At 38.5% G+C, this 144179-nt stretch overlaps 1 long non-coding RNA gene across 1 annotated transcript; it reads right to left on the bottom strand.

Annotated features, from left to right (window-relative positions):
- Positions 1-62526: 62526 nt before the first annotated feature.
- Positions 62527-106127, bottom strand: LOC134299119 (uncharacterized). The gene is made up of 5 exons (XR_010006256.1): positions 105891-106127; positions 104361-104522; positions 71521-71583; positions 64293-64411; positions 62527-63816 (listed from the first exon to the last, which is right to left on the bottom strand). It is a non-coding gene; the product is annotated as an uncharacterized LOC134299119 (long non-coding RNA).
- Between the last annotated feature and the right edge of the window lie 38052 nt (positions 106128-144179).

The raw sequence follows: 144179 nt of genomic DNA, 5'->3' as shown, positions 1-144179 counted from the left end.
GTGTATAGTTACATCCATGTAGGTTTGGGTAGTTATATGAAATACTGAATTTAATAATTTATATGAACAGACAAAAGTAATTATGAAGAAAAAAATAATAGACAACAGAAACAAATACTCTCACAGAAGATGCACAAAGTAGATTGAAATTAATCTGTATAGTGCAGCACTCTCTAAGAAATGCCATTACTTTAAATGTCCTACTGTGTGAAAGATTAATATGGGATTTCCACCCATTTCTACATGAATTTATATCTATTGTATGTACCCCCCCCCCCCACACACACACACATATATGAAGGAAGAAATATCTATTGCCTAGCTAGCTAGATTATAGATATTTCTTCCTTTCTTCTTTATATACGAATGCAGATGTAATTGATATAGAGATATAAAGTGTTGCAAAAGTAATAAAGAATATCATTTATGACCATGACAGATCACAAATACTTTAGTTGAATATTCACATTTCCAAACAATAAAATATTAACTGATATTTAATATACTTATTTGAAACATAGCCTTCTAGATGGTAGAAGATAAAAGTACTGCAGCTTTAAGCATGAGTGTAAATCCCTTTCATTGAAATCAATAGGTATTTAAAGCTTTAAAACCTTCAAGTTCATTGCATTCAGTAGTTTTGTCTATTAAAATATCAGTAAACGGGACTTGTCCAAAACATTTTGCTGCCTAAGTCTGAGCAGAAAATGCTGCCATCTTCCTTTTTTCTGGGTGCACAATATCCAAAGCCAGCCACGTTATTTTATCTAATGAAAAATAAAAACAAACCCCACAAACTCATCTCCCTGGTTTATTGGATAATAATCACTCAAACTGATCAATGATAATTACATTTATGCTACAAATAGTGGTGTAGTGGTTAAAGTATTGGGCTGAATCTTGGAAATGTATGTGATGATCTTTTTAGTCATATGTTAATTTTATTGCTGTGTTTCAACTAATTTTGTTTCAATGTTTATGAGTTACCTTGAGATTTATAAAAGGACCTAGGTAGCATATAAATGAAACAAACAATACACTAAATTGTGTTGTCGAAGGCTTTCATGGCCAGAATCACAGGGTTGTTGTATGTCTTTCGGGCTGTGTGGCCATGTTCCAGAAGCATTCTCTCCTGACGTTTCGCCCACATCTATGGCAGGCATCCTCAGAGGTTGTGAGGTATGGATACACTAAATTAATTAATACACTAAATTAATTAATAGAACCAAAGGATGATATAATAATATAGTTGGAAAGGGCTCAGTAGGCGAATGAGTCCAAACTGTGACTCAGTACAGAAAATTCAGGTAGAGTATATCCAGCAGGTAACTGTCTCGACTCTTTTTGAAGATACCCAGAGAAAGAGGCTGCCAGCCACCATCTTTCCATGCAGAAGGTTCCATTGTTGAACTTACTCTCAAGAAGTACATTCTAATGTTCAACTGTTCTCTTGTAATGTAGACCTATTAGACCTGGTCTTAACCTCTGGGGCTTCGGAGAAACAACCTGAACCTTAATCTCTTTGATAGTCCTTTGAATATTTAAATCATATTATTCCTCAATTTTATCTTCATTGGGCTGAACTACCCCCCCCCCAAAAAAAAAGTAAATATATTCAAATTCTTTTGAATCATGGAACTCACTTGGCAACCTTGGTCTGTTTATCATCTTTTTCTCAGCCTGACCTAGTTCAGGCCCCATCTACACTGTCATATAATCCGGTTTCTGAGTGCAGATTAACTGCATTTAACTGGATTATATGGCAGCATGAACTCATATAATCCCATTCAAAGCAATTAATCTGCTTTCTAAAACTGGATTATATGGCAGCGTAGATGAGGCCTCACCGTTACTGTGAATGTAAGATGTGGAATAGTAGAGTTGTGTTAAAATAAATGGAAATAGATAAATACATGAAATCGTTCTATTGCTGGCTAGCAGATGGATGGAACGCATACATAGTAATAACTAGACTAAATAATATTCTAGGGACAGTCTAGTCGACCTTGGTGTGTAATATCCTTCTGTAAACTACAAGACTCTGCAGGAATGTTAAGAAAAGAAAACTTTTGTGCCAAAAGGGAAAGAATGTGGCACCCAACTGAATACTTATTATACAATCTGAAAATGAAATGTGATTATTTATACCAAAATGATGGTGTGAATTACACTACTGAAAACATTTCTTCAAAAGTCCCTTTCAGCTTCTGAATTAAAATAATATTGCTGTCTGCAAACCTATGTCAACAGCAAAGTCTGTTTCAGAAACCAGGCAGTACCAGATGATCAAATACAGCAAAGATTTTCTATATAGGGAGCCATCTGGCACACTTGGAGATCTGAAGAATTTCCTGCCCAATGGGCTTACTTCCTATTTAGGACAGTCATAGATAACTTTCAACTCTTCCAGCCTGATAGGACAGAGCTGCAGTTTAAGTCATTGTGGAATTATAGTTCCCTTGCTTAATAATTTTACAAAATTGCCTGGCAATCCAACAAAGAGAAGGAGTGCAACATTATGAATGCAGGCTAATTAAACCAATAATTGCTTCTTGTTGTGTACCCAGATAATGTGCCCCTGATAATTTAAAAATAAATTTTGAAGCAGTCTCCTTCATTGAACTATCGTGCTCCTTGAAGCCTCACTGATTCACCCTGTGAATGGAAACTGGGCTACTTCTCGAGGTCCTGACATGATGTCTGAAACTATTGAAATAACTTTGAAATGTTAATAAGGTCTGCAGCTCAGGTTGCACTGTGTTAACGTATTAATGTCTGCCTTCTCTTTAAAATCATATTACATAGTTCCCTGATCAATATAACACATTCTGTAGCTTTAATAGCTACACTGTAGATGTTGGAAGGTAGATTCTTATTTGTCTCATTTTGATGTTTAAGGATAATATCTTTCTCTTTGCAAACTGGAAAGGTATTTTCTGAAGACCCCACTGAGAATTTTGTACATTTAAAGGATTGATTTTTGCATAAATTGCACAAATTGTGTAAACTGCACAACTATGTAGCTGAGCTACAATAGTTAATGCTTCATTTCAGCAACCTTAAAATTAGAAGTATTAGGTGAGTTACTTGCAGCTTTCTGATCACATCCTTTCTTTCAGTTCTAGTTTACACAGAGAAATTTTGCGTACTTTGTAGAAAACTCTGAAACATAAAAAATATTTGTTCTCTTGTTTTTGCACAGGATTTAAGAAATATCATAGGAGTGAATGGAATTTCAACAGATTGTCTAAATGTGTTGAGATGGCTAGCTTCATCAAGAACATTTATTAAGATACCTTCACTCATTCATATGGGTGACATGAAAATGATTTCATGCATACTTATCAACCCTATTGCAACTATTAATAATATATTCTTCTGAATTATCCATTCAGTGGAGTAACTAACATGGCTGTTTTCTCATATATCAAATTAAATCTAACCTCAGTCTTTTAAGGAGGGCTGTTCTTCAGAACTCTGGAGAGATTCAGCTCCCACCAAACCAAATAACAGTCCATCTCTCTCCCTCCCCTAAATCATCCTCATTTTTCCCACCCTAGTAAATTTGGGGGCACCTTGTAGGAGCTGTCCAAGAAATGCAAATTATTTTTATGCTTCTTTTGTCTGAGAAATCCTCACTATAGATAAAAAATCTATCTGTAAGCAAAACTAAAAATATAGTTGATTTTGACTCATCATGTTACCTCTTAAAACATCAATTTATTGCAATATTTGAAAATGAATAAGTTGTCATTATTCATATTAAGAAAAATTGCTCATATCATTCACCAGCATCAGAAGTTATGATGTACATATCAAATTTCTGATGGCAACCTAATTTTATTTATTTATTTATTTTGTACATTTGTACACTCCTGAAGGGAAACTCAGGGAAGCCTCACAGAATAACCTTAATGCTCAAAACATTAGAGTAAATAATTCTTTTGTATTTTTCTTACTTTTGGCAGCACTAAAGATTACCCTGGAATGATCTGTTCATCTTGGAAGCTAAGCAGAATCACTCCTAGTTGGTACGTCCAGTGAATACCAGGTGTTGTAAGGTACTTTAGAGAGGGAGGAATTGGCAAAACAATTTCTGAGTATTCCTTGCCTTAAAAAACCTAAAGGGATCTATTGGGTCACAAGAAGTCAACATGCAACTTGATAGCAGATATACATACACAAATTGTGATTGTACTATTTCCAGAATTGATCATGATAGTGTGAACCCTATTGGTTACTCCCAACTGGAGTTCATAGTTGTTTGCCTTCAAATTGTTTCTGGTTTCTGAGGCCAAGAATGTGTGACTTCCCAATGTCATTCACTGGGTTTTCATGGCTGAGTGGGGTTTCAAACCCTGGTCGCTAAAGTCATAGTTCAATGCTTAGACCACTGTGCAACACTGGGTCCTCCGGATAGAGGTGAGTCAACATATGGATATGTTTTAATAGCACTTCTTAATGGGTAAATTATTAAGTAATATTGTCAAAGGTGGTAATGTTACTCTATGTGTTAACTAAAGATATACATTTTACTTACCATATATTGGAATGCACTGGAATGAATGTAATGAATGCATGATGGCTTGTCGATACAATTTTATATAATGGTGCAGAGACATTAACATGTCTGTGTTTCAGTAAGGGGAGTGCATATGTTTATATATCTATGGTTATCCACAATAAAATATCAGATAGCCTGCTCATTCTCCCCAATAAATATCCTGTGATTCTATTGGTTAAAAATGAATGGATCAGGCAAATTGTCAATTTTGTTTATTTTTTGCTAAAAGTCTTTACATAGTACTAAAAACTCTTTCCATGGCTCACTGATATTAATATCAAGTCAATACAGAGTTTATGGTAAAGTATAATATGGTGTATAGGATTAGTTCAGCCTATTTTGATAGTATCTCTCAAGCAATTGGAAACCATATTTCTCTGGCATTTACCAATCCCCATGGGTGCCATGTTGCTGAGAGCCTATGGTATAATCTAATTTCGCATAATCATGCCTAGGATCACAAACTAAAACTCTCAATTAGTCAGAAAAAAATGAACAGGGACTTTCAGTATTATAAACTGATAAGTGCACATTGATGAATTGAAAAATTGCTAGCTTTTCAGTCAAAGCATACATACACACATACTATACAGTATTTTATCTGACAGGAGCTGAAGCAGTGAAAACATATTGCTAGTGAAGGTTTTATTTCTAGGAATTGGGTGTCTTGTTAAATCCAGTCTCATAGAAAACTATCTGTGGAAGAACATGTAAAATAAGGGGTTGTCAAGGAACATTAAAAGCAACATACAATAAATTTACTACTGGCTAACATACTAGTCAGATGTGAGCAATTCTAAGAGATGGATGAGGAATGTTTGTTTGCATGTAAGTGGCAGTCATCATTCACTGGGACAGTGTGAGAGATGTGTCTGTTTGTTAGAGTATTTTTTGGCTGTCATCCAAGTTGTATTGCTGAGTTTTAAGTCAAAAATCTTAAATGAGAGAAGATCATTAGAAGCAAGAAGGAAGGTGGGAAGGATTGAAAGAGTCAATCATAACTCATTAGAATAACCTGACAGGGAGCCTTGTTATTAGTGGTTCTCATCCAAATTCCAAGTTCAAGTTAAAATTTCAAGCTAAAAAAGGAAGAAGAGCTTCCTATTAGAAGCTTCCTATTATTGACTATAATAGCTCACTCATGTTTTTGAGAGGGAGAAAACAAAATAGCATATGAGGCATTTTTGCTAATATTCCTGGGGAAGAACTGGAAAATAACTAGTACTAAATCTTCCCACCAATCTACCAAAATTTCTCAAAATATCTCCACCAATAAACACTCTCCCACAACTCAGTTTCCTTCTTTCACCATTTTGGCTGGGAGATAGGTCAAAGAGAGTGAGACAACAAATTCACACTCAGCTCAGAGCATGTGTCTATGCCTCATTCCTATGTGATAGAGGAATAAACTTTAACAAGTGCTGCTGTGGATTCCCTTTTCTGTCATCCTGGATTTTGCCCAATTAGCAAGTTGTATTAGTAGTGGTTATTGAAAAGAACATTGATGAGTCAATGACTTGATCTGGACATCTTTAATGAAATGGATGAGAAAAAATTTAACTTCACCCTAACAAGACAGATATGCTCATGGTAAATCAAAAGGAAAATCAAGGAATATAGATTAAATGCTGAAGTTGCCTTAAACATTCATTTTATTTCCTAGTGTAGTGTTGTACTTGTGAATGTTAGCAATGTCATGTATGCTGGAAGTAGGGGGGATAATTTAAATAATAAGTACCATGTATACAATTGCTACTACAGAATTAGAATATTCTTCAACATTACTTCATGAGATTATGCAAGTCATCATGTTAGCATTTTCACATTATAATTTGGCCTTTGTGTTGGATGTTAGCTGTTAGATAACCCAATGTATAAGATTGGGAGCTAACTATTTATATTTAGAAGTTGTTCTCTTCCTTGAATGTTAATGTTAATTACTTCTGAAACCCACAAAAAGACTGTCTTGAGAAAAGCAGACAGAAGAGCTCCTTACTAATCATATTCTTTTTGTTTTGAAGTACTGACCTGAATTTATATCTTCTTGCTTGTGGCTAAAAATTGTTCAAACTGTATGAGCAACTTTTCTATCCCTCAGCTATGCTGCTCACCCATGCAAAATCCAAAGAGTCTTGAACTGGATGACTGTAGTGATACAATATAATCTCATTTGCAAAAAAAAAAAAAAGCAAAACTATGACTTAACATGCAATCCACTTTAAATTTAAATTGAAAGCTATTACCACATGCTCTCCTTAGTAATATTACAAAAGTATATTATATTGTTTATATTGAAAAACAAACATGAACATTCCATGAATCTCTCCATGAAGAAATAGGCATCCCATCCCCTTCTTCAATTTTGATTTTATTCCAAGTCAGATCTCTTCATGTTCTATTTGATGACTTGAACTTTGAGATGTCAGCTATCTTGGCATCAAGCATCCTGGAAAATGTCATGTCCCCAAATTCCCAAGTTTCTGGTGTGAATATCAGAATCATTAGAAACTAGCTATTTCAAAGTTCTTAGCTCCTAGAGTGCACTGGCCTCTTAACTGGACTTTTATAAATGACCTGGTTTGATCTATATGAAAACTGGGTAAAATTCTGTTTGCTATGTCTAATTCCAACTAATACTGAAAATAATTGCTTATTGCTCTGAGGGTTGCCCTACAAAATATGGGTTGCCAGGTCTCCAGGTGTACAGGTCTCAGTAAATTGTTGTGTTTCTCTTGGTCTCCAGATAAAGAGGCATAATTCAGAATAAGAAATATTTTTTTTAAAGATGTTAAAGTGGATTTTGAAAATGGCAGATATGTACTCTGGTCATACATTTCAACTGTTCCTAGTTTGTTCCATAGAAGGCAGTTAAATGTGTGCTATCACTTTTACAATATTGATGCACCAATGATGGTGTAAAAATATTACCACTTTCATATATTTGTGAATTGGTGATTTACCAAAAAAAAAATATCTTGCTCCTTGGGGGAGCAGGGAGGGTATAAAAAGTAGGGTTGAAACTCTATGGAGAAGGAGCTGGGGGGTGGTTGGGGGGGGGGAGAGAGAAGGGATCTATGTAATTGCTGCAATAACATGTTTCATGTGTATGTCTATGTTTGATGTTTGTGCTCTGGACCAACTCATCCAGCTCCTGGACCCGTGATTTTCCAGTTCCTTCCCTTTAGTTTTAATGGTTTAATCTACAGTTATATGTTTTTTATATAGATATGTGATGTATTTTTATACATATGTGAGACATTGAATTTTGCTATTTATTATGTTGTAAACCGCTTTGAGTTCCCTCAAGTGTGAGAAAAGCGGTATAGAAATGCAGATAATAATAATAATAATAATAATAATAATAATAATAATAATAATAATAATATCTCAGCTGGCATTTGAAAACAATAGACATTGACAAAATCACAATCTGCCAACTGTAAAAGGCTACCCTGCTGGGATCTGCGCGCATCATCCGAAAATACATCACACAGTCCTAGACACTTGGGAAGTGTTCGACTTGTGATTTTGTGATACGAAATCCAGCATATCTATCTTGTTTGCTGTGTTATAAAATAATAATAATAATAATAATAATAATAATAATAATAATAATAATAATAACTATGTGGCCCAAATGATTCATTGGAACTTATGCCTCAAGTACCACCTCCCAGCAGCAAAGAACTGGTGGGATCACAAACCTGCAAAAGTATTGGGAAATGAGCAAGCAAAGATACTGTGGGACTTCCGAATCCAGACTGACAAAGTTCTGGAACACAACACACCAGACATCACAGTTGTGGGAAAGAAAAAGGTTTGGATCATTGATGTCGCCATCCCAGGTGACAGTCGCATTGATGAAAAACAACAGGAAAAACTCAGCCGCTATCAGGACCTCAAGATTGAACTTCAAAGACTCTGGCAGAAACCAGTGCAGGTGGTCCCAGTGGTGATGGGCACATTGGGTGCCGTGCCAAAAGATCTCAGTCGGCATTTGGAAACAATAGACATTGACAAAATTACGATCTGCCAGCTGCAAAAGGCCACCCTGCTGGGATCTGCGCGCATCATCCGAAAATATATCACACAGTCCTAGACACTTGGGAAGTGTTCGACTTGTGATTTTGTGATATGAAATCCAGCATATCTATCTTGTTTGCTGTGTCATAATAAAATAATAATAATAATAATTCTTTATGTTACCATAAATCTCTATTGAGAAGGGTATTGTGGATAAAATGGTAATCACTAATGAAGATCACCATCCTTTTAAATATCTACTGCCAGATAATCTGGGATAAACAGAAAACTTTGGATCACATCCTGGAATATAGGGCCACATCCTGGAAGGGCCGCTGGTCAGTCTGATGGGATTTAACTTGGCAGGCCCAGCTGTTCAGTGTAAATGCAACTATTATTTCCTACTCCTCTGGTCTCTCTGGACTCCGCTATGCTTGATATGGGACCAGAGCTGTTTTCAGGAACTGAATTTGTGCTCTGGACCAACTCATCCAACTCCTGGACCCATGATTTCCCAGCTTTACAATTTATTAGGTGGGGCTCTGCTAGATTGCAGGCTCAACTCTACTTCACAGGGCAACTCATTGCTCAGGGCTGGACATGGTATTTGAGAGTTCCCTTCCATGGCCTTGGACTCTTTGAGTAACAGTGGGACTAGGTTGGATAGGGCTTCTTTGTCCAAAGAATTACATAAGCCCTGCATATGTTGTGAGATTTGCTCTTGCTCAGTGAAAGGTGGAAAGGAGTCCTTTGTGCTTTTTTGTGTTTGTATAGCATACTCCTTTGAGCTTCCTGAGCTCAGCTGAGGACATTTTACTCTTGAGACTTAGGGAAGTATAATGCCGTTAACAAACGGCTTGGAAAAATGCCCTTTTTTGCTAATTCAAATCTCAAGCAAAGAAGTCATAGAGGTATTCAATCTGAGTAAAAACTTAGTATGGCTCTTGTTTGACAGTTTCCAGAAGTCAGATTTTCAACTGCATGAAGATCTGCTTGTTTTGAATCTAACTTTAGCAAGATTTGCAGATGCCTTCTAGCTAGCTGTACAGGGATTGCTCCTCTGTAGTTGCAGATTGTCAAACAAACTTTTTTAAGAGTAAGAACCATTTTGGTGGAGCTTCCTATTTCATGAAACTATTGATTGCTGTGTGCTTCACATGGGTATGGTAAACATTGTGAGGAATATAAGAGTTTAGAAGTTGGACGACCAACATCTAGAGGAAATACCTATCGTGTGAGGATTTTTGTTTTAAGATGGCAATTATTCCCCTTGCTTGTCCTCCTTACATCCTCTGAAGATGCCAGTCACAATGTAGGTGAAATATCAGGAGCAAAATGCTGCTAGAACATGGCCATACAGCCCAGAAACTGCACAGTGATTCTGGCTGTGAAAGCCTTTGACAATACACTGGAAAGTATGTTTTTCCACAATTCATCCATGACTCAGGAGCCCTGGCTTTAATTGCCTATTGTATAAATTTCCCTGCATTGGCATACTATACCTCCTTGGCCTAATTGTGCCTATTTATGTTTAACAATGACATTTCTAAGTCACTGTGTCCTGCATTAATTGGTCATTTGCAAATGTATTCCTAATAAGCTTGTGATTAGCCTTCTACATCCTAACCTCAACACTTTCCCATAGAGTGTTTCCTAAGCCTTTGTCTTCTCTTTCCTGCCTCTGTGGTTTATGAACTGAAATTATTGGTCATGTTTCCCTTGTTCCATATAACTCAGACCTATGAATTCTGCAACCTATAGAGGATTGCTCTATAAAGCACTCTGTTGAGGGCAACCGAATCAATAAATAAAATGTATGGGTTTGGAGTTAAAAGAGGAACATTTCCATCTTTGTTTTATACTCTCAGTCTCTTGGTTTCTCAATTGCTGTGGAAAACTGCCATGAGCATCATCTAAGCATGGCACAAAGCCACACAGAAACCTTGTAAATTTCACAGAAGTGGGAATGGAGGTTGCTTATAATAATCACTTTCCCGGTCACTTTCAATGCCATATACCTGAATATCTCAATATCTCATGCAAAAGCTGTCTGTCTGTCTGTCTGTCTGTCTGTCTGTCTGTCTGTCTGTCTATCTATCTATCTATCTATCTATCTATCTATCTATCTATCTATCTATCTATCTATCTATCTATCTATCATCTTAAAAAGGAGAAAAAATACATTGGAATCAAACATTGTAATCTTACCAGGCCAGGCTAGTCGCAATCCTGACCTATTAACAGTCATAGACCTGATCTATTTGAACCGATGGAATACTTTCCAGTCTAGGAGGGGATTGTCAAATGACAGAGGTAATTACCAAAATGCAATATATATTGTCTTATTTTTCCATGTTGTGATGAACATAGTATGCTCTCAATCTCTGATTCAATACATAAGCTCCTTAGGGGACTGTCAATATAGAAAAATATTATCATACACACCTCATATTGGCCACTATCCTGCAACAAGATGTTAATGACAATTCACTTTTCAAATGGTTATTTTTTTTTGTTTAAGGACTTTAATAAAAATGGCTTTTATCCTGCATTCTCTTCAAAGATCCAAATGGATTCAGGATTTTGTGATTGTGTGTGATTGTCCCCAACAGGTGGCTTTGCTTTACTGCTGGGGCAAGAGTTAGGGGTGGCCTGAACTGGTTGACGAGAAGTGACAAATGTCAGGTCATGTTAAGTCATTTGAACTATGAAGAAATTGGTCACTGTTGAATTTTTTATTTTAAATTCACTGCAGAGAGAGATGCGGGATCATATATGCACATAATCACACATCAGTATAGGAATATATCAGTATCCATATTGCCTAAGATGAACTCCCCCACAATGTCCATATTACATGTAGCACTAATGATGCAAATGCAGGGTCTATGCATATTTGTAAAATATGAGGTGAATAAGATTTTTTTTCAGGTATAGACAGATCGTAGGAGAACAAGGTTGCTACACTGAGATATTGTAAGGCCACAATAGAAATGATGGTACTTGTGTTGATACAAATTAATGTGCTCATTTTTATTATACAAATAAGAGTCAATGTGTTCTGAATATCATCAGAACAATCCTTTTTCGATGTTCCCATTTGTATTTCAAAGGAAGCCTCTACTGAGGTCAATGGAGATTTCACTTGAAATGCTAATAGAATGCTCAGGGAAAAGGATTTTGTCAGGACTATGGCAGGAAATAAATTCCTTCCTGATCTAACATCATTTGGATTTTTTGTGTGCCAAACCAGCTACATGAGGTACATTCATGCAATACATAGCACACTCAGCCTATAACCAGAGGGTTTTTTAAAGGTTCACCACCCCCCAGTATTTCAGATTTTTTTAAAACTGGTTTACTCATGAATTGGTTGACCAGTTAAAATTCATGAGTAAACAAGTTTTTTTTTTACAAAAACTGAACATTTTGGGGGGGGGAAGGGTTGAACCCTTTCCCCCCCCCCTTGGCTACAGGCTTGATGCACACCTATGCAGCTTGAGTGTTAGATCGACATCCAGCCATTATCCTCTCTCTAGGTAAAAGTAAAGGTTTCCCCTGACGTTAGCTCCAGTCATTTCCAACTCTGGGGGTTGGTGCTCATCTCCATTTCTAAGCCGAAGAGCCGGCGTTGTCCATAGACACCTCCAAGGTCATGTGGCTGACATAACTGCATGGAGCACCGTTACCTTCCTGCCAGAGCGGCACCTATTGCTCTACTCACATTTGCATGTTTTCGAACTGCTAGGTTGGCAGAAGCTGGGGCTAACAGCTGGAGCTCATTCGAACCCCGGATTCGAACCTGTGACCTTTTGGTCCCCAAGGTCAGCAGCTCAGTGCTTTAACACAGTTCACCACCAGAGGCCCCTCTCTCTACTTAGCTTGAAATACTTGGTTGAGCCATGTGGAGTCAGGTTTCTTGGCCGGCATGTGTTGTTTATTTGTAGCACAACATGATATGGATTGTGTGGACATATATGTGAGAGGCAGTCAATCAGATTTGGAAGTTTATTAAACTATTAGTAAAAATGCAGAATTGAGGTTGAGTGTGACCTCACTCCAGTCAAATTATTAATAAAACACAGTTGGAACCATTGCAGAGAGAACCGTGTAGAGTAGGAGTCCGGAGCCTTGCCAGAATCGGTCTTGCGAAAGATCAGAGATATGGAGGAGCCCAGCAGCAGCTACCAGCACTGTGGATACATTCTTTCCCCTTTTATTACAACCTAGTCCTTAAATAAATTTGTACTATGGTGTTTTATCTGCTACTCTTGACTCTTTGTATTTTCTTTGCCTCCATTGACTTTCTGTCCCTCCTTTGCCTCTGGCAGCTGGCCCCAGTAACCACCTGGCCACATGGCCCCGGAATGGGTTCCCCTTCCTTCCTTCCTCCTTAATACAAACCCTCTGTACCCCAACTAACCCCTTTGCCAACTATTGCCCCTGTGGATGCCCTGTTCCCGTGGTCGTGAACTGCCAAAACCTGTGGACCCCTTTTTATGTATAAAAATCATATTTTCTGCTTTATATAAAACCTTTGAGAATCAAGCCACCGATCAAGCTCAGGTAATCGTTCACCCACTCATCATGACCTCGAAGTCCCCCCCAGCACTTCCAGGTCATCATAACAATGGATCCAATCACCCATCATCTTTACCCATACACCCAGCTGTGTCAAGGATAACAGGATCCTGATACCAGGCCTCCTGTCCTTTGTGCAGCTACCTGCACATAATAGAGGCATTAATCACTTGGCGCTTCTGCCCTCATACCGGGAAGCCATGCCTTGTCTTCCCAAAAGGACATTTCCCCTTTCTCAGGACTGGATTGTCTAATCCTATCACTTTGGACAATACTCTGTACAATGGACATGGGCACTGCAGGTGCCCAACCTGCCTTAATGGGTCACTCATAAATACAAAAGGACATCTCCATAATCATCAGGGACCTGATGGTCTCGCTTTGTTCATCCTGAAATAGGGACCAGATGTGTTGTAGCTCAGCTGTCCTTCAGCCTGACATAGAGTCTGAATTGGATTTCGGGCCCATCCAAGACTTTGACCGAAGCCCTGTAAATTTGCAGGTGCCTGAAGTAGTTGTTACAAAGGATCTTGTAATTGGGGAAGAGCATTCCGGGGAACATTCCAATGGTCAGTCAAGGCCGATTCAGCCAAATGGGGTTGTCAGATCGGAGGAGTGCTTCGATTTTGACCAAAGCGGGATGTTTATGAGAGACCGGAGCAAAAGGGAGAGTTTGAGAAGAAGTCAGCGCTTGACTTTCAGATGCGCTAATGAGGAACTTTCTCAAGTGAAGAACAACACTCCCTAGTTCTCATTGCGCTGTAGCCTTGAAATCTCTTTAAAGATGCCTTGCTTCCCTTTCCCTGCAATGGTGTCAACTTTGCTATTCATGTGAGAAGGATCCCTGTTTCGTGCTCTTGCTCCATGACTTCTCTACCAAGACTTTGCCTTCTGGATTTCGAGTATCTCTTGCCTTGTTATACCTTGTCTTCATAGAATCATAGAATCATAGAATAGTAGAGTTGGAAGAGACCACATGGGCCATCTAGTCCAACCCCCTGCTAAGAAGCAGGAAATCGCATTCAAAGCACCCCCGACAGATGGCCATCCAGCCTCTGCTTAAAAGCCTCCAAGGAAGGTTCAGTTGAACCTTGTTGCTTCCTAGCCATGTGGATTACAGTTCTTGGACTACCAGGGTTTTACTTCTTGTTCCTTGTTCTTGGCTGTTCCTGTTTGGACGGTGATTTCTTCATGGACTATTCTTGAAACTTTGTGGGACTAAGCACAGTTCCAGTTGTGGATTACAACATTGAGAGACTTTATTGGACTTTCATTTAGGACAGATAAATGCTTTGCTCTGTGGATATTCCACTCTACTGACTTTGAACTTCATTTGCTTGCAGTTGTATATATTCTTCAATAACCTGCTGAATTGCTCATATTCCAGGCTCCAGTGTGGTTTTCAAGGTGCTCAGGCAGCCTTGGGGTGCAACAAGGTGATTCATTCACAAAACTGCTTATTTCGTTGTCTCCTGGACCATCCTGCTTCCTGTTAGCCATTGGAGAGCAGAAATCTGTATTGGAAGTACGGGATACTTTCTAATTGGCAGTCCCTCCAATGGAATGCCTCCCAGCTGGCCCAGATGTCAATGAAGCTCTGCCAATCAGCATGAAGCCAGCTCCAGCTGGGGTGTCTCTGTATCTTAACGGGTCTCTGTATCTGTGCTCCGAGGTTCCACTATTCCCAGTTCAGATCTCGCTATCCGCAACCCATTAAAATTGCTTGATTTCAGAATCATTCATTTAATAGATTTTACACAACTTTTGACTTAGTAGGTAACAATTGTTTGGCCGTATCTATTCTTTTGGGGAGTAGTAATTGGATATAGATCCAATTACTACTAGATTCCTAAATGGGAGGTGAGAAAATTAATGCAGCTTTCCAGAAATTGTGGGGTTACTACTTTCAGCATTCTTTATCACTAATTATGCTGACTAAGAGTGTTGGGACTTGCAACCAAAAACACCTGGCGTACATATATCAAATTCAAGGTCCACAGGTCAAATCCAGCCAATGATGTTATCTTATGTGGTCCTTCAGATGCTGGACTACAACTCTTATATTCCTCATCATTAGGCATCATGACTAGAGGTAATGTGATTGAAGTTTGAACTATGTTGTCATGATAGTGCAATTTGAATTTAGAAAGATGGCTTGTGGATATGATATCTAACTTTAACATGTCATTTCACCTTTATCCAGTTTCAGAGCCACAAGTATTATTGGGATGCAATTCCCATTATCCCCAGTCCATATGGCAGATAATTGTAAGTGATGGGAGGTGTTGTTCAATAACATCTGGAGATCAAAATTGGGCGAAAACTAAAGAGCACCAACTACTTCATAAAACATATATAGTTGGGTCTCTGTATCCATGGATTCTCCACCCATAGATTCAGTGGTCTTTGGAAGGTAACAATAAGGCTGATGTGGCCCTCAATGAAAATTAATTTGACATCCCTGAGCTAAAGGGATGCATAATTGCAAACCAGCACAAGTCAAGATACCAGGAAAGATAGAGAGGAAACTGGGTTGCTGTGAGATTTTTGGCTGTATGGTCATGTTCCAGAAGCATTCTCTCCTGACGTTTTGTCCATATCTATGACAGGTATCCTTAGAGGTTGTGAGGTATATTGGAAACTAGGTCAGTGAGGTTCATATATCTGTGGAAGGTCCAGGGTGGGAGAAAGAGCTCTTGTCTGTTTGAGGCAAGTGTGAATGTTGCAATTAATCACCTTAATTAGCATTGAAAAGCCTTGCAGCTTCAAAGCCTGGCTGATTCCTGCCTGGGGAAATCCTTTGTTGGGAGGTGTTAGCTGGCCCTGATTGTTTCATGTCTGGAATTCCCGTTTTCAGAGTGTTGTTCTTTATTTACGGTCCTGATTTTAGAGTTTTTTTTTTTAATACTGGTAGCTGGATTTTGTTCATTTTCATGGTTTTCTCCTTTCTGTTGAAATTATCCACATGCTTGTGGATTTCAGTGGCTTCTCTGTGTAATCTGGCATAGTTGTTGTTAAAGTGGTCCAGCAATTCTGTGTTCTCAGATAATGTACCGTGTTATATAAACCTCACTGACCTAGTTTCCAATATATCTCACAACCTCTAAGGATGCCTGCCATAGATGTGGGTGAAACGTCAGGAGAGAATGCTTCTGGAACATGGCGATATAGCCTGGAAAACTCACAGCAACCCAGTGATTCCAGTCAAGAAAGCCTTCAACAACATATAGTGAAGAAACTCAGATGTGCTGTCTGCTGTCATAAAATCTAAATGCCACAAGAGCAAGTGGCATAATGCAAATCACACCTAACAAATATATTATGAAATTCTCTTAAGAAAAACATATTGCTTTGAGGCCTTTCAGGTTGACTTTGTACCCAGATCATGAAACTTTCCTATGCTACACTTAGTTGCTTGTTTGTTGTAAAACTTTCTCCCTTACTTAATATGTACACTTGAAACACACACAAAATTGAATTAGCCCTAATTACAGTAATGTGTGTGTGTATTCTTTTTATTTCATACTTCTAATTGAGAGTCCTATCTCCAATGTACTTACTACCAACTGGAGGAATTAATTGCTAGGAAGAAACTATGTTTCTGTTCCTTCAAGATAAAGAGATTATTCTAGCCCTTCTACTGGTGTTCACGAAAATAAAATAAAGCAGGATTTCCCTAAATAATTATAATTTAGTAGTTGAAGCATACTTTTATTGCAGTCCCAACTAATGCCAACAGAAGATATTGTAGGCAGAAATCCTATGTCTGAGAAAGACCAATTGAGCACACTTGCCAATAGAACTGTACAGACAAATAAAGTTTAATAGCAATAAACCAGTTAAGGCGTACAGAATTACTCAGTTTTAAACTTGCAATGTCACTTTGAAAAAGTATTTGTTGTGGCTAAATGTGACTCAATAACATTAATGACATTTTGGTGTTGTTTTTAATTTTAGGGCAAGGTATTGTCATTACTTCTCTTTATTTTGTAAATGCTCCACCTTTCCCCTTTTAGGATCAATAAAACCTTTCTCCAAGGAGGCCCAAGACAGCTTATAGAATAGCTGAAAACAGAATACACACACACACAAACACACATTAAATACACAATCCCATTAAATATCTTTTTTACACAAGATAACAATATAGCACTTCACATTAAAATACAGTACAGTCTCACTTATCCAACGTTCTGGATTATCCAACGCATTTTTGTAGTCAATGTTTTCAATATATCATATTTTGGTGCTAAATTCATAAATACAGCAATTACTACATAGCATTAATGTGTAATGAACTACTTTTTCTGTCCAATTTGTTGTATAACATGATGTTTTGGTGCTTAATTTATAAAATCATAACGTAATTTGATGTTTAATAGGCTTTTTCTTAATCTCTCATTATCCAACAGATTCGTTTATCCAACGTTCTGCCGGCCCGTTTATGTTGGATAAGTGAGACTCTACTGTACTTTTTTTATCTCACTCAGTTAAATAAACTTTATTCTGCCTCACTCAGTTAAATACATGTTTAAAATAAAAGGCATTGACTGTCCATTGAAATGAACTGAAGAGGGAGCCAATGTACCCTCCCTTGAGAGTGAGTTCCACAGTATGGGAACGTATGTGTTTTTCCCCATCCACTTTACTTGTATGCTTTGGTGGGACCAAGATAAAGCCATTCTCTAAAGATCTTAAGTTTTGTACAGACTCTTATAGAAATATGCAGTCTAGATACAAAGCAGTGTCTTTTATTACCCATTCTAGTGAGACAGACTAGAAGGATGCCATAGTAAATGGTATTTAATTCTCCTAAGAGATCCATAAGAACAAATAGGGATCCTAAGAGATCCATCAGAACAAATGTGCTCCTTATATAGAGGAGAACTCTTTGAATGGAGAAGGGTAAAAGGAGTTAAGGGTGGTAGGATCTAGATGGAGATGGAGGGAGTTGGGAGTCTTCCCATGGCACCAGCACAGGCAATGCCCTCTCCATCCCAGAATCTCCTGCAGATCAAAAGGAGGCAGCAAAGGCTCCTTTCACAAGTGACATAGATGCAGGTGCAGGGAGCAAAAAGTTAGTGAACTACTTCATTATCTTCTTTGAATACAGGATGCTGAGCTAATGAGGTAAATTGGGTGGATTAATTACTGGTCATAAATTAGCTCAGCCCAGTTAAAACAAAGCTCCTAAATATCATGCAACCCTAACTGACATCTCTGGCTAAGCTGGCTCTCTAACCTCCAGAACATACTTTTGGACCACTCTTTATGACTTTGGACTGCTCCAAACTTTTTTCTCCCTTTGAAATGTGGACTTATGGGATCACATGTCCATCACCCCATCTAAGCTTTGGGGCTGGACTGACTTTCACTCACCAGTTCTTGTGCATGATAAGTGTGTTCACGTGGGCACTCACTGACCTTAAAGAATCTCTGGAAGTGGGACAAAATTACAGATTGCCTTCAATATCCCAATATCGAGAGATATTGAAGGCTAATTCCCCAATAAGATGGAGTTCAATATTTTTATTTCTTTTCAATTATGCATTACCACATGCTCTTTTAAGCAGAATAAGAGGCTAGCTTTCCACAGGAGGGAATTCACTTTGCATCTTATTAACTTGGCAAATCCTCCTGTAGTTGCTTTTGAAAGTAAAAACATCAAAACCTCCTTAATTGCCACCACATCTCTACAGAATTTCAGAGATCCATTGAGTCTAAACCCAACAGGTAGTGATATATCCATATCCAAGAAACTATGAAATGCTAGATAGGAGTACACCCCCTCTTAAGACACAGGTCTGCAGTTTTGAGTACTCTTGGACTTGACACTGAACCTGGAGGCCCAGGTTTCTGTGATGGCCAGGAGTGCCTTTGCACATGTAAAACTTGTGTGTCAACTGTACTCATTCCTCAAGACACCTGATTTGGCTACAGTGGTACATGCTCTAGTAACTCTCCATTTGAATTACTATAATGACCTCTACATGAGCCTGCAATTCGGATACTTCAGTTGGTTCAAAATGGAGTAGGAATTGCTAGTTATTTTAGTCTTCCCATCCATTTATTCCATTCTTTAATAAATCCACTTGAGGCTAGGGATAAAATATTGCAACTTATGCAGGATCCAAAACAACATAAATGTTGTTTGACTATTAAAAATTATAAAGAGCTATAGAAATGAAAAGACAACCTCCTGCCACTTTTATACAATCTGGAGTAATTCAATGGCAGCAGACATGCTCCTTTTTCACTCCTATGACCCACATCCATTAAAATCTTTTGGTCACCTTATTTGACAGGTGGACAGCTTTGGGAAACCCTGAAAACTTCCAAGATTATCAATTCTTCTCTTTCAAACAATCCACCACCTCCAAGAAGCCATAGCAGTGGATTGGGGGAGGGGGTGTCCAATAATGATTCATTGGGTGAAAAAAATTGATGGAATCGCAGTTCAATAAGTCATCCCTGGTGTTTAAAGAAAGCAGCAACATTCACCAAGTCATCCCAAACAAATAACAGCTCATTACCCCCAGAAAGTGACATAATTACCAGTTATCTCATGTCAGTGCCTCTTACATATTACACATAACTTTCAAATCCCAATGCAATTTTATACTTGGGAATAATAAATCAGATGTACTTTAAGTAGATGTCATAGATGTGCACTCTCTGATTGTTGGTGGTTGATCATATGCTGAAGATTTGAGAAATGTGGGGAAAAGGGTTTCCAAAGGAATTGATTGAAGAAAGATTTTGGCAGAGTAACAAACTCTTGTATGAGAGTATGGGTGATTTAAAAAACAACAACAGCAAAACATTTCATTCCAGGCATTTGTATTCAGTTTCTCTCCCTTCCCCCCCCCCCTCTCTCCTCTCTTCTCTCTTCTCTCCCCCCCCCCCCCCCCCCTTTAATATCAGCATGAGAGTTAATGGTCCATCAGATGTCTTTCAAGTATGGGAAGTGCTGATGCTGCTTTGACTATAGGAACATTAATGAGAGGATGACTCAACATTTAATAAAGATGAACCTTCATGCTTGGTCAGATTTTATGAGCCTATTATTTGAAAATTATTCAAATTATCATTCACCTTTTAGAATCTATTTTATTTCCTCCAACAGTGAATTATAATTCCTATTGTTTAGAAATCTATTTCTCATTATTTTGATGCCTGTGGAAACAGAAAGGCTATCAATAGTGTTTTTTCTTTTGCTAAAGGACAGCTATGTGTGAAATTATATAATGAGATAATTAGTTGAAATTTAAAAGAAAAAAATATGCACCTGGACCATATTACTGTGATGATTTCCATGGTCAGAAATTAGCAGACTGGTACTAATGGCATGTGGTGCCACAATGCATCACATGATGGAATGGGGAGTGTGCTCATTTAAGACCTTACTACCTTTTTTTGTGTCTTTCTACATTGTTCTTTGAGAACAAAGTAGAACAGTGTGAGTTTTACTGGTTGCTTCAGGGATGGGTAGGATCCCCTCCCCCCTTTGCCTGGGATTTTTTGCCTGCCCCTTACTGTGGAACAGTGATACAGTGTTCCCTCACTTATCACGGGGTTACGTTCCAGGACCACCTGCAATAAGTGAAAATCCATGAAGTAGGGATGCTAGGCTTCACCTTAGGAAGGAAGTAGAAAGAGGAAGGAAGGGAAGAAGGGAAGAAAGAGGCAGGGGAACATGGTGCCATCTCCTTATCCTCTCACTGCCGTTTGGCCTCCTTCTCCGCCCCGCCGCTCACACCTGACTGAGACCGCCACCACTGTAAATCATAATTTTTTTATGATTTATAATATTATTTTAGTGTTTATTAAAAAATCGCAAAACGGTGAGTCCGCAAAAAGGGAACTGCGAAGTAGTGAGGGAATACTGTAATTTACTTAGTGTGGTTTCATTTGGCAGGTGGTTGGAGAAAGATTTTAAGAATTCAGTGCACACATTAGGCACTTCTTTGGTGATGGATATGGTTTTGGAATGGCCTTCACATGTCCTAGGAACTGAAGAAGCAAACTATTTTTAACAATAGTTGGAAAGTATGATGTCACCTATTAAGTCTTTGGGCTTGTATGAGAGTGCCCAGAGTTTACCTTCCAAAAAGCAGCCTTCCAAAACACAACCTTTGGACTGCCCTTAAGTCTCAAGTCTTTTGCCCAAGGGAAAGCTGGGGATGTAGTCTAGGGCAGACAGAGACCTACATGAAATTTCTCATCACTTTTTCCTCATTCAATTTACTTAAACAGATATAAATGAAATAATATGCCCCCCTTTTCATCCAGTTCTATATGGCCCCATCTACACAGTCCTAAAACATAACCTGGGAAATGGATTAGCCTGAGGCATCGAGATGACTTTTCAGGCTAATCTATTTGAACCTGGAGTAAACCCAATTTTCCAGGTTTAATCCAGGTTTAAAAATACCTCAAAAAATCTGGAACTTCCCTAAAGGTCAAGACCTTTGTCGGTATGGGGTCTGTGGAGACACATACCTGGGATCACAAAATGGAATCCCAGCTGTCTGTGCAAACAGCCATCTGACTCTTCTAGCTTCTTGGGCTCCTCAGGTTTGGTCTTCATCCCAAGTAAAACCAGCATTTAAAATGCCAAATTTCGCTTGGACTTTCGTCGTCGTCGTCTCACTCGTTCAGTCGTTTTTGACTCTTTGTGACCTCATGGACCAGTCCATGCCAGAGCTCCCTGTCGGCTGTCACCATCCCCGGTTCCTTCAAGGTCGAGCCAGTCACTTCAAGGATACCGTCCATCCATCTCGCCTTGGTCGTCCTCTCTTCCTTTTTCCTTCCATTTTCCCCAGCATCATGATCTTCTCCAAGCTTTCCTGTCTTCTCATGATGTGGCCAAAATACTTCAACTTTGCCTCTAATATCCTTCCCTCCAGTGTGTGTGTGTGTGTGTGTGTGTGTGTGTGTGTGTATGTGTATATATATATATATATATATATATATATATATATATATATATTAAAGGAGATCATAGTATGCTGGAAAAGTACTTGGAACAATTATTGATATTTCCAATAACATTTCTCTGAAGTGATATGAATCAAATACATCCCATCAATGATACTCTAGAGCAGTGGTTCTCAACCTGTGGGACCCCAGATGTTTTGGCCTACAACTCCCAGAAATCCCAGTCAGTTTACTAGCTGTTAGGATTCCTGGGAGTTGAAGGCCAAAACATCTGGAGACCCACAGGTTGAGAACCTCTGTTCTAGAGCTACTACCACCTCTAAAATTGAGTAGATTAAAAAATAGTCTGCCTCAAAAGGAAGAAGCTTTCTATGGGGTATATGTATAATGAATATGGATTGCAATAAACCACTAAAATTGCACTATTCATATGCTGTAATGTGTGATATCGATATGGTTTAACTGGAAAAAAAATGTATATATGGAGCAAACCATTACAGAATAAAGTACAAAAAAATCTGTTCAGAACCTAACCATTTATTGTACAGCATTGTGTGAATAATAGTCATAACCAATAGTCATAATAGTCATGACTCTTTAATGACATGGAATATTAATTTCTAGATACCTGGATAGATGCTGAAGTGATCACCAATGCAGTCAACTTTCAGAGGTTTTGCAATGGCATAGTGACATAGTTAAAGTACTTTAGTATGGATCCTTCATTTTGTATAAATATAAACTGGAAAACGATATGGTAAAACCTTGAAAGTGACTTATACTTTACTGTTACCTTCAACCTCAAATCTAATTCAGCAGAGGTCATGATAACTTAAAATTTACTAAAGATCTTGTAAATAATCTCATACAGTTTTTTCACACAGGTCTTATCCAAGTTCAACAATGTCACATTCCACAAATATGGGTGTAGGAAATGTGAAGCATCAATCCTCAAGACTTTGCCACCATAGTGCCTCTTTACTAGTGCTTATTCCTAATGACATATTTGACATTTTTATCCTTAACGTGATTTTCAGGGAACGTCATTCCTGTGTCAGTGTTTATGTCACCCATCCAACTATGTTTCCTCCAAGAAGTCATGGGAATCCTTTGCATTATTATGTTACAATGAAGCTAGAAGCTGAAAATGTGCAGTAACAAGCCACAAGCTGAAAATTCCCAGTATCAAGTCACCATGCTTTTAGCAACTGATGAAATACATGCCTCAAATGTTATCAACAAAAACCAGCAGGGAGCATGCTGCCAATTTGCGACAGGATAAACCCAATATATGAAATGTATGAAACAGTTTAGGGCAGTTCGACTTAGGGAATGCAATGCTTTTAAAATTTCCATTTACTTTGTGCTTCCCCTCTCCCATGAGTGGTAGAAAGTTCTTCAGGAGCGCATGCAATTCAAAAACTCCCCTAATCTTCTGGCACACCCATTTCTTTTGACTGCTGCTCTCTTCTTCAGAAGAAGGCCACAAGAGGTGGACCTTCATGTTCTCTCTTTATGTAAATCCACTGCCATTCTGCTTTTGTTTCTCACTGCTTTCCCCCTGCATGCTGCTGATAAAGGAATTTTCCCAGCACGGACTTGTATTGCTTTGGGAAAAATGTGTAGAATTCTTTCAATTTTAAGTCTACCCATTTTCTGCACAGATATCTATAGCACTGCAGGATACACTTTATATAAGCAGTCCAGTTGCTTCTGCTGTGATACCTCATTTTGTGGGGTGTGTACAAATCAAGGCACCTAAAATAGAGATAAAAGGTTTTTCCCCCCAAGCACAGCAGGGTTCTCTGGAGATTTACACATATGGAACAGCTGTTTTTTTGCACAAAGGTCTCTTACTACCTTTTGCCTGAGGCAGTTACTGGAATTGAATTCAGATGCTATTGTTTTATTTCTGTGCTCCAGTAATTTGGTATCATTTACTAATCCTGGGCTGATGTTTTCAGTCATTACTGATCTTGTATTTACCATTAATGTTTCTTTCTCTTCCATTTCATTAGGCTGAGAAATAAATGGAATCAGTATTTAAAAAGGCAAATTTATCAATATGAACTCAAGAAAGTTGATTTTTAAAAAAATCGAATGAGTGACCCAATATAACATGTTTTATTTGAGCTTTAGTAGAATAAGCAACTTAAGAGCACTGAAGTGTGCCTTCTCTTTGGTTCATTTGATTACAAATGGAAGTGAACAAATTAAAATGCTTACAGAGGATTCATTAAGTGATTTCAAGATTCTTTCTTTCTTTCTTTCTTTCTTTCTTTCTTTCTTTCTTTCTTTCTTTCTTGGCAGCAGGGAAATGCTGGCTGGCTAAGTAATTTTAATTTTTAAAGGCTTTCCTGGGGGAGGAATGGGGAGAGGGTTACAGCCCTCTGAGTTTTATGTGCTGATTCAACACGAGAGGGCTGTGCAGACTGCCCCCTTGGAAGCCCCAGAACTTCCAAGGAGGCAGTCGAGACAGCAGGCATACTGAGTTAACCCAGGTCTTTCAAGGAGACCCAGATCTAATCCACTATCTAATTACTTTGAAATAAAGCAGAGTTTTCCTGCTTTGTCCCAAAGGAATTCATTTTTGCCAGAGGCGTCGTTCAAGTAAAAATGTGGGAGGACATGCTTTTTAGGTGCTGTCTAAATGCACCCTTAGTTTTCATACTGCTGGAAAGCTGAGAAGAAGGAAGCATGAGTTTTCCATCTTGGATTATAATATGGGACAGGAAAAAAGAAATCAAGACTGTAATTTTTGTTGTTGATTGGAAACAACCATTTTGAGTCACTGAAAGTAATATTTCATTCCAAACAATTAAAAATGTGGTGATATTGTTGCTAATATAGCTTAGTTACTCTAAGGACTTTATCAAACTAGTCCACTGTGCCATTTGATAAGGCAGTAAAACATGGGTTTGACAATGCAACTGTTAGATGGATTTGTAATTGGTGGACAGACCAAAAAGTAAGGATGCTCACCAATTCTTTTACTCACCTTTTCATTTTGGAGTGAAATTACTAGTGCAGCACCAGAGGGTTCACTCCTGGGCCTGGTGGTCTTCAACATCTTTATCAGTGATTTGGATGATGGTGTCATTTAGAAATGATACCAAATTAGAAGGTGTAAGTCATTATCTAAAGGACAGCATCAGAATTCAACATATGTTTGGAGATTTGTGTTAAAATACAAAATGAATTTCAATAGGGATAAAATAAAAGGTGCCACACTTAAGCAGAAGAAATAAAATGCACAGAAATAAGATACGTGACTTGAAAACAGTACACGTCCTAGAAAGGGGCTCCCCCTTTCACCAGCTGTTTAATCAAGCTTTAAACTTATAAACAGAGTAGGAGGTTTATTGTGTATGTGTTATTTACCTTTTTAAACTTTTGTACACTTTAATTGATTTTACAAATGTTTTATGAAATGATTGTAATGGTTTTTGAAAACTGCTCAGGGAAAAAGATAGCATAGATATTAAACAAATGGATGTTTAGAATAATTTTTGATGGTGGGAGTTTAACAAAACTATGTGAAACAACATTTGTAATTGCTACTTTGAATTAAAAGTTGTCCTTGGCTCGTAAAGGGTGGACCATTTTAATTTCACATTAGCCACATCAGTGAAATCCAGGTGTTAACAAGGTAAAAAGGACTTGATGAAAGCATGAAAAAATAAATTGCCTTCTGTAGGCTTGTGTGTTCACAGCCAATTTGATGGAAGCGTCAGCAAATTGATCTATTGTCTGAAGTCCTGAACTTTTAGACTCATTAAAGTCAAAGAAGTGCTTGATCCCTTTGCAGAGGAGGTAACTCTTTTGATTCCTCTCCAAGAGTATTGAATTAGGAGTGTGCTTTGTCAAGCTATAAAAACGTGCTTTTAATATGATGTGTTTACTGCAGGCTCTGCCAAATGTGCCTTCACAGAGGGAAAGGAACACCAGGACTTAGAACACTTCCTGTCTGAGAATAAATTTCAACCCTGCTTAAAATAATAAGATTGAAAACCTCACTGAAATGTGACAATGAAATATTTATGCTGCATCTATTTGCTATTCAAAGACATTTGCTAAGTCTGACAATTATGAACCCTAGGCGAGGGTTTCCGCTTCTGGCCTACACCAAAACTGAGGTGCCTCCTTCACCTTGTGCATGACATTCAGACTTGTAAAAATGGGGCCCTGCCCATCAGCAGACCCAAATCATTGCCAGCATGGTGTACACCAGAGCCTCTCAAATATGACCAATGTGGCCCAGGGATAATCGCAGACCATGATAAGTGGGTTTGAGGCTGCACCTCTTTCACCTTGTGCATGCCTTTCAGAAGTTGTAAAATGGGGCCCTGCCCATCAGCAGACTCAAATCATTGTCCACAGTGTACTCTAGAACATCTCCATATGGCCAACATGGCCTAGGGATGATCACAGGCCATGCCAAGTGGGTTTGAGGCCGCGCCTCCTTCACTTTGTGCATGCCATCCATAACTTGTAAATAACAGGCCCTGCCTATCAGCAGACCCAAGTCATTCTCACCAAGGTGTACAACCAAAACATCAGGAGAGAGACATTTTCCTAATTTAGCAGTAACAGGAGTTAACCATCCCAACGATGCCTCTTCTGCCCTTCAGATCAACACAGGCCATGGAAACGAGGCTGAGACATTGGCTGTAGGGACCTCTATGTGGCTGTCGGCTGGCTCAGTGCACACAGCTATGCCCACAGATCAGCACACAGCATCTACTCACCAACAGGATCGGTTCTGCAAAGACAGATACTGTAACTAACACAGCATGTGTCACAAGTAGGCACAATAGTCTCTGGATTACCATATCCCAGTGCTTTTAATTTTATCTACTGAATATCCCATCAAAGCAGTACGGGTAGATCCCTTATCTTTTTGGAAGCTCGAATAACCAATTGCAACTCTTCCTGAAGAGGGATTGGTCAAATCCTGAGGATGCAACTATTATACTGACCCGAAGGGTTCGAAAAAGCAGTGAGGACTGCCACCTAAATAATATTGATTCATGTTGGCCTCACAAATATGGGGTCAAATTTGCCTTAGGACTTTAAGGATCCCAGTGACTGTCACAGAACAAGGCTCACTCCCCTGACAAGCCATGGAGCATAGACATCAGGAAAAACTTGTGCCTCAAGCCAATAAGCAAGGGCTGATAACTTGGACCAAACCATCTGAGGGGCCAACCCCTTCCTATCCAATAAAATGGTAACTGTGCCCATATGCTCATATGGAAAAGGTATAACAAAAGCTTATTGCATACAGCTTATGAAATCAGAACTCCTGCATGGCTCTGACGTCGATTTTTCTTGAACGCGCAGCCAGGCTAAATTCAATGCCCTGACTATGGACTGTTCCCACTATTTCCACAGATGGACAAGCAAGCTGCAAAGGTGAAGACCTGAGTTGGGGGCAAGCAGACTGAAGCATTCCATCTGCATACTAAACAAAGCATCAGCAAGGGAATTATCACCCTAGCAATATGAAAAGCTCAAAACAGCATGTTATAGGTAAAATTTTTACCCTTTATAGGTAAAGGGTAAAATTTTCTCAAGGCCTATCATCTCAACTGACCTAAATGTTAAAGAATTAATAACCTGCATGATGACTTGTTTATAACAACAATAATGAACAGTGGAATATGTAGTTGAACGACCCATAGCTCCACAATATACTTATATAACAAAATTTCCAGGAATGGTAAATCAGAGGTGATCCTTCAAATGTGCCAAATATTGGGCCATGTCGGCACAACAGTGCCCATGAAGTAAACCCCAATCCCATGGCTCCAGAGGCAGCAGACATTATTTGAAGGGCTTGCTTCAACTATAGGTCCTACCACCAAAGGAATCCCATTAAATGTGATAAGAATTATAGCCAGATTGCCATGTCTAGCTTAATATCACAGGTAATTTGCAAATGATGATGTGATAACTTAGCCCGTGAAATAGTATCACAGAGCCAGAGCAGAAAAGCTCTCCTAAGAGCCACTACTCCACATGGGAAATTTAAGTGACCAATATTTTCCTGGAATTCATGTAAAGAGGCCTTGTTTCTGGTGACAAAGTGCCAGATCCTATTTATTAATTTAGAAATTTTACCGGGTGTAAATGAGAGCATTAATAAACTGGATCCAGTACATACCCTAAAATTGTTAGTCCAATGGTAGGGCACTCTGGTTTTCTGTGGCTGAAGGGACACCCATATGTCCAGCTATATCATGAAATGCCGAAGCAAAGTCCAACAATTCCCTGACCCATGCCTGCCAGAATAAGAATCCATCCAAATATTGAAATCCCTTGAGATAACTAGTACTTTGAGAGCCCATCCTAAAAGCACCAAATGTTTCAATGCAGCACACGAAACCAAGCAGCCCATCATGACAGCCTGATCCCTATAATACATCCCGTTGAATAGGGAACCTAACAGTTCAAAATGGCGAAAAGCAAACCTGATGTCACATTTGCTAACCTGGCTGCAAGGCCCACTGACCATAACTTTATTCATAGCAGTATCAAAAGAAGCATAAAGAACAATGTAAAGTTCATCAGGAAAGGTGTCATTCATCCATCTGTCCAGGGGTTAGGAAAGATGGTGAATGAGGCAAAACATCCGCAAGGCCTTCTCCGGGAGAATCCTTAAAGGGGAAACCGACATATGAGGCATAGGTAGAAAAGCAAATGGACCGAGTACCCTGCCCTCGGTCACTGCCCAATTAACTTTAGCGAGGACAATTAATTTCATGCCAATAATGGATTTCACATTCAGGGCTGCAAAAGAAGCTCTGAAAAACCTTGTGCAGGAAACTTAAGACCATCTCTGAAGCAGCTAAGTAAGTAACTGACTATAATAATTGGACTGGGGGCCCCTTATGAAAAACACCGGAGCCTAATGCTCCCTTTGAATTTTTTGTCTGTCCGGCTCCAACCCATTGGGCTTTCATTTATTACAAATTTGAATGCATGCAGCCTGTAACTGATGGCACAAACATGTATCAATTCGCATCCCCTTCAAGAGCAAATTTCTTAGAAAGAACACTCCCAATTTAATAAATGCTGTTGCGGTTGGTGCTACTGAGTCATCTAATGAAAGGACTGACCTGCCTTTACATTCCAAATTGTATCGACATAGACCGGATCAATAATATTCAGGTACTGAAAAATTGAGGAAGATCTGGAGGGTAGGCTTAACAAGCCCCCCAACAACATAAGGAACAAGAGAACCAATTGCCTCAAATCAGATCCACTTCACCTTTTTCAATAGTTACTTCTCTCTGTTTAACTAGTACATCCATATCCTTCCTACCAATTCCCTAAATATCCACATACTCATTTTTGAAAATCTTATGAAGGCTACCACATGAGGTATGAGCTAACGATGTGGCCATAGACTATCAGGTGCTGGCAAATGCCACCCAGCCATGTTCACTGTGCTATGATGTTTCTACCGTAGCATTTGCAGCCAGCAATATGCCTGCTGGGCCAAATGTTCTCTCATGGGGTGGCAAAATAGTTGCTTGAGCACTGCTAATGAAATACTGGCATGGACCCTAATTCCAAAAACCCGAGTTGCACCATTGCTTAGATAAAGCTGTGTGGAATGCCCTCAGATTCTACCGATGTTGGCATGGCCATTAAAACATTAGTGGTAGCTAACACTGCTATCTCCCATCCTCTAAAGTGAAAATACAGAAACAAGGATTTAAACACATAAGAACTACCTGCCTAAGAGGTCATTGTCTCTCTGACTGCAACTACAGGTTTAATCTTAACAAGCACATCAATAAGAGCTATAAGCATAATCAAGAGGTAAGACAAGTCCTCCCCTTTGCCCACTGAAAACACTCGATGAGGATGGATGTTTAGGAAGTGGTTACATGGCAAGGCCCTTGCTTTTATGCCCCAAAATATTACCAAGGTGACATACTGAACAATAGAAAATATACCAATTGTATATTTATATGTATATTTCTATGAATGTTTATTGTATTTAATTTTAATTGATTGAATGTTCTTTATTATTTTTATATATGTGTTTTTATTGTAAGCCACCATGAGTCACCTATTGGGTGAGAAGGGCAGGATACAAGTACTGTAATAAATAATAAATATAAATAAATACCTTAATAAAAGGCCAATGTGTAAATAATGCTAAAGAGCCCTCAGTATGTAGGACCATAAGAATGAAACCTCAATTAATGTGCCTCATAATATATATATCCCCATGCCAATGAGTATTTGGCAAGCTATAATCACTATCATTATTATTATTGTTCCGTCCCCCAGGACGATGGTTTGCCTTACCTATTGGTCGTTTGTTTGTTTTCCCTCCTTTGCATTTTGTTTGAGCCTCTGGCTGCAAAAGCCTAGGAAAAATGGCTTGGAATCTGCAAGAGCTGGCTGCAGTTTTCTTTGCAGTGATTGGTCAAAGAATGCAACATCTTAGGACCGCCCTTTTTACCAGGGTCTAGTCTCCATTTTGGAGCTTCATTCTGGCTATAGTCTTACAACGTGCTGGAGCTGTGCAAGGCTAACTGGGACAAATCATCCTCAAAACCAGGCCAATCTAAGCCTATCCAAATTAGATAAGTATTGAATTATATTGATCTGGAATAGGAAATCTGGAGCAGGGATAATTCTGTACCTAAAACCTATAGAAATTTGTTTCATTTTCTGCAACTTTAAGATCTGTGCCAGGTTTACAACCTTGTATGAATAAACATCCTTTTTGAAGTTATCCAGACTCAGTCGTTCAATATCTATAGGACAGCTTATAGGGATTTGCAGTTCGCCCGGATAAAGGACGGCACGTTTCAGTTTTATAGTTTTTTATTGTCCGGCGGACGGCACAGTTTTGAGGACGATCAGCGGTTTTTCCGCTTCAGCTAGCTTGCACGGCCATAGAGACTTTGATTTTGTGGTCTGTTGCAGTGAAAGCTTGCTGCCATTCCTTCAGCCTCTGCAGTATCCTGCTCGTCAGCTGCGGCTGTCTCTGCAATTGCACGGCTGTGCAAAACCCAGCAATCTACCCCGAGCTCCTTCGGTGGCAGGTATCGAGCCGCGGAGCTCCGGCAGCAGTCTTTGGGCTCACACAGAGGTGGTGAGTCCAGAAGCACCAGGCCGGGACCCAGATAAGCCTGGCAACTCCAAAAGAAAGTTCTGGCTGAGTCTTCACAGTGGCTAGGATCTCGGCCGGGACAGTCGCCCGGCGGTGGTGACCTGTCTCATCATCCTGCGGTGGTGACCTGCCTCATCGCCTGGCGGTGGTGACCTGCCTCATCGTCCTGCGGTGGTGACCTGCCTCATCGTCCTGCGGTGGTGACCTGCCTCATCGTCCTGCGGTGGTGACCTGCCTCATCGTCCTGCGGTGGTGACCTGCCTCATCGTCCTGCGGTGGTGACCTGCTTCATCGTCCTGCGGTGGTGACCTGTTTCATCGACCTGCGGTGGTGACCTCCCTTCACAGCGGGGAGGAGGCGTCTTTTCTCTCCTCCTTTCCAAAGCCAGCCTCGGTGCTCCTTCGGCGGCAGGCCTCGAGCCGCAGAGCACGAGGTGCTTGAAAATTTGGCGAAGTCGCCATTTTGGCAGTTTACGTCACTCGGGCAAGGGAGGTATCAAGTGGCAAGTTGCTGTCAGTTGGCATTTTGCAGCTTGCCTACCAAAGTTTGGCGCCAAAGGTTACAATCTTTGAAAAGTATAGTTACTTAGTGATATATATTGCTATGGTTAAGTGTTGTGCATTGTATTATATATTGCATTTGCTTTTATTGTAAATTTACTTGCTGGTATGTTGTATTTGCTTTTGTTGTAAATTTACTTGCTATTAAGAATACCTAATGTCTATGCAATTTCAAGATGATGCAGATGGTATACCTCCTTCTGAGGCTGAAAGTAGGAATGAAAGGCCCCAAAGGATAAAGCACCCTTCAGCCAAGATGCTAGCCCATCTAATAGATGAAAAGGAGCTCCTCCATGTGAGGTTAGGTTCGGCATGGGAGCGAATTGTAACATTGATGGACAGAATTGAGAGCTTGGGTATTACAAGGGTGCCATCCATATTACAGACCGACCTTGAAGAGACCTTCAGTCTCTGGAGGGGTTTGGTGTCTAAGATAGTCCAGGTCCTCGAGCGCATTAACGCCAAGGATTCAGAGTTAGAAATAGTGAGTGTCTTAGCTGACACTAATGAGAAAGAAAATAAGGTGAGGGCAATTCTAGATGCCTTGGAATTTAGTTCTCCACCTGTTAATCTAAGGTCTGAGCCAAAAGGAAATCAGTCTTCCTTATGCAGCCATGAGACCAATCTTTTAAAATCACCTGCTGTGGCACTTAGTCTTAAGTCCAACCGCTCTAGCCAGGTATCTAAACTAAGGGAGTGTGCATCATCTAAACATAGCCACTCTAGCAAGTCTTCTGCTGCTGGGAGTGCCATCTCTTCCCTAGCTGCCTTGCACATTAAGGAGGCTGCACGTCTGGAGCTAAAGAGCAAGGTAGCGGGGGCGGAGGCTGATGCTAAGGCAGCTGATCTCACCCTTCCCTTTAAAGAAGAAGAGCAACGACTGCAAAGCAAAATGCAAATAGAACAGGCCCAAAGGCAATGTGAAATAGAAATGCTTAGAATAAAGATGGATGCCGCAGCCAAAAGGGTAAGGGCTGAGACTTTGGCCAAAGCCCTAATTGAGCCACTCACAGAAGAAAATGTAAGCCAGTTACCAATACAGGATCCTTCTGCCAAGGTGTTTGCGCACCTTGGCAGCATGAACAGCCAGTTTTCGGATGAGGAACAGGGAGACTTCTCTCCTTACCCAGAGCAGGGCCCCAAAGTCACTTTCGAGTTTCCTGCAGAGCAGAGCGTCATAGCGGGGAGCTCACCCTTGCTCGAGCTACCTGTGCCTCCTGCTAAAACCCTAGGTCAGTCAATCAGGGCCTCAAGGCCGAGTGCTAGTTGGCCCCTACAGACAGCTGCACAGGGAACCATCGATTCGTCAGTGGTCGATGTCATCCCTCCAAGAGGCCAAAGGTTGACGCAAGGTACACGGTGGGAGTCCACTCCACAACAGCAAACTCCTCAATTGTTCCCTTCGACGCCAGAGTCCCAGCTTGTCTCCATCATCAGAAGCCCCAGAAGAGATCTTAAGGACAAGGGTGTCGAAAAGTTTTCGGACAAGCCTGAGGAATTTCTTCTCTGGAAGGCCACCTTCCAGAGAGCAATCAGAGACTTAAAGTTATTGCCGGAGGAAGAACTGACTCTTCTGGCTGCATGGTTGGGCCCAGCCTCATCCTCACAAGTTAAGAAGATCTACGCAGCCCACGTAGCCGATCCCGACAAAGCCCTGGAAAAGGCCTGGGCCAGGTTGCAGCAGAGGTATGGGGCCAGCACAGAGATTGAAGCATCTCTTATGGACAAGCTCCAAAGGTTCCCAGCTTTAAAACTCAAAGACTTCAAACTCTTGTGGGACCTCAGCGATCTCCTTGCGGAATTAGAGTCGGCCAAGGAGAATCCAGAACTGCCCGGTTTGAAGTGCCTCGATCAGCACCTGTCCCAGAGGCAGATCTTGACCAAGCTGCCCTTCACTTTGCAAGAACGCTGGGGACAGGAGGTCTTCAACTACAAGGAGGCCCACTCCCAGGCATACCCTCCATTTTCTCATTTGGTCCAGTTCATCACCAGGGCAGCCAGAGAAAGGAATGATCCACAGACGGGCCTCCCCACCTTATACCAAGGGACCCAGCCAGAGAAGGCACCTGAAGTGGACAAGAAACCACCTAGAGAGGCCAATAGACCTGTCAGCGTAAAGGCAGTCGAAACTCAACTCAAGACTGACGAACCCAGGTCGGAGGTAAAAGAGTTGCTTTGCCCTATTCACCAAAAGCCTCACAGCTTGGCCAACTGCAGGGAGTTTAGTAGAAAGACATACGAAGAAAGGCAACAGCTAGTTCAAAAGCAGGGAATCTGCTTTAGATGCTGTGGAGCAACTCCACACTTTGCATCCAACTGCAAAGAAAACATCAAGTGTGAGAAATGCAACAGCCTCAAGCATTGCACCGCAATGCACAACTCCAACATCATCTCCCACCCCAAAGAGAACGCTTCACCAAAAGAAAAGTCAGCAGTCGAAGACACCGACAAGCCAGCCGCACCAGAGATGCAGGTGGAAGTTTCAGCAGTCGCCTGTACAGAGCTGTGTTCTGACTCGCACCAGTACAGAGTTTGTCATCCTATCTGCCTAGCGGATGTATATCCAGCCAAGAGCCCTTGGCTTAGAAAGAGACTCTATGTGGCCCTGGATTCACAGAGCGACGCCTCCCTGGCTACTCCAGAGTTCTTCCGCATGTTTGACCTTAAAACCAAGATGGTCGACTACACTATGACTACGTGTGCAGGAAAAAAGAAGTTGCAGGGTCGCATAGCATCTGGCTTCGTTGTCTCCTCTTGCGACCAGAAGAGACAGTTCAAGTTGCCAGACCTGATTGAGTGTTCCTCTATTCCCCGGAACAAAAGGCAGATTGTCACCAGAGAAGTTGTGGAGGCTCATCCACATTTGCGACGGTTAAAGAATGCTATACCAGCCTTTCGGCCAGATGTGGACATTGCCCTTTTGCTTGGCTCGGACTGCCCGAGCTTGTTCTGTGTGAACGACCAAGTTAAAGGACCTCCAGGTGCACCTATCGCACAACAATTGCCATTAGGCTGGACAGTCATAGGCCCAGTGTGCATAAACAAGATGCACCCACCATCGTCGTTGGACTCCAATCAAGCACAGGTGCTTAAAGGTGGACGTCCTACACTTGTGCGCAGTTGCCTAAGTCACATCTCAGTCTACTGCCAAGCAATAACTCCAGAGTATTCCTCCATCTTCAAAGTCTCTGAGAGAGACGAAGCCACAGCGCTCTCGAAAGATGAGCAAAGGTTTTCGGACATTATGAATGCTCAAGTCTCACGAAGTGCAGAGGTGAAAGCCTGCAAATCAACCACAGAAATCAAGATGGGCCAAAGATCTTGCCTGGAACCACACCGTTTTGAATGTTTTTCGGAGTGGCACAGTCTTCTTAGAGCAGTAGCTAGGCTTATATATCGTTTAGCTTGCAAAGATAGTGAGCCTTTACACGTCCAGGATATGATAAAGGCTAAGAGCGTCATATTCAAGTCAGTGCAGAGATCTGCTTTCAAGCAGGAAATAGCTAGGCTAGAGCAAGGGCTCAACATCCCTAATCAAAGTCTTCTAAATGAGTTAAACCCATTTCTAGACAAGGAGGGTATTTTGAGAGTTGGAGGAAGGTTAGCCAAAGCTAAACTCAAGGCGTGCATAAAAAACCCCATCATCATACCCCCTAATAGTCACACTGCATTGCTGCTCGTTCGGCATCACCATGAAAGGATCCATCATCAGGGTAGAACTCTAACTGAGGCAGCCCTTAGAAATGAAGGTCTGTGGGTGGTAAATGCTAAAAGTTTGGTCAACAGTTGTATTTTCAAGTGTGTCAAATGTCGGCGACTCAGACGTAACTGTCAGAGTCAGCTGATGGCTGAGTTACCTCAGGACAGGACTTTGACAGACCCCCCCTTTTCCCATGTGGGAATCGATGTGTTTGGTCCTTGGGAGGTTGTCACTAGGAAAACCAGGGGTGGTGTTGTAAATAACAAGAGGTGGGCAGTTTTGTTTACTTGTTTAGTAATACGAGCTGTCCATATAGAAGTCATAGAAGGGATAGACACTTCATCATTTTTAAACGCATTGAAAAGGTTCATAGCCCTCAGAGGGCCAATTAAGTCAATTCGGTCGGACTGTGGCACCAATTTTGTAGGTGCGACCAAAGAACTCAATTGTGTGTCTAGGTTTGGGAGAGACCCAAAGGTTCAGAACTTTACGAATACTGAACAAATTATGTGGACTTTCAATGTTCCTCACGCCTCCCATATGGGTGGTGTTTGGGAGAGGATGATTGGTATTAGTCGCAAAATCCTTAATGCCATGTTTTTGAGTCATAGGTCATTGACGCATGATGTTTTGGTGACACTTATGGCGGAAGTTACCGCAATTATCAACAACCGGCCGCTGGTTCCCCTTACCAGTGACCCTGAGAACTTACAACCACTGACTCCTGCACTTATTTTGACACAAAAGGTGCCAGGATGGAAGGACGTCATGTTGCCAGTTCCGGACGGAACTCACCGTGCCCTGTGGAAACAGGTGCAGTCCTTGGCCAACCACTTTTGGAAAAGGTGGAAAGCTGAGTACTTAAGCCAGCTTCAAGCTAGAAGAATCTGGCAAAGCCCACAGGACAACATTGAGGTTAACAACGTTGTGTTGTTAAAGGACAAAGACTTGCCCCGCCATGCGTGGCCCATGGGCATTGTATTAAAGACCTTTCCTTGCCCAGACGGTAAGGTCAGGAAAGTTCAATTAAAGACTTGCAACAGAGGCAAAGTGTCCATTTTGGACAGACCAATTAGTGACCTCGTGTTGCTTATTGGAGATGTTTAAAGTTCTAGTGTTTGTATTGTTGTGTATACAAAGGTGTTTGTATGTTTTTGATTGATAAATTCCCACATCCTGGGAATTTAGCGGGGAGTGTTCCGTCCCCCAGGACGATGGTTTGCCTTACCTATTGGTCGTTTGTTTGTTTTCCCTCCTTTGCATTTTGTTTGAGCCTCTGGCTGCAAAAGCCTAGGAAAAATGGCTTGGAATCTGCAAGAGCTGGCTGCAGTTTTCTTTGCAGTGATTGGTCAAAGAATGCAACATCTTAGGACCGCCCTTTTTACCAGGGTCTAGTCTCCATTTTGGAGCTTCATTCTGGCTATAGTCTTACAACGTGCTGGAGCTGTGCAAGGCTAACTGGGACAAATCATCCTCAAAACCAGGCCAATCTAAGCCTATCCAAATTAGATAAGTATTGAATTATATTGATCTGGAATAGGAAATCTGGAGCAGGGATAATTCTGTACCTAAAACCTATAGAAATTTGTTTCATTTTCTGCAACTTTAAGATCTGTGCCAGGTTTACAACCTTGTATGAATAAACATCCTTTTTGAAGTTATCCAGACTCAGTCGTTCAATATCTATAGGACAGCTTATAGGGATTTGCAGTTCGCCCGGATAAAGGACGGCACGTTTCAGTTTTATAGTTTTTTATTGTCCGGCGGACGGCACAATTATTATTTGAAATAAAACAAGATGAGTCCACAGCAGACACTATGCTGGCTGTTGTACTGGATCACATGTTGGACACTTCCCAAGTGCCTAGGACTATGTGATGTATCGGTGAATAATGCAAGCAGATCCCAGTAAGGTGGCCTTCTGCAGCTGGCAGATGGTAATTTTGTCAGCGCCGATTGTGTTTAAGTGCAGGTCAAGGCCTTTAGGCACTGCACCCAGTGTGCCGATCACCATTGGGACCACCTTGACTGGCTTGTGCCAGAGTCTTTGTAGTTCGATCTTTAAATCCTCATATCATGTCAACTTTTCCAGTCGTTTCTCCTCAATCCTGCCGTCACCTGGGATTGCGACATCGACAATCCATACTTTGTCTTTTAACATGATCATGAGGTCAGGAGTATCATCATCATCATCATCATTGTTTATTAATGATGTACTGAATTTGACCACCAAACTGGACTATACCTTAAACCAGGGCCAAATATGATGGTTATCAAATTGCTCATCAAACATAGGGAGGGAGGTGGTGGTTTTGGGCTTGTCAAATATAGAAAAAAATGCCCCATACCATATGACTCAAATGGCTGCAGGCTTAAGCCCCCTCAACACTGAGACACAATTTGCTGCCAAATCCAACAATAAGGTGATTGGCCCCAATGAAATGGCTAGCACAACATAGCCAGGCACCAAGAATAATGTACCAATCGCCCCAAGACAAAATAGCTAGCTAGCCCAAACAAAATGTCAATGTGCTTTAACAAAAATTGGCTGGTAGGCCTAACCAAAATGGCCACCAGGCCTACATAATGGCTGCTAAGAACAAAGAAAATGCCCACAGCACTAAATTAAAATTGCCACCAGGCATTAAAATGGCTTTTAAGCCAAAAATAAAATGGCTGCCCGATGAAAGTGACGCACATAAAAAAACCCGCCACATGGCCTACATGATTCAAATGGCAAAAAGCCACTATATGGCGCAAAAATAACAAACATTGGTTGCTGGGCTCCCAAAAATGGCCAATATTCAAAGTGTGTGCCAAATGTCCCCAAATAAAACAGCGGCCCTAGGCCAAATACATGGCACCTGCCACACGGAAAAAAAATTAACCCCTATGTGGAAGGGAGGGGAGAGGGTTGTGATTATGCCAACATTGACTGAAATTAAACCCCAAAAGCCCAAGATACGAAAATCTAAACTGCTAAGGCACTAAAAAACCACAGAAAAATTGGCCGAAGCCACGCAGTGGCTCACCTACATGAAAAGCAGCTGCTGGCTAAACCGGCTGCACGCACCCGCCGGCAACACCACCGGGAGCACAACCGTCAAACTCGCTGTGGTAGCCCAGCCCATAGCAAGGAGGCATGGCATGCCGAACGGCAGGCCCAACTGCCTGTGGCAAGGTGGTGGAGGAAAAAGGAAGGAAATACACTGCACAAGGAGGAGAGCCAACAACACCGTCTCCTCTCGCGTCAGTGGCTTGTCCCATCACCGCTGCCACAAACCTGGCAAGAACACAGATAAAACCCAGGGAAGGATGTGGCCTAAATCAAAGGCAGCCTTCCACCCTTAACAGCTCCCTCCAATTTTTCTTTTGCTCCCTGTCTTCCCTAAAAAGAGCAACTTCTTCTAGACGTTGCTGAGACATCCTTCTTCTTCGACCTTTGAGAAGCAAGTGATGAGAGGGCCGGCTGCTTCCTAGAACTCTTTCTTCTGGAGGGAGAGGGTAAAGCCACTTCCCTCCTCCAGCTGTGCTGGGGGGGGGGGAGATTTATTTTTTTAAAACTTCTTCATTCGCTCAGTCATTTCTGACTCTTCGTGACCTCATGGACCAGTCCACGCCAGAGTTCCCTGTCGGCCGTCTCCGCCCTCAGCTCCTTCAAGGTCAAGCCAGTCACTTCAAGGATACCATCCATCCATCTTGCCCTTGCTCGGCCTCTCTTCCTTTTTCCTTCCATTTCCCCCAGCATCATGATGTTTTCCAAGCTTTCCTGTCTTCTCATGATGTGGTCAAAATACTTCATCTCTGCCTCTAATATCCTTCTCTCCAGTGAGCAGTCGGGCATTATTTCCTGGAGGAAAAACACTTCTGCATAAGAGCAAAACAAGTTAATTCTAAATCCACACAGAATAGTTTCATTGGGAATATTAGCTGGAATTCTATTGATTAATGCCAACTAGCTGAACGGTGAATCAACATGTAGATAAATTTAAGTGATTTAATATCTAGTCTAGTCAGGATATACTGTAGGATATACTGTAGGACATTGTTTACATTCCCATCTTATCTTAATGTACATTGGGACTATATGTTCCGATCATTCAACACAGCATTAACCATTTAGATATGGGCCTTCCCATGTCCCATAAAGAATTTAAAATGCTCTTCATTAAAATAAAGAGAATGCTTGATCCTTCAGACTCATTAGTTCATTATAGGGATTCATTGCAAGCAGTTTTAGAAACATGTACTTCATCTGCTGAGTCTAACAACATGCTTGCTGGAAGTCTGTCATATGAAGATATATTCTGATGCAACTTTAGCAGAAATGTCCATGGAGCACCTAGTGAATATTCCCCAATGAATTTTCTTCTTTGAAATTCCAAAGATACATGGAGTAAAAAGAGAGTGAGAGACACAGTTTACAAATATTTTATTTTGGAATAGGTGCTAAATTCTTTTTGCACTGCCTTTACTTTGCACCTTCTTATTTCTATTTATTTATTTTCTCACAGCATTGAACTTTTTTGTTCTGGCCACGAGCCACACATGCTCCTTCTGACACTAGATAACTTCTGGTTATATGCTTAATTCCAAAAATGATGAGAAATATAGTTTTGTCATTGAAATAAGGGAGCTCAATAAAATGGATTACACTACATTTCCACTGATGGATAACACTACATTTCCACTGATGGATAACACAACATTTCCACTGATGGAGCTACCAGAAAGACAGAAGAATGGAGCTTGGAAAATAATTATGTATGATGGAGGCAGGGAAGAAAACTTTAGGTTGTTGATCTAAAAAGAATGATCAGGGCCCAAACTACCGCAATCCCATATGCACTTCTTTGGGAGAATTCAACTGAATTAGACAGTATTTTAATTTTGAACTATCTCAACCCATGACTCAAAATGTTATTTCTTTTAACTTTAAATATGTTTTAACGGATTTTACCAGTGAATTTTTAGTGCTGTTGGTGTTTAATTCAGTTTTAATGTTTGAATATTTCATAATTTAAATTGTATACAACCTCTTTTATGTCAAGCTGCTTTGAGTCCCATTTGTGTAGATAAAACAGGGTAATAATAATAATAATAATAATAATAATAATAATAATAATAATAATTCTGCCCTGTAGAAAGCAATGGGGGAAAATGTGTAGTTCTTGTAGGTTCGAACTCATTCTAGCCAGTGTTGCTACTCCAATAAAAGATGGAAATTAAAGTCTAACACCCTGGACTAGGGATAATAATTTTTTCAACTCCGGGTTATAAAGTATAGATGGAAAGAATAGCTGAATGTATTTTTCAAAGAAGTGTTGACAAACTGATGAAAAGAATCCTGGACTGACGAGCATTTACAAAGTTTGAATGTGTTATGTGAGGAATTTGGATGTGGTTAATTTTAATAGAAAACAACAGTTTCCATACAGAAAACATTCTATATGCAGGAAATAGTATTTTTATATCCAAATATTATTTTCTATATTGAAGCAGCTGTTTGCTGTCAATAAAATGTAATTTGAAACCTATTATGTGCAAACTTGCATGTGATTGATTTGTACAGAAATTACCATGATGGGTGCATGTAGAGATTAAATGTATAAAATATATGACTAATTGTTTAACCAATTTGTTGTACGTTTTGTGTTAATGTTAGTTTTGTGTGATTTGTATAATTTATTTATTATAATGAATAAATGATAAAAATGTAAAGATAAAATACCATTTAATGGCAGGAAATTGTATTTTCTGTGCAAAAATGCTCTTTTCCTCACAAATTGTACAGTACATAGAAGAATTATAAATAGATTTGACAAAGCTATGCTTTTGAAGATTTTCTTGCAGTAGAAAAAAATACTGAAATTGATCATTGCTTCATTTGAGAAGAAACATAAGATTGCATCCATAACATAGAAAAAATGCACAAAACTCAGATTATAACAGTGGTTCTCAGCCTGTGAGTCCCCAAGTGTTTTGGCCTACAACTCCCAGAAATCCTAGCCAGTTTACCAGCTGTTAGGATTTCTGAGAGTTGAAGGCCAAAGCATCTGGGGACGTACAGGTTGAGAACCACTGGACTATAACAATCAGTTAAATGAAAAGTATGAAAATAGCATTCTTAAAACTGACATTGTAATTTAGTAATCTTTTATACTTTGACTTGCATCTTAAATGTCTAAGAAATAAAATTTTAAATAGCTTGAAGGCATTTAGACACTTCACTGTAATATGTAGTGCTGAGTGTCCTTCATATCACCCTATTTAATTTATTTGGGAAATTTCTATATCGCCTTTCTCCAACGAACTCAAAGCAGTTTACAACAGCATAGAACATACAATATAAAACAGATCATTACATTAAGCCCGAATAGGTTCCATAGTCCTTCCCTGTAGGATGTTTAAATTATCACTAAAATAAGTAAAAAACATTCTAAAACTTCCCAGAAGGAGAGAAAATATATTGATAATATGCTATACATCCTGGGTTTCTGTTACAGATCAATTAAAAGCTATTCCAATCAGGAAAGTCTTCATATTTTTTCCTAAAGGACATGAGGGTGTTGGCTGCTCTAATCACTTCTGGCATTTCTCAGAGTTGCCACGCCTGTGAAAGTTCCATCTCTGGACAGTTTTAAGTGAAGACTGTCCCTAATCTGGGTGGAGAAAAGCATCTCACTACTCAAACTTAAGGGTATGCCTGGTTTACATGGGAAGACACAGTGTCTCAAGTAGCCTAGACCAAAAACCATGTAGGATTTTATAGGTTAAAACCAGCAATTCAACTCAATTGAACCTGGAAAGTAATTGGGTTCCAGTGAAGCTGTATCAATGAGGGAATGGTGTGCCCCTTTGAATATGTATCAGTTTCTTATGACAGTCATTACTTCGCAGCCTGAATAGCTAAAGTAGGAAGTGAATCTTGTTCTGTATATTATGGTTTCACAACAACTAAATTATTATTTGATAATTCCAATGGCTCAAGAGTTATTCCTCTTCCTAATACGCCAAAATATCTTGCCCACAGGTGGGGGGAGTGAGTCAGAATCTGTTAATTAGATGAACTAGAAAGTTCAGTGATTTCCAGGTGAAAATAAAACTGGTGCTAATTAATGCCTAATTATCTTTAGCTAGCACTTGGGTACTGATCTTTCGAGCCACAGAAAAGTAGACTGACTTTTGATTAAGGATGGGGGCCAGGATAAGGGACAGAATATTATATTTTGTTGCAAATCAGTTTTTTTTAAGTCATTCCCATATTTTTCTGCTACAGCTCTGAGCATGAAGAAATTATTTTTTGGACTTAAACATCAGAATCTCCCAACCAGCATGGCTTCTGTCCACACTAGCTGGAATATTCTGGAAGTTCCAAAGGTCATTTTTTTCAGCAACCTTAGGTCAAGCCTCAACTTCACAGTATATGAAATCCCATTAAAACTAATAGGAATAAAACACAACTAGCTGTTGTGCTGTCTAGGGTTGACTTTTACTGTGCTGTATATGAATAATGTTTTGCAAAAAGAAATTTTTAAACTTTTCTGAATTGAGTAGAGCACACAGTATAATTTAACATTTAGAACTAAATTTAATCTACTTATTATTTATCTTGTACTGAAAAAAAGTTTTACAAACCTATATCTGATGTTAGTGCTCATAATTAAACATAGTAGAATCAGAATTGTGTCCTTCTACATAGTGTTACATTTCATGTGTTTTAACCAGCATAGAAAATAATGAGACATGTTTAAAGGAGCTGTTACATAGAGGTAGTCTTAAAGATCAATCATTTGAGGAAAGAGTCTTGAGGGATGAGAGGTTGTCTAGTGTCAAAACCACAGGACTCTTCCACACAGCTACAAGATTCAACTGGAACCAGCATTAAAAATGTTGCTTCTAAGATACTTCCTTAGGAGGACAATAGCTACCCAGTCCAGTCATGCAATTGCTGGTTCGACAGGCTTTCCTACCCTCCCTCCGCTGGATTTCCTACCCTCCCCGACCCACACTCCGTACTCAAAAAAAGCTACAGAAAAGAAGCCCTTACTGTCATGGCAGGGTCTGTACTTCTTTATTCATTGTCATTCCAGCAGCTACAGAACCTGGAAATAGTAAGCCCTCTACCCTCTTCACAGCTCCATAATTACCAAAATGATGTTAAATCCGGAAGTACAGACCATGCAGCAATGATAAGGAACAGTTTTCTGTAGTTTTCTGTAGGAATGGGGGGCTGGGGGCAGGAAGGCACTGTCATCTCACCTCACTCAGCTGTCTGAGCCCAGGGAGTACAGGATGGTTGTTCCCACTGCCAAAACACTAGAAAAGTTCCTGATATTTTTGGAATACTCAGATGCCTGTGGACATTTTGTTTTGTCCTGGGGTCAAACTGGATTAATTAGTTTACCCCAGATTTCTTTTTTCGTGTCAGGAGCAACCTGAGTTGCTTCTGGAGTGAGAGAATTGGCCATCTGCAAGGACGTTGCCCAGGGGACGCCCGGATGTTTTTTTTTTTTGATGTTTTACCATCCTTGTGGGAGGCTTCTCTCATGTCCCCGCATGGAGCTGGAGCTGATAGAGAGAGCTCTCCCCAGGTGGGATTCGAACCTGGCAACCTTCAGGTCAGCAACCCATCCTTCAAGTCACAAGGCTTTTATCCCCTAGGCCACTGGAGGCTCCAGATTAAATCGCATTAATCCATGTGTATTATGTAGATGCACCAGGCTAATGCCTTTCCTACAGTTCATTAAATGGCAGTATAGAAGCAGTACAAATCTTATTCCCAATGTGATAAGCATTCCTAACAAAAATGAAATACAGAGAGGTTCTCCCCCCATCTCCTCCCCTCAAACACATATGTTGTTGTCAATGTTTCTTGAAAAGAATGTGGTTCTCTCCAATTGAAAACAACGATAGTACTTTTTGACTAACTGCAAATGCTCTTCTGCAGGGAACAATGGTTGGGACCTGAATATTGTGGATTCAGTGGATCCACATACTTTCTTTCTCTGCTCAGCTCTCCAAAACAGAACTCATAAATATTACTTTTTGCATGGAAACTCTATCAGCCAGCATAATCCTGGCATTCTGGATAATAAATCTGGGTGATGCAGACCAATAATGAATTTGGATTTCTGAATGTACAAGGGCAATTTTGGGAAAAACCTTGGCTTTCATGATCTTTTGAATTTTAATTGCCAGAAGCTGTATGCAATTGTAATATGGACAATGGAAAGATATGGTAGGAGTTACAGTTCAAAATATTGGAAGCAGATGTTGTTGAAATTTGTTTTCTTTACCAAGATCCATGTAGTATATCATTTCAAACAAAGAGCTACACTACAGGTTGGGAAGCGTTCTTCACCTTTTTGGGTCACCAGAAATAAATTCTGCAGTTTGATATTACTATATTCCAGTCAGTTCAGAGTTTTTCTTATCTTTTTCTCTCAGTCAATTCCAAAGACAGTTTTTTATCCCATCCTATCCAATATGTCATCGATCCACTCCTTTGGGCTTCATGCAAATCTACCATTTGTCAAAATATACAAGTTTTTTTATACTTACTACTAAACAGTGCTTTTAAATATCATCCCTACATTCATGATGGGAAACTTCCACAGCTCTTACGGAAATATTAATAATGTTTTTTTTTCAGATCTTACTCTTTAAGTGTGCAAAACTTTAAGAAAAATAACCCTTCTGCAATAATAAAGTCATTCATACTAAATAGATGACATGCTGGCTGACCTATTAATTTCAACTAGTCCATAACTGAATTTATACTACATTGAAATATTAAGCATTATGGAAGCTATTTCTTTATTTACTTTTAAAGAACAACATATTTCAAGAAAAGTTAATCTTGACTTAATTGAAATTGTTAATACTCTCTCCTGCTGAGAAGAGATATTTAATTAGAATTCAGACAAAGTATGATATTGAATTGGCTGACACTGGGAATATCTGGGGATTTCATACAAATGTATTTATTTCAGTTTGAAGAGATGCATTTAACCATTAATGATATACAAAAATTCAACAGTCTGTTATGGGACCCAGGTTTGAAATATGTGCCATTAGACATACTGCAAAGTATTGGTGCCAAATTTGAAAAACACATTTGATTACTTTTCAGCACTACATTGTATTGTATCAGGATAGTAACCTAAGATATAGGAGGATTACGTATTTGGCAGTATAGAAAAGTATCATAGTATAACAGTATTTAATGGTTCTCTTACATGGTTAGACATATTACAAGAATGTAGGTATTAAATTAAAAAGCTGATCTTGCTAAGTTAAATAAGATCTGATTGCACCAGTTTCCAAGGATAATGATTTCTAAATATTTGTTATACTAAATTTCCAAGGACATGTAGTAAACATATTGGCAACTGTACTCTCCCCCTCCCCCCACCCCGCCCTGGCCTCCTTCGGCCAAAAGTGGCACTGTGGCAAAAAGAAGTGCTTCTTTTAGGTTTTCCCAGGATGACTAAACTATTACATTTCACAATTCTACTCAGAGAAGAGGATGGTTCCTTTTTTGATTTAAGATACACTACTCACATTAACCCATGAATAATATATGTAAAACAGAAAAGGTAATGTTCATAAAGCTAATCATCAGATAAAATGAAGCAACAATGCATGACTAAAGGAAAGCAGATGAAAAGTCTTGCCTCCATCCCAACTATCACTGCCCTTGCCACACTTTGCTCACATGTGGCCATTCCCTTTTTCTTTTGGGTCATTACTTACATTGTAGGTTTAAGGGCAGGGAACTGTTTTGTAATTGTTTTACTTGTACAGTGCCATAGTACAGTGATGATCTCTATAAATATATAAAAATGATGATAATGATGATAAAAAGAATGGGGATGACAATAATAATAGCATAAAGCCAGGAAGAGGATGTATTCAGGATTGGAACAAAGAGCCAGTGTCTGAGTAAATTGCTAAAAGTTTGTTCATTGGTCAAATACCTAATTAACAATGACTGAAATGTTTAACAAAGGCCATAATATTGTCCCACAACTCAACATATCTTATTTCATGACTTCAGTTCTTAAAAACATTCTGTAAAATTGGAGTATATTATCTTTCTCACATGATGTTCAGATGGAAAAAAATGTCAATTTATAATCCAGTCCATCTATTTCTTTTTCTAGCTACAGATTGTGCATACACAGAGTCTGTGGGTTCAGAAATACATCTATCTCCTTGGCCATATGGATTTTTTTTCATTTTGCAAAAACAGCTCCAGGTACAGTCTTGATTTTGAACATTCAGTAACTGTCTGCACAAGACTAACACAGTACCTTGTAAAAGAAAACAATTCTATGTAATTACAATGGAACTACAGAATAACAACAAAAATGGATATGGAGCAAATCACAGCTTGAAACAGTCAGTCCCAGATCTACTTTGGGAAACAATTGGCCTTAATTAATTCACTTATAAAAACAGTCAAAACATAAGGGGAAAGAACCATGGCCCTGGAAGACATGCTTTCTGAGATCTAGCAAGTTGCCAAATTATTACTTTCTTGTATAATTATATGCCAGAATTCAACTGATGTAGAAGTTATTTTGTTCCAGCCATCCAAACTTCTTTCAGTAATCTTTTCTTAAACACTGGCTACAATTATATTAAAGTTATATCTTATACAGAGCAGTATTCTGTGTATTCAGAATGTTGTATATTTAGAAAGATTGACATTGAGATGTTGGGGAAGGGCAGACTGTTAGGAACCACCACCCCAATTTCTTTTCATGAACCTGCATGATATTTTATGCGACAGTGTATAATATTACATATCCAACACAAACAACCATTACTAAGGAAATCTGTCTTCTGGACTGGGAATAAGTGGAGGGACCTTCTACACAGCTATAACTCAGAATATCAAGGCAGAAAATCCCACAATATCTGCTTTGAATAGGGCTATCTGAGTCCACACTGCTACTGTATATATCCCAGTTTAAAACAGATAATGTAGGATTTTATTCAGCTATGTGGAAGGGGCCTCATTATTTATCCTCACCCATTTGTAGTACACCAGTGAATTCACTTCAACTCAAAATTGCAAACTTTGTAATACCATATGATCCTCATCTCTGCAGGGAATCCATTCCAAGACACCCAATAGATGTCTGAAATTGTGGATAAAGTGAACCCCACATTCTGCTGACATTGAAGTGCATATGAGTTATTTCAGACTTCCCTGATGAGAAGTGAAGAGTTACTGGGAATGTTGAGTGTCATTGTTGTGTGCCCTCAAGTTGCTTTCACCTGATGGAGATAATAATGCTATCCTATCACATGGCTATCTGGAGCTGAGGGCGTATGATACCTGAACAAAACACAAGAAACACGTTTCTGCTAATATGTTCAGAAAAAAGGTTACAGGAAATAGTCCTATCTAGCTCTAATGTGTATTGTAACAAGGGTGGAATGGTAGGGTGAAATCCAAAGCTGAAGGAAGAAGCCCAGGCTGAAATAGCCCTTTGGCTTCTCCCCTTTATCACATGATTTATCCTGTCTCTTAACTAACTACATATTAAATCCTGGCATTGATCCACAGAGGCCATCAAAGAATCCTCCTCATCCACAACACCATTGCTGCATGTTAAAATTTGTTAATTTTTACACCCCCCCCCCCAAAAAAAAAACAACAACAACAACAACCCAACTATCTTTGGAATTTAAAAATGCTTTTGGCTGTACTCAGAAGTTAGAATTCAACATGTAAAAATGTTTACTTCAAAATAAACGTTGATACTCTAAATCGTGGTATTGCTCTTAATGAGCTATAAGCAAACATACTAAAGTTTTTTTAGGGGGCAAAATCAGTATTCTGTTACAAACCAAACAGAATACAGCCTGTCTAAATAATGTAGATCTGTTGTTTGTGGATTTTTTGTTGCACTCTTATGTATTTTTCCAACTGCCTTTGTGAGAAGGGTGAGAAAAGAGTCAGAAGGGTAGAAACAAACAACTACACAGAAGCTTCTGTACCTCCATTGGAACTTTTATTCTTTGTAGCATTCAGCACAAGTAGGATTTTACTTTAGTTTAAAAACTGTGTCCCATTGATGTCTGGCTCAGTGTTTACTTGGACCTTCAATTCACAGTCAGCATTCAGCACCATGCTGATTATTTCTGTGCTGTGTAATGGATTTGTCACGTAGTGTTTCCAAAGGAACCTTCTTCAAAATAATAATAAAAAATACCCCCAAACACATATTCTAAAGCAAGTAGCAAAAAGAATGGAGGCTTGCTAGACTTTGCTTTAGGTACTTCAAAATGATATGTAATTCATTCTAAAGATGCAGACGTATGAACTGAACAATAACAGAACCAGAACTAAAGCACTTTATGGGAATTGCATAAACAGCAAAATACATTGTCACTTGTCAATTTGCTGTAAGAGTTTTTCAGTGTACTTAAAATAATTACAACTCCATAACTGAGATATGAGGAACTGCAGAATAGTGATTAGAGAGTAGTGTTAGATTTCTGATCCAGGTTTCAATCCTCATTTTGATTACAAAGTTAGTTAGGTGATGTTGGGCCAGGGAGTATCACTCATCTTAATCTGCAGGGCTGTTGCATAATATTCTTGGAAGAAAAAGCAAAACATAAATGTAACTTTCCTCCTTCTCCTGTCTGTCATTGGTATTTACTTCATGTTTCAGTAACAGGAACATCCTAAATGTGCTTGTTTGTTTAACTATCTATGTCCATTCTTTAGCCACATAAACTCTCAGAGCAAGACACAATTTGACATACCACCCTATGTGGGCTTAGTACCTTTTCACAATAACTTCTGCAGCACCTGTGAACTCAGAAGTGAAAAGACATATGAGTAGCCTATTGAGGCAGAGATTACATTCTTGCATGGACAAAATACTCAAAGGTCTAAGATTCAAGGTACCTGTTCTCGGTATATAGTAAAGCCAATATCCAAAAGCAAGCAAATTAATACAACCACCACTCCCTCATCCCTTGATATTTAAATAGTAAATATAGGACTGTTATAACAACTAACACTCAGTAAACTAAAATATGATTGAAGGGGATTATCCAAAACTTTTTTTAAAAAAATGCATACATCACATGAAAGACTGTGGACTATATGTAATGCTGTTCTTTATGTCCCATTACAATTTAAGGGCATGAGTTGGCATTTTGAACATCTTTAAAAAATGCTAGCCAGATGGCATTTGTCTGGCTGTGCAAGAAAATTAGATAGCAGAGAAACTCCATGGTTTTCAGTAAGAGACACTGCTGTTCCTAACTTTTCAGTACACCCAGCAGCAATTTTAAGATGTGATGCATTCAGATTTTGATCTCATGTTGATTTCAGATTTCAAAGAGGATTGTTTGCACACTTCTCCTGGCTAAATTCCTTTATGAAAAATATGAGGCAAAACATATTTTCCTTTGTGGACTTTGAAAATATTGCATTAATAAAAGTCAAAAGTGATGTTGATTTTTATAGCCCAAAGTTAGCCCCTATGGCAACAGTACGTTTATCTTAATTGCCTGATGTGATATTCAACTTTCCTTTTGTAAATAATCTCCTGTTCTTCATTCAGAATGAAACCTATAAAAGTATGCACATTAAATAAACTGAACCTTCGAGGGATGTAGGATGCTGCAAACAATGTCATGATTTGATAACATATTATCTGGGTGATTTCAATGCTTTTTTACGTAAGACTTTGGTGACTCCTTACACAACTGCCTAAATTAGTCCTATTATATTTCAGATATTAACAAATTCATTATGGTATACGTTTCCATGGATGACTTCGTCAAATAGATAAACTGTTACCTAGAATTTCAAACTTAAGCAATATAGGTTTTTTGTGTTTTTGGTGGATATTTCATATAAAGAGAATTTAAATGTAAATGGTAATGACACAGTGGATCCTGCTTCATTTCTAAGGGGAAATAGAAGAATATTTATAAAAATAAGGTCTAATATAACATAACCCATAAAAATGTGTGTCTTATTTTTGTGCATAACTTTTTTTGGAAGGAGTAAAAAAGGCTATTCTATAACCCTTTGTGTCCAATCCAATGGCCCCCACAGCTGTTATACTCTGGGAGGGGAGGCACCACTCCTGCTGCTTATCGGTAAGGAGGAGAAGGAATGGATAACATATTTGGAAGATATGGATGTGACTTTTCAGGATTCCAAAAGGAAGGATAATAGAGGTTATTTCATCTTTGATTGCACTGTTGTTTCTCCCCCATTCTCCCCCATTCTGCGTTAAAACCAATCACTTTATAATCTGAATTGCCTCTTTCCTACCCATTGGTATGCAGCAGCAAAGGTCCCATCTACACTGACTAATTAGGTTGGTATAAAGGTGGATCAGTGCCAAATGCTGCATGGAGCTGATCAGCGGTAATGTGGGGGCAAAACCACCTTAACATGGCCTAAACCCATGTTAGGCATAGTATAGTAAAAATCAAAATTCACCCACAGCATTCAGATTATTCCCAAACTAGGGCCTGTGGGAATAGATAGGCTAGTTCCAAAACAGAACCAGCTGCGACTGTCCCTACTGCCATCCCATGTTTCCCAGTCTTGGGAACCATGGGATGGGACATGGGAGAACAGTTCCATTCCCTCCATCCTCTGTATTGGAGCAGTCTCCAAGCACAACATGGGTCCTGTTTGTCTGGATTGGGAAGCAGCTGAAACTCAGAAGACATTCAAATAGTAGTCTGTTCTTTCCAAATTTTGCACATGACTGTCCTATGAAGGAATTTCTCATCAATATTTTCCAATAAAGATTTTGAAACTTCAAATGACTGTATGGCCCACTCCACTGATACAGGCCCATGGTTCTATTATGTATTACAAAAAACTATTGAGTGTTCTAAATGAAAAAAATGACTTGGTAATTTATTATGTCCAAGATAAAATTTTCAAATAAATTATATTATTTTCCATGGGAAAAAATTTGATATATTTCTAAGGGAATTAAAAAAATGATGACTTCATTGCAACCTTTGGACATAGATCCCACTAATTAGTTTCTCAAAAATGTGTGACTGTGTATTTGTGTGTGTTAGGGAAAAACATTAGTAATTTATTTGCTAAATTTATGGACATATAAGTATCCTTGTACACATATCTTATTTTTTATATTAACTACATCTACCATAGAGAGTTTTTTAAAAAAAAAATAGTATTTAATAAAAGGGCAATTGAAGCTTTAACATCCATTCCTACAACCAACTTTGACAGTCTCAGAGCACATAAGATAATGTTAATTGTATCTAAGTAATACCCTGCCTTTAATTAAATTTTAAATCAATGTTTCAAAAATCCCTGAATCACATTTGTCTTGAAAGCTTTTATTTCTGCTTAATTATACACAATAGGTTCCCTTTCTTTCAAGCTTACATTATTTTTTTATTTTTCTCCTTCTATGTTCACAGGAGAAAAAAATATTTTCGAAAAAATGAGCTTCTACAGTTTTATAAATGTGAGTACGTAGGAGGACAAAAAAGAGTCATAGAGCCATAGAGCTAGAGGAACTAAAAGGGCATTTAGTCTATTTCCCTGCCTTGCAAATAAATCAGTCAATTACACAGTAAAGCAATCAAGAAAGATGCTCATACATCCTCTTTTTAAATACTTCCAAAGAGAAAGAGTCTACCACCTTTCATGAAAATCTATTACACTGCCAAACAAATCTTACAGTAAAAACATTCATACTAAAGTTTGAGTGGAATCTTTTTTCTAGTGATTTGAATCCATTGTTTCATGCCTCCTCCATTTTCAAAATGACATCTCTTCAAATATTTCACAGTTAATTCTATGATGAGTTTTATAGACTGAAATGCATCCTAATTTGAGTTGATGCATGAAATTAGGCACTACAACTGTTTATTTATTTATTTATTTATTTACTATATTTATACCCCGCTCTTCTCAACCCCGAAGGGGACTCAGAACGGCTTACAGATTATGGCAAAATTCAATGCCGCATTATACAACAAATAATAAATATAACATATCAAATTATAAAACAATTAAAACATATACATGCAATAACACATTAAAACATAGTTTTAAAGGAGCAGATGTTCCATCAGGCAATGAGACAAAACTGATGTCGCAGTGCCAGCATTCACTCGAGAGGGCCCAGGTGAGTCAAGGACCATGGCCGGAAGAAAAAATGCCAGTATCTCTGTGCTGACCCCAGGATGCTGAAACGGAGGTGGGTCAAGATGGAGACTGGCAGCACCAAGCGGCCAAAGTCCCCAGGAGCTGAGCCAGGGGCAGCAAGGGAAACAAACACTGCCCCTTCCCTCCAAGCCCCTGGTGATGGTACCTTCACTTCTTGCTTTGCCTGAGGCCCTGCAGGTGACGTCCTTTTGATGCTCCAGCCTCTGAGCAGCAGATGTTGCTTGCTGGCTTTGCAGAGTCAGGGACTCAGTTCTGCCAGGAGTGAGTCCTCAGGAGCTGAGCCAGGCGCAGCAAGGGAAACAAACACTGCCCCTTCCCTCCAGCCCCTGGTGATGGTACCTTCACTTCTTGCTGTTTTCCCTAACATATTGCTCCTTACATGTGTTAGACTACAAATCCAGTCATTTCTGGCCATCATTAAAATAATCCTTCTAGAATTTGTAATTCAAGACATTCGGAGATCAAAGGTATCCTTCAGACTGTACAAAATGTAATACTATGATCCATTTTAACTGCCATGGTTTCATTCTACAGGCACTAAATCTCTCAGGATAAAATTTCCAAATCTCCATCTCTATGCAACAAATACAAATGTCATAATAAATAAATGTATTTTCTTTCAGCAATGTTATTTCTTAAATAAAAACTGTATAAAAGATCATTATTTTTACAGTCTCTTCATACAAGGAAATTACGTTCCACCTACATTTAGCTAATATTCTAATAGCATGTTCCTGCACACAAGCTTATGTCCCATCCTGTTTCCCCTAGCAACAAGTTCGGTTTATCTGTTCTGAATTTTATCTTGCTGTTTCAGTTTTTCATTCTATCATCATATTTTCTGAGAATTATGTATGCCTTCTAAGTTGATACCCATCTTCCCTAGTTCTTTCAATTCATTCATCTAAGTTACCAATAGTAATATTGAAGAGTATTCAACTTGGGAAAGTATGCTTCTTTATATCTTTTAAATTTGATTTAGAATCTTAGTTGAACAATACAGTTTTCTAACTAGCTGTGGATCTTCCTTGACAGTGCTATCAATTTGGCCTTCATCTTCAGTAGTTTACTAATCCAAGTATCACAGAGCACTTCATCATATATTATGTCCATGTCTACATATTGAATATGTTGTAAGATGTTTGATTAGTCCCACTTGCATGTTATTAAATTGGAAAAAGATAGTGATAGCTACACACTGTACCTGCCAACAAATTCCCCTGGTATCAAATGATGTAGAGAATAGTGGATTGTATTCTTTTTTTCATTTTCTTTTCTTTTTTGATATCATCCACACATCTGTTTGCAGCCCTGTGGCAATTCAATCCATTATTAGGATGCAGGACATGTTTGATGATAGCAGGCTACATTAATGGAATCCTATAGTGTTATGCCCCCTTTTCAGCCCTATGATCATCTTATGCAAACGTATTGGAGGTACTGTATCAATATTTTTCTCATCTACTCCCTCCCCAATACCCCAAAACTGGGAAAAGGGAATAACGGAAGGAGAGGAAATACATTTCTCCAAATTCTGCTTTTGCTGTTTCTGCAAATGCTGATATTGCCAGTACTGTTGATAGGGATGAGTGGTGTGCAATATCAAATCAAGATGAAAAGCCACAACTGAAATTAAATGAATATAGTTACCAGAAGCATGGAGACATAGCAGCAGCACTTCAGTACCACTCACTTTTGAGAAGAGAGGATGGCTGATGAGGAGTGGGCAGCATTTCTTTTTGTTGTTCACTCATACAGATAAAACTATAATTTCCATCTTTTACTTATCCCTCTTTCACAAATCCCCAACACAGAACATATGCGTGAGGAAAGCACATACACTGTGATATTAAGTTATATATGTCATCCTTGATATTTCAAGTGAGAAATTAAGAGATGCTGATGGATTGGTCCCAATATAATGATCATTATTGATTCTAGTGGTTATTGTACTATCCACAGAAAATGTTCAACAACAAAGTAATAATCTCATCACAGATGTTGAGAACAAGGTGAGTTAATGTATGGACATGCTCAAAAACTAGGCTTAAGAAATACCTTAAGCTTGTCCAAAGCCTTAAGTACTATTTCCCTGATATTTCTTCTAGATGCTTTTAAGTCAGAGATGTCAGGAATTCAGTTGGAGGGTCTGAAATTTTGCAAGAAAAAGTTGCCCCACGTCCTATAATATTTGGTATAATATTGTCAAGATGTTCTGCAATCTCCCAACAATATTTATAGATTTATTAATATATACTATATGAGTATTTTCCTTTGAGGAATATAAACCAGATTACACATGGTTTCCATGCTGTCACCAAGCAGCAAAATGATATGATATACCCTTTGAGCACATCTAGGCTTCAGAATTAAGGCAGTTGGGCACTACTTTTAACTGTTTTGGTTTAATACTACCGGAGAATGAGACTTGTACTTTGGTGAAGTACTAGTACTTTTTGGCAGAGAAGCCTAAAAGGTCTTGTAAAACTACAATTCCCTCTATTCTATCGCATTGAGTCATGGTAGTACAGTGTTATCAAACTGCATTAATTCTACAGAGAAGGCATATCTGTAGAGACCCCCCCCTCTTTTTTTAAAAAAAGAAGATGAACATTCATTACTTTGTGGTGATTGTGTAACTTTAATGTTATACCTTCTGAGAATGTACCTATCTTGTCCATTTTCTATTTTATTAAAACTCTATTTACAATTTCTGATAAAATCTCGCCACTTGACCTTTATGATAACCGTATCTTCACTAGGATTTCCAGTCCTTTCTCCTATCGCCACCCTTATTATCTAACCACACAAAGAATCAAAATTGATTTCACTTGGAGGCCTATTCTATGACTACTATTTTAAAAGTTCTTCTTAAACCACTTGTTTTGATTTATTTAAAATCACAGAAGTATCAAATGGCAAAGCTGCTGGACAGTGACCTTTCTGAAATCCCATTCATGCTGAGAAACAGTAGGGAACCCATTCAAGGTATCTTATTATAAAGTTTCTATAATTTTCTAGCTTGAATGCTTTATAAATTAAGGAAGGAAAAGGTCTTCAGCTACAATACAAAGTACTGCTATTTAAAAGTATATTATAATCCGTCTCCCCATATTAACCATATTAGCATTATCTCTATTTTGTATTCAACAAGGTTATAAATGCTTCATCTTATTTCACATAAAATGAAGAAAGATCAGTAAAGTCACATTTTAGATTTAGGCTGATGTAAGAAGTTTAGGAGGACAATAGCAGCACCTCATATTTGCAGAAACTTGTAGATGACATACAGTATATAATCTGATAACATGCAGATCTATATATTTGGATAGATAGTAAAAAAGAATGAATAGCATTCTATTTTGCAAATTGTGGATTTGTAACCTAGAGTTAAGGATCCATAATAGCTTTGTATTCAATTATAGTATGTTTTGCAATTGTGGCACAATTATGACAGCAACCCTTCCAATCCAATCCCACTTTAAATTCCATTGAGCCACTTTGAGCAATGGAGGTCTCTTCTGTTGGCACCCATGGTATGGCACGATGAGGTTTCCAATGGCTTTCTGCCAGTGAGCAAACTTGTGACAATGAGATGTGGAACTATGATTGCAATTTTTCATACAACCTCATTATATTGTTGGGAGAAGTCTTGAAATATCCTTATTTTCACTGATCACCAACAGAATTCACACCCAAGACTATACAGCCATGAGGAATCACCTTTGCTGGCTTACCTGGAAATAGATCAGGGCTATACTGTCTGGTGCATGTGCCTGCCATGGCAGGTATAAGGCAGGTGAGAGCAGAGTTTTTAAAGACCTGACTGCTCTATCCTACTCTAGGCCTCTTTCTGTTCTTTTTGACTCACTTTCCCATCTTTGGTACAGTATGAGTTTCCTCTTTTTTAGGGAGCGAGGGAGGGGGGTAAAGGTGAGGAGTTTTGCCTACCCCATACTTTCTATTGTGGGGGGGGGGGGTTAGATGGGATTGGATCAGGATGTCTTTAAATAGGTTTCACTGACAGGTTTCGAGGGAGAAAACCAAACACCTTTGCACCATTTGAGGGTTAGATTCTGGAATGAACTAGTTGAGTTCTAGGACCTCCCTTTGTGTATGTATGTGTGTGTGTGTGTGTGTGTGTGTGTGTGTGTGTGTGTGTGTGTTTGGGGGGGGGGGTTCCCTAGGTTTGCTTTCCAAAATATGACCATCTGGGGTGAGCTACACCATTGTGCAATCAGCACTGCTTTTTGTGCAAAAAAAAATTTTATAAAGAACATACAAATGAAAAGGGAAGGCTAATGACGCTGAACAAAGGATCCCCCCAGGCAGGAAAAGCCAGGAGATGAACCGTTCCAATGTTAATTAAGGTGATTAACTGCAACATTCACGCTGGCTTCCAACTGACAAAGAGTTCTTCTCACACCCTGGACTTTCCACAGATATATATTAACCTTCTTTGCTTAGCTTCTCCATACCTCACAACCTCTGAGGATGCCTGCCATAGATGTTGGCGAAACGTCAGGATAGAATACTTCTGGAACATGGCCATACAGCCTGGAATACATACAACAACCCTGTGATCCCGGCCATGAAAGCCTTGCAACAACAAATTGCTATTCAGCCTTTCACAAGCAAAAGTTACCTTCCTAAGATACACTTCTCTATTTTGTGTTGTGAAATTTTTAGAGAGTAGTGAGGAATACTTAGGTCAAATAAATAGTCTTTGTGTGATTCATAATTCTATTTTCCTCTTGGGCTTCTTTTCTGGGCACCCTGTCTCTCAGGAACTAATCAACCAGATGCTCCAAACAGCTTCTAAATAATGAAGGAAATTCTTGTGTGATTTGCCAGGCAAATTACAAAGCAATTAAGTTAAATGAAATGAAGTCAGGGTTTTTTTTTTTTTACAGGGGGTGGGGGGAGACTTTTTTATGCATGCAATTTTAAATGTTTTTAAAAAGACAGCAATCTTCAGTCTATCAACTTGCATGCTCCATTTAAAATTTAATTATATTATCCCACTTGTAAAGATCATCCCAGAAATATCTTCACACTGGGAATTCTGTTGTAGATTTAGCTGTTGTCTCATGACCATCTAACAATTTAGAGGGATATAGAACTGATCTATTGAATCAAGGAGACCTGAGTGTGTTGTGACTAACCTAAATCTCACTGATTTCAGTAGGTGAAGTACAATATGATTGAACTTTTGCCAAACTCTTTCAAGAATCTTTTTGTGAAGAGTCTTGCTGGTTGCCTCCTGGTTTTGCATTTGCTATAAGAGTACTAAACTGAAATTCTAAAAAATTACTTTGTTTGTATTGCACTCCTCTTTAACCAAAATTCTGTTCAAAGGAATCTTGATGTCAATTACATTCATGATCAATATTGCTTTTTATCTAGTGTTATCCATATGGTGATGAATTAAGGGAGCTGAAAACTATGTCAAACTGTGAATGTGCACTATTAGTGAGGTTTAGAAAAGATATTTCACATTCAACAAAGCTGAGTTAGGGTGTTCTATTTCCCCAAAGACTTCACATCATGTGCAGAATAACAGATCCTGAATTGTTTACAGGAACAAATCTTGTTCCCCTCTGGAGACATTTGCCATCTGGCTTGTGAAGGTTGGCAGGGATGGTGCAGTGGTATAGTTGGCACACTTATTTCCATTATTCCTCACATGATTCAAATGATATTGGAGATTAGAATGTTCTGACTACCTACATATCTAAAAACTTTAAGTCTGAAGCCTTTTTTTGTTCTATTTTTACAACCAATTTAATGTTGCTTAAATATACATGAATATCCATGCCCATTTTTATTCCTTAATCTTGACATGTTTTTGTGTGCATCTTTTGCTCTGATAGACGCATCTTATACACTTGTTTTGATCCCAGATTTGAAACAGAAACACAGAAAATTTGTAAGAAGGCTGAGAAATGATGAAAATAGTAGCCTAATACAGGAAATTCTCAAAGTTCTTGAAGTACATTCCAATGTGTCCATTCATTTAAGAAATAGGGATTATATCAGGTGTATGAAAGGTGAACTAAAATGATACTAATTTGGAAAAATAGTGGGGAAAGGTAAGAGGCAACAATTAGTACAAAATTAAACACATCTGTGTACTCATATAAGAACAGAATATGGTTCATTCTGAACAATATGTCATGAAAGAAAATTACATCTTAAAATGTTGCATGGATTTGGATATTAATTACTTGGAAAGTCCACTTTACTTGCATTTGTTACAGTTTAGCAAAATCTCTACCGTAGTTAAATCCAACTAATCCCAAATCCCTTACAATTATTTCTCAATTTCATAAATGTTCAATTGCCAAAGCCTATATTTCTGTTTTGAAATACTACCACAATTAATGCAGTAGTAGCAGAAAAGCTCTAGATGAAACAATGAACTATATCTTACATGGATAATTCATCTTGTCATTTGGTTCCAGTACTAGAATGGCATAGTCTGTGTAAATGAAAATAAAGATTTTTGAGCAAGGCTTTTAATTTAACATTCAACCTTACAGGAAACAACTGAGGGGTAGAAATCAATGTTTATTCCCCAAACCTTAACTTTTCTTAATATTACTAGAACATAACATTTTGAAAAGTATATAAATATCTAGTTTTAGGACACATGGGGATTATTTATTGAGTTGTAACCAAGACAAACTATTAACCATTTTAATATCTATTACACAGGAGCAGATGGCAATAAAGTATCTTGTCTTTCTACTGGTATTAATGCAACCAAGGACAACCTACAAGTTTTGAAATACTGGCATATTTGGATTGCTTTCTTGATATCATGAAATTGTTCTTCTTGTAATATTTCATGCAAAGCAAAACTAATCAGATGCCATTTTCCCACCATAAAAATGCTCAGCGTCCTTCTGCATTGATGTATTTTCTACAGAAGCTCTGGAGACTGTCATGATTAAGCTACGGTGGAAAAAGAAAAAAGGACTCATAAGCTGTTATTAATTCATCAGTTCATTTCTGATATAACCTGGACCATATAACAAGTTCCCTTGAGATCTTAGAAATCAAATGCAATATTTTAAAAAGAGAATACACAAAAATTAAAAATTGTTAAAGGTAAAACACATTTCTTTTTTATATAAAATAGATTTTAATCAGAACATCTGGCACATTAGTGTAGGGATGTTTGATATAGTTCCAACAAGCTTGTCCATTCCATTTGAAGTACCAGATGGCTTGCAGATTGGCTATGTTGGGTTTGTCAGTTGTAGATCCAGTTGGCTCCCTATGATTTGTCAAGCAGTTAAATATGACTGGTTGTCTAGAATTGTGATGCAATTCCTTTCATCATGTGATACTCACTTGGCAGAGATCATCTAATATCAAGGGCAAAGAAATTTTAGTTCTGGAGTTAGGGAATAGTACTACAACTGAGATCATAAAGGGCAAGGGTTGCAATATACAGGATTTAGAGCAAGTATATTATCAAAACTAATGTTTGCATGAAAAATGCCCCTGCTCTTTTAAATGTGCTGTTGCAAATCTGAAAACCAAGGTGTAAGGATGTTATGAGTTAACAGAAATTATTAATATAATTTTATTTGTTTGCTAAAAGAAAAAAAAGGAGTTATATATTAACGAAGGCAGGCCTCGCATAGAAGCCAGCTGGAAACAGTATACAACAGGTTGCCATAGCAACATAGCCTCTCTTTGGAGGAGAAGGGGGTGTGGCTTAGTTGGCAGTTAAAGCTTATACCCTTTTAAAAAAATAGAGAGTTGCTGTTCGGCTTTTGAGGAAGTTAGGGGGCTGTTTGAATCAGCTGAAGAGACGTTGCTCTTTGACAGCTTAGAAAAGCTGGGAAATTGAGGCTTGTTCACACAAGCAGACGGCAGCTTATTGTCATTCAGGGAAAGGCTGAGGGTATAGGCTGACCAGGAGTTTAGTCTAGAGGGAGTCGGTTTAAAAAAAAAAAAGGAAAATCAATCCACGGCTTGATTGTTAAAGTGATAGTTAGATCACTGTTCTTTGAAGAGAAGTTGTTTAAGAAGTATTAATACAACTAAGACTGCACTGTAACTCAAGATCCTGAAACGTCTATATATTGCAACCACAAGCTTATGTACAAATAAACTTGAACTTCGTTGTTGTTCATAAAGATCAGTCTCCTTGCCTCACTCTGCGCCTGGGGGAAAGCCATTACCATTTACCATTTACCATTTATCATATACGTTAAAAGACATTACCTCACGTTGGTGGAAGTTACCGTACCTTCTTATATAAGTTACCATATTTACTCATATAAATTCCTCAGTTCTGTTATCCTTCCTTATCCTCCAAATCCTCCTGATATATATACTCCTTCCAGACATATTTTCCCTCCATATTTTAAGGACCGTTCACACAAGGCAAGAAGATATGTTTCCTTTATCACTTGTTACACATAAGATGTGAAAATATTTCAAGACATTTATACTTTACTTCTGAAGGACCATCCCTAGGGCTCAAAAAAAAAAAGCAATTTCTTTTTTTGGTAAGCTTCTATGAGGCCAAAATGAATTATTAACTTTGAGAAGCCTGTGAGGACTTACTGTAAGACATTATAACAGACCATAGGCCAAAGAACAGCATCCATGACTCATGGACATTTATAGGCTGCCATATTATCCCAGAATGATCCTGTAAAACAGATATGACTAAATAGATATGATAAAAAGGCATGACAAGATCAGGTTGTTGTCCTGTCTAGTAGGTATGGAAATAATATATTGATTAACAAGGGGGGGACAAGTTAGAGGCTTTAAGAGTCCCTAAAACCTCAATGAGAAGAAACCTCCTAGACACTTTCTTCTCTTTCTCCTAGTCCCCAAATAAACTTGAAAACCACCCCTAACTCAGCTGCCCTTTTTTCTGTTTCACCAAGCCAGGCAGAAGAAGTTTAGTGAGGCAGACTATCATAATGGCCCATGTTCTAATGGCACACAACAATGACATCTGCACCATTGTGAAACTGCTAATAGGTCACAGGTGGTGGAAGTATAACTTCCCATTACTTCCCTGGATTCTTCCCTCCACCCTTGTCATCATGATGTCATGTGAGGTGAAGCAGGATAGGATCCTGTAGACCAGGGGCTCTCAGACTTTTAAAGCAGTGGAGCCCATTTTGAAGGAAAGATTTCTCATGGAGCCCCCAGAAACTTTCAGACACAGGGGTCACAATGCATTTTAAAATTTGACAGATGAGCCAATGGTAGATAGATAGAGAATGTGTGAACTAACTGAAAAAACACGAACAAATTCCTATGCATACTGCACATATCTTGTAATACAAAAAAAGAAAGAAAGAACAGAACAATATTTTAAATGAACAACAATTTTAACTAATATAAACTTAACAGTATTTCACTGGAAGATGCCAGGGGCCATCCAGCCTTTGCAATAATAATATTGCAATAATTATTATTATTACTTACCCACCTCACCTCACGGCTCGAGGTGGGTTACAGCATTGCTAAAACACACAATCAAAACATATAATCATTTCAAAACACTTAGTAAAATACACATATTAAAACATATTTCCATACAATACATATTAATAATAGAAGCAACCCCAGGGTTCACCCAGTCCAACCTGCTTCTGCCATGCAATAGAAACATAAATCAAATCAACCACAACAGATTAGCATCCAGTCTTTGAAATAATAATAATAATAATAATAATAATAAGAATAAGAATAAGAATTTATTTTATTTATTTACTATGCTTTTACCCTGCCCTTCTCACCCCAGAGGGGACTCAGAGCGGCTTGACAACGTGTCAGTAATTTAATGCCTTTAAAACAAAATACAAAGAAAGTCATTTAAAATGCACATTAAAATACAATTAAAACACAATTAACGCATTAACATCATGTGATCTAAGAGCAATGATAATAATAATAGGAGCAACTCCAGGGGCCACCCAGTCTAACCTGTTTCTGCCATGCAGTAAAAGCACAAATCAAAGCACCCCAACAGATAACCATCCAATCTTTGAAATAATAATAATAATAATAATAATAATAATAATAATAATAATAACAACAACAGCAACTCCAGCCTGCCCCCCAGTCCAACCTGTTTATGCCATGTAGGGAAAGCAGCAGCAGGGAGGCCTTGCAGGCCATGGCAGCATTGGGATAGGCTATGCTGGTGGCAGTGGGGCTCCACTGGCCACATGCTTCTTAGACAGGGAGGAACCGGGGGGTGAGGAGCCCCTGTGGAGCACAGTTTGAGAACTGCTGCGGTAGGCTATACCACTTTAGTCTTTGTCTAGCTTCTTCTAATAAAGTTCTTCACATGACAGTGGCATTGGTATTTGTATAAAATTTGTATAAAATAACAAAACAGATAATTCTTTTCAACTGAGCACAGTATGGTAAATGTGTAAATCAGTTCAGATTCTGGGATGAATTCCACTGATATTCTAATTAGATTGAACCAATTCCTAGACAAAAAATGAAATTGTAATCTGCATAATTTTGCATATGGAATTTCTTACTTTCTTTTGTTTCAAAACATCTGATCATTGAAGACTTATATATCCAGCATTGTCTCCGGCATGCCCTTGATTCCTGAATTACAAGCAAGGAGATAGGTATTTCTGTTTTGAACATAAATCTCCAATTTCCTGTGATATAAAACTGGCTTTTCCAAAATCTTCAAAATCCCTGGGTTTTGCTGACAAATATGGACTAAAAGTTACATTGTCAATCCCTGTGACATTTTTGAATTTAAAATACACCAACCCAAACAGATATGTTCGAAGAGACTATATTTTCTTGATTTGTCTCTATCTTCCCTTTACTATATTCAGATTTTAACCTATTACATTGATATTGATTAATTTAACATCTATGTTTTAATGTTAAAACTTAAGGCAAACATAAAATACATTCTCTCCCCAGTGCCATTCCGAACATTGACACTGCTCTTTTCTGAAAACGGAAATAGATTTTTCTGCAATTTTGGCCCATCTTCCTTTGCCATTTTATCCAGTAGCATTTCTCTCTGTGCCAGGAGTAGCAATAGCATTGGCAGTGGATGGAGCAAAACAGCTGCAAAAAGGAGGAGACAGGAGGAGAATCATGAAGAGAAAGAGCACCAAGGCACTGCCTTATGATTAAGAAGCGCGTATAAGTATGCTAGACCCACTTTACAAGGATAAAATATATGTTGAATGTATTATAATTTAACTGTGAATATAATAATTATTATCATAATTGAGGCTGCTTACAGAATAATTTAAACATTGCAAAAAATACCTAAACATTGTAAAAATAGTACAAATACACACATTAAAATACTTATTAAATTACACAAAACAGAGATTAAACTAATAACTAATAATAAAATTCATGTTTAAAAACTGTCTGGGTATTTCTTTCTTTGTTCCCTAAGGTTGACCATCCCTTATCTGGAATTCTGAAATCCTCCAAAATCCAAAATTGACACCTTTGCTTTCTGGTGAATCAATGTATACAAACTTTTTTTTGCTGTACAGAATTATTTAAAATATTGGGCATAAAATTACCTTCAGTCTATGTGTATATGGTGTGTATGAAACATAAATGAATCTTGTGTTTAGGCTTGGGCCACAACTCCAGGGCATCTCAGTATGTACATATAGTCCAAATGCATATATTCCAAAACCTAAAAAATAAATAAATCTGAAATGCACAATATTTCTGGTTCTGAGAATTTCAGTGAAGAAATCCTTAAACAGTTATATAATAGAAACAACAAAAGTCTATTTTCTGAGTTTAAATTTGTAGCCAACAAGAGACAGTCAAAAGTTTAGTTGCCAAATGTTGCCTGAGGGCTTGCTACAAGAAAAATAACTTGCATGCTCTGGGTTACAGGATTCTCTTTTGATTAGAATCAGAAAAATTGAACTACAAGATCTCTCATCCATGAAACAATCAATGGTTGCAGTGAATTATCACTCATTTCCCATAAAGGGCAAAGGTAAAAGTTTTTCCCTGACATAAAGTGTAGTTGTGTTCAACTCTGGGGGTTGGTACTCATCTCCATTTCTAAGCTGAAGAGCTGGCATTGACCGTAGACATCTCCAAGGTCATGTGGCCAGCATGACTGCATGGAGCATCATTACCTTACCACCGGAGCAGTACCTGTTGATCTACTGACATTTGCATTTTTTCAAACTGCTAGGTTGTCAGAAGCTGGAGCTGACAGTGGGAGCTTACTCTGATCCCCAGATTCAAACCGCCGACCTTTTCGTCAGCAAGTTCGGCAGCTCAGCGGTTTAATCAACTGTGCCACCAGGGGCTCCTGTGTTCCCATAAAATAACAATAACAAAGGATCTCTCTCTGTCTCTTTCTTCCCCCTCAAGTTTGCATGGTATAAAGGATCGACGGCAGGGGGGAAACCTTTTATATCATATCCCACCCCTGCCACCAATATAAAGAATGAGCGGTGCAGAGAGGAGAGGCTCCTTCTTGAGGCGGGGGGGAATCTTTTAAAATCCCACCGCTGCCACCAATATAAAGAAATGAGCAAAGCAGGGAGCAGAGAGAGAGGCTACTTCATCAGGCAGGGGGAAAATCTTTTAAAATCCCACCTCTGCCACCAATATAAAGGAGCGCAGACACCAAATATATCATACCCACTCTCCACTCTACTCACGCTCACACGCACACACACGTATGTGAGAGGTGAGGGTATACCATTTGATTTTAGATTTTCTTTTAAAATGGTAGCTGCCACCAACCTAAAATGTCTTTAGGATTTTTGTTGTTAAATGTGTCTGAGGCAAACTTCTCCCATTCCCTGCCCACACTGTTTCTACCCCTGACTCCCAAACTGATGTTCACTGTGAGGTTTTTCTGTGGTATTTTATTGTTGTATCGCTGGAACTTTTATTAAGGCTTCTTGATGGAAAATATACACCGTTGAGGCTCTTGAAAGTTGAAAATAGAATAAAAATTTATTTTCTTAAAAACAGGCAAATGATTACTTCAGAGAGGTACATAAGCGTAATCGGTTACAGATGTTCTTCAGCTTAGTTGTATGTTTCAGATTACTTCACTTAGTTTCAAACAGTTCCAACCAATCTATCTATTGGTCACAAAAGCCCTCGCTCTATTTGCTGAGAATAGACACGAGTTCCCCATGGTTGTTAATTAACTCTAACCTAGAGTCCTTCTATTAACCAGCCCAGTAGTGAGAGACAATCCCTTGAGTTATCTTCCCCTCAAGTGATCCAAACTGCCTGACTTAGCCTGTCAGTTTCCACAGCTTTCAGTTCTCTCTCAAACACACACTCTCCCAACTCCAAAACCAAACTGCTCTCTTCAAACCCTCAAAACAGAACTCTCTTCTTCAAACCTCAAACCAGAACTTCCTGGAGCTTTTTTCTTCTCTGCACTCTAAGACTTGGCTCCTCCCATCTGCTCTGGTTGGCCAATCCTAGGAGTCTCTCTAAGCTCCTCCCCTTTCTAACCACACTCAAGATGGCTGCCTAGCATTCCTCAACAAAATGGATGCCTGCCTCACTCACTGTTTCCAAGGTTTCATTCCCGGCCTAATAGGTAAGGTTCACTACACATGGTTATATACATGCAAGATTATAATCCCATAAAATAACATGGTAATTTTACATGTATATAACCATGCAAACTTGAGAGGGAAGGAAGAGATAGAGAGAGACCCTTTGTTATCAATTATTATTTCCCTTTTCTGTTTTAGTCTCTGGGAGACCAGGTTTGAATCTTGAATATAAGGCAATGATTCCTGCTGTTCAGTCTTCCAGCTGTTTTGGACTTCAATTCGCAGACATTCCAGCCAATTTGGGTCATAATACAGAATTCTGGGAGCTGAAGTCCAAAATATCTGGAAAAACAAAGTTTGGAAAAATGATCTAAGTGGAAAAATAGCTGGGTGAAAGGTTAAGACCCTGTAGTTGTACATGGATTCCTCAATCCAAATTTGAGTTTGGTGTGCTTTTTTGAAAGTATGACTTTAAGCTCCACATAACACATTTAGTGCAGCATGAAGCTGAGACCAGAACTGGAAGTGACTAGTCTCTGGAAACATTTGCAGCTAGTATCAGCATATGCATGAGCTCTGGAGCCAAATGGCAGAAAAGAATTATTTCAAATTCATATATCCAAATCTATTTGGAAACAATTAAGGGCATTTAGTTCCAAAATGTGCAGCCCAATTTCTATCCCTGTTTATTCAGATGTAGCAATATACTGTGTTTGATGAGCCTAAATCTCTTTGAATATGCATAGGTTAGCAGCAATGAAGTGGTCTAACAAGGTGCAGTCTTTCCATTATTAAGTCTTACAATTTATTCCTTTTTTTACAGTGAAACTCAAGTTGAGAGTATGAGTGTATTCTAGGAGAAACATATGAGTGGGAGAAGGAAGGAAAATGAAATGAAATAAAATTCTATTGCTTGAGCCAAATTTATTGTGTATATTTTCATGGGTACTTTTTGCATACAGTAAATATTCACATTTGGGCTGCTTACCTTTAGGTATGGATTATATTTATTTTAAAATGCCTATTATCCACTTCTGCCCATTTGATTTAAGTCCAAATCATGTGTGAAATCAATAAAAAGATTTACATTGATCTGCAAAAGCTGTCAGGAAATGAACCTGTGAAATCCTCATTCATGATTTGGCAGAGGAATGCAACTGCATAAATCTTTCTCACCAAACGTGTGTTTATCTCATCAGCCACATGCCAAATGCATGCTACCTTCTTCAATTTAATTCATATTTCACAAGATATTAATCTGCTTTAGAAAATTACTAAATAGATTCTTCCATGGGTGAATGTGTAGTACAACACACCACTTTATAAAACAGAGGTGATCTACAGCACAGTGTAAATTGCTTGGCAGCTTTAAAGGCTAATCCTGACTAGTGTCATGCAAATTCCTATAATCATCTATTTAATTATATTACAGCTCAGTAAATCCTCCCCCTCTTGCTTTTTACTCATTTTCTCCTGTCCACTTGCTATTCAATAAATCCTTCCACTGCATTCCAATTTTGCTTTCATTCAGTATGTTAACGGACTGCTAGATCCTCTCATTTATTTATGTGACTGTGTTTCAAATATGGGCAATTAATGAACTTGATGGACTAAAGTTCCCATCAGCTGTACACAGCATAGTGATGGGGATGCTCTTCTGCTGTGTCCTCTTAGAGTTGAACATTATTAACAACTAGCATGAGAAAGGGTACTAAGGCCCAATCTTCTTTCTAAGCTGTTTGCTGTTTCTCCTTTCAGGTCAATACATGTGTTGCATGTCAAAGATATTTATTTATTTATTTAAAATATTTATACCCTGCCTTTCTGGACCCAAAGCAGCTTACAACATGTAAAACATACAATACAGAAATCAAATCATAGTAAAAATCCAAAGAAATTTCTGGCTTGTCCCCTGCTTCAAACTGGATGGGCAGTTGATCACAACAACAGCCAATCCAATTAGTCCAGACATTTACTTTGACCAGTGAAATCTGGAGATAAGAAAGGGGACCATTTTGGATGCATATTCATAATTCACAGTGTTAGAAAGGTTCTTCTGTTAAAAAGAGTCATAGAGTATGGTTTGCATGTAGAGATTGATTCTTCAATAATGTTGTTGGAAGACCTCTATAAGGGAATTTAGAATAAATGTCTATACTGTAAGAGACCTGATTGTAAATAGATAAATTAAATGTAAAGTTCACTTAATGATTTCCCATCACTGTTCTTCCTTTTCCCCACTTGGGTACAGGAAAGAAAATCTCTCTCTCTCTCTCTCTCTCTCTCTCTCTCTCTCTCTCCCCCCCCCCCCCCCACGGTCTTCCTAAAGGACACACATTTTGATAGTTTTCTTTCAGAAAATAATTCTTGATATTCATTCTAAATTGTCCTTTGTGCAATATAATCTCATTACACCTAGATATCTGAGAATAATTACTTAATTCCTTGGTGTTTACTTTCACATTATGTTAGACAGTTCTATTCCCAATTTAATTGTTGTTTAGTCAAGCTATACATATTTAATCTGTCTAACCTTTCCTCATATGTCAGTCTCTCAAACCTATTAATCTCATCTTTCTGGCTCTCTGCTCCCTTCATTTTGTTGATACATTCCATGAAGGTAAGTAATGTCCAGTGGTATGCAGATATTTTTTCTTACATTTTTAAGACAGAAGAAATTAATTTCTGAGCTTCATAGTTTCATATCACAAAATGCAAGAATCAGATTTGGAAGGGATCTCAAAGATCCCCTTAACAAACCTGTTAGTGCAGAAATCCGCCATCAAAACACCTCTGTTAGCTAAATCCCTTTCTGTCATCACCACATCAAACTTTTCTTAGAATTATAGAATAATAAAGTTGGAAGAGACCACATGGACCATCAGTCCAACCCCCTGACACACAGGAAAAGAACAACCAAAGCAACCTTGACTGCCATCCAGCCTCTGTTTAAAAGCCTCCCAGGAATCAGCTTCTACCACACTCTGAGGCAGAGAGTTCAACTGCTGAACAGCTCATAAGGTCACGAAGTTTTTCCTAATGTTCAAGTAGTATCTCCTTTCCTATAATTTGAACCCATTGCCTTGGTTTTTTCTTGGTTTTTTTAATGTTTAACTGCAACCCAGCTTTTGCACTTTCTTTTTTCACCTTGGCTCCTCAACTCCTTCTTACTTTCAGCCATCAAAGTGGTATCATCTGCATATCTAAGTTTGTTAATGTTTCTTCCAGCAATTTTAATTCCAGCCTTGGGTTCATCAAGCCCCACACATTCCATGATGTGTTCTGCATACAAGTTGTATAGAAAGGTTGAGAGCATACAATCTTGCTGTACCCCTTTCCCAGTCTTGAACCAGTCTGTTGTTCCGTGGTCTGTTCTTACTGTTGCTACTTGGTTGTTATATATTATTAGCATCCTGAAAAATAATGCTAGAGCTTTTTCTCCAGTTAGGTCTTCTTTTCAGGAAAATACGGTACTGTTTTTATCCCTTAAACATATTTAGCTCCCATAACTGCTCCTCATAGGTTGTGGCTTCCAAAACTTCCATTTTTGGTGGCTTTCCCCTGGACACATTCCAGCTCAATAATATTCTTGAATTGTTCTGCCCAGAACTGGACACATTTTCCTAGGTGAAGTCTGACCAAAGCAGAATAGAGTAGTTATATTACTTTTTCTTTTTTTAATCTGGATGCTATACATCTATCAATATAGCCTAGAACTGCATTTGCTTTAAAAGTAAAAACAAAAGTACTGCATCACACTGCTAACATGTTGGTCTACCAAGACATATTGTTCTTTTTCATATGCACTGCCAAGTGATGACCAATTTATATTTGTTCATCTGATTTTTCATGCCCAAATATAATACATGTTGTAAGAAATGTTATGTCCTTCCATTTTGTCCTAGCATAATACAGTATTGTGCGTGTTAAGTTCATTCAATGAAACTTGTTTATGTTTTTTTTTAACAGAAGCAAATAATATTTAAATTTGTTTCTGGCATACTGTGAGCATCCACTGAAATTCCTGAATCTTAAGGATTGAATCTTTAGAGCAGTGGTTCTCAACCTGTTGGTCCCCAGATGTTTTGGCCTTCAACTCTCAGAAATCCTAACAGCCGGTAAACTAGCTGGGATTTCTTAGAGTTGTAGGCCAAAACACCTGGGGACCCACAAGTTGAGAACCACTGCTCTAGAGTGAAAGAAAGAGAGAGAAAGAGAAAGGTGTAAAATGTATGTAATTGCAAACTGAGGAATTATTTGGATCCGAGTTCAGTGTATATATGTCTCAATATAGAAAGCAAAGCAGGAGGCTTGTAGCTCAGGTTACATTATTTTCATGTAAACATTGTACATTGCAGTAACTGATACTGTAAAACAGGTGGTTTGAATCCCTGGAGAACCACTATTAATGTTCATAATCATGAGTCAGATGTATTATTGAACTAGCACAGTATGAATTGTCCCATTCTTGGTCTTAATAACGAGTAGTTACAGTGTTTGCTCCTGATTTAAAAGCTAAACAGAGAAAGAAATCATGGAGCTGGAAGGAACATCCAGTAGCATCTAGTATGAACTGCCACCAATGCAGAAAGTCTAGCTTTACAGTATCCCTGAAAAACATCTAACAATTCTGCTGTACAGCAGCTTATACCCTTAGGATATTATCAATGTTCACTCAGAACATTTAATCCAATCATTAAGGTCCTATTATTGGAATTATAGAAAATAAACTTGCTTCCTTTACTGTACAGCAACTGAACAGATTGGAACCATGACTTTTTCAAACATTAAATTGGTTTCATAATATTGTGTAAATGGAGAAAAGAAATCAAATACTTCAAATAAATCTAATTTGCAGATGGCTCTCCTACTTCCTTTTAATAATTTCTTCTTCAGGATAAATATATCCAAGTCATTCTGACTCTCATAAGGCTTGACTATTATATCTATCATCATCTTAATCATCACTCTCTGGGCACATTTGTTTGTTGATATCCTTCATGAGCTATAGCTCTCAGAATTAGTCAGTGACATCTGTGATGTTTATGTGTAGAAGTAATGTTTATTTATTAACTGATGCTCCCCCAAAAAAGAGTGTTCATATTAACCCAATGATATATTTTTCACTCGTTTGATATTTGATCAGTTATCAGCCAAGATCATTTTAAGTGTGAGTGTGTGTGCATGTTGGTTTCATGCAAATGCCATAAGTACATATATAATATTAAGGCAGTTTTTCTAATACCCTCACCTTTTTTTTACAGCAGTCATGCTGCTTTCCTTCTCTTTGACAAGTCTTTTTTGGCATGGGTATCTAGGGATCATAAAAGTTTGTTAGCATGAGTGATGAGAATTAATATTAATATTTTTTCATTCAACCATTCATATCAATGAAAAGCTATTTTTCAGGTCCCTTTTATTGCCAGCAAATATACCAGAAGACAACCAGTCAATCTTTTCAATGTACAGTGTGTCAGGGTAGACGTTGTTATATTATGGCCTTAGGGTATTATGTAGTGTACTGACAACACTTGAGTCTGCTATCTCTGGAAGTAACATGAGCTTACACTAATCAAAACATTTTCCATTTTTGTCACACTATTCTTATTTCTTTATATATATTAGAGAAATAGGTGAAACTTATTTCTATGGAGTAGCCATAGGTTGCTTTTATTAATCTATGAAGCTGCCCAGCATTGAAAAGAAAATTGATTTAGCAGCTGCAGGGGAACTTTGAATTAGTGAGAACTGATCTGATTCAATAACTTTCCTGAACTTTGTGGAAGAAGGATTCTCTGTGTTAAGTGAAACAAACAAATTTGAGCAAAATAACATGACCTATATATTCCTATTTCATCCTATATATGTATACATAGGCACTGCTTCCCATCCACTTCTCAGTTCAAAGGGGGGTTTTCCCCATGTGTATTATTATTTCAGTACATCACAAAGGAACATTTTTGGTTGTATGGACAGCTAGAGTGAGTCTGATTCAACCTGATTTGCTGTCCAGACAGGGCACTGGCACCATCATCATTTATCTGTGTTGATGAATCATGACCTTGTTATGACTGTTCCAAGCCAGCCATAAAACTCAAAGTGAGCACCTGGCCATTGCAGTCATCTCTGCCGACATTAGAACAAAGTACTGTCATGTCCAGCATGAAGAAAATGGAACGTTCCTCCTTCTTCTTGATCATACAGGTGCCTTGTTCTGACTTGATACAACCAGGCAAATGTTCTCTCCTTCCTGGTCACATGTGTGTCTGTACTGATGTTAGAATGGAGTGCCAATGTAAGCAGGAATATGGAGGGAAATCACTACCTCCTTAATGCCAATGATGATAGCATTCCATTTTTATACCAAAAGAGATGCCTGTGATAGCCATGGAGTTCCAGAGCTAGCTAGGAGTGAGTGGTGACATAGAAGAAATAAGATATTAACTGTGTAGATGAACCCTTAGAACAGGGGTTCTCAAACTTTTTCAACCGCTGAGCCCTTTTTGAAGTAAAGGTTTCTCATGGAGCCCCAAAAAATGTCGATAGATATAGATATAGATACCAGACATGGGCAGAGCCAGTGGCCAATGGATGAAGAGTGTTTGTGTGAACTAATTCACACAGTGCAAAAAAAAAAAAAAGGAATGAAAAGAAAAACAATACAATACAATATTTAAAATGAAGAACAAGTTTAACCAACACAAACCTAACAGTATTTCAGTATAAGACTCCAGGCGCCATCCAGCCCAGCCGCTTTCTACCATGCAGGAAAATGACAATCAAAGCACCCCTAACAGTTGGCCACACAGCCTTTGTAATAATAATAATAATAATAATAATAATAATAATAATAATAATAATAGCAAAACCCCCAGAGGCCATCCAGTCCTACCCCTTCTGCTATGCAGAAACATCACAATCAAAGCACCCCTTTGCAGTGGAAGGGAAAGAGTGTTTTGGAAACATAGAAAGCAGGGGGAGGGGGTATGGGTGGCAAGAAAAAGAGTCTGAGCAGTGAGGGAAATCGGGAGAATGGGTCTGTGCCCTGGGAGGATGCTGCTGCTGCTGTTTCCTGAAGCTCTAAACTTTAATTTACCTGCATTTCTCAGGAGGAGGAAAGAGGAGGAGGCAGGAAGCAGCATGGTGCCCCTCACTACTGCCCTTGGGGCTCTGCAGAGCACAGTTTGAGAACCCCTGCCTTAGAGAGTTGTAGGTATTCAAGGGACACATCTTTTGAAATGATTATAAAATTAATGATTCTATTTCTGTAATATTTGGCAGGGAAAAGACTATAGTAAATAAAGCAGCCAACAGAATGGGATGTAAAACCCCTGAAGTAGCCAAGCTGAAACCAGGGGAGGAATTCAAACTATACTCCGCAATATGATTCAAATGACTGCCTCAGAGAAGTGTGAAGAGTATTCTTAGGAATAGAGAACACTCTTGCAATGGGAGACAAGAGACCATGAGGAAGCCACTCGGCAGATGGATGATTCTGTAGTCAAAACTTGTATGAGCTTACTGAACAATTAGAACAATAAACTTAATATTTTGGTCTGGCTTAAAATTGATTTCTGACCACCAATATATAGGTTGGTTAAGGGAGGGCAATGCCATCAATGCTACCTATCATTTTACCAATCTTATTGATAGATATCTATTCGTTTATTTTCAGTGTGCTAACTCATTTCTGTTAGCCGCACAATTTAAATGGAAGTATACTATAGCATTCTCTTTCTTTTTGTTTTTTTAAATGTCATTCTGACTGAAGAAACTCAATTTTATCCACATGATAGGAGTCTAATATCATATAGTTTCTGTAGACTTAAATAAAATGCATACAATCTGCTGCATTAGTGTGTGTAAATTTGATAATGTTCCCATAGTTCCTATTTAATTAAAGTGATTTTATGCTTGGTCATTAAATAATATTAATACACACCCGTTTAATGATGTGGAAGAGTGTTGTTAATCTGTTGCTTATTAATTACATGATTAAATCAGTCTCTAGTTTCTGGGTTGTCCTTCCCCTGCCCCATAATTAAACAAAGTATAAATTTTTATTTCTTAAGTCATGCACATTCCACCAGGGGATAAATAAAAATGATCTCATGAAAATGCTGCAAAGAAACGGGTTTTTTTCATGCTTGCTGCCCCTCTTTTTCCTGGGGTTAATTCTTTTGGATATTCAGATACTTTTTTAAAAAAAAAATTGTTAGGCTGAAACTAGTTCCCAATGCTACCAATTATGGTGATTCATAATTTGGTGCAGACTAGAATTTATTTTGGGGCACAATGCGAGCAGAATGTTAGTCCTGCTCATGTAGCTTTCTGTGGATTTCAGCTTATTATTTCTTCAGCTCATGACATGCAGAATGTGATGCTCATTTTTTTCACCATGCTTTATGATTTGTATATGTTTTATGTATTATTTCATTGTAATTGAATGTATCTTATGGTGTTGTATTTTATTGTTGGATTACTTGGCTTGGTCCCCATGTAAGCCGCCCTGAGTCCCTTTGGGGAGATGGGGTGAGATATAAGAATAAAGCTGCTGCTGCTGCTGCTGTTATGCTCATGTATATATAAAACATATGTCCAGCAAAAGAGTGAGGTGATTAGCCTGGTTGTTCACAGCATTTTGTAAGATAATGTCAGTACAAAATAATTATATTATATACTTGTATTTCATTTTTTAAAATTATGTAATGCTATTTTATTTTTTAAAAATGTCTGTTAAGAATAAAAGAGGTTTGTTCAATATCCAAGGAAGGATGTCCCAAGAATCCTCAGCTTTACGCTTTCATGAATCAAAAGAAAGAACAACTTATTGTTGTAAGTTATATGCCAATAGATTCCTATAGGGGAATGAAGTTTATTTAGCTACCAGGCTTCTAGTATAGTGTAAGACCAAAATATCATCCTTATAATATCTTCCTTAATGATACACAAAGATATGATGCGCCTTAAAACTGAGCAGCAAGTCAAACAGACAACAAGGAATAACTTGGACCAAAGGAAGTGTTTTCAGTCCAGCACTGCTCTCAATCCAACCTACTCAAAGCACTGGCCAAGATAGATAACAATAAGTGTCAAATTTCAAGCACCAGTATTTTATAGAACTTTAGAGTTAAGAAGAAAAAGACAGAAGTGTGCATGAGCAATATTTAGTGAATACCTGCACAAAATGTGGGCAGAGATTGCTTGTTGCTTACAAGGATATGTAAAGCAATGCCAGGCAAAGTGGGATGCTTCACCTGACCTTTCTGACGAGGTTCTTAGTGTCAAAATGCAGTTTAACAGGTTCAATAAAACAGATCAGCATACAGCTGAATCTTTAATTCTTATTTTATGTCAACACTAGAAGTTAGTGTAATGCAGAAATACTCCACAAAGAAGGCTACTAAGACTGATGAAGAATGAAAATTTGAATGATTTTTGGCTTGTTACAGAACATCCCCTCCCTCAACAACAAGGTATAAATGTAGTATTCAAGTCTAGCTTCCAATTTAGAACATAATGATGGTGCCTTTGTTACGGGTCTGCAAAGTTACATTCTGATTTGACTATTACGTTATTGTTTTTGTAACTGGAAGTCCCAGACAATGTTTGGGAATGTTTACAGAAAGAAATGAGCAGGGGAAAAAATCCCCCCCTTTTTGAAAGTGTTGTGCAAAGATCAGATTTCCCACTAGTGTAAATTGTTCTCTGTTCAAATACGTTAATTCCCATGAACATTAATTGATAATTGAAAATGTATATAACCTTGCAGAAAATTGTGTTATCTTAGTGGTCAATTGGAAAGTGGACTAATTACAGAAAAAACAAACAAACAAAGATTATTGCTTTTTGCAAGATCAGTAACTTTTTACTGGTATTCTCAAGGAGCAGCCAACACTCTATAAGTGTAAATGACTCTATTCTGGCTACAAGTCATGGTATATTTTCTCAGCCAAGGAGGAATGAGGTGTCCCTGTTCCATTCATCATGTTTGTGTAGTGTCCATTATCTGGAAGAACAGAAGAAATAAGACATTATTTATGTCCTTTTTCTTTCAACCCTATTTGTGTTCATGAATTTTTTTTCTTGTGAAGAAGCCTCAGTATTTGCTACTCTATCTTGTTTATATAAAATATTGGAAAGTAAAATTGCTAGAAAAACCCTTGTCCTAGTTCTGCAAGTTATATATATATATAGCAGACATATAGGTTTGCTGACGTGATTACTAAAAATGAACTTTGATTTCAACTCTTATTTGATTTATGCATTCCTTGTCTTATTTTTGATTGAAACTATACTTTGGAGGAACATGAAAAACTGCCTTATGCTTTATCAATCATTTTAGGTGCAACAGTACATGGGAATAACCAGCAACAATAGGATTTCCCCCTGAAATGCCCTCCAACAATGCAGAGTGAGGCACACTGCAGAAAATGCTTGAGCTATGAATCATCTATTTTACCCACAGGATGGACCACATAGGGTAAGAATTGTACAGAAATATTTATTTCCTCTGTTTTTGGGGAGAGAACTTGGAAATTATTCATCCTTCCTTGCAAAAATAAAATAGTAGAATGTTAAGACTCCTACCATGTACACAAGTACATATGTAATAATAATAATAATAATAATAATAATAATAATAATAATAATAATCAAAGACTGGCAGAAACCAGTGCAGGTGGTCCCGGTGGTGATGGGCACATTGGGTGCTGTGCCAAAAGATCTCAGCCGGCATTTGGAAACAATAGACATTGACAAAATTACGATCTGCCAGCTGCAAAAGGCCACCCTGCTGGGATCTGCGCGCATCATCCGAAAATACATCACACAGTCCTAGACACTTGGGAAGTGTTTGACTTGTGATTTTGTGATATGAAATCCAGCATATCTATCTTGTTTGCTGTGTCATAAAATAATAATAATAATAATAATAATAATAATAATAATAATAATAATAATAATAATAATAAGCTATATCTGCCTAGAAGATCATCAGGGGGCAGACGACACAAGTAAAACAAGCAGTCAAAGAAGAAGAACATGCCCTGGCAGAATATGTAAAGCAAAGTGAAGAACCTGCTTTGATTGAAGTCAAAAATCAGAAACTCCTCAAAGCACAGCAGACAAAAAAAAAGTACAAGAAAACTGCACTACAAACTAGAGCTGACAGCTGGCACAACAAAACATTGCATGGAAAGTTCTTTGACAAAATTGAAGGAAAAGCTGATAAGGAGAAGACCTGGCTATGGCTCACGAATGGGACCCTGAAGAAGGAGACAGACGGCCTGATCCTTGCAGCCCAGGAGCAAGCCATCAGAACAAATGCAATTAAGGCCAAGATCGAAAAATCAGCTGATGACCCAAAATGCAGACTCTGCAAGGAAACCTACAAAACCATTGATCATATCCTCAGCTGCTGTAAGAAAATCGCACAGACAGACCACAAACAGAGGCACAACTATGTGGCCCAAATGATTCATTGGAACTTATGCCTCAAGTACCACCTGCCAGCTCAAAGAACTGGTGGGATCACAAATCTGCAAAAGTATTGGAAAATGAGCAAGCAAAGATACTGTGGGACTTCTGAATCCAGACTGACAAAGTTCTGGAACACAACACACCAGACATCACAGTTGTGGAAAAGAAAAAGGTTTGGATCATTGATGTTGCCATCCCAGGTGACAGTCGCATTGACGAAAAACAACAGGAAAAACTCAGCCGCTATCAGGACCTCAAGATTGAACTTCAAAGACTCTGGTAGAAACCAGTGCAGGTGGTCCCAGTGGTGATGGGCACACTGGGTGCCATGCCAAAAGATCTCAGCCGGCACTTGGAAACAATAGGCATTGACAAAATTACGATCGTCAACTGCAAAAGGCCACCGTACTGGATCTGCACGCATCATCCGAAAATACATCACAGAGTCCTAGACACTTGGGAAGTGTTTGACTTGTGATTTTGTGAAACAAAATCCAGCATATCTATCTTGTTTGCGGTGTCATAAAATAATAATAATAATAATAATAATTATTATTATTATTATTATTATTATTATTTGTTTCTTTGCTGCCCTATTTCCCCGAGGGGACTCATGTACACACCTAGAGCCATCCTGTTTCAAGATATATCTATGTGGATATTCATAGTCTACTTTTCATGATAATTTTAACTCCAAGGTGGCTGTTAAACTACTGCTGATATTGTCCCAATCTACCCAAGTAGTTCTGTGATTCGTATTCTTCTATCAAATTGGAACGATAAAGAGTGAGATGATACTGTGTTGCAGTGATAAAACAGAATCTTTTTGATTTATCCCAATGTTGTTCATTAACCCTAATTGCAACATAACTCAGTAAAGTGCCATGTTATCATTATTTCCACCAACAGAATGAAATAGTGGGTTTTTCATAAAACTATTTTTTTCCATTTTTTCAAAAGTATTCCCAGAATCCTGCTTTATTGCAAAGGAAGAGACACTAGTTGGTATTTTACATCAGCTACTTAGTTAACTTTACATTTAGTTCTGAATATTCATCTTGCTTTTCATGATAACCTCAATTCAAAACTGTCTGCTGAATGACTGCTAAACAACTGTTATTTTATCAAGTAGTTAATTACTTTACAAAGTAATCTTTCTTGGACCAGCCACCACAGATCTGATGGGAATGTTATTGAACGCAGAATGGTCCTCTTTTTCACCATGCAACTGGTGTCCAGGAAAGTGGCAGAGGGGAACGGGGGGTTATACTAATGGCAATAATGTTACCATTGTAAACAAGGACTTTATCACATGAAGGCTATATTGGGGCCACTGTTGGTCTGCTTTCTCCCTGTGACTAACCAATTCCTCACTATTGAAGGGCAAAACCCAACAATACTTGCAACATCCCCATCACTTACTGAATGCAATGGGTCCATTCTGCTTCTGTGCTGGCATGCTGACAATGAAATAACAATTCTCCTCCTCTCTCCTTTTCTTTTCCTTCTGCTAGCTACTCCTAGGCTGTTTATTTTTTAATATACAGAAATATTTGGCCCTTTTAAATTTACCATTCTTGAAATTGCAAAATTGTAATAGCAACAACAACAATAAATCAGCAGAGGGTTATGAGGGTATATGGAAGTATGAGCACAGGACCACAGATCACAGAACATAGTAACTGTGTGAATGGAAAAAGTGTGATAATGAAAGTGTTCATGCTGATTTCTATAATCACATAATTTCCATAGAATAACATGATCATGAATATGGAACAGTAACACATGAATAAATTTGGTTCACATTAGTGGTACTTGGCCCATGTCCTCTACAAATATTTTAAGCAAAATATGATGTAAGGAAGGAAAAACAATAAGAATCATTATTCTGGAAAGTCACTATAGCTCCATAATTTCTTGTAAAACTGTCTAACGGACCATTGTTCTTTTCTGATCACTCACTGATCAGTGTCTTGTTCTGCACATACTGGGGAAAAGGTAACTAAGTAGTGGGTTCTATTAGCTCCAAAAAGTGAACTAATTAATTGTAATAGTTGCATATAAACTCCAAAGAGTGAGCAGGAAGCTATATAAATATTTCTAGCTCTTGAATTAATTAATCATTTGATTCAACAACTATTCATCTTCTCTTAAATTTAGGGATTTGCTAAGATTAATTCCCTTCATCTTCTGTATATTTTTAATTAATTTCAGACTGCACTATGTGAAAGGGAATTAATATAAGATCTATGCAAGTGTATTGAAATAGATAAGGCACTCCTCCCACAATGCACTAAAAGGGAAAAAATATGTCATTTGGAGGAAAGTCCCCAGTGATTTCAATGGGGATTTATTTTATAGAATGTGCTTTGGGCTGGGGTGGATGAAAAATATATATCTACAATAATACTATGTGGGGATATGTGTTATTTTCTTACACAGAGCCATAGATCTAAGAACATGAAATCTAGACACATAAAATTTGGCATACATACTAAGGGGAACTTAAATATGTTCAGTTATGAGATATGGGTCACTTGCTTTTTAAAATGCATTCATTATTTTCAACTCATTTAAATATGTGTTAGAAACCTTCAGTACAACATTTTGTCATTGAGCTGTAGACTTCCACAGTAAGCATATAAGTTTATAGTCAACATAATTTGAAACAAATGAGGAAAAGTCCAAGCGACAGTATTATATAACTGCCCCTTTTGTGCTGTGGTTAAGTCTTCTTCATGGATGTGAAAGAATTCCCTACCCACGAAGATAAAGAAAAAAAATTCTCCCATGCATTTGACCATCTTTGCTGTAGGGTTACAGTATGGTAGATGGATGGGCACCCTCTCCAACTCTGATATCAATTTAATTTGCTCAAAGAATTTGCTGTATGGAAACACTAACTACCCATACAACTAATTTCACTATAACTTGGATAGTTGCATTTAGAAGTAAGTGATTTAGGATCCCTCTGCACAGCTTGAACTACCTGTATTGCATTTCTTATCCTAAATATACAGTGCATTCCAATAAACAATTATACAATAAGTCCCATATACACTGATTCAACTTATGCCTAAGTATTGGACTATCTTTTGGATTACAAACATAGTCACAAGGCAAACATTATTTGAAGTACAATGTGAAACAGAAAGAACTGAATCCTCTGTTATGATGACAATTCTCTGGCCCCATCGACACTACCATATAATGGAATTTGAAACTGCATTATATGGTCAGTGTAGATTCATATAATGCAGTTTAACTACATTTAACATAAAGGTTTTTGTTGATCATTCATGAAACATCAAGCCCAGAAATAAATGGTTTTGGTTGAATATTGATCACTTGATTTAAAATATCAGGCAATCTAGGTTTAATCCTCTGAGATGTGCACAAGGGAGGGGACACCCCAGTGTGGCAGCAGCTGAGGCAAGTGGTCTCATCCGATCTCCTCCACAACTTCACCTGGACAAAGCACCTGAACTTGAAGAACTCAGAAGCTATGTTGCTCTTCTACTGGAAGGGAAGAGTCCAGAATTCAACCCCCATGTCACATGATTCAAAGTGCAGGCTGAACCCTCGTGCCAATTCCAAGAACAATCTCATTTTGATCCTCCAAATCACATGACGTGTAAGGAAAATTCTAGAACCTCTCTTTCACCAAACAGATGCCATAGGTGTTCCCTTAATTCTTACTTTCTTTCCCACCTGCCTGCCAAGTGACCATTTATTTAAGACAAATCTCAATTTCACTAGTGCAGGGTAGGCAAAAACAACAACAACAAAATGGGGGGGGGGGGAGGAATTCTTTTTCCACCCAGCAAGAATCATACAGTCATAGAGTATGATGATTCATCATTCATTCATTCATTCATTCATTCATTCATTCATTCAGTCCAACCCCTGCCATGCAGATAAAGTAGAATCAAAGTACCCCTGATCTGATAGCTATTTAGCCTCTGTTTAAAAAAGGAGCCTCCACCACACTACGGGGCAGAGAATTTCACTGTTGAACAGCTCTTATGGACAGGAAGTTCTTCCTAATGTTCAGGTGGAAACTGTATTAGAAGCAGAAGTGTAGGCTGAAGGAAATATCCAAAAAGGAAAGAACAGGGGCAAGAGGAGCCTTTCAAGACTCTGGCTGTGCTTCAGTATGCTCTCTGTCATGCCATGCCACACCACAATGTCATTGACATGACCTCTCTATCATGGATGCCAGAAAACATACATCCCCCTGCAAAGCCATGCAGTGCAAGTGAAGAATCTGAATTCTTCTATTTCATGTCCACCTTTAGTTGCTCACTTCTAAACTATTCATCTTGAAGTCTGAAGTTTTGCTGTACTTGGTCTCTGCCTGGAGGTGAATTGTAATGGAAAGCTTGAAAAATGAGAAATGTGCCATTTATAACTTAAAGAAAATAAACAAACACACCATGTTCTCTGTGTGTGTGCATGCACGTGCTGCACACATGTGACATCTGACCTTTTCAATCAATAGTTTGAAAACAGATTTGGAATATAATACAAACCATCACCTCTTCTTCCTCCTCCTCCCCTCTCTCCTTTTTCATCCTCATACAAAGATAGATAGATAGATGATAGATGATAGATAGATAGATAGATAGATAGATAGATAGATAGACAGATAGATAGATGTAGTGAAACAGTCCTGCATTCCATTTCAAGTTATTTCCTCTTCTTGGTTGTTGGTCACTGTAGCCTATAATTAGTGTAACTTTATATTTTGAGTACAATATGCTAATGTACCTTGGGACTTTATAACATTAAAACCTAATTCTCTCAGTTTTGGCACCACAAAGACATAGCAGGCAGCTCATAGATTTCTTGAAAACTTCAGTGTTCTTTGCCTATGAAAGAGGTCTGTGGATTGACAAGGAACTGAGTATGATGGTGAAGAGCATATCAGCAGAATTCTTATTATATCTCAGCCACCCAGCTTCACATACATATACTCAAACCCACAGAATGGGACACTTGGTAAACACCCCCTACATTTCCTCTAGCAAAGTCTCTGTAATGCAAGCCTGGTCAGCAAGCTTAACCAAGGATGAAGCCCTACACCAAGTTTGTTTTTTCATTCACAAACTTGCCATTAAGTGACAGTATTTTCAGCCCAGGGAATCTGTTGTCAAAATTATCCAAACTATTTAAAATGGGAGACAATTTGGGGGCAATCATCACTCCGTGGCTCGCTCGCTCTCTCTCTCTCTCTCTCTCTCTCTCTCTCTCTCTCTCTCTTTTAAATTCTATTTTTTCCAGTTTTTTATTTAAATTATTGAAAAATTTTGAATTTTACATATTCAGTACTTAAAACTTATACATTCTTTAACATATTTGCAATACAGAGTTATGTATATCATAGCTCCTATGGTATTTTCACTCTCTAACTAACATACTCATATTATTTACCTTTTGTTACCCTTCACCTAGTGCTATCCCTTCACCCCAGACCAGCCAATTACAATATTTATTTCCAAAATTCCATTGTTTCTTTTACAGGTTTTTCCCCCTTTCCTTCTACGTATACAAACTCTATAAATTTTTCCCATATCTTCCCAAAATCATCCTTTTTTAATAACCCTCTTTTAATTTTAATATTACATGTCAATTTATCATTTATCGCAATATCCCAAACCTCCTTATACCATTCTTCCAATTGGCACTCCTCCCTTCCTTTCCATTTTTTGGCTATTAACAATCTTGCTGCTGTTACCAAGTTGGCGATTAGTTCCTTTAACTCTTTTGATATTTGAATAGTATCCATAAATGACAACAGTGCTATTTCAGGCGTTCCTATTATTTCTGTTTTGGTGATTCCCTTTATTTCTTTAAAAACATTCTCCCAAAATTTTTGAACATATTTACAGGACCACCACATATGTATATATGTACCGATTTCCTGACAGCCTCTACAGCACTGCTTAGCATATTTCTTATCAGTTTGATTTAATCTAACTGGTGTGAGGTACCATCTCCAAACCACTTTATAATAATTCTCTTCACTTTATAAGAATTCTCTCATAATAACTCTGTGGCTCTCCCTTCTCCCAAGATAATAGAACTGTCTGCCCACCCTATGTCTCCCTCTGCCCATTAATGTTATAATGGTTAGCACTGCTAACTCTCCCAAGCTCTCTGTGTAGCACATTTCTTTTGCCTGAAGGTAGATTTTTAAAAGGGCAATAGCTACAAAACCCAAACGCTGCTTCCTCTCCCAATCAAAGACACTGACTGTATCATTTTCCATGCAGAAAATTCACATATGGTTGTTATGCACAGAAAACTACATTTTCTTTTTTAAAGATGTGTGTGATTTTTTTCAGACTTTCTGGGAGGAAAATTGCCAAAATTGCTCATATCTAGCTTCAAGAGGAAAGTGAAGAATGACATCCTTATTGTGAATTGACCTGAGTGTATCTGGTAATCACTATATATATATATATATATATATATATATATATATATATATATATATGAACATAAAAGGAAAAATAAAACATAATGCTCTCTATCTATCTATCTATATATATATATGATTTTTGGATTCAGAGTTAAACAGTTAACCGAATCATATTTCACTATCCTTTCCCTTGTGGCCCTGTAATCTCTCTCCCATCAAATGCAACACAAGTATTCATATATGGCTGCCAATGGTACAGGGTTTGGTGTGTAGGAGCAAGGGAAAGTTAGATCACAAAACTTCAGAAAGGATTCTGATCTGTGGAGAATTGTTCATGATAGGTCCCCCTGATTTGTAGATATCTCTATCTTTCTTCTTCAGTCCATGCCTACTGCAGCATAACCGTATTTAGCAGGGTGGCCCAGCCCTTTATATATTGTTTAGCTATATGATAGAGGGTTGCCAGAGAAAAGATAATGTGGGGAAGTCTGATTGTGACAGTTGAGCTGCTCCAATAACTGGATAAAATGTGCAGCTACAGAGGAGGGAAAATGTGAGTAGCAATTATGTCACTGTAAATGAAATTTTCTTTCACTCTCTAGATTTCTAGCATTTTATTAACTTAAAACTTTAGCTGAACATTTAGATAAGATAGTTTAAACATCTGAAGAAAGGGTGTAGGCAAAATTAACAATCTAATGAAATATGCAGCAAATATAACAACTTCAGATGTGAGTATTTTCAATGCCTCACTCTCTGTAATTCAAAAAAGTCAGAGAATTGGTGAATGTTTATTTTGTGGGACATAATTCTCAATTAGAGAACTAATGTCCATTCCCCCCACAGCAGCATCTTTCAACTCTCTACTCTTTTGACCAGATCTTAAATGAATACTATTTTTAAAGTGCTGTGCTTATTGCTAGCACTTTTGATAAGCTATTGATCAATTGCTGTCAATGATTAACTTCTGCAAGTATAAGGAGATTGCCATGGAGTGATTATGCTTTGAAAATGCCTACTGGTTTCAACATTTGCTGATAATCCAGATGGTTGTCTGGCAAAACAGTGGGCAACACTGCAGAAGTCGTTTTTGTGATGGATATAGATTTCTTTGAACTTGTAAAAGTGTTATCTGACGCAAAACTATATCAGCCAATCTTGAATTACTGGCAGTTAACATGATGTATCAGCAGGAGTCCACTTATCAAGGCAAGTAATGAAATAGCAGCTGTGCAGAACAGAACTAATGTTAAGAGCCAATGGACATTTATTGTGAAATGCCAAAAATGTTCAAATAGTTCTCAGAACAATGTGCAACATGCATGCCAAAACAGTAAATTAAATTTATTTAGGGCCATTTGAAAGAAAAAGACTCAACTAATAAAGCCGGAAAACCCAAATGTGACAAGTGAGTAAATTTCAGTGCATAAAACAGCTGAAATAATGTTCCAGAATTATGAAAATCAGTCTTCCCTCTAGGCTGTATGCAAAATTATATTAAAAGAAAACTGTTGCATTCCTGTGAAAACCTAGCTGGAAGAAAGATCAATTGAACACAGTGGGAAATAGTTACCCTGTATGGTTTAGACATTCATGTCAGAAGCCCTGTTTTGTATATCTTTCTGAAATACAAAGTTATAATATAAGTATTTGAACTACAGTAATATTTTAAAATGTGTTCCATCTTTGATGTATAATCGCCCCTCCCACTCCAAAGAAGAAGTATATCGTAAATATTTAAAAGGGGAAAAAGGGAAAATGCTATAGGATACCACATAAAAGGGGCTAGGGTCTACATCTCTTTCTCTTAAAAATTTAGGAGAAAGGAAGGAGAGGATAGGGAGAGAAATGGTACAGGACCATTAATATTCAAGGAGCATACAGGTATAAAAACCAATATCAGTTTATCAGGGTTCAAAACCCTCTCTATGGAGATGTCCTTCTGCAGTAGCAAGGACTCGTGTACTAATATGTGCACTGTGCCATGAAAGCATTGTCTGCTTGTAGATGGAAATTTGTAAATATAATTCAATTCAACAGTTTCTCCTTCTAACTGACCATGGTAAGGGTCTGGAAGACCTATTTCACTGTATGCAACTGTTTGAAAAATATAAATAAAATAAAACAAGTTAGTCTCAATGGTGCTTCCACATTTATTTTTTCCCTCCTTTTTATATTGCAAGAGACTAACCCAACTACTTCTTTGAAAACTTTCATGATCTTGAAAGTGGTCATTCATGAAAATGTATAACCTTGCCACAAAATACCCCCTTCCCTCCAATATATTCAGCATTTCAAAAAATGTTGCAGGGCATGTCGACTCATTTCTACACTTGACTAAAGGAATGTTTGCATTGATAGACATCCATTAAATCATTAGAAGTTTCTTCCTTTCTACCCTACAGTCCTATGAAAACCTGTCCCTAATTTAGCCTCCAGAGAAGGTTTTGAGGTACATGTGGGATTACATAAAATAGAAGAATCCAGTGACAAACATAGTTTCATCTGCCAATTTAGGGTTTTTGATTCTGCTCCTGTGCTTTAAATATAGGTTAGGTTATGTCTGATTTTTCTTTTCTTTGTAAGTTTAGGTGCAAGTACTAGGAGATGTAGGGCACTTCAGTATCTTAGCACTCCGTAATTAAAAACATGATTTTCTACTCATCAAGTTCTAAACAGAGTGATTCAAAGGGAAAATGCTCAGAAGAATCCTATGTTTTTCATATGTTTAGAAAAGGGATATCAACTTGGAAAAAGAAGAGGAAACAGAGATAATGGTATCTCCAAACAAATAAAGGCTTCAAATTACTGAGATACTATTAGTCTTTAAATTAATGGCAGAAAAATCTGTTTGGTTTGACACCTGAGTTCACCTTTGAAACAGTACATCCATTTTTAAATCTTCCAGGTGTTTTCATGAGGCTTATCACTATATAATATTATTGTAGTTGTTCAGCCTTCAGACACAATTTGAAAAAAGCCCTTTTAAGAATATAATAATAATAATAATAATAATAATAATAATAACTATTATTATTATTTTGAAATAAGTCCATAAGACTGACATGCCAAAAGTCAAAGAATCAAAAGAAGAGTACAGAGCCCAAAAGTTTGCAACACAAAAAGAGCAGTGGCTAAGCAAGCTACTCCATGGGCAGAATTTTAAGAATGTGTTGTCGAAGGCTTTCATGGCCGGGATCACAGGGTTGTTGTATGTCTTTCGGGCTGTGTGGCCATGTTCCAGAAGTATTCTCTCCTGATGTTTCGCCCACATCTATGGCAGGCTTCCTCAGAGGTCGTGAGGTATGGATAAACTAGGCAAGGAAAGGAAAGAATATATATCTGTGGAGAGTCCAGGGTGTGGCAAGAGTCCTTTGTCATTGGGAAGCCAGCATTAACGTTTCAGTTAATCACCCTAATTAGCATTGGAAAGGTTTTGTCTCTTGCCTGGGGGGCATCCTTTGTTCAGTCATTAGCTGTCCTCTGCCCTCAGAGTGTTGGTCCCCATCTACTGTTTTGATTTTAGAGTTTTTTAATACTGGTAGCCAGATTTTGTTCATCTTCATGGCTTCATCTTAAGCAAAGCAATAAGAAATAGTAAAAAGTACAATCCAAAAAAAACAGTCAGTATTTAAGAATGTCTTTAGAGTTTCAGCATAAATCCAAACTATTAATGTATAGAATTTCCATGGACCAAGTGTCAGGACCCAGGCTGCAGAGCACCAATAACCATGCGCAGAGACCAGAATCTAACTAATATCTTTATTGAGGAAATATGTAAAGTTAATAAAAACAAGTGAAGAATATAGTTCAGAAGTAGACCTTTCAGGAAAGGTCAAAAATAGTCCAGGAAAACAATGTCCAATATGAAATATTAAGGTCCAAAGTTGTAATCCAATAACTGAAACACACACTTTGCCAAGCAAAGTGAGGGGAAATGACAAGGTCCTTTAGTCCATGAAGCTTAATGCAAGGCTAGGAAGCAAACTAGATTCTTGGCAAACAAGGCTTGATTCAAGGCAACAAGAAACGAGGAGCAAGAACAGGGTCCGTGGCGAAATCCGTGGCGAGGTCCGGGGAACAAGGCAGGGCTGGAACGAGAGCAAGGTCCTGGAAACTGGAGTAGCGTAGTCCACACACAATCTACTCCCGAAGCTGACGAATTGACTCCGCAAGGATTCCTTTGTGTCCAAACACCTATATAGGATCTTGTTTTCCCGCCAAAGAACACCTTCTCTGGGGAACAAGAACCGAAACCTATGCTGTGTCCAGATGCATGACTCCTTAAACTTTCCCAAGGGAAACAGACTTAATCATCTAATTGTCTGGCAGCTATCCTAGCGCTCCGGCGAGTCGCCTCCCGAGCGCTTCTATCTTGATTATAATAAAGACGGCGAGAAAATGGGGGAGATTTTTGCTCAAGGCTTGTTTGGCTGAGTTCTTGTGGGCAAACATCCTGCAGCTGCAAGGGCTCCAAATCCGGCAGAAACGGTGGGAAACCCAAGTTTTCCTCTTCATCTGACACAACAGTACTAGGAACAGGACTACATGGCCCATGAGTCATCACACCAAGGCATGAAAACTAAGGAAACAAAACAACACAGAACCATAGACAAACTTGAACAAAGTAATTCAGGAAGCAAACAGCAAAATCCCAAAGGCAACTTGAACTAGAAAATACCTGGAAACACGGAGCACTTGGAAGCAAGACCAAAAGCAAAGCTGCCTCAACTGGAAACCGAAATCAGCATCAATCAATATAAGCCTTTTCCAAAACCAAGACTGTGAGAAACACATTCTTTTTCTTTTTCCCAGCAGATAACTGATTGCTATCTCTCTTCTGTTGTAAACGGACAGATTGTCTGAACTTCTGAGAGTCTTCCCTATATCTCTTGTAAAACAGCTCTCTATTCAAGGTTGTCATATCACTGCCAGCTGGAAAAACAACCTCTGAATTGTGTTGTGTTGTGTGTTGTGTGTTGTGACTGCGCCTTCAGGGATTATGGTTGATGGTGATGGAATTCGGAGAGGAAGAAAAAACCCTCGTGATGAGGGTTCACTGGAGGAGTTGCGCAGGAAGCGACTTAGAGAGCTATATGGGGAATCTTCTGAGGAAGATTCAGATGGGGAGATGGATGCTGAGGAACAGGTGGTGGCTGGGGAAGCGGGCACTGAATGGGCACAGCCACCGGAGATGTCTGGGGATTTGGGGCTTATGGATACTTCTGAACCTGGGGTTTCTGCAGGAGCTGATCCCAATTGGGATGCTTGGAGAAGGGAGGATGGTTCTTTAAGTGTTCATGGGGCTAAGTGTGGGCAGGATGATTGGGACTCCGACGAATTGCTAGGTACTCCAGATCCACGAGCTCTAGCTGTGTGGAGTTCAGACTCTGAGTAGATTTGGGACACCTGGTGTTTGGGTGTGAGTGTTTGGTCACCCAGGAGGAAGGGGAATAAAATGGGAATGTTTGGCCACTGCACTTTGTGTGTGGCAAGGTGTTGCTGAGGCGCCATTGGGATCTCTGTGTTTCTGGACTTGGACTGCGATTCGGATCTGCTGATACCATTTGGCTTGGCTCTCGCTGTGTCTTATCGTGGACCTGTTTTGGATGTCTGCACCCTCTTCGGACTTTGGATTGAATTTGGCCTGGCTTCTGTCTACGCCCTCTGACTGACGGCTACTCCCGGCTTCTGACTATTGGTTTGTCTTTCGGAATTTCTGCTGCCTCCTGACCTGACCTTGGACTCTTCTGACGACGGCTATTCATCATCCCTTTGAGGCTCTCGGCTTATCTGCACCGTGGAAGCAGCTTTACTGCTTTTCTAGTTTGTTTATTTTCCAGCAATTAACTCTATTTGTTTTCCAAAGCTGAATTGAAGAGTTATTTAGTTTTTTATTGAATGCCAGCATGGGAAATTAGCGTGGCTCGTTTTTGAGTTATTATTGTCCAATCTACTCTCGAAACACTGAAGAGTGAAGTGTTTCAAGGATATTTCCTGTGTTTATGTTATTTTTGGCTTATCTTCGAAATAAACTTTGTTTTGTATGTTAACTGGCGTCTGACTCTTGACAACCAGACTGTTGCTTTGCAGAAATCGGTGAAAAGTTTTTCCCCGACACCTCCCCTGGCTCAAACCTCTCATCAGAACCTTGCTCATCTACACTTGACTCCAGCTGTTCAGACTTCTCATCAACACTTAACTTCGGCCCAAGCCCATCAATAGGAGTATCATGTCATCTATGCAAAGAAAGTGAGGAGAGAGTGGAACACCTCATTTGTGGTAGCAAGAAAATATCCCAGACTGACTATATTGAACGTCACAACCAGCTAGCAGCAATGGGGCACTGAAACCTTTGCAAGAAGTATGGCTTAACCTGCAGTAAAACCTGGTATGCGCACAAGCTGGAAAAGACCACAGAAAATGAAGAAGAAAAAATACTCTGGGATTTTAGAATCCAAACAGATAAACCTGCCACATAACACACCAGATATAACTGTTGTGGAAAAGAAATATGTTTTTGATATAGACATTGCAGTACCAGGAGACAGTATAGTAGAGGACAAAGAGCTGGAAAAGATCACGAAATACAAGGCCTTACAAATTGAAATTGGACAACTATGGCAAAGGAGAACAGAACAACAGTGATACCAATAGTGGTTGGTGCTCTTGGAGGCATTCCAAGGAACCCCAAAAATCACTTGAAAAGCCTTAGTTTGGACATCAATTCACATGCTGCAGAAGGCAGCACTTCTCAGGACTGTTCACATTCTACAAAAATACCTCTAATATCCTAGGCCCTTGGGAAGAGCCTGATATTCGGAGAAGAATCCCAGACATGTGGACCTAATGTGCATGTGTGCTGTGATGTTATGTATAATAATATTTAATAATAATATGTAAATAACAACAACAACAACAACAACAACAATAATGTGTTACCTGCCTCTCTTCATGGCTCAAGCCATGTTAAAACACATCACCATAACTATCTTCAAGTTCTGGATGGTGGAATCCATGTGTACAGAACCTGTGGGTATGAAGGACTAAATGTATAATATGTAGTTTGGCTCATCAGAATATTGCAGATGAACCTTCTATTTTGGATTTTGATTGTTCAAGTGCAGTTATATTTTATTTTCAATTTGTAAATGGATTTTCATTTACAGAAAGCCAGTTTGTAGAATTGATGTATTTTATATTCCTTGTACCATCCAGGGATTGAGATAATTTGAACAGAACCACATCAAATCTGTTTCTATTAGTGTATTCAATGGACAATGTAAATATTGCTGAAAACAGTCCTTACAGGTTTTCATTCACACACAGGGGACTTAATAATCATTTTTAGAAATCCATAATATATACCTTTTGGCTTCTTCTACCGTGAAAATTGACAGAGATATAGTTTTATTTGGGAGTATAAATTGGATTGAATTATTTCTGAATATGAAATTTAATGAATAGAAAATTTATAAATGATGATATTTCAGTGATACAATAAGCTCATGAGGATTTCGCTGTCTTGAATATTTTCACAAGAATCCTCAGTAAATTGCTATAAATATGTAATACAATGAACTGGGAAAACCTCATTAATATGCAATAAAATATATCAGAATAAAGATGATGCAATGATATCTCATGAATGAATATTCAGAGATAAATCCTATTCACATCAGTAGAACTTGGTTCCAAGTAGACATACATAGAATGGAAACCTCCTTGGCAGCAAGATCTATTAAATTTGTGGAATTTATTTCCACATTCAAGGATTTACATTTGTCTCTGAGCAGTTAAAACTACCCATGAAATAATTATTCTTAGCATCTTTTGTTTGTTTGTTTGATGTTGTCACATGCTTTCAAAACACTTTTGAATTATGCAGATCCTAGATTGGACCACTTAGGTATGGGTGTACTAACTTGGCAGCAAACTCATATTAAATTTGTGGAATTTATTTCCACAATCAAAGATTTATATTTTTCCTTGAGCAGTTAAAACTACCCATGATCCTAATATGAAATAATGCTTCTTGCATCTTCTGTTTGTTTGTTTGTTTGTTTGTTGTTTTATGCTTTCAAATCACTTTTTGCCTTATGTAGATCTTAAGATGGGCTAATTATGTGGTTTTCTTGGCAGAAAGATTCACCCTTTCCTTCTTCTGAGGCTGCAATAGCATAATTTCCCTAAAATTACTTAGTGGGTTTCCATGGCTGAGTGAGGATTTGTAAATTAATGTTCCTGAGCCCTAAGGTTCTTCTATAGGTATCACTAATGCAGGTTCAATTTGGCATCCAGACATGCAAGACAACCAGATAGGGATTCCCTGAAAAACCTCAGGGGCAGCAGAGAGTCCTGATTGCACAGCCACACCAAACATGGTTAACTGCAGTTGGGCAGTCACCCTAGCATCCATTCCCTGTGTCATGGCTGTCACCAGCTGTGTCATCTGACCTACTTGGTCTTGGGTGCTCCGGCTGATATCAGCCAGTATGCTGCCTGGTTAAGGAAGCTGGGAGGGGGGGGGGAAACCCTCCCCCTTCCATTCCACTCAGTGCATGGACACTCTGATTGATGGCAGCCAGAGCACCAAAGAGCAAGAGAGTTTGGATGACATGGCTGGTGATAGCCATGGCTTAGAGTGAAAGGGGTGACAGGGGACTGCCATCTCATGTCTCCAGGCCATATGAGCCTGGAAACAGAGAATAGATATCAAGAAAACTGCAGACGGTTCCAGTTACTAACTCAGGGGAAAGACTAAATACTGGACTTTTCTCCAAATTAGTTTAACTCAGAGAAAGGTTGGGTTAAGGTACTCTTGCCCTGGTTAACCCAGATCAGCCCTGTGTGACATTTACTTGCCACAGGGAAGATTCAGCTAAGTGATCAGTGTAAAGATGGAGCAGCTCCCCATGGCTAAAAGGTCACTATGGAATAACATGTGGGTCAAGAATAGGGCTCCTACGTATTTACTGCCAAGACACTGCACTTGGAAGGCCATCATACTCAGACAATGGGGAATAGCCTAACAAGAATAAAAGGTCAGCCCCTACTCATCTACTTAAATATTCAAATTGCTACACCATGCTGGCTCTTATATTGCATTGAGTCAAAAACTCCAACACATGTATTCAATATAAGCAGAAAATAGAGACTTTGCCTCACATAAAACCAGCATTTATTGAAATTGACTCAAGACTCTGAAGAGATCATAGAAAATACTTTTCACATAGTGCAAAACTATTTTAGCAGATTTTACTGTAGTGATGCTCATTGGTTTAAATGGTCCGATTAGCCAATTCATGGAGGACAAGTTATTAGTTTTGATGCCTGGGTAGGCAGTCTTGACTATTTGAGACATCTGTCTGAAGTGAGTTAGGATACATTGGGGCACTCATGAATAAACATGGTAGCTTTCTGACAAAGGTAGATACCTTAATGGACCCTCTTACGCCTACAGAAATATTTAGGTCTATAAGTGGACTTTCAGCAGTTATCAGTCAACACAGTCCTTCCTTTGCTTCCTTACCCTCCCACTTAAAACACAGAGTATTAAACATTTGTACAGAGGTATATTAGGATCTACTAAATTCAAAATTCCTTCTGTTCCCTTGGAGAGCTTCAGACAGAACCCCTCAATTATATCAGTTGGATCTGGCATAGTTTTTCACCACCACTCTGGCCAGCATGCGTTTTGGAAGGTAGCCACCTCCCCACTGCTTTTCTCAGAACTCAGTGTCAGATTACTTTTTAAGTGAAGCATTATAAGTACATTTGTTAGGGGGCAGGGAACCCCAGTGTATGAGTTGCTAGGAGGCAGCAGTAGCAAGGCACTTACAGGGTTCCCTTAGGTGGCTCAAAATAGCCTCCAAGGATAATTGGAAGCCCATAAAGCCTTTTTGTTTTGTTTTGCTATAGTTTATAAGTCAATATTTGCAGCATGATAATATTGTGCAGCCACACTATTCTACAAACTAGATACAATTGCTGTACTATTTTCTTGAGAGGATCATGTTCTAAAATGCATATGATGTGCTCTAGTATTCTACCATGCTATTAAATTAATTGAGGAAATTAAAAACATTGCCTAAAACCCAGCCTTTCTTTATTGCTGAGCTCTATTTGGCACATCTGTTTCGAGCCATGGGAAAACAGTCTCAAATTAAAGAGTCACAAGACGGCAAATCCTTGCATCTCAGAATGCAGCAGTCATTTAGATGGCATCTGAACACACTCTGACCCAAATAGGCTATGTTCCCATTTGGTGTCAGAACAAGGCAATGTTATTTGCTATTTGCAGATTGGGTTTTTGGTTCAGAGCACTAGAGGAATGCCAGCATATCCACACGTTTCCCATTTCTTTCCATCACTCTCTTTGACTTCATCGCTGTTCAGCATTAAAATGGTTCTGTGATTTATATGTTTCCTGAGCCTAGCTTACCTTTCCTATCACCCACCTCCACAAAAGAAAGCACTAATGTCATAAACACCAGAAATAGGAGAATTCTTTTTATTTTAAAATAAAAGTATTCAGTGATAATTAGTAGAATGTAATAGATATACATAGTATATGGATTCTCTTGCCCCTACTCCCCAAGATATCTGGGACAGCATTACTTTCTTTCAGAAATAATTCAGTTAATACCTCAGATATGAAATCATAAGGTGAAAACTAAAATCTGACTAAAAATTATCAGCTGAAAAGGGTAATAGCAACAATACTTTGAATCAGTGAAGGGCTTTGAGAATTGCTGTACAATTCAGTTTTATTTAACATTTGGGAAAGGGCAGCGACCGCACATTATCACCTTTTGAAACAAATGGCAGATTGAGAAATGAAAGTGAAATAATGAAAAGGGGCTAGAAACAGAATTTCCAAGTAGAATTAGGTTTAAAAATATATACAATGGCCAAAAAGTTAGATGTAACAAAATAAAGTGTATTGCAAACTATGCATCTATTTTTCAGTTGACACCACTCATGAACTGAAGATGGGAGAAAAGTTCAGCTCTTGAGAGACTGCTGGCATGTGGTCTTTAAAATCTAAAACTGATAACATTCTGACTGCCACATTATGCACTATCTGTTAATTTTTAACTTCTCCCTTTGAATTTACCTATTTTCTCACTACAAGTGCATCTACATTCTAGAATTAATATAGTTTGACACTATGGTACCATGACTAAAGGAAATGGAATCATGGGGTTTTCAGTGTGGTGAGGCACCAGCTCTTTTTGGCAGAGAAGGCTAAGGATCATATAAAACTACAGCTCACATGATTCTATAACATTGTGCCATAGCAATTAAAGTGAAGTCAAACTTCATTAAGACTACAATATATTAGATACATAGACAGTATGACCTGGACTCTTTTGGTAATTTAATTTTAAGTAGACATATTGGAGCTTCTCAGTTATTTAGGACTTCATCCTATAAAGGGTGGGGAGGAGAGGAATGGACAAAATCATCTTCTTTGGGTGATATTTCATGGAGTTCTGTCTTTAAAGAAAACAGAGAATGTATTCACCCCATCACACAGGATATTGCCTCCTTCTCTTTCCAGCTCTACCATTTCAAGGACACCAGCACAATTTTAAATAGGCATCCTTTTTGAAACACCAATTTCCATGGAATTGTTCCCCCTTAAGCCCCTACAGTAAAGGACACAGTCACACTTTTTAAAACACTTCTTTCAATGGGATCTACACTGTCTTTAAGCCACTAATGGAAACATAAGGAGCATTAGCAGAACACTACATGAATGCCCACACTGAAACATCACAAAGCAATTGGACAAATCTACCACTTCCCATCACAAGGAAAAATACAAATTTTACAGCATTTCTATATGTAGGGGAAAGGCATCAATTTCTGCCCATCATTGAAATCCTCCCATTTCTACATGCTGCAGAGATGGGAGTCCCACAAGCAACCACTGGAAGCAGTCCTGCATTGTTAGAGTGGACCTTGTGGGAGTCTGTCTTTGAAATGTAGAAATGGAGGAAAACTTCCATATGATGAGATCCTTGGATCCCTCTTAAATCTATGATTCTAAAGGTTTAAAACTACAGAAAAGAAATGCTAGGACCCACCTACCTTTGTGACCGCATCTCCCCCTATGAACCTACTTGACCTCTTGGTTTATCCGGTAGGGCCCTTCTATCGCTCCCAGCACCATCCCAGGCTTGGTTGGCGGGGACGGGGGAGCGGGCCTTTTCTATTGTTGCCCCCGGATCTGGAATTCCCTTCCGGAGGAGATCCGGCAAGCACCCACCCTGGCTTCCTTCAAAAAGCTGCTTAAAACCTGGCTCTTCCACTGCACCTTTGGATAATCGAGCCCATAGCTATAGTAGCTGCACTGGCCATCTCTCTGGATTTGAGACATTGTGCTTTATTCCTCTGCCCCAAAGCACCTTAGAATATAACATTGCACTTTAGTTCTAGTGGCCCTTCCAGGCCATCCTCTCCTCCATCCCAGTGGGTTTTTTTTTCTGTGATGTATATGTTTTTGAGTGACTATATTGTTTCTGTTTATGTGATTATTTTAGCCAATTGCTATGCTTTTTTTGTACTCTTCTAGTGCTTTATAGTGTTTCAGTGTTTTATTGTACAATGTTTTTATGCTGATTTTATATTGGAAACCGTCCTGAGTCCCTTCTGGGAGAGAGGGCGGTACACAAATAAACTTTTACTTACTTACTTACTTACTAGAAAAGGAAAAATGGGATGCAGAATGATATAAAAGAAGACAATCCTTTTTATTCAGACTTGCAATTTCATTATGCAAAACCACCCAATTTAGCCCACATAAGTAATGAAGTATTCAACCTTGTAATGATGAATTTTGTTAAATGCTGTTAATCCCAGATATTATTCTGTACTGCTATGAAACAGAAAAGAAAAGGCTGAAGTCATTAAGCAATTGCCCCCTCCGATTCTTCCCATTCCGACATACATCTGAGTTTAAGGGTTTTGTTTGCTGTGGTGGTGATAGTGTTTTTTGTAAACATAAGCTACATCCTGTTTTAAATAGTATGTAAAGTAGCAACTAATCCTCATGGTAGCTAGCTACAAGGCAGTCACTATAAGGATGAAAACAAATCTGCAAAATGTGCTAATTTGTAGGCAAATATGGAGAACATTATAGAATTTTAATGAAGCCGCAAGTATGCTAGTCAGATGATTGATTATACAATATTCAAAACTTGCTAAAGTGATAGAGCCCACTGCTATATCTATATCTATCTATCTATCTATCTATCTATCTATCTATCTATCTATCTATCTATCTATATAATAAAAGTCAATGTTTGTATGTATGTATGTATGTTTGTATGTGAGTATGTGGCAGCTTTCTGATTGGCCACCACTTACATAGACAACTACGTCTGCCACGAATGACGGATCTGGACCAAACTCGACACACTTAATCCCCATGACACACTTTATGCCCTGGTGCCATTTGCGGGATGATGGACCATGGGTGATGGGATTTGTAGTACTTGCAATTACTATGGCTCCCACAGGACAGTGCAACTCCTACCAGTGACATAATGTGATGTCTCATGGGCCATGTAGTCCCGTTCCTAGTACTATTGTGGCAGACGAAGAGGAAAACTTGGGTTTCCCACCGATTCAGCCAGAATCGGAGGCCCCGCACCTGCAAGATGTTTGCCCTCAAGAAGTCAGCCAAACAAGCCTTGAGCAGAATTCTCCCCCATTCTCTCGCAAGGATAATTATAATCGAGATAGAGGCGCTAGGGAGGCGAATCGCCGAAGCGCCAGAATCGCTGCCAGACAATTAGCTGATTAAGCCTGTTTCCCTTGGGAAATCTTAAGGAGTCATGCATCTGGACACTGTATGGGTTTCACTTCTTGTTCCCCAGGGAAAGTGTTCCTTGGCGGGAAAACAAGATCCTATATAGGTGTTTACCCGCAAGGAGATCCTTGCGGAGTCAATTCGTCAGCTTCAGGAGTGAGATCGTGTGTGGACTACGCTACTCCAGTTCCTTGTTTCCAGGACCTTGCCACGGACCTTGTTCTAGTTCCAAGCCTGCCTTGTTCCCTCGGACCTCGCCACAGACCTTGTTCTTGCTTCTTGCTTCTTGTTGCCACGTATCCAGTCTTGTTTGCCAAGAATCTAGTTTGTTTCCCAGCCTTGTTGTCAAGCTCCATTGGACTAAAGGACCCTGTCTTTTCCCCACACTTTGCTTGGCAAAGTGTGTGTTTCGGTTATTGGATTATAACTTTGGACTCTAATATCTCATATTGGACATTGATTTCCTGGACTATATTTGACCTTTCCTGAAAGGTCTGCTTCTGAACTATATTCTTCACTTGTTTTTATTGACTTTATATATTCCTTTAATAAAGATATTAGATAGATTCTGGTCTCTGCGCATGGTTATTGGTGCTCCGCAGCCTGGGTTCTGACACATAACTGGATCTAACGTGGCACACAAAACCCCCATGAACCCCTTTCCATCCTGGGGCAGATTGAGGGAGGATGGACCAAGTAGCTTCACTCACTTCTTGCTCTGTGAGTTGTAGTTCACCCTTATACAGAGACCACTGAACCCAGCCAATGTCAGATCTGGACACAGCCTCATCATGCCCAACTGTGCATACACACAGAGTTTTGGGATGATTGTCCTTTGGCTCTGGGAGTTGTAGTTCACCCTTATACAGACAGCACTGAACCCAGCTGACTTCGGATCTGTACCAAACTTGGCACACTGCCTCATCATGCCCAACTGTGCATACAAGCAGGGTTTCAGAGTGATTGACCTTTGGCTGTGGGAGTTGTAGTTCACCCTTATACAGACAGCACTGAACCCACCTGACTTCGGATCTGGACCAAACTTGGCACACAGCCTCATCATGCCCAACTGTGCATACAAGCAGGGTTTCAGGGCGATTGACCTTTGGCTCTGGGAGTTGTAGTTCACCCTTATACAGACAGCACTGAACCCACCTGACTTCGGATCTGGACCAAACTTGGCACACAGCCTCATCATGCCCAACTGTGCATACAGGCAGGATTTCAGGGTGATTGTCCTGGGAATCTGGAAGTTGTAGTTCACACTTATCCAGACAGCACTGGATGCAGCCGACAATGGATCTGGACCAAACTTAAGTGATATTTCCTCACATCCCAAAACAACTCAATGCCCTCTACTAATATCCCGGGCACCGTCGGGTGCCCAAGCTAGTCCATAATAAAAGTGAAAACCCGTATGTGTGTATGTGGCATGGGTGTCTGCTCACACATACAGCCTCCGGCCTCCACGATGAGGCTACAGTTCCCAGTGCTGAGGAAACAGCAAGTCACACTTTTCCACTGACATTGTGGTTACAGCGAGCGCCATGAACATGTAGGCCAACCCCTGCCAATGTCCTCCCCAAACACAATGAACCACCACCCAAGGAATGCTTTCATTTGGGGACCATTTCATCCTGGATTTTGCATTGTCCTCCACCACAGGCAGGCATCCCAGGGTTCTCCATTAATATGGAATTTGCATGACCCCGCCTACTGCCCTTCCCTTTCAAATCTGTCTGCATAACACAGCAAAAATGAGCAGCAACTAAATTTCCTGGAGGAATTTGGGGGATTGACTCCACTTGGTGGAAGTTGTAGTTCACCCTGCATCAAGTCAGAGCACTGTGACTCCTACTGGGGAATGTAGAGGTGTTGTAGTTCACCTACACCCAGGATGCTATGAACCCAACAATGATGGGTCTGGACCAAACTTGCCATGCATACCCGATATACCCAGATTTGAATGCTGGTGGGTTTTGAGGGGAATTGGCCTGGACATTTGGGAGTAGTAGGTACTGGGATTTATAGTTCACCTGCGATTGAACCCTACCCATGATGGACCAGGACCAAACTTGGCACACTGAGTCCCCATAACCAATAGAACATATTGGACAAGTTTGGGGAAAAGAGTGTTATGGTTCACCTGCATTCAGAGAAACAGTGACCCCCACCTACAATGGACTGGGACCAAATTTCGCACAGAGAAGCCTCATGACCAACTGAACATACTGAAAGGGTTTGTGGGAATGGGCCTTGATTTTGGGAGTTGTAGTTCACCTGTATCCAAAGACCACTGAACCCAGCCAACGATCAATCTGGACCACACTTGGCACACAGACTCCACATAGCTTCCTGTGGATACTGACAGATGTTTCAGGACAATTGCCCCAGGAATCTGGGAGTTGTAGTACTTCACCCTCATCAGAGAGCACCGCAGCCAGGCGATGACCAGCCAATGACAGATCTGGACCACACTTGGTACACAGACCCAAAATAGTCAACTTTGAATACTGGCAGCGTTTGGGGAGGATTGCCTCACAATTCTGGGAATTGTAGTTCACTCACTGCAAACTGAGAATACATAACATTCAAAGACAACTAATGCCTTTTTCAAATAATCTGGGCATTGCCAGGTCCCCAAGCTAGTATAAAATATATTGAAAAAGTCCTAAGGGCTTTCTTCATAATAAATCTAATCATCTCCATTTCTGATAGGTATGGAAAGTGTAAGATCATTAAAAAATAGCCCAGTGGGCCAAAAATGTAACAAAACGGTGGACATATTAATAATGAAAATAAATGAAAGGGTGCTTTGGGACTCTTGGGGGGCCTAAAATTATCTTGGCTGCACATGAGGCCATGGGCTACAGTGCATTCATCTTCTACAAAGGAACTGAATTTCAGTAATTCGGTTAATATAATATTATAGCACAAACATTGTTCTAATATCAAATATAAATATACAAATACCGATGTACAAATACAAAACCACAACAGTAATATAACATACAAATGTGTTGCTCTGTCTGGATGTGGAATCCAAGCTGAGTGGGTAACTCAAGCTCTCCTTCTATTAAGTCTATGCTGGTGACAGGACAACCCTCCTGCTGTATTTCTTGAGAACCATGGTGAGACCCCAGGACCTCATAAGCCCAAATCATTTTAAAATCATTGTTGTTATATCCCAGAGGAAGTTTAGTTTTCTTTGTGCTTAGAGACTATGTCATTTGGATGTCTAAGTAGATAACTAGATAGAAGACAGAGTGGGTAATTATGGGTAATTATTTTACTGAATTTCATTTCCACCTCAAACATCCAGGCGTCCCCTGGTCAACTTTCTTGCAGATGACCAATTCTCTCACATCAGAAATGACTTGCAGTTTCTCAAGTCACCCCTGACACACACACACACACACAAATCTGAACAGTGTTCCCTAATTCCATCTACCTTCTTTCTAAGGAAAACCAAGTTGTAGGCTTCCCATTTTATTATGGTCAGTGTGTGTGTGTACATTGCATGTTGGATTTCTATGGTTTTATTGTGCAAGGAATTCATAGAGATGTTTTTGTCAGATTCTTCCCCTGAAATATAGCTTTAAGTATCTGGCATTCATTGCTAATCCCACATCCAAGTACTAACAAGACCTTCCCATTTCCAGTCTCTATGAGGTCTATAGCCCATGTAGACAGGCTCCTGGACTAGGACAAAAGAAATTCAAATTGCTGGTGAGGTTTTTCTTTCACTGGGTAATCTTGATTCTTAGAAATACTAAAAATTGCTCAAGATTATGATATGTTTTTATGGCTTTAAAAGCTAGATTTTTAAATTTTCCACATTGTCAAAAAGCTAGATTGTGATATGCAGTGGAGCAGTTAAAAATCTTAATTGACACTATCTACTCTAGTGGGAACAAACTGGGCATATAATTAGATTGGTCGTATTTCTTATTTTGCCTTTATGCTACTGTATTTAGTCTGTAATACATTTCATAAAGGAGTTTTTTTTTCCTTTTTTATAAAAAAAACTGTATTGGCATCCTGACAGAAGAACAGAATCCTTTGGAAGTGTTTGCTTAATTTCATTTTTTTTCTTACCCTAATTTCAATTTTTATTGCTTCAATTTGAATATACTGATTAAAGCAATATTAAGGCCTGCAAAGCTTTTGCCAAAGAAAATGAAAGAGTGAAATTATGTATATTTAATTAGATACAGTTCTTATTTAGGCACAACTCCTTCTTGTTCTTTAAGGTTGAATTCTTATCAAGTAAACTCTTAAATCACTCATAGCTTATTAGCCAACCCTTGGGGGGAAAACTCTTTAATATTTTAAACTTGTTCCATAAAAATGAAGCTAATCTGCCATGTAGCTTCAGTTCCAGAACATTATTCATTTTTTTTTCATTTTTTTAAAGAAAAGCCCTGCAAATAAACCTACAAATTGAAATTACTCTTGCTGTAAATGTCACTTCTTAAATAAAATCACAGAAAATTGAAATCAGTGTACTTTTTTGGAAATCAAATAATAACCAAATGACATATAAGCAAGAAAACATGTGATGTATTTTCTGACATAGACTAGAAGCGTACATTCGGTCAGAGCTTGAAAAACTTACTTTTTGGACTTATAACTTCAAAAGTCCTTCTAACAGCCATTGTACCATAGAATAACTATTTTGGAAGTTGTAGTCCAGTAAAATAAATGTTTCCAAGCTTTAGTGCAGTTATCTTGAACCTAGGGTGCATTAATTCTACAGTGTATATGCACCCCTGGGAACTCCAGGTACTCTTCCAATACACAGCCACATTGCAAGGGGAGAGGTGTGATGTTTAGATGAAGTGCTTAACTCTCCCTTTGCCTTAGTGATATTTGACTTATCATTGCATTTTTACCCAACTCAAGTCCCAATACCTTCATAACACAACAAATAGGTATTTGAAGCGGCCAGTGAAGGAAGAGCCATGTTATCAAATATGGAGGTGGCTGCAGAACATCTTGTTTCAACAAAAGAACAATACTTTTAAAACTTACCTTAACAGTTTTATTAAGGGGCATGTTGTATTGGATTTCATAGGTTAAGCTCACAATGCTCAAGAAAGATATAAGGGGTTATCTGAACTAAAGAACATTAGACCTCTTTAGAAACAAACATAAAGTCTTTATGTGATATTACCACTTGATAACTAAAACTGTTGTCAACTTGCTGGAGGTGGGATAGAGGTGAAAGGTATAATCTTGTAAAAAGAATTCTAGTGAAGGATTTAGTTTCTGTTTCAAAATACAAATAGAATCCTTTTGATTTTACTCAAATTCCCTTACAAAGCTTTCATTCCTGATGCTGATTGCTAAAATGGGATCCAGAGCTTTTGAGCTTTACTGCAGGTGTTAGGGACATTTGAGAAGCCAAAATTGAAGAACATCAAATAAATGGAGGATAATATGCCATCAGACTACAACACAAAATAAAAAGGAGGGACAACAAATATTACTTTTTTAAAAAAAATCATTTTTTTAAGATGAATTCAGTATTAACTCCACATGTACCAATCTGAAATGGGGATAAATGTCTTATTATTAAAGAGCATAATTTCCCCATAACCCACATAAGCCATTAACTGCAAAGCCATTTCACTTACCCAAGTAAACTTGATTCAGGGTGGTTCTACACAGGTATTAAAATGCAGTTCAATACTGGACAATTCAAGGTGTTTGCAAAACATATACCCCTAATTTGCGCTGCAGCATACATCCAACCAGAGCCACTAGAAATTCTGGAATAAGCCACAAATCTGCTGTAGCTGATCAGTGCATATCCCATGTAGAACTGGAATTGAGCAAGTTCTCATTAATCCACGTCCTGACTCCATTTAAATGGCTGCATAGAACTGCCCTTAGATTGCCAAGTTAGGAGCATTCCAGTCTCTGAGATTTCAGGGACAAAATGTAAAAGCTGGATCATATATGGCTAATGTCACAAGAGGTGGGGCCTAATAATGCTTTCATCGTGATATGAAAAATATCAACTACAGTTGCTCAGAGAATGTAATTCAGAAGTCAAGCATAACAGAAATAATATAAGAATGTTCCTAGCTCTGCAAGTGAATACAAAGATTCACTGCAGTACATACATGTAAGCACATACATGCATTTACACACTATACACTCCCCCCCCCCCCCCCGGTTTTGAGTACCATGGGAAATCTGCCGCTTGCTCCCATAGCCATTTTGGAAGAATTGCGCATTATTAGCCATCAAAATTCTGATTATCTTTATATCATGGTTCTCTTTCTGTCCCAAGTATTCTAAAGAAAGAGGAGCTCTGTCTAAAGTAGCCTTTGAAAACTGTACACCTATATCTTACCTGAGCTTAGCTACTCCTGAGCTTGCCACCTTCCTCATTCCAACTGACATTGCACTGGAGTGGCCACTGGAGGAGAAGAGTCAACATGAATACCTCTATCATCCCAAGAACTTAACTGCCTCGTTTTTCCTTTTTTTGTGATTACCATCTTCTTTAACATACCTGTAGGTACACATGTAAAGGCTACTTCATGTACAAGATAAGAAGAGGTTTGCAGGCCACAATTCTGGATTAATATGACCCATGGATAAGTCAAAAGTTATTGCATGGAGAGGGGAAAACAGCAATGCTGTCTCAGGTAGTCAGCTGTGGGAAGCCTTGTGCCTGAAAGATGAGTGAGTGTCTGAATGAATGAAGTGGTGCTGCACTGACTCATCTACCTGCTCACCTTTCAGGCACAGCACTTCCCACCATTGAGTTCATGCTTCCAGACTCAGCTATGGAAAGCACAATGAGTCACTGAGTAAGTGAAAGGCAGGCAGGTGGACTGGTGGGTGAGCACATGATTAAAGCACCCTTGCTGAAAGGTGGCATGTGAACAGGTAAAGATGTTGTTTATGTAAGGCAGCAAAACATATGGAGAGGTAAGCCTAGCTAGACAGTTTTCAACCATGGTACATAAAACTGCCCCTTTTTTCATCATGTAATAGTCACATCTACCCCCCTTTTTCATCAAAAAAGGGAAGGGAAAGTGCGACTATTATGCAATGAAATACAGTACTCACCATGTTTTTTTTCAAATGCTATATTCTCTCATAATGCATTATTACATCAATTACATGATAATATAATCTTATATACATTTATTTTATTTCTTGGTGAAAGTATTGTACGATAGCCTAAGATATAAGTATGTACAATATGTGATATGCTGCAGAAATCATTAGATCATATAATTCTTTTAATTAGAACAACTATCCTAAAGGTCAATTAAAACAAAGAGGAACTGACAATTACCCTTGGGTAGGAAATATATGTCACCTTATTTGGTATTAACAAATACTATAGTTAACTGATTAATTGTTTTATCCCTTTTGGCTTTAAAAATAGATACACCTCTGGGTAAATCATAACCATTGAATCATTAACATCGCAACATGAAAAGTACAAAATTTGCAATGTAAATTGATATATGAAAAAATATATATTTCCTATTCCTTAAGGTGTTGAATCTCATTACACGCACACATACAGACTTCAATTCAAGATAGAATGACTTCATAAATCAGTCAAACAGTTCTGCATTGGAAAATAACAACAACAATTATAACAATGATAACAACAAGCTGACAAACAGAAAGCTTAGGTTATAAATATGGCATTCTGTGTACAGCACTCTACAACCTTATTTGAATCAGTAAGTCCTTAAATTAGTAGAAGCCAAATTGGATTATATTCTAAATTATCCCATCATGCTATGAACCCATTTTGTAGTTGTTAGTACAGATCCCTTCTATTTATATGCATGTATAATTCTCAGTCTTTCAAGCTCTCTTGCTTTCTTTGATATACACCGATGTAATATTTTACCATATGCTTTCCTTCTCTATAGCATAGATGATGAGTAGAGTAAGCTTCTCAAGTGGCATCAATTGTTTGTTATAGCTTAAAGTTTCCACCACTTCTATATTCACATGGGCATCACTGGCCAAGTGTCAGCAGTTTATTTGTTGCCCCAACTGTAAATCAAATGAAATAAGATAGATGTGGAGGGTTAGCAACTGTTGTTGGCACCCTGCTACATGCTTATAGATGTCTCCATTCATTAATAGATTATGTTAGCCTGCCAAACTTGAAAATGAGATGCAAGACAGATCCTGTGCATTTATCACTATGAGGCAAGAGGCCTGCCACTGTTGGTTAGGCAAAGTGCACTTGGAGACATTACTTGTCCAGTCTGATTACTGGACTCAATCTGTTTCCAATGGCAACCAAAAGCAGTGACAGCATTGTCTCCATCTGGGGCCCCACCAGAGATTTCAAGTCTTAACATTTAAAGTTCTCCAATAATCTAACAGATGCAATTATTTGGTTTCATAGGGAATGCTGCAGCTGGTAGATGGTAACAGGATATACCTGCAGCAAATATACTGGCTTTTACCTTCTGCTTAGCTGGCCAAATTGCAATTTGTCAGCATTGTTTCTCATTAGAATACATGTCTGGAAATTGATAGCTTTACTTTTGCTTGCTTGAGTGCAGCTTGTGTAGTCAGTAATTAGTGTGTATGAAATAAGGTTCATGTTTTGATCAATGAACCGATAGTGTAGACATGAAGGTGGCAGTTCTGGACCTTTCTGAGAAGATGAGAGCTTTCCAAACTTCAAACGGATAGATGCATTGGGGATAATCCTTAAAAGCTGTGGCTTGAAAAATAGCAAGTCATCTGTTTTAATGGGTAGGAAGCCCATTATATATCATAAATATAGCAGGAAGCCTGATGGATTCCATAAAGTCATAGGGTTCGCATTTCTCTGTGTGTGGTGGGACTGTGATAAATAAAGAAAATTGTATTATTACAAGGTATGTTTGTATGTTTTTGTGTAATGGACTTAATATCCAGAAGAATGGCTGGCAGTCTTAATTGAATGTGCCCATCCCTGTTATTATCCTTAAATAGATGTTCAAAGAAATATTTATTCCTTCTTATTAACTCATTGTTTTCCTCCATGATGTACTTCAACAAATTTGAAAATTAAGTCTATGCTTACCTTCCACTGAGACAATAAAAAAGTAAAGGTAAGGGTTTCCCCTTGACATTAAATCTAGTTGTGTCTGACTCTGGGGTGCCTTCTAGGTCATTATGTCACAAAAATATGCTGTGCAAATTTAATAAAAGTGGATAAAATATGATATATTTTATGGAAGGAAGGAATGAGATCTAAATTTTGGAGACATCATTTTAAAATATTAAGGCCTGCAATGACTAACTGCCTGATTGCTGAACTGTAATTAAAAGTTGCTAATGAGACCTGAAATGGTTGACCTGCCTGTAAACTGTAACAAGAACTGTGACAGTGATAAGAGAAATGTTTACATCTGTTTACATCTGTCAGCATTTGCTGATTTGATGAACTTTTGGGGCAGAGACAATGGTTCTTTCATGTTATGGGAATGTTTACAACTGTTAAGAAGGAAGTCAACATAAGACCTATCTTTGCTACAAGAAGAACGAACATCTGGTCCAGGAAACTGAGATGGAGCCAGAGTGGAAGATGTCTATCATTCATTTACAAGTTATCCATAACAATGTGGGTGGCATGACTGCATGGAGTGCCGTTACCTTCCTGCCAAAGGTAATGGCAGAAAGGTAATCTACTCACATTTGCATGTTTTTCAACTGCTAGGTTGGCAGAAGCTGGGGCTAACAACAGGAGCTCACCCCATCTGTGGTTTTGAACTGCCAACCTTCCGATCAGTAAGTTCTGCAGCTTAGCAGTTTAACCTGCTACCCCACCGCGACTCCAATACTGACACAATAAAGAACACTAAATGCAAGATACAGTGTGTAGTGAATCTTACCTGTTAGGCCAGAAAGGGACCCTGGATAACAGTAGGGCAGGCCTCCATTTTGGGAGAGAATGCCAGGGAGGTAGCCATCTTAATTGAGGCTGGTTGAAAAGGGGAGGAGTTTGGAGACTCCCAGGATTGGCCAGAGGAAGTTGGGAGGAGCAAAGTCTTAAAAAGGAGGGAGAAGAAAGAAGGGAGCTTCAGTCAGTGAGAATCAGAGTTGAGCTTCAGTGGAAGTATAGGTTAGAGAGTTAATTGCTGTGAGCTGACAGAAAAAAGGTCAGACAGCAGTTTGAATTCTTGTGGGAATTGGCACAAGGGATTGACTCTCTAGGCTGAGCTATTTAACAGGTAGAACTCTAGGACAGAGTTAGTCAATAACCCAGGGGACTACCTAGTTAGGTTAGTTAAACTCGTTACTATTCTCAGAGATAGAGCGAGGGTTCTGTTAACCAATAGTTAGATTGGTCTGGTAAATCTGTCTGTAACTAAGTGAAGTGAACTGAACAAACAACCAAGTCAAGTTTAAGAACTTTTGTAACAAGTCACGCTTTTGTACCTCTCAGAAGTAGTTAGTTGTCTGTTTTTAAGAAAATAAATCTTGTTCTATTTAACTTTCAAAACGTCTCTACAGTGCCTCATTCCATCATCAAGCCTGTGTGATAGTTCCAACCTTTTAACATCCTGGTACTACAGAAAAGCCTCTAAATAAACAGTTGTTTGGGAGCCAGGGGTAACAGCAGTGTTGGCAGAAGTGGGATAAGTTTACCTCAAATAATTTTAAAACAAAAATCCTAAAGCGTCTTAGGTTGGTGGCAGCTTAATATAAAAGGAAGTTTTAAAGACCAGCAGGGTCATGTCTCTCTACCACGTACCCCTCTCCTGTGCCTCTGTGCACCATGTCCTGTGTGGCACAGGGTGTGTTATACAGTGGTAGGGAAGATAGTCTGCTTTGAGAACTATGCCTTTCACCGCTTTGGGAACTATGCCTTTCACAGCTTAAGTAAGCCCCTATTCAAAATATGGGCTAATGGGATTATCTAGTTTACCGCACATATAGATAAGGTTGAAAAAGCATCATGAGCTGGTCTTAAATCAAAAGTCATTGTACCCAATTTTTATATTGAATTACTACCATTTTTGAGGGGACGTAAAAGAAAATAATTTATGAACAAGAAAATAGATCTTTGTACAACATTTGAAGAGCCTCTTAAGGCTGAGATTCTGATTCATTAACGGCATAAGTAGGAGCTATGCTCATATGACTCCAGCCTAAGGTACACAATTACATTTCTCTGCTTTAATATTTTCTCCTTGGTAGACATAATAAGGCCACACAGACAAAACCTAAACCCATAATTTCAACACTTTGACTCTGCTCACATCCATTCTAATAAGGCATGGCAGTGAAGCATGCATGATCCTGCATTTAATTGTCAGCATGGTCTTCTATTTAAACAAGCTTTGTTCACATTCTGCCACACGGTGATTTTGGGAGGTATATTTTAAAAGCTAAAGCAAAACAAGGGCAACTACAACTACATTAAAGCAAAAATAAGAAGTGCACACAATAACTTCTGTATTTAACATGCAGCTTCTGTAATAAAATCAGGTTTTCATGCCTGAGAACAGACATTATGAGTGATTCCCATCTTCCTTGCTATCAACCTGAATATTCACATTGAAATGAGTTATTTTGACACAGAATCTGACTGGCATCCTGTACACTGGTCCAATTTGACTACATATGTAGAATTATTTTTTTTTAAAAAGGAGCAACTGTTGTATCTAGTTGATAATAATGTAAACCAAATTGCAACACATGATAACATATTGATGTATATGAATTGCCTCTGTGCTCTGCATACTGCTCAATGGGTTTTCAGCCATGCACATTGATACATATGCTTAGTAGTGGAATAATTTCATTCTGTCATATTTCCCAAATGTTGAAAATAAGTGGTATCTTGGTCCTTATTATTATTGTTATTGTTATTATTGTTCTTATAATTCAGATCACAAATTTATTTTCAAACTCATTAATTGAAATTTGAATTCCTCAATCATAATTTCCCCCTCAATCTAAATTTTCTCGAAAGGAATTCAACTGGATACTTTTTGATTAGAAAGAATACTATATGTATTTAGTAAAAAAAATCACCCCAAAAATGAGTAATCTTACCCAATAGTCAATCTAAGTACAACTCCTTAATATTTATTTTTAAAAAAAGGAATATCCCTTTTCCCTGAGTAGAATAGTAGAAAACAAGTGCTTAGTTAGTCCCAGGGGAACTTAAAAAAATCACTGACCTCCTCTATCCTCTTTGTCATAACACTACTTTTGTCCTTTCTGAATGGCTAGGTGGGAAAACAGGAATGGTAACAATGACTTTGACATTTTTCCTCAAAGAAGTGCTGAGGGGTCAGTGCTTCTTTTGGGCTCCCCCAGGATAGAGAAGCTTTTACCTTTTGCCACTTTATTCAGCAAAAGGGATGGTTCAATTTTGCTAAGAGGTAATGCTGTATCTTAACTTTTATTTTAAGAGGAACCATTCCCTTCTATGTACAGAGTAGTGAAATACCTGTGTGAATGCTTGGACAGAAAAATGGTGATGGTGACCAAGGATAACTGGCTCTCTGAGGAGGTTCTGGGGCTTGCCCCTCTCTGCAGACTGACTCTTGACTTGTCCACAGATCAAATTAACTCCATAATTTTGGGCAAAACCTTGTCCTTGACTTATATATAAAGTTGACTACATACAAGTATATACAGTAGGTATTTAAATGAAATGGAATAAAATAGGTTTAAGTGTAAGAAGAAGGATAAAAACAAAATTTAACTTACAAGTGAGAAGGGGATTACAACCTATTCATTAAATATGTTAAGTGAAATGTCTATTTCTCTACTGTAGCAAGCTCATAAGGATGAAGGTGTACAATGGGGGAAAGAACGGGTCAAATAATGAAACATGTAATCAAGTATATGTGACAAGAATATGACAAGCATATGACAAGGCATTGAATATTTGCCTTTTTATGTCTGTGAGCCTCCCTGAGTCCCCACGAGGATATGGGGAAGGATATAAATAAAGTTTTTATTGATTGAATGATTGATATGAATGTAGTAAGTAGCAAATTACTCATGGTCTCCAGGTAAAAGTGGGAGGATGGCAGAGCAAAAGGAAGTTAATTTTAATAATTCAAGCTCTTGTATTTGAAATATTTCAGTAAGGACCTTGTTAAGAAGAAGGTACAAGGGGACACTGTGAACAAAGGAAGGGAAGGATTTGTTGCTGTTGTGTACCTTCAAGTCATTTCTGATTTATGGTGAACATATCACATTGTTTTCTTGGCAAGATTTGTTCAATTTTCTTTCCTCTGAGGCTGAAAGTGTGTGATTTGCCCAAGGCCAACCAATGGATTTCCTGGTGGAGGTTCCAGTCCTGGTCTCCAAAGATATAGTATAACATCCAAACCACTGTACTACATTATATTTACTTGATTTTTAAAAAACTGGAATTTAAAATATTGAGCAAGTAGCACATCATATTTTATTGATATGCTAGATATTGCTAATTGATGTCCTAAACAGAGGAAAAACTAAGATTTAGGGATAAAATCTTTTCTCTTCTTTTTTTAAAAAGATGTCCATCACTCAATAAAAAAATCTCAATTCTATATTTCAGATTCCCTGAATATGTCTGTATAGTTCGTCTTTCAAAAGAGCAGCAGGTAATTTTAATAAAAGCACTATTTTGAAGGTGTTTTTCCTCACTGTGGTGTAAAGAAGTGTAGTAAAGGAGCTTTTGGTTGTTGATACAAGGAAGCTATATGGGAAGAAGTGATAAGAGATTTAAAAGATTGAAGAGCAATTACTGCCCATCATTGTGTATTCTTTCATTTTGGAAAAGAGGAGCACCACTAAGAAAGCAAAAACACTAGAGATAATGAGAACTATTCATTCATCTTCTCTTTTGCCTTTTTGCTTTCCTGTGGAAAGTGCTAGAATGGTGTTAAAAAGTCTATTTAGGACCCATCGGAAGCCACAGGCAAAAGCAAGAGAAAGAGTATACATGCTCAGAAGCAAGGATTACAAAAGTGGCTTAATCAGAAAGCAGATTAGCCCTCATGACAACTTAAATAAGTCTGTAATGAGGCACTAGCTGCTATTGAGTGTCACACAGCTAAGATTATGAGTCTAAGAGTGTCAGTGGTCAGGGTGTTGCATTCTTTCATCCTCTGGATTACTTGCTTCTGATTTTGTTAGCTATCATGGGATTTTCATGATGTTCACTATAAAGACATATAAATACCTAATATACTTTACTATGGTTTCTAATTCTTAAAGGCTGAGGTCTGACTAAGTTACAATATAATGCCTGCCTTGTTATAAGAATTTCAGAAGAGGCTCACTAGCTGTAGAAACCTCTTTGGTAGGAATCTAATACATTGATCCCTCATCATGGATAAATCAGGTTCTAATAGTGAAATATCTAGCCAATCCTGCTGTGGTGTCACACTGATAGCCCCACAGTCCAGCCAGGCAGAAAATTCATAAGTGCTGCTGGACCACCACCTCATCCTCTGGGTCACTGTCACTTCTCCCAGACAGCCACAGAGCTCCATGCAGGCTCCTGGACATTTCAGGTACCAGGTTTGAACATCACCAGAGGCATCCAGGAGGAAGAGGTGGTTGGCTGAGCAGTAGTGCCGGTGAGGTGACATAAACTGATAAGCACAGAAAAGGGGTGATGGTGCCGGGGTCATTTCTGGATAGTAGATTAGTACAAATTGTACCTGATCCAGCTGTCCACAATCCCCTGAAGCTGTGAGATACTCCGAAGTTTCCAGCAAACTCCAGAGTATCCCTCAACTTTGTCTGAAATGAGAAAAAGCTGATTTAATTCAGAAAAAAATATGATGCTTATAATAAATTGTAGAATGTTGTGAGAGCAGCCTGAAGACAATTCAAGATAAGTCTAGGTTTTCTTGCCCATATAGATTTGCCTCAATTTGCAGTGAATTTGAATCTCTTCAATATCTGTCCAAACATCTGATGGATTTAATTCCAGTGATCCATATTCAGATCATCATCTCTAACAAAAATCAAAAATATGTCTTGCTATGGAGTGGGATGACAAATATTTTGGAATGACTCCATAGTTGGCATGGATGCCATGTATTCCTGAGCTGTTGTCAAGGGGTGATAACCATGTGAAAGTTGAAGTGCAGAAGGGTTTAACAAATATCTTCTTATATTCTTACTCTCTAAATATTTTCTTCTTACATTGACATTTAGTATGAGAACTTTCATAGCCCCTAATGGTGTGATAGTCAAGTTTCCATTTTGTATTTTTACAGAAGTGTGAAAAAATGGCAGATGTAGTCATTCGTACTTCTCACCTTATCTCTCACACAATTGTATTAGTATGTTTCATCTGAACTAGAGTATTTTCCTGGAGAATTGCTTCATTATCTGACAATACTGTCAATAGAATAAATGGGCTAATTTTTATTTTGGTACATTTCAGACTGTCAAGAGTGCACATTTGTTTCCAAGCAACAATTTAGGGATGACCTTTTTATGTTAGTACTAGAATATAGTCCCAAAACATGTTGCATGCATACATACACACATACTCAGCAAAATATGTATTCCATATCTACGCATAAAATCAACCCACATTTCCTAGTATTATCTATTACACTTTAATAACTTTCATATACAATAGAGTTTCAGTTATATCCAACATAAAGAGGCTGGCAGAATGTTGGATAAGTGAAAATGTTGGATAATAGGAAGGGATTGCTCACACTCTCTCTCAGGCAGTGAGTTTGTTTATTAACAAAAAAACAAGGAAGAAAAGGCAGCGGTGGCAGCAGTGGCAAAAGCAGGATCCTGGCCCCCTCTTCCTGCCTCTTTCGGACCCCAGTTCCCTACACCACTCGTCCTGGTGGCAAGACAGCGGCTCACTCACCAGGCCGCTCACTCACTGGGCTGGGTCCTGGTTCTGCCACTACTGCCACCACTACCTTTGCCACTAAGACGTGGCTCAGCGAATGAGCAAAGGAAAGCGGCAAAGACAGCAGCAGTAGCAAAAGCAGAAGCCTGGCTGTCTCTTCCAGGCTCCTGCTTCTGCCGCTATTGCCATCTTTGCCACCCACCCTCCCTCACTCACTCACTCACCTGTCCTCCCTTGCTTATTCACTCACCAGGCTGGGCCCTTGCAGCAAAGCTGGCAGTGGCAGAAGAACCAGGACCCTACCCGGTGAGTGAGCGAGCGAGAGATGGAGAACGAGTGAGCGAGTGGGCAAGGGAGAGTGGAGAAGGTAGCTGCTGTCATAGCCAGTGGCATGAGCAGGGTAGGGAGCTGGGGTCTGGAGAAGGCAGGAAGGGGAAGTCAGAAACAGAACTCAGCCAGGAGGGCGGGTGAATGAGCAAGCGAGCGAGGGTGGCAAAGGTGGTGGTCTCCACCTTTGCCACCAGAATGAGCAGGGTGTCTGATAATACAGAGTGTCAGATGAGTGGAGGTTGGATAACTGAGACTTTACTGTACTTCATTTTAGGAAAAAAAAACATTTTCATACGCATTTGCCATCTGCTGCAAAAAGTAGTAGATCTCATATTATCATGGCTGAAAAGCTGCAGGTGTGTTCTTCTTTTCTCCAATTGCAATTATAAATATCATATTTTTCTCAAAAGTTTTGTAATGTCTTATTTAATTTTCTACTAACAGATTACTCATGTGGACATGAAAAAGAGTGAAAGAGACAGATACCTTTTGTTTTAATTAAGACATTTTGCACCTTAATTGAAAGAAAAAACTTTTCATTAACTTGAGCAGTATTAATGAACTAATGGCGATGTCATGGAGTAACTCCAGCAATATCTGGGAAACATAGAGCTCCCCTTGGGAGAGATAAAATGGGGTATAATAATTAATCATTATCATCATCATCATCATCATCATCATCATCTTCACAAACTTCAATAACTCAAAGTGGGGTTTGAACTTAATTTTGGATAAGCTGAGGCAGTTGGCTCCCACACACCTACTCCTCAGCTAACTTGGGCAAGACTCCTGAATTCCCTGAGTGAAACTCCACTTAAGTTGTTTCAAAGGCAACTTCTTAGGAAAGCTGTTTTGAGTATTCCAACCCCAAGCCACTAGGTCTCAGTGGAATTAGAATTCCCCCAAAGCTCCAAGGCCATTTCTGTTTTTCCCCAGCTTGATTGCCCGAACACACAGCTGGGGGTTTCCATTCCTAGCCTTCATGAAACAAGGTGCCTTAGGTGCACACCGAGATTTTAATTCCATCCCAATTTCCTTCACGATGGCTCCACCTGATGTCAATACCCAACTCTAAACATTGTAGGGTAGGCGAATATACCCCCTTCAAAGAGGAAAAGAAATCTTGCCTGGCCCCGTAACAACCCCTTGGTACACTGTTAAAGGGTGTGAAGGGTGGACCAATGTTCAGGTTCCACTCCTGGAGTTTAAGGAGAGGAGTGGGGGGCTTAAGTACTTCACTCTGCCCCACCAAAATAGTCCTGGCCATGACTATTTTATTTTAATTTAAAGTGGCCTAAATTCCTTGAGGTAAGCAAATAGCCCTCCCCTCACAGGCTGGCAGGAAGAGGAAAACTAAGTTTTTTTTAAAAAAAAATTGAATTAATTCCACAGTCACTATATGTGCCTGAATTGTAGAAGACTCAAATTTCAGTTGCATTAAGACATCCTTGAAAAGTATGGAACTTTTTATCAGTACTTTCTGTATACTATGCATTCACTGGTATTGAGGGAAACAAATGTACATTTTTGGATGCATAAGGCACAAGTGGTTACAAAGTGATATTCATCAGAAGAGTGGTGCAGCAATGCTTCCTTGTCACCATGTAAATAAAGATTTACATTATAAATATTGGGTCTTGGTCCTTGTCTTGCAGGCTAGTGAAATAAGAAACAAGAACAGAAAGAAAGTGCAGGTGAAATTTTGAGGAACTAATGAAATAGTTTTTAAAAGGAGAAGTTAAAATCTTTCTTTAATTCCTACTGACTGGCTGCTTTATTAATATGTTGTAAACCAATTATTAGAAAAGTGATACAATGCTTCCATTGCATTTAGGAATGCATTTTTTGTTGGCCTTTATAGTGCTTGGTTGCCAGACCAGCACTGTGGTCATTATATAATTCTCTGAGCAGATCTCATGTAACATGGGCCAAGGCTGCTTAACATGGGTTTGACCTGTGCTACCTCAAGTTGCTGGATAGTCCAAAGTTTTCTCAAAACTCCTGTGAGTTTGGGCTGAATAATCAGACTTGGTATTATAGAAACATTCATTTACAAATATTTATATTCCAACAAATATATAAGTTTCTAATTACAATTATTAGTAAAGATTTAAATTCTAAAGTTTTGAAGACCGTGCCTAAAAGTGACAGAAAAACCCAAACAAAAAAGTCATTATTTTATGTGACCACATAAAATAATGTGTGTGTGTGTGTGTACACACATGTAAACTGAGAAACATGTATGGCTATCATACATGTATCACAAAAGCATGAGGATTACACCTTAAGCAGCATATCTTGCTGAAAAATCTGCTCACTTTAGCCTTATGATTCATCCCTTTTAAATTACGGATGCATAGGACATTCCCTGTTTCCCCGAAAATAAGACAGGGACTTATATTAATTTTTGCTCCCAAAGATGCACTAGGTCTTATTTTCAGGGGATGTCTTATTTTTCCATGAAGAAGAGCTCACATTTATTGTTGAACAACAAAATGAACATTTATTATATACTGTAAAGTAGTTGTCATCACAAACCAGCATAACCAGACAAACTATGAATCCTATCAAGAATTTCTTGTTACTACCATTATTTACATGTACAACAATCTATGGTACCTCTTGCAATTTAGGTTTCACAAGGTTTCCACGCTGATTTCTCTCTATTCTAGTTTCAATGTAGTCATGAATGATGAATAATATAATATACTATAATAATAATATGATAATATAATAATAATATAATTATATACAATATATTAATGAGATAATATAATATAGGATATAATAATAACAGAAAATGATAATAATATGGTATTAATAGGATAATATAATAATGGGATATAATAACAGAATAGCATAATAATATAATAATAATAGGATAATATAATAGAATAATAGAATGGAATAGAATGATATAAAATATATTAATAGGATAATATAAAATGGAATATAATAATAATAACAGAATATGCTAATAATAATAAAATAATAATATGATAATATAATAGAATAATAGTATAGAATATAATGATATAAAATATATTAATAGGGTAATATAAAATGGAATTTAATAATAACAGAATAATAATATAAAAATATGAAAATATAATAGAATAATAATAGAATAATAATATAATGATATAATAATAATAATAATAGAAAAATATAATATAATGATTTAAAATATATTAATAGGATAATATAATAATGGGATATAATAATAGTAACAATATGATGATAATAATATGGCAATAGAATAATAGTATAAAATAATCAGTTTCATGGCATAGGATAGGAAGATGAGAGGAGAATCCCAATGCGTCCTGTACCTTTAAGGAGCAAAAGCCCTCTTCCTTCCCTCCCTCCCACCCTCCCTTGCCCTGGCTCCAGGAGCCAATCAGAAGCCTCTGGGAAGCAAGGCAGCATGGCCAGGAGGGAGACGGAAGGAAGGAAGAAACGGCAGCGCAGTAGCAGCCACGGAAGGTTTTTCAAGCCTCGGCTGGGGGACAGGCAAGGAAAGGCCAGCCAGGGAGGCACAGAAAGCAAGCACTTTCCCTCCCTCCCTCCCTCCGGTGTGTGTATGAGTGCTGGTTCTGCCCGGCAGCCATGCTTCCCAATGGAACTCTGCTGCAGCCTTAGTTGCTAGGTCTTACTTTCAGGGGAGGCCTTATATTTGGCAATCCCCCCAAACCCCTGCTAGGTCTTATTCTTTGGGGAGGTCTTATTTTCGGGGAAACACAGTAGCAGTAAGAACACAAATATAAGTGACTTTAAAAGACCTTGGAGAATAAAAAGAGCTCCCTTCTTTGTAGCCAGTCATTACTGTGGCCTGGGAACATAAACATTCACTAGGTGATTTATATAAGAAAGTGGGGTTGTAGAAGCATACCTCTAATTGTGATTTTTATCTACTGACACTGGTAGTGAGGAAAACTACCATAACTGGAACCAACTCCATCAAGATTTTCGCCTTGTTCTGAGAAAGATGCAATATTAAATGATCCTTTTCCTCCTCCTTATCGTCTTCTTCCTCTTCTTCTTCTTCCTCCTCCTCTTCCCCTTCCCCTGCTCCCCCCCCCCCCCCCTTTGAGGCTAACTTTGAAGAACATTCAGAAATTCCGGCTGTTTGCTTTGGCTGTTCTGAAATATACTGTTACTCACTTGAGGAGTTGTAATTTCCTTATTATGACAACTCAACTGTCTACCAGTATGTTTTAGATTACAACTAGCTGTGCCCGGCCACGCGTTGCTGTGGCGTTGTCTGGTGGTGTTGGTGAGAACTTGTTGAGGTAGTGGTGGTATTGAATGTCTGTTGTATGGTTGTCTTTATGTTTAGTATGCATTTGGTTATTTGTGTACTGTGAAAGTGGTGAGGATAGAGGGGGTCTATGTCCCTGTGTAGTATTGTATAAGGAGCCCCGGTGGCGAAGTGCGTTAAAGCACTGAGCTGGAGACCAAAAGGTCCCTGGTTCAAACCCCGGGAGCGGCGTGAGCGGCTGCTGTTAGCTCCAGCTCCTGCCAACCTAACAGTTCAAAAACATGCAAATGTGAGTAGATTAATAGGTACCGCTCCGGCGGGAAAGTAAGGGCGCTCCATGCAGTCATGCCGGCCACATGACCTTAGAGGTGTCTACGGACAACGCCGGCTCTTCGGCTTAGAAATGGAGATGAGCACCAGGCCCCAGAGTCAGACATGACTGGACTTAATGTCAGGGGGAAACCTTTACCTTTACCTTTAGTATTGTATAGTATTTATACGTTGTCCATGTGTTGTGAAAGCTTGGGTTGTGTCCAGCTGCATAGTAGAAAGGGTTGGGCTAGGAGTCTCTCCAAACTCTTGGATTCTATGCTTCTATTATTATTATTATTATTATTATTATTATTATTATTATTATTATTATTATTATTATTATCATCTTCTTCATCATCATTATTATGTAGAGGCTGGATGGCCATCTGTCAGGAGCGCTTGGATTGTGTCCTCCTGCATGGTAGAAGGAAGTTGATCTGGATGACCCTTAGGGGTAACTCCAAACCTTAGGATTGTATGATGTTATTATTATTAGTAGTAGTAGTATTAGTATTGAGAGGCTGGGTGGCCATCTGTTGGGAGTGCTTGGATTGTGTCCTCCATGGCAGAGTTGAGCTGGAGTGGATGGCCTTTTGGTGTGTCTCCTAACTGTCTGATGCTATGATTCAATGTGTGTTATTATTGTGCAGATATTGGATGGCCATCTGTCAGGAGTGGTTGGATTGTGTCCTCCTGCATGATATAAGGAAGTTGAACTGGATGATCCTTAGGGGTATCTGCTAACCTTAGGATTGTACAATATTCTTATTCTTATTATTATTGAGAGGCTGGGTGGCCATCTGTTGGGCGTGCTTGGATTGTGTCCTCCATGGCAGAATTGGGTTGTTCTGGATTACCACAGTAATTATTTCATATTGCAGTAGAATCTCACTTATCCAACATTCGCTTATCCAAAGTTCTGGATTATTCAACGCAGTCTGCCTTTTAGTAGTCAATGTTTTGTAGTCAGTGTTTTAAATTCATTGTGATATTTTGGTGCTAAATTTGTAAATCCAGTAATTACAACATAGCATTACTGAGTATTGAACTACATTTTCTGTCAGATTTGTTGTATAACATGATATTTGGTGCTTAATTTGTATAATCATTACCTAATTTGATGTTTAATAGGCTTTTTCTGAATCTCTTCTTATTATCCAACATATTCACTTATCCAACGTTCTGCCGGCCTGTTTATGTTGGATAAGTGAGACTCTACTGTATATTTATAATCTTATATCTGCTTAGAACTGGATTATATAAGGCCCCTTCTACACAGCTGTATAAAATGCACACTGAAGTGAATTATCTGGCAGTGTGGACTCAAGATAATCCAGTTCAAAGCAGATAATATAAGATTATAAATGGGTAATATAGCTGTGTGGAAGGGCCTTGAGTCTACACTGCCATTTAATCCAGTTAAAATCAGATAATCTATGGAAAATGCCTGAGTGAGGCCTAACTGTGCCTGTACCCTTGAGCTGAGTAGGTTGCTAGGAAACCAAGTGGGCGGAGCTTAGCACTCTAACTGGCAGCAATTGGATAAAAACAATTATTACTCTCTCTCTAATTAGGACTTTATTTTTCTTTTCTTTTTGTTGTATCAACCTAGTGCCGTGGATGATGGGTTGTGTTGTCAAATTTTGAGGTTGGAGGGCCTGTACTTTTGTTGTTTTGTCCACTGCCCTCATGCTATTACTCTTTTATATATATAGATTAAAAATGCCAGTTATAACCAATAGAACAACAGTTTGAGGCTGTCTGAAGGGCCATAACCTCCAATGTGAGCCTGTTAAAGCACTCTTCTCCCCATTCTGCTACCCTAAAAGTAACCCTGTAGCTTCATTATTGGAGTACTGAATTCTCTGCAGATCTTCACACTAAACATACAACATTGTGCATTGATATTTGGGGGTGGAGTTTATATTCATGTTTATGCCTTTTAAATCTTTGCCAGTGAACTCTTGAATACAGCTTTTTCTATTGCTTCCTTTCCCCAACTCCAATGTAATGTGTCAACATTAGGAACCTATACAAATGGTACTTACACAGTGTGACAGTTTGAGCTTGTTCAATTGCCCAGTCAATATGTTTTCTTCTGGGGTACTGAAACTGACATTGAAGCATTTTCAGTCTTTTCCTTGTTTTCTCTACTAAACAATGCTCAGCACTCAAAAGGCAGTATATCTAAACCATCTTCATTTGGGTTGTTTAAGGTTAAAGGGGCAGGGAAAGGGCTTGTAATTGATGTTTCCTTAACATATTGTCAACGGTATCTCCATGTTTCTTAGTGGTCAGATTTTGATGCAATAATATAATCATTGGCCACTCCCATTCACTGTTAGAAGAGAGGATCTTTTATTAGAGAAAGCAAATTGCTACCTAGCAAAGTCAGACAGACTAGGATTCCTGGTATATTGCTTCTGGCAGAGTAGCAGCTTACACATACATAAGAGCAATGTAAGAGTAATTTCTTTTCATATGAAATTGCAACTATAATTCTTTTCCCTGCTTCAACATAATTTTCAATAAAATCTGGTGACTTCCAGTGCTACTTATCAATTTTTGCCTGGACCCATATTTTCAAGTGTGTGTGTGTGTGTGTGTGTGTGTGTGTGTTTTAGGGGGGGGGGGGTCAGATATGTCTGTTCCATCAAGGTCACCCTTCCCTGTTATATGTTTTCTATTTTGTATGCAGGCTGGCAAACCATCCTTTGAAGCTGCAGAGTTTTTGTGCTCTGCTAGATCTTAAGCTTCTTTTAAAGTGGGATAAAATTTAGGTAGCCGGAGTTCCCATTATTAAATAATTATTCCAAGACCTTCAATTACCTTGAGGGAAAAGACAAAAAGCAAACATACAAAAAAGTATACAATGTTTCTAAGGCATTCAAATAGATACAAATCTAATGTTATTCAGCATTCTTCCTTGGTGTGATTTTCAATAGCTATAGTGAAATTGCTAGAGTTATGTTGATTTATAAATGAATGAAAGCATTTTTACAGTTACTCTTTTGCCTAATGCAAAAGAATCTTATAGGTCAAGGGAATTAAATTATTAGCATAAGTTTTCATAGACTCAGGGTAATTCTACAATGACATAATGTGAGCCAAAGCCGACATGCAAAATACTGGTTCTGGCCTGCGTTGTGACCCACCATGGGCATCCTGAGTCACCTTCTCAGCAGAAGACATCACGACACCCAGCCTTGCTGAAGCCAATTCAGTGTTGTTAGGCAGACGCCCAAGTACCACCATCTGCCTACTGCTGGGCAGTTTTATTTCCTGCTTCCATGCCATGTGACTGGGAAAGGAGCTTGGGAAGAATGAGAGGGGAAAGCTTCCCTCTCCCTTCTCCAGGGTCCTTTACCAGTCATATGACACAGAAGTAAGAAGATGAACTCCCCAACAGCAGGTAGATTTCCTTGTTGCTGCTTAGCTGGCAGTGACAGAGACAAAAAGGATGGGATGGCTGTCAGGGATGGCTGTTCTGAAGGGAGAATCTCCCCCTCCAAAGGTCCTGGCATGTAATTGTAATGCACCAGGAACTCCAGAGGAGCCATGTGCCTCAGTCCTGAGGTTTTATAGTAATTTGGGGGGGGGGGGGAGAGTAGGCAAGTAGAGGACAGGTCAAGTGGTTATACCCCCCCCTTCAATAATTAACAGTAGGGGGGTTTTCGAGGGGGAATGGGAGTAGGGAGGGATGGATGGCTCTGCCATCTCTCCTCCCTGATGCCTGAGCCCATTGATACAAAATGACTGTGGGGACTGCCACCTGGGATCATGCATGGCAATCCCAAGAGTCAGTTCCCACTGGCACCATTCTTGGAAGGGCCTGGACCTTTCTAGGTATTATTTTAACCTGAAATAAAACTATATTTCTAGATTTATCCCAAGTCAAACCACATTAGCCTGGGATGTCATTTGGACTCTCCAGACTAATGTGTTCCCTACACTGCATTAAAAGGCATATCAGTGGCTTTCTCTGGGTTAATCTCGTTCAGGCCAAATGCATTTTGTAGTTGCCTGCGTGCTGATCCAAACTCACACTGACTTAAATGATGATGATGATGATGATGATGATCATTATCATTGTCATTATCATTATTTTATTTCTTATCCGCCTCTCCTCACAGCTCAAGGCAGATTATTACATTGCTAAAACACATAATAAAAACACCTAATCATTTAAAATCACTCCATAGAATGCACATATCCATAACGTATTAAAATACGCAAAACAAAAGTTAGACATAGAATTGAAGTTTAAACTTTGTCATTGAAATTCTTGGTATGCTTGCCAAAGAAATAGGTCTTAACTTCTGCCTTAAATTTCAATAGCTGATCTAGCCGATCATTGCAGATGGGGCCTCAGTCTACTTTCTCAAATACGTGTAGCTTAGTGCCTATGGAGATGGCTTTGTATGCAAATTTTGTGTATAGATTCCCATAGTAATGCAAAACTAATGGGCATTTTAACTATTTTAACTATGTTGATTAGTAAACAAAGACAATAGTGAAGATGCTGCCCCAAGCTAAAATGAATGCTGGGGGAGTTACTGGAATATAGTGGGATAATTCTGGGAGCCAAAAAGGAGATCTCATACATTGTCCCTTAAGAGATTTGGGGTTAACTAGTGTTATAATGCATAGTGTGCCAAGGAACCATTATTTTTTTGTTAAATCAATTATTGATGGACTGGAATTTGTGAAAATAGTCAAACTCTGTTGTTTCTCTTTCCAATCTTTGAAAATATATTAGATATTTGCCAATAGGTGATCAAAGTTTCGAATCATTTTGCATCCTCAGCAAAGGAGTTATCCTGTGCACTTTTCAGGCATCATAACATTATAAAGGAGGACAAATACAGACAACATTGTAACCAGAGGCGGTTCAACCACCAGGCCAACTAGGCAGTTGCCTGTGGCGCCATCTTGTTGGGGGCGCCATCGAGGCAACTCCTGTCTCCTGCGGCCTGCCTCCACAAGGTATTGAACTGCTTTTTCTGTTGATTTGTTGTAAAACATGATGTTTTAGTGCTTAATTTGTAAAATCTTAATGTAATTTGATGTTTAAAAGGCTTTTCCTTAATCCCTCCTTATTATCAAACATTTTCGCTTATCCAATGCTTTTATTTTTCAGTGATTGGTTTGAGGGGGGGGGGCGCCAAAATTCTGTTTGCCTACACTTGAAAAATACCTAGGGCCGGCTCTGATTGTAACAATGTATCAGACAAAACCCAGCTGTTCCGACCTGGGAATCCCATCTTCCAGTGGATCACAGCTGTGTGTTCTGCTTTTCCCAGCATGAAGATTTGTGGAGAGAGGGTTATATTCAGCTGAATATGGTTAATCCTCTGCATGACTGTAATTATGATTCTTCAGGGTTTCTGGTTGTTGGAGAAATGCAAATCTTTTTGTTCAGGCATGATTGCAGTCTGTTCAAAACAAGTCATGTGATGATCAGAGGCAGAGAATACAGGACAGTATCCATGTCTTTATACCATACTTAGTCTTCATACTCCCTATGGGGGGGGGGGGGGGTTGTTTGATACATTGTCTAGGAATATAGGAACAGTTTCAAAATCCAAAACAATTTAGGCATCTTTATGCCAAAGTCTATGTGTATAATGTAGTCACATGAGAATTTAAACTCTAATTCCTGACCATTTCACAAAGTGTGTTACTATTGTACTTGCTTGAGTGCTCTTCTTCATCTCACTTCAGCAGCATGTCATGGATTCTCCTTTGTGTCAATTTCTTCCACATTTGTCCATATTTGTTCACAGCCCAAGCTAACCTAAATTAATGCCAACCATGACTTTTCATGTAGATTAGTTTAAAATTCATTACAAAAATATGTTGAGGGTTCATCTGAAAAATATTAGCTTTCAGTCTCAGAACTATGGTTATTTGCAATCCACCCTCAATAAATATGAAGATTGAACAGTAAAATATTTCTTGCTGTGTTAACAATCATCTTTGAAGTGCCATGAAATAGTAATCCATAAATTTGTTGAACACATTTGCAAGTAATCTTGGCATCTTACACAAGAAGCATTTAAAACTACTTCATGAAAGAATAGTGCAGGAACTTCTGTAAAATAATAGCAAATCTTTGGAAGAATAAATGAATCTAGACCAGACCTCCATCTGCCCATTCTTTGATCTGCTAAGCTACTTTGAGATGTAAAAGTACAAGCTGGGTTTAGAAAAGGCAGAGGAATGAGAGACCAAATTGCAAATATCCACTGGATAATGGAGGAAGATAGGGAGTTTCAGAAAAATATCTATTTCTGTTTTATTGACTATTCTAAAGCTTTTGACTGTGTGGATCAGGGGTCCCCAAACTTTTTAAACAGGAGGTCAGTTCACGATCCTTCGGACCGTTGGAGGGCCGGACTATAGTTGGCCACTGAGCAATAATAATCAACAACAACAACAGCAACAACAATAATATTAATAAAGAGGGTTGGAAGAGACCATTTGGGCCATTGAGTCCAATCCCCTTCTGCCTTTGTGCGCCAAAAGCACAAGCAAAGCACCCCTGACAGATAGCCACCCACCCTCAATGTTAATAATAATAATATAATAATAATAATAACAATAATAATAATAATAATAATAATAATAATAATAATAATAATAATAAAAAAGAGGGTTGGAAGAGACCCCTTGGGCCATTTAGTCCAATCCCCTTCTGCCCTTGTGCACCGAAAGCACAAGCAAAGCACCCCTGACAGATGGCCACCCAGCCTCAATGTTTAATAATAATAATAATAATAATAATAATAATAATAATAATAATAAGGGTTGTAAGAGAAGAAATGACCCTTGGGTCATTTAGCCCAACCCCCTTCTGCCCTTGTGCTGTGGGGGCCAGATAAATAGCTTCGATGGGCCACATCCGGCCCCCGGGCCTTAGTTTGGGGACCCCTGGTGTGGATCATAGTAAATTGTGGCAAGTTTTGGTGGTATGGGGATACCAAGTCACCTTGTCTGTTTCCTGAGAAATCTGTATAATGACCAAATAGCAACAGTAAGAAAAGACCACGGAATAGACTGGTTCAAGATTGGGAAAGGAGTACGGCAGGGCTGTATACTTTCACCCTACCTTTTCAACTTGGACCCAGAACTCATCATGTGATGTGCGGGGCTTGACAAATCTAAGGCTGAGTTAAAATTGCTGGAAGAAACATCAACAACCTTAGATATGCAGACGATACCACTCTGATGGCTGAAAGTGAGGAGGAGCTGAGGAGCCTTATCACCAAGGTGAAAGAAGAAAGTGCAAAAGCTTGATTGCAGTTAAACGTCAAGAAAACCAAGATTACGGCAACCAGACTGATTGACTGATAACTGGCAAATAGAGGGAGAAAACATGGAGGCAGTGACAGACTTTGTATTTCTAGGCACAAAGATTACTGCAGACATAGACTGCAGCCAGGAAATCGGAAGACGTTTACTTCTTGGGAGGAGAGCAATGGCCAACCTTGATAAAATAGTGAAGAGCAGAGACATCACACTGGCAACAAAGGCCCGCATAGTTAAAGCAATGGTATTCCCCATAGTAACCTATGGATGCGAGAGCTGGACCATAAAGAAGGCTGAGCAAAGGAAGATAGACACTTTTGAACTCTGGTGCTGGAGGAAAATTTGTTAGGTCTTGAACAAAAAACCACCTTGAAACATTTCTTTTTAACTATGCATATTGTCAGTCATATGATAAACTAAGAAATACCCAACATAATTAAACAATGTATTTGGAGATCAGATCCAAATAAACAATTTATTTGGGGATCAAACAAGTATGCCTATGACAGCATACAGTACAGTATGGATAACAACATATTTTTATCTCATATCTTGATATTTGTCAGTATGAACAGACTTTTTGGATAGACTCAGGAAAGTAATGCTGCGGTAAAACTCAATTCTGTGCTTTCAGTTTGTTATTGGCAGCTAGCAGCCTAACTTCACACAATTCTTTGGAAAAAAAACAGAAACATAATTGATATATTAATGCTTCTTTAGGAACACACCCTCCTCATGGTTTTAGATACATTTCAATTGGATGAACATAAATTTAGATCAGCCTGCAATTTATATTTCAAGATATTATAAACTAGAATCGTAAACAACTGGGCCATGTAAGACTTCATATATAATGAAACACTGTAATAAAACTGGGTTGTTATTTAACTGTAATATCTAGAGCCCAAAATTACTTTAAACTGACTTGAGTAAAATACAGACCCAAGCATAGCCACTCGATTATCTGAAAATATAATTAAAAAAAAAAAAAAACAAAGCAAATTTATTCCCTGCAATGTGATACTGAAAACATTTGAAAAACTTTCCCCCACATTATCTGAAGTATTTAAATCATTTAGAAAAACAACAATGATCATATCTGAAAGTTGCAAAACAAGAAATTCGAGTTCTGAAAAACAAGAGTTTAGAAGAATAAAAAGCCCAGGAACAATGAAAATGAAAATGTAGTCACATTTCATGATTTGTAACTAATATAGTGACAACAAAGTTACATGTGCTAGTGATGTGATATGTACATGTGGTTTTGATGATGATATTGTAGTGTGTTACAGTGTGATAGTGATAGAAATGCACTATTATAATTGTGTATTGTGTGTTGCATGTGATATTGCTAGTGGTGTTGCGGCGTGGTAGTGTACTGCAATGTGGTAGTGTATGATGCTTATGTTGTGCTGTACCAGTAATGTAATGTATTGTATGTACTACCTATAACTTGTAAGCCGCCCTGAGTCCCCTTCGGGGTGAGAAGGGCGGGATATAAATGTCGCTAACAAATAAATAAATAAATAAATAAATAAGGATGACCATTATACAGCAAAGATATGAAATGGAAGGATTTGTGATGAACCATTCCTGAAGGATTACAGTTATGAAGGCCTGTCATAGAATCATAGAATTGGAAGAGACCTCATGGGACATCCAGTCCAACTACCTGTCAATAAGGAAGCTTTTTTTTTTTTACTAGTTTGAAAACAGATAAATAATTTCAGACAAGCAGAAAACAGAAAAGGGTAACTTTATCTTGTTGTGTTTTTATATCCCTTTGCCATAATTGATGTTTGGTAAGATGTAAAAAAAACTTGTCTTAAGTTGTATGCAAAAATATTTTAAAATGTTCTTTTCCACAATTACCTCTGCATAATAACACTCTCATCTTCTCTGAAGCATGTAACACCTGAAAAATCCCTTAGCTTTCTGCAACAGTGCACAGTTGGGTTTTTGTACTAATCCATTTCCCTTAAATCAATGCTAAGGATTTGGGCTTTTTTTCTCCCCTCCACATACACATAATGGGAAGTGATGTGAAGCCAGATAGGGTGCATTAGTCTGAACAAAAGAAATTTTAGCAAGTTAGAATACATTATTTGTGTCTTAACTGTTATAGTGATAAGCATGGAATTTATTTTGGATGAAATGTTTATCTGTTTTATGCTTGACTGAAATTACAGTATTACAATACAGGCAAGCTACAATCTAAACATATAAATATAGGATGCTTTTTGAATAAGCACTTACCCCAATGCTGATCTGGAATGAGCATCAGTGGTAGTTACACTGTCAGTTCTTGGACTGGATTGGTGGCTACATGGGCAAGTGGCACCTAAACCTGGTTGGCTCTACTCGCTCATTATCCATACCTTGCTCTACCTTAGCAGTGTCCACTAGACACCAGTGGAGGCAAATATTCTGTGGCATTTGGTGCTACGGTATCCAGCATGCTAAGGACACAGGGGAGGGAGGAGAGAACTCCCCTTCTCCCATCTCCCCATCCAATCTCCTTGACACACTGGATATTATCATTCCAGATGCTGAAGAATTTCTGTCTGCATTTCGCTGCCTGGTGGTAAATTAGATAAATTAGAGGGGAGCAAGAAAATGGGATGACGTATAATCAGCTATGCTGCTTCCCAAATGTTAATTTCGTAAGCCCAAAGTTGCTGGAGCTTTGAGAAGGCACCAGACTATCCCGTAACTTAAATCAATGTGAGTCAAGGCCTTGCATCTGTGAAATACATTATATAATGACCATATAATTGGAGTTGATCCAGTCCTCTGTGCCATAAACAGCAAGTCAAGGTGTACCCATAAATGCCACTTACATTTTAATTCATGCAGAATTCTCTTGGGTTTGAGACCATCTTTGCCTCTCCCACATATGTCATTCTTTAGGGATATCATTGCTTGCCACTGGAGCATTTATAATATGGAATGGTAGCTCCATCTGAAAAAACTCCATGATACTTTTCCAGTGTAAAAAAAATCTGGAACTCAGAGCTACCATTCTCCTGATGGCCATTCATCTTCAAGAAGGTGGCGAAGATGAAAGTAACCATGTCATATAATACCTTGTCAATTCCATATTAGATAAATGTTAAGTAACTATTGTGAAAATTCATGGTTTCCCCGATTGATGACATCAGCAGTTTTTGATTTGTAGTAGGAACAACTTTCAATCAATAACTGCATCAATGTCAGATAAAGAAGCTAGGTACAATTTTTGTTGTACCCAGGCACGCTACACAAGTGCACTGACTGTAGTTTCTTCTGCACTCTAAAAGTAACTCTTCGGTTTTCTCAATGGTCAGCTATTGTCTTCTTTCTGTAACATGATGGGTATCCTCTCTGCACAAATATCCTTCCAGAAGGTTAGTCCAAACAATGCATAAGAAATTGGTAATGGGACAAACATATGGTGTAAAACAAGCCAACTCATGCATGTCAAGTGAATTCATTGGTCCCTATTTAAGAAAGCTTTTGTTGATATGGTGACGTGCATCAGAATCTGTCTATGAAACTGAAGGAGTGTTGCATCTTCTCTGAAATATCCGTACTGATATTAAAGGCACTTCCATCTTAAGTAGGCTCGTTTTCAACAAAGTTCCACTAATTTCAAAAGGGCTCACATTCTAATATCCAGAGCTCCAATATTTACCTATGAATTTTGTTTCTATCTGAAAAAGAAATTAGAGGCTGGTATCTGAAGAAATAACGGATTATTTTAAGCCTGTATGACTTATCAGTAATTCTGTCATTCCTTCATTTTTTCTTTTTGTAAGACATAATATTTTCTCTTACTAGACCCTTTGTGATAATTTTCCCATCTCCAGTTTATAAAACTTGAATTTCCAATTCATCTGTTGCCTATGCATGAAGTCTGTTTTGCCTGTATATAAATGGAAAGAATAATAATAAATATTTAAGTAAAATGGTTGAAAATGGACTGAATTCATTTCATAATCCTAATTTGAATAGATCTTGTAGTTCTATTGGATTTCTAGGTGACGGCAGTGGCCAAGAGTGCCTTTGCACAGTTAAGGATTGTTTGCCAGCTGCACTTGTACCTTGAGATGGCTAACTTGGCCATAGTAGTCCACACCTTAGTCACATCCCATTTGAACTACTACAACGCTCTCTACATGGGGCTGCCTTTGAAGATAGTTTGGAAGCTGCAATTGGTGCAGAGATTGGTGGCCAAATAGCTAATTGGATCTCCATATAATGACTCCCAAGCTGCAGCAGCTCCACTGGTTGCTGGTCCACTTTTGGGCTAAATACAAAGTGCTGGTCATTACCTATAAAGCGCTAATCCAGTGGTTCTCAACCTGTGGGTCCCCAAGTGTTTTGGCCTACAGCTCTCAGAAATCCCAGCCAGTTAACCAGCTGTGAGGATTTCTGGAAGTTGAAGACCAAAACATCTGGAGACCCACAGGTTGAGTACCACTGTCCTAAACAGTTCTTGTCTAGGCTATTTGTCTAATTGCATCTCCCTATATAGGCCATCCCATGCACTGCAGTCAACAGAGGAGGCCTTGCTCTCAGTCCCACCACCATCACAAGTACGGTTGGTGGAAATGAGAGAGGGGGACTTCTCTGTGATTGCTCCCCATCTCCAGAACTCCCTCCATAAAGAAATAAAAACAGCCCCACCCTTCAAAAACCTCCTGAAAACATGCACTTTAGCATATGGAGAGGAGAAGGGCTAGGATGCTTTTAATTCCATCGGAACGCTGGCTAACATATTTTGATTCCGTTTCTGCTATGGTACATGAGAAAGAACATCCCTGATAGCCATTTTTATGTATTTTAATTGCTCTCTCAAAGTTTATGTCTTAATTGTCAATTATGTTATTAGTATAATTACAGTATGTTTGTTCAACTATTCATATTCTGTTTTCTATTTTGATGCTAATTTCTCTTTTGTCACAAGTTTATGGTTATTATTTTGTATTATTTTTTAGATTTTTGTATTTGTGTAGGGCATTGAATGTTTGCCTTTTTTGGTGTGTAAACTGCCCTAAGACCCCTTGGGGAGAGAGGGTGGTCTATAAATGAAGTTGTTGTTGTTGTTGTTATTATTATTATTATTATTATTATTATTATTATTATTATTATTATTATTATTATATGACAGAGCAAACAAGATAGATATGCTGGATTTCGTATCACAAAATCACAAGTCGAACACTTCCCAAGTGTCTAGGACTGTGTGATGTATTTTCAGATGATGCGCGCAGATCCCAGTAGGGTGGCCTTTTGCAGTTGGCAGATTGTAATTTTGTCAATGTCTATTGTTTCCAAATGCCGGCTGAGATGTTTTGGCACGGCACCCAATGTGCCGATCACCACCGGGACCACCTGCATTGGTTTCTGCCAGTCTTTGAAGTTCTATCTTGAGGTCCTGATAGTGGCTGAGTTTTTCCTGTTGTTTTTCGTCAATGCGACTGTCACCTGGTATGGCGACATCAATGATCCAAACCTTTTCCTTTTCCACAAATGTGATGTTGTTGTTGTTGTTGTTGTTGTTGTTATTATTATTATTATTTTATTATATCTGACTATTTGACTATGACTAAATAATTCAGTTAATCTACACTAGCTGGCAGCCAATACAAATTAGTCTTTCTTGTCTAATTAGAATTTAGACCCATTGTTTTCAATGAGTCTCAAGCAAATGCATATGGGAACATAGAAAATGTGCACAGAATGTCAGTGTATTCTGGTGAGTAAACCTCTGTAAACTCATTGGGGTTTAACTATAGTGAACTATTAATTACTTTAATGCCAGATTTCCTTTGACCTTCAGTAAACAGAAAATTGAGAGATGTTTGCACTAAGGGATTTAATAAGGTAATACTTTCTTTGTGTATTGAGTAATACCTGTTCATAGTTTCAGAAATAGTTTAAGTGTGTGTGTTTGGTTACACATGTGTCTCTCTTGTTTTTCAACCCTTTTCTTTTTCTTTTAGCAATTTTGACGTTTCTCCACCAGCAGGGATCCCATTCAAAAGGCTTTTACTATACTTATTTTTAAAAGTTTCCACTGCAGTGTAGTTCTATTTCTGTACTATGTTTGTTTGCATTTCATTTTGATTTTTTGTCTTTTCAGCTTGCAGTCCTGGTGGCAGGAGGTTGCTTTTGTTGTTCTGATAGCATGATTGACATTTCAAGGACAGATTATATAACTACTGGAGAGTGATGGCCAGTTCCTGGTCTCTTCTTTCAGAAACAGGCAGGTTTTGTCTCTCAAATACTCCTGACATTTTGGCATCTATCAAATTCTTGAAAGTGTAGTGAAATGAACTCTGTTGTGAAGTCCAAGACATATTGCTTCTAGTACTGAAGATTCTGTATCATTGTAACTATTCAATATGAAACTGTATTTAATGTAGCTGTGATTAAAAGAAACATTTTAATCATCTATTAAACTAGTTCAAAGTTATGTATTAGGTTTATTAGCTATGATAGGTTTCTCAGAACACCATCCAACCCACCTTTTCAATGTGACAATCACTATTCATTTGGGGGGGGGGGGAGGACAGTGGAAACATATCCAGCTGTTTTTACTTAGATGGACACATTGCTACAACTATTTTCAGAGACCTCTTAAGATTCCAGGAGGTCTCTGAAAATAACATTATTTCTATGAACTCAGTTACACATACTGTCCACTGATACAGGAATAGTCATGTGGGGGAGTTAGCTGTCATACTGCAAAAATAGATTTGGGGATACAGTGTGGGTCATTGCACAGTGAGAACAGAATTCCAGTCTTAAGAAAAAGGTGTTGTTGCTCTTGTTGTTACAGAGGTATAAGTTGAATTCATATCACCACAAGTCATTCTCAGTATGCTTGTTATTGTTTTGTGTTTTCTAGTAATTTCTGACTTGTGATAACCCTAAAGTGAACCTATTGTAGGATTTTTAGGAATTGTGTGTGTGTGTATGTGTGACTCATCCAAGGTCACCCAGTGGGTTTCCATAACCATGGGAAAATTGAACATAGTGCTCCACCTACAGCCCCACACTGCCTCTTGATATTTTGGGCTTTTAAAAAATGTTGCCCCTTTTGTCTTGAAAGGGATTTTTACAAATTGTGCCTTTTGTAGCAGGGAGTGAAATGCAATCCTAGGAATGTCCCCAGTGCTTTTTTTAATTGTAAATTTTATTTTATTTTTATCCAGGATGCCACTTTGATAGCATGTGTGGTCTAATGTGGGACTAAGCTGAGGAGGACTTGATCCCTTGTCCCAGACACCATTTTGAGTCCACTTGGCAGCCTGATAGAGACTCCTGAGCCTATTTGGTGGTACCAGGGAGTTAACATTACCCAATCACATCAAATACTGTTTGTCACCACTAAGAGGGTTCCTAAAGGATATCCCTCCCTTTAGTGGCTTTCAGTGGCTGTGACACCCCACAATTCAAATCTACACTTGACTATGGAATACAAATGGAAATAATACTTGAAAATATTTGAAACAAATGTTTAAAACATTGTTTTCAAGTGTTGAAATGCTCTGATATGAGGAATTCTGGACCGATGTGCATGATTCAAGACTTATTCTGCATGGAAACACATTATGTATGGGAGATAGAAAGAGAGTAAAATAATCTACAAATTTATTAGGGGATGGGTCTTTTGAGGTTATAAAAAATTAGGCTATTTGCAACTTTGCTTATAGTGAGCAATAATAATACTCATATTGAATTTGGTTTCCCATATTTGAATTTTACTTCTATCTATGTTATTATCATTTTAGTATGAAGCATTTTATCTCTTTATCAAAATCTATGGAGGCATTACACTCCTTTGCAGGCAAGGAGAGATAAACTTTTGGGAATGTTATGATGGCAAAAGGTCATGTTTGTATTTTATTAGAAATACCTTTAGAATATCAAGTGGTTTATAAGTCATCCAATCAATATCATTAAGTAAAAGTATATATAGCTTGCCTTTTTCACCACACATAATGCAAAAAAGTAATGATCTAAAGCACAATTATTGAGATTCAATAGATCATCACTTGCAAGCATTGTACTGTAATAAGCCAACCAATTAGAATAGTAGCAGTGATTACTATGCTTTGTTGCATATATATTCTAAGTGTAGTTCATAGCCTCATGATGTGGGTTATAAGGGGAGTGGGGCTTTCCACTTTGCATCCATCCAGCTTCCTTAATGACGAGTCACTGTGACCGATGTCAACTAGAGCACCCAAGACCATGTAGGTGTCATGTCAGGACTGGGTACAGCTGGAACATGGGAGCGAAAAAGTACCCCTAGGGTGGATACTCAGTAGGGCTAAACCATGTTCAGCATAGCTAGGCAGTCAGAGTTCAGGGAGTTCTTACCTGGCCACTATGTAAGCCTGATCCAGTATTCCAGGTCCCAATTTGGGCCCTGATCTAGCATCCTAGATCCCAGATCAGTGGTCAGTGTAGAAAGGTCCCTAGAGGCACTGTATTAAGACACTGTACACTTGACATTGTACAAAAAGCCAGCATCAAAGACTATATTGTTCCCTCTTAAAGGAATAAAATCAGAAAAATGTGCTAGAGCACTTTAGTGCATTCTTAATCACATCATCCCATAGGATCAATCAGGCCAACTTTTTTTAATCATGAAAAACATCTGGAGAAGTTGTCCAAAGTTTAATGAGCCAGTGTTCTAAACCAGTGTCTACCATCAGCAATGGACTGGATAAAAGCAAGCAAATTCAAACTTAATGTAGACTAGAATTAGGAATGGTAGGCCCTAACGTTGCACATTCTGAAGCCCCGCCCTAGTTAACATTTTTCAGGCATATATGATACTACCTTTTCAAAACATTTCAGAAAATTAAATTCATCTCAAAGGGCTATAGGCAGTTTCTAATGGGAAGTTATTTCACTCCAAACTATATTAATGAAGCTTTGTATGGGTTCGAGGTTCAGTTCCAGTTGCTGTGAAGCCTGTTTCCCCATTGCCAGTAACTATCAGAATACAAAGTTTAATTCGGTTGAGTCCAAGCTTTGTTTGAATCTTATTAACATCCCTGATATTAACTGCTATAAATCATGGAGAAAAATAGGTTTTCTGATAGGTTCTATTACATAATGAGATAAACTTTCAAGATGAATACACATAAATTTAGAAAATGGGAAAGATATAAAGTTTGTATTGATCTATTTTTGCCTGGAAAGAAAAGTTTTTGTTGGTGTCAATCCTAAGAAATGAACTATGAATAACAGAGGAGATACATCAGATGTACATGGGTCAGAGGTACAATAGATGTGGGTCTAAAATGGTAGCTTATATTATAATGAGGTATATTACTTTTGCAAAGCAATACCTTGGCTTATCCCATGAGGCCAATGACTTTGCCTGTGTGCTCATGCTGAAGTCCTCGTTATATATTTTTTTTAAAAATAACATAGCTATCTAGAATGATTTGATAGTCTCTAATTCCTGCCATGTTTCCAAAAGGTGATGAAACCTGAAGGGAAGGGCATCAAATATGGAAATTACATATGGGAAACTGGTTCATAATTTAGACTTAAAATTCAAATTGTTTCCTGATGAAACAAGTAGTTTTATCTAAGTCTGTAACCTAAACTCTTCAAGCAACTTTGAATCTAAGTTCAGGTGCTAACCTTAAAAGTGGGAAAGAAATGCACACACTGACCTCTTTAAAGAAGTAAGTTTGAAATGGTGAAATTCAGTCTGCATCCCAAATACAATATGCTACTGCAGAGAAAGTATTCAAAACTACAAGGAACCTTGGAGTACAAAGAAGATTATTATTTCATAACAACAAGGCCTTTATTTTGCTAAAATGTACTTGGATTCCCTGCTATTGACAGCCATGTTTTCTCTCTTTTATAATGCCATAGATTATTCTGAATGAGGGTGATTGGTATGAAGATGCCCAATGAACTTTAAGAATAAAAATCTCTTGGATTCAAGTCCAGTTTTATTCTAAACTAGAACACACTTGCTATTGACACCCCTTACTCAAGATTTCAAAACTGTCACACCAGTTGAATCTCCAAAATTCATATTCCAAGGTTCACAAAATGCTTTATGGAGCCATGGTGGCACAATGGGTTAAACCCTTGTGCCAGCTAAACTACTGACCTGAAAGTTGGCCATTTGAATCTGTGAAATGGAGTGAGCTCCTTTCTGTCAGCTCTAGCTTCCCATGCAGGGATATGAGAGAAGCTCCCTGCAGGATGGTAACTCATTTGGGCAACATTTTTGAAGATGGCCAATTCTCTCACACCAGAAGTGACTTGCAGTGTGTTCTCAATTTGCTTCTAACACGATAAAAAATAAAAATAAAATGCATTCCATCTCTACTGTCTTTATAGCTTTGCATAAGAACAATATTTATATTACTTCACTTAGAATCCTTTTTATTATTGCATTTCTAAAATTGAATTGTATAATTCTGTCCACCCTATGTTTGCATATGCTGCAATAGGTTCCATTGCTTCTTCAATTTGGGTATTATCTGGTGGTCTAATGTGACTAAGAAATAAGCAGACCGACTGAATAAATAAATAAATAAATCTTCATTGTAGGTAGTGCTTTAGATTACATCTATGCAAGCTTCATTTTAGATAATACCACGGCTCATTTATAGGTTATAGCAGACTATTTTCCTCAGGTTACAATGACCAAATGAGGTAACTTTTCAGAGTAAACACACTGTTGTGAGCTTATTCTGTCATACCTTTTAAATGTCTATACTTATGGGCAGATTGTCTTCAGTGAAACAGTTGTTTCTTTATATGACAGTCACTCCCACATCACATTTGAAAAGTACTGTAGTTTTCTGCATACACACAACTTCCTCATTTGAAAAGTGATTTTTAAAGTATATTTTATCCCAATCTTTCAAACATTAAATGCACGTGCATTCCTACAAAAGTATAAGAATATGCACATTGGCAATAATAGGATCATCAAAATATTTTATAAATGAAGGCTCTGCAGAAAGTCGTATCATCACCGTATGTTGGATCTATTTTGTAAGATGCATACATATTAAAAAAATGCAGGCAGTGCCCACACCAAAATTTAAGAATCAAAACTCTCACCCAATATTTTTTCATAAGTTGCATAAGTATTATAACTCTCTCTGTGACACAATTCTAATTTCCAGAGCAAGCAAACTATACAGGAAGGCGAAGCCGAACTTGCCTCTTAGCCTATCAGGGCTGGGGAGGGGAGGTGAAGGTGAAGCCAGAGCTGCAGCCCTTCCCCTTTAAATTAAGGAGTGCCATGAAACTGCCTCCATTTAGAGCTGGGAGAGGAGAGCAAGTGTGAGAGCAGAGCAGCAGACAAGGCATGCAGTAGGTTACACTGAGAGAGGCTAGGAAGACTAAGGCCCCTTCTACAGTCCTTATATCCTAGGATCCACTTCCAGGTTATCTGCTTGGAACTGGATTATATGGTCTCCACTGCCAGATAACATGAGATAAGCAGATAATCTGGGATCACATCCTAGGATATAGGGCAGTGTAGAAGGGGCCTGAGTAATTGACTGCTGTTAGGAGAAATCCAGACTGCTGGGAGTCTTCTATATTTATTTTATTTAACTCCTATAATTCAATTTGTTATTATTTTGCTAAGGAGTGACTGCTGGGAGCAAAAGTTTTTGTTTTCATTTTTTCAAAACCATTCTGTTGGTGGGAAATTCTTCTCAGTTATCGAATCTGATACTGCACCTGCTGGGGTTTCTGGAGGGAAAGTCCCAAAACTTTAGTAGTTTCCCAAAATCATTCTGTGTTTGGGAAACCCAGTTCAATTAAAGTACAGCAGTTTAACAAAAAAAAAATGTTTTCTTGGTTATTGCATCTGACACTGCATCTGTTGGGGTGATTGGGGAAACAGTCTTAAAGCTTTAGTAGTTTTCCAAAACAATTATGTGTTTCCCCCAATTGCACACCCCTACTGACTACCTCTGTTCGGAGTGGTGTAGCCCAGCCCAGCCCACCTCACCCCACTCCAGCCAGCCATAGCATCTTAGATACATTATAGAGAGATTCAAGGGAGTAGCTGTTATGGCTTTAAAAAATGACAAAACTTTTAAAATTCCCCAAAAATCATATGTGAATCTTTCTGAAATTTTGAGTGAGTGATGCCCAGGTTATCCTGTGTAATTGTAGAGAAATTCAAGGAGATAGCTTTTTTAGCTTTTTAAAAATGTTGTTCATAAAAACATTTAAAATTTCCAAAAAAAATCAGTGTATGAGTGAAACATTCTAAAACTTGGATAAATGTGTTCTACAATTGTAGCAAGCTTCATCCCAATAGCTCTGAAAATGAGGAAGAATAGTTACAACACATACCCCTTACAATATTTTAGAAACTCTTTAGAAATTAATGGCCACCCTCTAATTTAATAATGAGTATTGAAACATTTTTTTAATTGATCGCACACTGTTATTATATATTACTTGCTATTTCACAAATATTCTACCACTCAATATGGAATTTAGCTTTGACTGACACAATCTAATGTAGTGGTTTCAGCACTGAATGATGATTTTGTGTTTGAAACTCCATGAAAACACACTGGTGACACTGGGTAAATTACTCTCTCAGCCTCAGGGGTAGGCAAAAGTAATCCTACACTGAACACCCCATGATACCTTCACTTTAGGGTTGCCATAAATTGAAAACAATTTGAAGGTACACAACTGAAGCAACAACAATCATACAAAGGAACAAACAGAATATACATCACAAGACTTTTAGATCGTATCAATTTACACTTTAATTTATTTTAGAACGTATCAATTTACACTATAATTAAGGCCCAGCCTCCTTTAACCTGACATAAATGTCAGCTATTCAGAATCTGGGATGGCAATACAAGTCATACGGAGCAAAGGGAGATTTGATTATGGCAGGGTTACATACCCTTATAGAGGGAGGAGAAAAAGGTGTTTAATCTCACCCAGTCACCTTGCCCGCCTGGGGAACTTGGAGTGAGCCAGACCACCTACATAACCTCACCTTGCTCTTAAGCAATGCCTGGTCAGTGAAAAATAAGACTCGTCATCTATGATCTTCTCAAAGATGAGGGAGCAGACTTGGCATGTTTACCTGAAACTTGGCTGGGTGGTGGTAGTTTTCCAACCTGGGCTCAGGCCCTCCCAGTCAGGTACTGTATAAGTGAGCAGGTGAGGGAAAGTGGGTGGGTGGGGGTAGTTGTGTCTATAAAGACTAGCTTAACCTGACCAGATTACCTGCTAGTGAGCTAAATCACATTGAGTGTGTGTACCTGAGTCTGAAAACCAGGAAGAACAAAGGGGTTTTTCTGGGGGGGGGGGGGGGGACAAACTTAGGCTCCTGGTGCAGGACAGAGTACAGAAACCAGAAGGTAGGGCTGGGGAGGGATTGAAAAACAAATTGAAACTGAATGCAGATAAAACAGAAGTGCTTACCATTACCTGGATCCATCTCTCCAAATATCAGCCCAAGTTGACGCGATGGTCAGGAGTGCACGACTTACTACCAACTTCAGCTGATTCGCTAGATGTGCCCCTTTCTGGAATCTGAGCACCTGAAAATGGTAATGCATGCAATGGTAACTTCAAGCCTGGACTTTTGAAATGTGGTTTACATCGGGCTGCCTCTGTACCAAGTTTGGAAACTCCAATTATTTCAAAACTCAATTGAAAACTGATCTCTTCTATCAGGTTTATCCAGTCAGTTTTGAGTTGTGAATTATTATTTGCATTTTATCAGTAGATTTTAACTTGCATTGTACCTTTGTATCTTAGTGCATGTCTTTTGATGGTGTTTTATCTCTGGCTTTAATCATATTGTATCCCACCTTGAGCCACAGGGAGAGGTGGGTAATACATTCATTTCATCATCATCATCATCACCACCACCACCACCACGATTATTATTTTAAATGGAAAGACTTCTGGGAGTATTCTGAAATTTTACTCAAGCCCTGTGTTTGTATCACTAGGTCAAAGACTTGAATACAATTCTTATATTCAAAGAAACACTAGACTTAGTTCATATGGTAATGAGTTGAACTAATTACAGCTTCCAGTCATTACCTATTATTCATTAATCATTGAAAGTTGACATGAGATTTCTTATGGACAGCTTTCAATACTTTTATTTACAAGTCTGAGGTGATTGAGATGAAAAAAAGATCTGAAGAAAAGTACAGTGAAAAAATGAAAGTCAAAATGAAAGTATCAATATATCAAAATCTTTAGATTCTACATATGTATATGTGTGCAGTCCTAGTGAGTTTGCATTCATGTATTATATTATATACTTTACTTTTAAATTCTAAATCCCCAGTAGTCACCCTCCCTTCCAGAAGAAAATCATTTGACCTTCAAAGATATGGATACTCTGAAAAGCACTAGAGTGTATAGTGTTATAAATAACTTTGTGTTATATTCATACACATTCCTTGTATAATGGGTAGGCTTATGAATTGACAACAATGGAAGCTCAGTGGGCAATGTGAACATGAGAACTGGCAACATCTTAGCTGAAAGGAAAGGCAAAATGTGTGGGGAAAAGAAAAAAGATAAAGAGGGAGAACACCTTAAATATAATAACTAAAACCTTGAATCTTATGAAAACTGAAAAGGATCCAGATGGAGAATCTAAGTTGATTGGATGTTTTTGTTGAGGGAAAGAAGACTTTCATTATACAGATGTGTTTTGAATTAACTGAAGAAAACAGCAAAAAAAAAGTGACTACTCAAAAATTATACAGGTGATAGCCAGAGTTTGGAAAGTTACTTGTAACATACATGACTATGACTATATTGTCATGTCAAAGCTATACACATCTGAATAGTGATATGATGAAGTGCTTGTGGGTGAGATGAAAGGTGGTTTTATGATCAACAGACAAGTGGATATAGACACTACATGGAAGTGTGAAATATTTCAATTACATGAAAGCACATCATGTCCTTGCATCATCAGAGAGAGAAAGACAGAAAATTTCTAATACAGCTTCACATTTCCATTTGGTTTGAAAATACACATTATACCACTTTTTTGATGGCATGCATACCTGGGGAAGGTAATGGCGACCCATCCCAGTATTCTTGCCATGAAAATTAAATGGATCAGTACAACCAGAGATATGTCGTATACCACTGGAAGATAGGACTCTCAGGTCAGAACATGGTCAAAATGCTACTGGAGAGGAACAAAGGATAAGTTCAACTAGCCCCAGATGTGATGACACAGTTAGCTCAAAGCCAAATGGAAGGCTGACAGCGGACGGTGCTGGAGGTGAACAACAAATTCATGTTCTAAAGATCAACATACTAATGGAACCTGGAATGTAAGATCTATGAGCCCAGGTAAATTGGACATGGTTATTGGTGAGATGACAAGATTAAAGATAGACATCATGAGAGTCAGTGAACTGAAATGGACTGGAATGGGAAGCTTTACAACAAATCACCACCAGATCTACTACTGTGGACAAGACAAACACCGAAGAAATGGAGTAGCCTTCATAATTAATAATAAAACAGTGCTTGGATACAATAAAAAAAATGATAGAATGATCTCAATCAAGTTCAAGGTAAGCCATTTAACATCACAGTGATCCAAATATGTGTCCCAGCCACAGCTGCTGTAGAAACAGAAGTAGATCAGTTCTATGAGGATCTGTAGCATCTACTAGATAATACACCAAAAAGAGACATTTTTTTCATTACAGGAGATTTTAATGCTAAAGTGGGTAGTCAAATGACAACTAGGATCACAGACAAGCATGATTTGGGACAACAAAATGAAGCAGGACATAGGCTGATAGAATTTTGCCAGGAAAACTCACTGTCCATAACAAACATTCTCTTCCACAACCTAAAAGACGGCTTTATACATGGATTTCACTAGATGGCCAACACCAAAATCAGATTGACTACATCCTTTGTAGCCAAATGTTGTGGACATCCATCCAGTTGATAAAAACAACTGGAGCCGACTGTAGTTCAGATCATGAACTTCTTATTGTACAATTTAGAATCAGACTAAAGACATTAGGGGAAACACACAGAGCCGTTAGATATAATCTCACAAATATTCCTAGTCACAATTCCAGAGGTTAGTCAGATGAGATAAGGAACTATTTTTAAACATGCAATGCATGGAAGTGGAAGAAGACAATAGAATAGGAAGGACAAGAAACCTCTTCCAGAAAATTAGAAACATCAGAGATAAATTTCAGGCAAAAATGGGCATGATCATAAATAAAGATCGCAAGGACCTAACAGAAGCTGAAGACATCAAGAGAGGGTGGCGAGACTATACAAAAGATATGTATTGGAAAGATAATCTTGGGGATAGTTTTGATGGTGTGGTGAGTGGATTAGAACCAAACATCCTGAGGAGTAAGGTTGAATGGGCCTTAAGAAAAAATTGCTCATAACAAGGCAGCAGGAGATGATGGGATCCCAGCTGAACTGTTTAAAATCTTGAAAGATGGTGCAGTCAAGGTAATGCATGCCGTATGCCAGCAAATATGGAAAACACTAGAATGTCCATCAGATTGGAAAAAATTAACTTATTTTTTCCATACCAAAAAAGGAAAACACTAAAGAATGCCCAAACTTCCATACTGTGGCCCTTATTTCACACGCCAGCAAGATAGACTCCAGTGAGAGCTGCCAGATGTAAAATCTGGGTTTAGAAAAGGGAGAAGGAACAAGAGGCCAAATTGCCAATATCCGCTGGATAATGGAGGAAGATAGGGAGTTTCAGAAAAAACATCTATTTCTGTTTTATTGACTATTCTAAAGCCTTTGACTGTGTGGATAAAAATAAATTGTGGCAAGTTCTTGGTGGTATAGGGATACCAAGTCACCTTGTACGTCTCCTGAGGAATCTGTATAATGACCAAGTAGCAACAGTAAGAACAGACCACGGAACAGCCTGGTTCAAGACTGGGAAAGGAGTACGGCAGGGCTGTGTACCCTCACCCTACATATTCAACTGGTATGCAGAACACATCATGCGACATGTGGGGCTTGATGAATCCAAGGCTGAAGTTAAAATTGCTGGAGGAAACATTAACAACCCTAGATATGTAGCTGATACCACTTTGATGGCTGACAGTGAGGAGGAGCTGAGGAGCCTTATAACTAAGGTGAAAGAAAAAAGTGCAAGAGCTGGGTTGCAGTTAAACATAAAAAAAACAAGATTATGGCAACCAGACTGATTGATAAACTGGCAAATAGAAGGAGAAAACATGGAGGCAGTGACAGACTTTGTATTTCTAGGCACGAAGATTACTGCAGACATAGACTGCAGCCAGGAAATCAGAAAACGTTTACTTCTTGGGAGGAGAGCAATGACCAATCTTAATAAAATAGTTAGGATTAGAGACATCACACTGGCAATGAAGGTCCACATAGTTAAAGCAATGGTATTCCCTGTAGTAATCTATGGATGTGAGAGCTGGACCATAAGGAAGGCTGAGCAAAGGAAGATAGATGCTTTTGAACTGTGGTGTTGGAGGAAAATTCTGAGAGTGCCTTGGACCGCAAAAAGATCAAACCAGTCCATACTCCAGGAAATAATTTCCGACTGCTCACTGGAGGGAATGATATTAGAGGCAAAGATGAAGAAGAAGACAGGAAGACAGGAAAGCTTGGAGAAGATCATGATGCTGGAAAAAAAGGAAGGAAAAAGGAAGAGGGGCTGAACAAGGACAAGATGGGTGCATGGTGTCCTTGAGTTGACTGGCTTGACCTTGAAGGAGTTGGGGGTAGTGACGACCGACAGGGAGCTCTGGCATGGGCTGGTCCATGAAGTTACGAAGTCAGAAGCGACTGAACAAATAAACTACAACATATATGTACAACATAAAAGAGGGGCGGGGGGTATCTACATTGGCTAAACCAGATTCTGAAATGGCTAAAATGAAGGACGATTTTTGAGTAAGAAGATGATACATAGTGGATTAATTATACACATGAAATATGGATGCAGAATGTCCAATAGATTATGAAAGCCAAAAGTATTCATGTCAATGATGGCACTATGTTCACCAGGATAGGAAGAAAAAAAGGGAAATATTTGGAATTTAGTTTTTAGTGTCAAGAGAGCCTGATAAGAA

Source organism: Anolis carolinensis, chromosome 5, assembly GCF_035594765.1.
Source record: "Anolis carolinensis isolate JA03-04 chromosome 5, rAnoCar3.1.pri, whole genome shotgun sequence".
NCBI lineage: Eukaryota > Metazoa > Chordata > Lepidosauria > Squamata > Dactyloidae > Anolis > Anolis carolinensis.
Note: the sequence above shows the minus strand (reverse complement) of the source record. Positions and strands in the feature narration are given on the sequence as shown.